This window comes from Furipterus horrens, unplaced genomic scaffold (assembly GCF_987537825.1).
Source record: "Furipterus horrens unplaced genomic scaffold, mFurHor1.1.pri manual_scaffold_17, whole genome shotgun sequence".
Lineage (NCBI taxonomy): Eukaryota > Metazoa > Chordata > Mammalia > Chiroptera > Furipteridae > Furipterus > Furipterus horrens.
The window spans coordinates 101,825,199-101,969,377 of NW_028327187.1; positions in this window are offsets into that span (position 1 = coordinate 101,825,199).

Genomic DNA, 144,179 nt, shown 5'->3' on the forward strand with positions numbered 1-144,179 from the left:
CATGATCCCCATGACATGTGCACACAAACACACACACAAATGCATCATCCTCACCCTGCTTTGGAATAGGGGAGGTGTCACAGGTGAGATGTTACACAGTGGTTTTTCCCTCAAACAGACATGAAAAAAAGCCAAACTAAAACAATGCATGTAGCAATATTTCCCCTGCTCTGCATCTCTCCATTTAAATCCAGAGCACTGGTCCTTGAAATTTTTTTTCTATGCTGATTCCTGAGCACCACCCAATGGGGCCCTGGAATCTGTGCTCTTAACGAAGCATCCCTGGTGATCCTGACCTGGTATAGAATGAATATTCTCTTTATTCTCTTCTTCACATATTTCTTTGTGTGGTTACTAAATAGTTAAATCCTTTGTGAATGCATTCAATATCTTCACCAGACCATAATATAAGATTTTAAGAAAATATGCTTAAAACTAATTGATAAGACAAATCTGGGAGATGTAAGCATTCATTCAACAAATGTATCTGGAGCATCTATTAAACGTTAGATACTTTGTTCAGTGCTGGACGTACCAAAATACAAAACAATATTGTTATCATCCAAGGAACTTAGGAGTCTGGCAAAAGACAGAAACTAAACTGGATAAATTAAAATACAATGTTGTTGATTAAGAAAAAATTAGACAAAAATTTACTGGTCTTGTATAAAGAAAATGGATATGTTTTACTTCCCAAAATTCTTCCCCAGAGAGCCAGAAATTCTAATATCTCCAGTCAGCTTCTCCCCTACATGAAAACATTTATAAAAACCAACCTTCATCTTCTAGTTCAAGATGACTTATGACCCAGAACTCCAATTTCTTAGCTATCTTAGCTGTGTTTCTTCTACCTTTACTTGTGTGCACAAAGTTCTATTACAGGCAAGGACAAGATAGAGAAGTGGCATTTAGATGAACATCAAACTTACAGGTTCCAGATTTCCAGCTGCCCTAATCCACCAAGCAAGAATTCTCAGCCTTTTTATATCCCAAGGATGGTCAGATAGCTAATATTTTCAAGCACTTGTCTACTTTATAAAGGAAAAAGGTTCTTGAAATTCGAATATCAAATATAGACATGTCCATCTACTTAATACTTCTTTAATCACATTTTCTTTGAACTTTATTATGGCAAGATAGTTAAGCCCTCTATATTAGGAATCTCTAACCCTTCCCCTTGGTTTCATTTCTCCTCCCCTGTCACCAGTCTAGCTGCTGGAATACTTCTAGAATAATTTAGGCAAGAAATAAGGCCAAAGCCACTAAATCTGAATTTCACTCGAGTCAGACAAAATGGGGGAAAATGGCAAAAGTGAAATTTTAACCTGAAGAATGAAGCACTAATAATTATCTTCCATATGAACTACAAATGATCAACTTAGTTTATATAGATTCAAATATACTAATGTTACACATTCCATTTATTTATTTACTTAACAAGTATTTATTGAACATCTACTACATGTAAAGCCCTACTCAATAGACTAAAAATGTAATGATAAGCAAATATAAACATAGTATCTGCCTTCCTGGAATTTATAGTCTGCTCAGGATGGCAGACTTTAATAAAAACAATTTTAAAATTGCAATTGTGCCAAATGCTAGGTACACAACATTATGACTAAGAATATCTGACCTATTTGGGGAGGCTATCCAAGGCCTCTCTGAGATGGAACAAGTAGGACAAGTAGGACGTGATTAGGCAAAAATGGTGAGGGGAAAGCAGCCCCAACAGGGGACAAAGGCTCTGTGATGGGGCTGGATGTGACAAAGCTGGGGACAGAAAGAAAGCAGATGGGTCTGGCATTCAGAAAGTGGCCCCCACACAAAGTAAAGCTGGAGGATGAGTGAGAGCTGGACCTCCAGGGCAGGCACTGAGGATGTAAACATGAAAAGGGGGAATGGTGTCTGTTTCCTGTTCTTTACAGCTCAGGAGAGATGCAACCTCCAAGTGAAATGCAAAGTCATCAGGTACCACATTGGAGCTACAGGCAGCCAAACGGGGAAGTGCAGTGAGACGAGCAGGGCCAGGGAAGACTTGGCCGGGTTGGACAATGTCCTGGATGGACACTGGAAGATGAGAATGATAGGGAGGAAAGGAAAAGCAATAGCAGGCGTCTGAGCCAGGAGGCAGAAAATCTTCGACATTGAAAGCAACTGGATTGCTAAGTAGCTTGACACCTTGTCCTACAATTTATTTTCTTCAATTCCTAATATATTTTTTCCCTGTAGAGTTTTAACAAAGTCCTAATTTCACACCATGGCTGTGTGTCTATTTCAAAGAGAAAGGGGACTTTTTTTTCTTCTTCTTTTTGCATACAGAAGTCTTTTATTTAACTTAAACCATGTAGTACTTTAACTACTAGAGACAAGGGACTTTTTACATGACCCAATATTAACGTATTCTAGGCTTACTCTTGGCCTTCATCTTTCAATGATCTTGGTTTGCAGTTTGCTTTTCAGTTCTCTTCCCTTTTTCCTAGAAGTGTTCAGCTGTCACTGGGCCTCCAGAAGCATTCATCCCAATGAAATTCACTGAATTGTGAAGTCCCAGTTGCTTGTCTCATTTCCTTTCAAATATAAAACATGAATGTGATTTTGCTGCTCGAAATGATTAAGGTCTTCCCTTTAGGAACCTCCTTCACTCAGGGGGCTAACTGCACCCTTCAACCAGCTCTTGTTACAAATGAGGCACAGACAGGGTTAGTTTTTGGTTGATTTGACATTTGCATCCAAAATTTTATTTTCAAACTTCTGCTTAGAATGTATGCTGTGATTAAGGAAAATATGTATTTTAATGATGTACTACGTTACACATGATGAGCAAGTGTTTGGTGTTCTTTTTTGTTGGTGGGAGCATCGGAAAGCTTTATTTTCTGAGTTTGGAATAGGAGATATAATGCCAAAAATATTAGCAGGCTTTGTCCGTGACATCATTCAAGGATCAATTTTTAGCCATTTCTGTTCTTTTTCTTTATAATGTTGACAGTACTATAATATGGTACAGCCCGTACCTTGCTAGTATTTTTACCACCTGAACTTTCCTTATAGGAAATATGATTCCCTCGTTTCATCTGCTAATCCTTTTCAAGGATTTCTTATATAAGAGTGTATGTCAGGTTAATTTATCTGGCTTCATTTCATGTAGACCAAGGTCATGAGTTTAATTTCTTTGGAGGCAGCTGAGTGTTTTAAAAGGGAACTAAATTTGGTCCCAAACAGACCTGATTTTCCATCTCAACTTGTCCACCCCCATCCCTGCCCCTTTCCCAGGTCACAGAAGAAAGAGTACCCTACTCCATCTGGACCCAAGACCCATCCACCTCAGCTTTTCTCAAAAACAGTTTCTCCCTATAAACCCCTAAAAATTAAGATTCATCCAGTTTACTTGTATGTTCTTCTGGGTCAAGTTAAGGTGTATCGACAGATTGCTTAATTTCTATGAGCCTCTGTTGCCTCATCTTTAAAGATTAAAAAAAGAAAAACAGGTTCTCACAAGGTGACCCCTTAAGTATGTCATGCACCAAGTGCAGTATCTGCCACTAAGTAACTGGTGAACAAATGTTAACACTTTCCTTCCCTGCGCTTGATTTTTTTTTCCCATCTATGGAACAAACAGATTACTCAAGCACAGATTGCTTGCATAATCTTGGCAAGAATCAATCAAGTCCCATTCGGAATTGTCCTCTTCCCCAAAATATCCCACATAGCTTTTGTATCCCAAGTGCATTATTACCTAAGAGTCAAATTTTCATAATACATATCTATTTGAAATGATATATGTGTACTTAAGGCTAAATATTTAATCTGCCCCATAAACTTTATAGAACTACAATAAAAGACACTGGAATTTTTCACTTCAAGTATTTTATAAATGAGGATAGCAACATCTACACCTTGTAGATTTACTGCTAAAAATAAGTAGGTTAATAAATGTAAAGCACTTAGGACAGTGTAGTACAAAAAATTCAGCTCTCCATAATAAGTGGTTATTATTATTTTTAAACAGGCTTTGAGTTGATTTATTTAGGAAGCACACCAAATTATATAGAGTGCTGGAATAGTTTTTCTAAAGGGAGTAATCACAAGCTCAAGAGAGACAGAACAAGATGGAGAGACAAAAGAGTGAGGGAGAAGGAAGTTTCAGTTTTAACTATCTGGAACAGGAACTGTTCACTCCAGCCTTTGCCCCACTAGCCAGATGACATTGGAACAAGTCCACCTCTGAGGCTCAGTTCTTCCCCTTAACCCCGACCATGGTGTTTACTGAGCACATACTGCAAGCCAGACACAGTGCACTTTAATATGATGACAGATATAAAAGTAATCTTTACATTGTAAAACACCATCCAAATGCAGATTCCTCTGTTTCGGTGAGAAACCTGGTTCTAAAAATTGTTAATACCTTAGTTGCCATACCAAGGCATTTGGATTTAATGCTCTTGATTATCAAGATGCCATTCCTGAGAAGCCTCATGAACTAAAAGGCAGGTCTTCCCTTAGTCCCCAGCTCAGGTGGAGGTACGATAATTGATGGGTTGCACGTGTCAGCTACATTCACTTTTATACATTCACTAAATCCCAAGTCGTACAGGGAGCCCTATACTTCCCTAGCAACGCCAGAGCATAGCCATTTATATACATACTAAATCCTGGTACAAAAGCTGCAAGGCCTTTGGTGGTAAAAATTGAGCAGCCAAAGGCAGCTGAGAGAAGTCTATAGAAAAGAATGTGTAGTTAAAGTGTGTTCTAATCTTTATTATGCTATATTGAACAACTATATTATGCTACATTAAAAAAAATTATCTGGATCAAGCTTCCCTGATCTGAGCTAAAATACAAGTGCAAAACCTCATGTGATACAATCAGCTGGCAGGAGTGAAAATATTGGCTCTCATGGCATTTATTGTCCTCTTTTTACAAAATGGGCTATACTTCTTTAGTCAGGACTAATATATTAAGTTGGTTTCCCATCTGGAACAAAAATCCATTCAAGTTAGTTTTACTTTAAAACACACCTCCCCCCATTAACCACTAAACTTAGATTCAGCCAGTGTGGGGAGTCAACATATATTTTCTTCCATGTTCTTTTTCCCTCCACTTAAACGAATGCACATCAAGGTTATGCAGCTATTGCACAAAAACTTAACCTTGTCACTGATGTATAAATGGTATCATTTCCTTGGTCAAAAATATAGTGTCACTTTTACTCACCTACCCCCCCCACCCAGAATGAAGCATAAGAATCTCCCCAGAGATTCATTAGCTGGACCTTCTTTCTGCAATAGGACGTTTGCAGTCCCCCCTCAGCACTGCACTGGAGGTGGAACATAATTAGCACTCCATCAAAAACCACTCTGGAGAAAACAAACACTACTTGACTTCCAGATCAGACTTCAGAAAAGAACTGAATTATACAGCATAAATAAAATGCTAATTTCTTATTGATTGCATGCAAAAGTGCATGCACAGAAAGGCTTGGTCGCTTTCCAATAAAAAGTCTCAGATTAGATCCACCCTCTCTCCATCTTTTGAAATAAAAATGCTTGCGAAGAGGTTGGGCAGAACATTCTTCAGAAAACTCTGTGTGTGCTATGAGAGCTAGGGAGAAAGGAATCCGGCTTTGATCCTCAAGGATTTCACAGCATGGAGGGAAGAGCAGAGCATGTGACAAGAGTAATATCCCAGGTCCCACCCCTTAATCACAACCCTTAGCAGATACCATATCAGAAGCTGAGATTTGCCAACTTGCACCAGTTGGATTCCTAGTCAGGGCACGTGCCTGGGGTGCAGTTCGGTCCTCCGGTAGGGGCGTGTGAACAGCAAAGGATCAACATTTCTCTCCCCCTCTTTCTCCCCTCCCTTCCCCTCTCTCTAAAAATAAATAAATAAAATATTTTTAAAAAAAGGAGCTGAGATCCCCAGATTTTAAGAATTAAAATCAAGCTTTGAGTAGCTGGAAACACTGCCCCATTAATAAACTATTTTAAAGCCTTAAACTGGAACAAGTCTAAATATCCTTTTGGTCAGACAAAGGAAGCCTAGGTACAAATCATTTGAGAGCTGATTCACTATAAGTGGAAATGCTATTCTCTGGGGATTCCGAAGGCTGTGGCAAACCAAAACCATTCCAGGATGCTTTAAGTGCAATTCTGTCCAGGAGACGTTAGAGAGCATCTCAAGTTTCCTTCTAACCCTATAACTCTGTCATGTTAAAATACTTAAAGGGCAAAGGAGTGGTGCGATTTTACTGTTACTCAGTTAAATATGACTGAAAAAGGAAATGTTCAGTGTAACAGAAAATCGAAAACACCAAACACCATTTGGAACGAAGGTGAGGGCAGACAATAAGGCATGGATTAGTTAGGTAGCGTAAGTCCTCGAATGAGAAATAACTTTGTAACTAAAAATAAATGGATTTTATAGCACAGTGAAAGAGTCCTGGCTCTGTTCTATTTGTTTGGAGTGGGATCTCACACAGCTGGCCAATTTGGTTACACAAAGATAAACAAAAGTCACAGGAAAGGGATATTGGTGATTATCTAGGTGAGAGGTCAGCACACATTTCCTGTAAAGGGCCAGATAGTAAATATTTTAGGTACTGTGGCTCATACAGCCACTGAGGCAAATATTCAGCTGCTGCTGACTCAAGAAAGCAGTCCTAGAAAATACATAAACAAATGGGGTGGCTATGTGCCACTAACACTATATTTATGGACCCTAAAATTGAAATTTCATATAATTTTATGTAAAATAATAATACAAATAATAAAAAATAGTCTTCTTTTTAAATTTTATCCTTTCAAAATGTCAAAACCATTGTTAGCTTGCAGGCCATACAAAAACAGTGGACATTTTTTTTTTTTTTTTTTTTGTCCACTGCTTTTCAAACTATCTTTTTAGTAGGAGATTCCTCTTCTCAAAGAAAAATATGACTTTTGAGATATTGATTTTTCAGCTGATTATTAAGGAACAAAAGACTCAGGTCCTGACTGTTGTGGCTCAGTTGGTTGAAGCCTCATCCTGTACACCAAAAGGTTGGGGGTTCAATTCCCAGCTGGGGTGTGTATGGGAGACAACAGATCAATGTTTCTCTTTCACATCAATGTTTCTTTCTCCTTCTCTCCCTCTCTTTCTCTCTCTTTCTCATCCTCCCTCCCTTTCTCTCTCTCTAAAAATCAATTAACATTTTAAAAAATAATTGTTAAAGCAACAAAAGACTCAGGAAAAACCTTTGACCTGCCCCCTAACTGCCTAAAAGGAGTTTCCATTAGAGAACCTACTCCAGGAAGTAATATACTATCACAGGTCATTACAGTTTAATATAATATAAATTAGCATGAGATAGGGAGGAAACCAGCAAGGCCCCATTTGTTCAAAGTCCTCTCGTAATCACATTGTTAAAAGATGGCCCAGCAAACATTTATTTATCAAACATTTGCTTTCTGCCTCCATGTGAATTGCTTTCTTGCCTTTTGAAGTCCCAGAATGACGTATAAGCCTCCATTGCCCAATCTGTCTTGGGTCACATCATGATGCCCCTACATGTGCATTTATATAATAAACTTTGGGCACTTCTTCCTGTTCCTTTATCTCTGTTCATTTGATTATTAGTCCAACTAGAAGATATCAGAAGGTAGGAGAAAAATTATTGTTTTAGTCCCCATAGTTTCATCATCTTCCTTTTTTACGGATGGGAAACTAAGGCACAGATAGTCAAAGTAACATGCCCAAGGTTCTACAGTTAGTAAGTAAAAGAGCAAGGATTTGACCCAGGCTCTCCAACTGTAGAGGCCGTAATTTTGTATAGGGAAGAGTGTCATGAACCCTGAAATGGAGTGATGTTGAAGTCATGAGCTGATATAAATTGTAAGTTTAGAAGTGTCTTAGGAGAGGCTATTTGAGGGAGACATGAACACTGGCATAAGAGGAAACAGACCCACTCCAAGCAGAGGCAAACATCAAGTAGAGGAATGAGCTTGGCTCATTTAAGGAGGGAAAAGGCCAGTGTGGCTGGAACATAAAGCAAGGGGGAAAGTGGTATCAACTGAATTCAGCAAGGAGGCAAGGGACTGGTTTGGGGTTTTACTCTAATTAATAGCATTAGGTTTTCCAAATACTATAAACATAGACATGAAAAGTTGTTTTAAGTTAAACACTTAGGAAACACAGTTCTTTCTCTCTATGAAATTAGAACCAGGCATACTTTTCTGCCTCTATGTTAAACGGAACTTATTCCAAGCTAAAATAACCTAGATGCCTGATCTAGAAACACCTGTTCTTAAAAGATGACTGTGAAGTTAGACTCACCCTCCAGACCCTTGTTTTCGCTGAAGAACCGACAAGATGGTGGAAGTGGAGCGGAGGAAGCGGTGGACCTTCTGCATGTTCGCCTAGCGCAGCGTGGATCTCGGCCAGGTGCTCTGACAAGTGCTCTGAGCAGCTGGTGCAGCTGCTACAGCCACACAGCCGTAGGGCAGTAGGCAGTGACAGGTAAACCAGGGCCAGGCAGGGGAAGCGGCACTCACTGCTAAAGCAGTTGCACAAGGCCCGGAGGCTAGTGCTGCCCGTGGAGAAGCTTGAAGTGGTGAAGACGCGCCTGCAGGATGTAATCATCCTGCCAGAGATGGCGAGCAGCATGGTGGGTGTGTCCAACAGCCAAACGTTCAAACAGGTGGAAATCAAGCCCGAGATATTGGCCACTACCTGGGCATGTTCTCCTACAAGCCACTGAAGCACTGATGGCCCAGCATTGGGGTCACTGACTCCTCCCATTCCATCACTCTTGAGTAGCCAATAAAATCAGCCTTGGTTTAAAAACAAAAGACCCTTTTTACATCGTACCCACCAATCCAAACTCCTATATAATAAAGTCTGTCCAGTCTCAACCATGCTCAGCCTAGCAAGACCCACCTTAAAATCACCTAGCCCAAGCCACAAAATACAGTAATTGCCCTATCCCCGTTTCCTGATCTCGAGCTCCTACTAAGACAATGTCAAGTTATAATCCCTTTACTGTGTTAAGTCCAGTTTGTTTTATTTGCGTGATTGACAGATTTTCCTGGTATTCTTTTGGGGAACTGACAAACATCAGAGGAGAACAGAGGTCCACGAGGGGTCCTGAGGGAGTGCTGAAGAGAAACCGGGATAAACTAAGGTGGGGGCAGAAGAGAATGGGAGAACTGACTAAACTTGGATATATTTTGTAGTTAGCACTGTCCAGAGACTTATATACATATAGGATGTAACGATTTAGGGAATGAGAAGACTAAAAAATATCTGCTTTTTTCTCTATTGTCATTTTTAAATTTGTCATTATTATTTTTAACCTGGGCACCCACAAAATGGTAGGGCCGTGTACTAAGTGGAGAAGCTGGAGGAAGATCAAGTTAGAGCAGAGGGATAAACAAGAATTCCTTTTCAAGCATGTTAAATTTGAAGAGCTTATCTGCCATCAATTGAAGCTATCAAATAAGCATTTGGAATTATGCTACTGTGGAGGAGTCCCAGTCATTCAGTTTAGAATTCAACTAACTTGGGTGTTTTTCAAGGTTACTGGGGAACTAAGGGAAACAAGAAGTGAGAGATAAATTCACAAGGGCCATGCAAAGGCAGCTAAATGTTATTTTTATGTTTGAGCAAATGTTATCTTTGGGATATGAAATGGCAAGATCTGAGAATAAAAATTATGGAGTGAAAGGAGCAACAAATGGGAATACACTTAGTGCTAGAGACAAACTGAAATTGCTACTAAGAAGTGCTCTAAAAGTATTACTTATAGGAATTTCTCTTATATCCATCTGACTTATTTCTGTCCCACAGAGAAGAAAATCACCAATTTATCGCTTTCAGCAAGCACATGTATATTTAGAATTGCCACATTGCTCTGCTCTTTAGAAAGGTAGAAGATAACAACATAGTGTTGAACAAACCCACAACTGTAAGTATTTTAGAAAGGATAAGTATTGTGTGAGGATTGTGCTATCATTTGAAATTAATTAAACCATAATATCATATTAGGGTTCTTACTCATATTAGCTTGTCTAATTAGTTTGTCTAACTGAATTTTTAAAAAATAACTTTTGTAATAATTTCAAGCACAATACACTCACAGGTAATATGCATTCACCAAGGCCATTTTAAGATCTTCAGTGTTTTACAGTCTTACAAAAACATATCATTAGTGAAATTATAAGAATGTGCCTTAAAAACACTAGTGACATAGAGGAGGAATCAGTGATTCTCCTAATTAGTATCATTATTATATTTTCAAAGCTTCTTAGATTTAAGAAGCGCAAAGAAAAATAGAACATTAATTTGCATTGGAATATTCATGGACTCAACTCTGTCATTTCCAAATTTCTGAGGTTTTTCTAACCCACTCTTTCTGCTTCCAGTTTCTCCTTGTATTAATCTATTGTTCACATGGTGCCCGGGGTAAACCTTCCCCAAAGCAGCACTTTCATTATATGTCTCTGAGTCATCAATGGCTTCTAACCGCCTCTAGCATCAAATCCAAAGTTGGACCTGCAACTCAAGACCCTCTACAATTAAGAGGAATCTCATTTTTCAGCCTTCCCTGTCACTACTTTTCCACCTATTACATTAAGATTTATCTCTGCAATAAGCTCTGAATAGATCCTCCCATATCTACCTCCGCATTACTCATAATTTTTCCCCAAAGAGATTACACTACCCTCAAAACCACATTCTTTGCCATTCTTTGTAGCTCATAATAGCCCCTTTGTTTTCAGCCTTTAATTACTACATGACCAATCGCTTTCATACTTTATGGACTTATATAAAAATGAAACATAAAAGATGCTTAATTAAACTGATCCCTTTAAAACCGGTACCAACATACCGTAGTCAGAACTCGTTACTCTCCTCCAAAATAAAAGTGTAAGCAGTTACAGGGAAAACACATCACTGATTTATTTTTTTAATGCCCACAAACTTATATTACAGCTTGAGCTTAGCAAGATTTCAATGATGGTCTCCCTTGGAATTTGCCAAAAGTTTTATTTATCAGTTTTTTTAAAAACTGAGATAAGCATCTAAGTAAAGTAGAGCTCATTAGCAGAGAATATTCAGAGACAAGTCTCCGCTCTCATTGCTCCCTGCATTCAGAGAACCTCAGTCAATTAGAGTCAATTAACAGACCTGTGAACCGGCTCTGCTGAGTGCAGGGCCCTGGATGGGGTGTGCAGCAATGAGCACAACAAGGCTACAGGCCTTAAGTAGCATCCACTTACAAACTGCTTTTGCTCTTCAGGGGCAAAGATTTCATCTCCCTCCCCAGAAGTAGGTGAACTGAATACAGAGGTCATGAGAACAAACAGTTCTAAATAAGACAGGATGTTAAGAGCTCAGTTACAAAATAAGATGCAGCCTGGGCTGGTGTGCCTCAGTGGGTTGCATGCCAGGCTACAAACCGAAAGGTCACAGGTTTGATTCCCAGTCAGAGCACATGCCTGAGTTACACACCAGGTCCCCAGTTGGGGGCTTATGAGGAGCAACCGATCAATGTTTCTCTTGCACATTGATGTTTCTCTCCCTCTCTCTCTCCCTCCCTTCCCTTCCCTACTCTCTAAAAAATAAATAAATGAAATCTTAAAAAAGAAGATTCAACAAACTCAATAGCAAAAACTTGAGAGCTATAACTTCAAACAGGTATAGCTACTAATTAGTAAGGGACTCAAAGTCACTGTCCTCCCTGGATCTAGAAACCACAAGAGATATATTATATATCAATTCTATATATATAATTTAGTGGGAAAAACCTCTATTTTCTGGACAAGGAAACATATTTGTCCCTTTCTAATCCAGGAAATAGATCTCTTTGTTGAGAAAATAGCAAGAAACCACTTTGACCCCCATTTGCCATGATAGGACAGAGACCCCTTCGTTCTAAAGAAAGTGAGATTAGCTGTCAGGATATTGTTGTTGCCAGCACATGTTTGTAAGCTCAGGACCAGAGCAGAATTATTTGGCACAACAGAGGAGATTCTGGAGGTTATGTGGGAAAAAATAAAGAGAAATGTAATAGTTGGCAGCTGAAGAGATGGACTTTGGTAAAGGAAAGCAGGAAGATATAAAGGAAATTTAATTTTGCTTCCATTGACTGGAATGTGATATAAATCCTCATGATCTCCTTTCTAAATATCCACTAATATCTACATTTTTTGCTAATGTGTTGAAGGGGTTTTTTGTTTGTTTTTTGTTTGTTTGTTTGTTTGCACTTAGCTATTTTTAATTAGTTTTTCCTTGGGTGGGTGCAAATGCTCAAGGGAACCAGCAGCAGCACCACACTTAGGTTAAAGAAAGGAATGGCAGTGTGGGACATAGCCGCCAAGGTGGCCCCCGTGGTCGTCACCTGGTATCTGTGACCTTGCGTAGTAGTCTTTCCACACATTGAATAAGATTGATCTTGTAACCGATAGCATGTGGTGGACATGATGGCATGTGACTTCCAAGGCTGTCACAAAAGGTGGTGTAGCTTCCAACTTCCCATCTTGAACCACTCACTCTGGAGAAACCAAGTGCCATTTTGTGAGGACACTCAAGCAGTCCTATGAGGAGATCCAAGTGGCAAGAAATTTAGGCTTTCTGCCAAGAGCCAGCTCTGATTTGCATATGATGTCAGCAAACCTCCTTGGTAGCAGATCCTCCAGTGCCAGTCAAGCCTACAAATGACTGCAGCCCTAGCCAATACCTTGAAGGCAACCTCATGAAAGACAATAAGCCAGAACGACATAGAGACGTTGTTCCTGAATCCCTGACCCACAGGAACTGTGAGGATGATAAATGCTTGGTGTCAGTTTAAGTTTGGACACGATCACTTGCACTGGAATCCATAGCTCAACGTGTGCTTCTGTGAGTCCAAGGTAAGATGAAGAACTTAAGATGGGCTGCCCTCTCTGTGACACTTTAACATTCTGTCTTTAGGAATAAATGCAACTGTTGAACACTGAGTCAATTCAATTGTTGATCTGATTATTTGGAAATTAGCATAGAGTTAAAGGGTTATTATTTTTTTCTTGCAAGTTTAAAACTACAGGAAATGCCACTGGTTCCAACCTAGCTGACAATTAGGTAATTGAGCTGAAAGTAACATCGGTGGGAGGAATATTGTTTTTAGTTAAATTCAAATTATACACACCATGGCTAAACTATGTAATGTAAATCGCATACTCAGTGATCATAAAGGGATTAAACTGAATATATAAGCAACACCATACTTTATACAATTCTAAAATTTCTTTCAACTAAATTACAAACTCTGAGTCACTCATTGCTCTCACGGGGAGAATGGGAAGGCAATCAATACATAATGAGCACTGGTTCCATGCCAGGCGACATGTGAAAATGTATTATGGCTACACTCTTAGGAAAAGGAATCCCATGTCATGAAGGAATAATCTGCAGGTCAGTGTTTGAGTTACTTGCCCATGGTTACAGAGCCAGTACTAAGAGAATAAATTGAAGCCTACGTCTGTGGGTAAACACCACAGCCAGGCTTTTTCCACCTACAATGATCTGATGCCAATAAGAAAATGTTGGCATAATTACACTCTTTCTGTACAACTCAATAAAATAGCCTCAATTCTGAGTGAGTCTCATTCGTGGAGGACTCTTCTTACTGTGTATATTTAATAAACAAAGTTTTTGAGTCCTGTCCATGTACTTGAGACCATATTGAGTCACTCTGATGCACTGACCAATGAAATAGTAGGATTCTATGTGATATGTCTATATTCAGATGAGTCCTATGCTTAAACATGTAATATAAATAGTTTTCATGTTTTCAGCATTCCATCCTATATTGATTATCTGATAGGTTGAAATGAAATTGAGTAAGAAAGCAAACACACCATTATGCATATATTTGTCTTACTGCCTAAATTGTTTGGATTAAGTTCATTAGTAGATATATTTCGACAGCAGTGAATATTCAGTCAATCGATTTATAGGGAAACCTAACAAGGAAAAGAATATTGTGGGAAGATTGAGATAAGACAGGGTAGGCATTTCACTTGAGCAATGAAACATTAAAATGCTCTTTGGAAACCAAGGCAGTTTTGAATTATGTTAATGGGGAGCTCTATACAATTCACTAGACCACTCTTTTTGGCCTTGCTCCATTCCCTGATTCCTGAGGATGCATTCCAAATCTACTAACCCATAATTCTTTCTTTAGCCCACTTCAGATCTCTGTTTCTGGACTAGACACATAACTTCACAATATACACCAAAAAGTCTTTAATAATGGGTAAAGTCTTACGGGAAATTGCTTTCTCCAAAAAATTCCACTTCCCTTGTAGGAATTTGGCTTAAAAATTCTCAAATTGTTGACCCGGAAACTTCTCCCCATGAAGTAGGTTATTGTAGGCCCTGCTTAAATAGAGCATCTTCTAGTTATATTCTGAAAAATAATTCAAGATAGATGACAGAAGAAACTTGTGTATTAATTCGTGAGCTAAATATTTTCATAGAATTGGCATGGCCTTAATATAGTTTTGTGACAAGGGAGATGAACACTAAAACAATGGTGTGGTAGTGAGAAGACAGAGGCAGTGGATTATGTCTTCCAAAATTAATAATTGATCAATATGTGATCACACGTTTTCACAACCTAATTATGTGTCTCCCGTTCATCATCTGACATTCTGAATGAGAGTCCAAAATTACATTTGCATAACAAAACAAGGAAGGGAGCACAATGCTTTTTTCAACATGTGTTGTGTTGATTTTCAATCAGAATAATCTTAGGGGCTTTTGTTTTCTGAAAATACCCAATATTTGATTGATTAATATTCTTAGACATGATGTTCTACAAGTATGGTTTAGATATTAAATTGCAAGCATGTTATAAATATCTCAGTCAAGATCTAACATGGTATATCAAACACCTCTTGTGCCCCACTTAATACCCACTCAGCCCTTTCCCTTCACCCTTTGCTGTGATAACCAAAATCTAGCCTTATCTGCTTGCATGGAGCTTACATATTCTTGGGGTTGGGGTGGAGAGCACATGAAAACTGATAATGGTAAAAAACTAAACTGAAAATATTACTGGGTAATAGTACAGAGAGTAACTGGGAGGCTATTTTGGGTCTCATTGGATAGGCAAGAACTCTCTGAGAATCTGTTTTTTTGTTTTTTGTTGTTGTTGTTTTTTTTGGTTGTTTTTTTAAGTAGAAAGTTGAGGTCTGCCTATGTATGTTAAGATTTAAGGGAAAAGCATTCTTGGCAGAGGAATCAGAGAGTGAAAAAGGCTATGATTACAATAGAAGAAGAGAGAGACCAATGTGTTTATGGTACAGAGAAAAGGAAGGGAACACATGATAGAATATAAGACTTTTGATGTCGCCTACTTTCAACATTAAATATCCATGCCTTATCTGTATTCTACTCCATGCTTATTTATATAGATTTTTTATATTTGAGTCTTCTAAAAAAAGGAAGCTCCAAGAAGATTATTTATACTTATCCTATAGCTTCAAGAACCTCTTTCCCACAGTGTGGCAAACGTGGCTAGTTTGTAACCAATATCTCGTGTCCCCTTCTCATTAGATGATAAATGTACAGTGTTCCTATGCTCAGTTAAATGTATTCATCTTCTCAGATTTCCTTGCAACTAGGCATGGTGACTGACCCAGTTCTGATCAATGAGATATATGTAGATGATGTTATATAGTATTTTGGGGAAAGCTTTTGAAACTGCTAAGGCTCAAGTAGAAAGTATTTTGACCATTTTCAACTCCCCTTTGTTCTCTCCCTTATCCCTTCTTCCTGCCTTGCACATGGCCGTGATGCCCAGAGGTGGGTAAGGCCACTTACAATTATGACAGTGAAAGCCACACACTAACTGTGGTAAATCAGAAAGCCAGGTTTCTCGAGTCCCTGATAGAATCATTACACTGCTGGACTGCTTGCCCTCTCTCCTTTTTTGCTTGAAGAGAGAGAAAAGCCCCTGCGTGCTGAGACTATTATTAGCTGATGGAAAAAAGAAACACAGCTGCCTGCCTTGGAAGAATTTACAAAGCAATCAGGGAAGCAATGTAAAAATAATTAAAAAGTGATATATCTTCAAATCCAAATACACATAACATATATCAACTTGTGTATATGTTAATTTAGAAAATATTAACTTTCATAATGGTATTCAGGGTCTGTGCTGATTTGCTCATCATGCCTGGAATTTATAGTAGGCACTCAATATATATTAGTAACTGAAATAACAAAATCTATAAATGTTTAATGACTAAAGTAATTTGGGCTTACCCAGTACAAAAGCATTTGTAAAGAAAATAAGTTTTGAGAGAAATGAAGGTTCTATGTAGGTAGAAGAAACATTCCAGGTAGGGGAAGAATGGTACATTCAAACATCACTTGGTGAGCATTGCTTTATGGGTAAGAATGGCTATGTTAATGCTTTTGGAGATATGGGAATAATATGGATCAACTGATTAGATAAATAGACTAAAACTAATGTAATTTCTTTTTATGGATCTTCTAAACCTTATAATGCAATCCAACAACAAGAGGAGAGTCAAAGGTCCTTGGAGAAAGACCACAAGAAAAGTAAGAACAATTATAATTCAAGACAAACTATCAGGCAATGGCCACGCCAGCCAAGCTAGACATATACATACACACAAATGATAAAATGGCTCTGGGATAAAAGTAATTCAGAAGATTTATCTAAAATTCATATCTTTGTATATATATGCAAAATCCTTGTCAGGAACGGTGAAGAGACTGAGATTTTAAGCTACTTGCAAGCTAACAAGTTAGCCTCCCGCAGCTTCATGGATGCTGACATAAGATGTGATGTTCCTGAGTCAGAGAGAAAGAGTGAGTTATTAATCCTGGCAAAAGCATTAGTACATGTTGTGTCAGTTCTTTGAGCCCTAATTACCACAGATTGACATGACAAGGGCGAGATGATATGTGCACGTGCAATGGGGTGATGATACAAGAGGAACTTTGATTTTAGGGAACTTAAATATTTTATGGTGGGCATTAAGCATGCCTGCCCTTTGATCCAAAAGGAGAAAAATATTTCGATCTTCCAGTAGAGACAAAATTATTCAGGAAAAAAGGCAGTCAGTGATTCTTCTCACAAGAAATGCAGAAATGTCAAGGCACATGAAGAATTGTCTCCCAACAATCATTTGAAGATATCAGGAGAAAAGTAGGTAGAAAGACCACAATACAATAAAAATAATTAAAAAATTGGGAACAAAAATATTAATTATAAAATAAATAAAGGTACTTGAGAAAGGATGAGTTCAAAGTGAGAAGAGGAGGGAAATGGAAAGGATGAAAGTGAGAGGAAAACAAGATAATGCTGAGAGAAACACAGAACAAGGGAAGAATTCAAGAATGAGAAAAATTGGGAAAATGGCAGAATCTTTACCAAATGGAATAATAGTTATATATATATATATATATATATATTCAGTTACATTCAATTCCAAAATCATTTGTTGAACACCAACTCTGTGAAATTCAATCTTTCAGGAGCTGGGGGAATTAAAACAATATAAATTCCTTATTCCTGTTCTTGAGGAATATATATATGTACATATGTGTACACACACACACACACACATAACTATAACCAAAGCTCTCTATGTTAAAGTTGATCGTTAAATATTTAGCAGTTTTAGTGAAAACAGTGAAATGTTGGGGCCTCCTTATTAGCCATTAAAACTTGACTCAATGTGGTCATTAAAAATTAAATTACCATCTACAAAAGAGTAAATTAATGGTCTGTTTCACATGATAGTGGCAGATAACTTCTCAATTACAGCAGTTCTAAGCCATAGATGGCAACCAACCTTTGAACATTAGAATATAGTTCATTTATTTATTTTTCAGCTTACAGTTCATTTGAAAAATGGAATAATATTCAGAAGCTGAGTTACTTTAGCAGCAAAACAGATCAGCTATAGCAAGACCTTTCCAGAAAATGTCATTTGAACTAGTCCAATGAAGAATTTGCCCAATAGATTTCATACAAATAGTACTGCTTCACCCACAATGCAGACAATAAAGAAGTATAAAGTGGAAAATGCCATTAAATTTAACTTGCGAGTAAACCCATCCATTTGCCATGAATTGATATTCCTATGAAAATGAAAAACAAAGTCATACGCACTATTGCAATGATTAATACAAAGACACCAAGATAAGATATTGAGGAGTAAAGGAGCTGGGGAACTTTTCAAAAGTAGGAAGCCAAAATGATGTGGGGGATGTTCTTAGGCTCTAAGACAGTGATTCTCAAAGTGTGGTGCTCAAGAGATTTCAGAGGATTTGCAAAGTTAACACCATTTCATCATAATTATACCACCATTTCCACAGTGGGAGCCTGTTTCAAGGACGCAGACTTGAAAAACCAAAGTGTTCTTGAAACCATCTGGATTGTATAGGTAACTGAACCAGTCACGACCTCTATATAAAATTTTAAGATCCTGGCTTGTGGGTGCAGAGATCTACTTGTCTTGTGACACTCGAGACAACCCTCATATCTAAGCTTCTTTGCTTATTAAACCTGCCACCAATCAACCTGGAGTGGCCTGCCTCTTTTTATGGTCTCTCCTCACACTCCATCTGTGGGGGCCAGAGGCCAGTTTATGAGCCACCCTAGAGCCACCTTGAAGAAAAGCCACCAGAGTGGCCTGCAGGGACTGAAGGGAGAGTGCACACAGGTGTATCTGGGAGCCTAAAGGGGCAAGAGAAAGGAAAGGCTTGCAGTTATCACTGCCCGATTTGCCCTTTTGTTTACCCCATGTCTAAGAATAAACAATTATCTTGTTGAAGATGATTCAATAAGCCCCAGTGAGAACATGATCAGAAGTGTCCAGGTTGGATTATTGTTAAAGTTACACCAATAAAAGAATGGTCAAGACAGTGGGGTGAACTAAGGTTTGGGTAAATGGAATAAATACCATATTTTTCACTCCATAACATGCACTTTTTCCCCCAAAAAGTAGGGGGAATGCGTGTGTGTCTTATGGAGCAAATACTGTGTCACGGACCATGATGTTTATTACCTGACCTGTCAGCGGTGGTGACAGCTGTTAGAAGAGGAAGCAGTGGGTCCAAGCGAAACCCCTAGGAATGCTTAAATGTCCCACTTTACTGCTGAATCTCAGGGCATCTGGTCTGTTGCCGTCTGCCTCTGCCCATCACCCAGGACCTGGGAGAGTGCAGAGAGCCGCCTGACACCCCCAGGTACAACCGCTGACCTGTCAAATCAGCTGAGGCTAATAACAGGTATGAGGCACAGTGCCAATTGACAATGGTCTTTGACACCGGCTGGGGTCTATGCCAGTAGAACCGTATCCAATCACCAATCACTGTATCTTAAGCTCTGCCAATCATGAGAAGCAGATGGGTGGAGCGGAAGTAACGTTCTCAGATGACTACTGGCTCTGTTAGATGCTACAGCTGTCTTGTCTACCTCCATACTGTTTCCAGTGCACACCAGATTTCTGTGTGAGGAGGCCAGCAGTAACTGGGTGAGCAGCCATAAATGCTGTAGTACATAAAGGGAGTTATGGTGGGGTCACTATTCTAGTAGTAACACAGGCACTCAGGGGACTAAGGGGTATTACTAGCCATAACAGGCACTGAGGGTAGTCCTCCAGCACCTGTAACGAGGAGAGTGACACTCTCAGTGACTGTTACAACTACTAACTCCCTCTTAACTCCCTCAATGCCTGTTATTAAAGGCTTCCATAAATTCTGACACTAGTGATAATGAGTTCTTGGGGTTCCCAGGAAACTAGAAGAGTACTTGAACCTTAAAGTCTCTCCTCATTTGTTAATGACAGTGATGATGGTTCTTAATACTGCTGTTGACTGCTGTTCACTTTACATGGTTGAAATATTATTCTGTTATATTTTATTAAATATTTTAGTACACAAATTGGATAAGATTTTTTTTCTTGTTTTCCTCCTCTAAACCTAGGTACATCTTATGGTCAGGTGCATCTTATAGTGCGAAAAATACGATACTATCTGGGAAGAAAGCTAGGGGAAACTGAAGCAAAAATAACACCAAGATTAGAGACAGGAAGAGGACAAATGAAATAAAAAGGCAGAGCTATCACTGAATGAAAATCAACAATGAAAAAGAAGATAGAAAAGTGTACCTGGAAATCTATTTTTATGACTCCAATTTCTAGTATTGCTGGCATTGTTTTTTAAACTTCCTTGGTATGGCTCCCTGCTGTGACAGCAATATCCCTAGAATTAACAAACTGAGTTTTGTGGATGTTTAACACACCAGATAACTGAAAAAATTTAGTAGGCAATTTGCTGTAGAGGAGAATAAAGCTTATGTGTAACACTAAAATAATACTTCACCATGCTGTTCAAACCTTCCACAAGTTGGATAGGATGATGCAGAGGAAGCACTCTGGCCGATTTAAAGCCTCTCTTTACCATCCATGCCTATCATTAAAGGCCTTTTAGGCAGTTGCTCATTGAGGTCCAGGTGGTATTTCCATAATGGGTTGGGGATGGACCTTGCTCTCAGAAAAATGGATGTGGATTTAGTCTTGAAAAAGTGTGGATGCATAGTTTTCTGGCATGCTCCCAGTAACTCTGATCATTAGATACTCCCAATTTCAACTGATAGCATCTATCATCTTGAGCAACTCTTACCTCCACCATCTTACCTATGTAGACAAGCACTAAGTTTTGGCCATTAAACTGGACAATAATTTTACGTCACTCTCTGTCTCCGAGGTATATATGTATTATATTTTAGCACATATAATATTTTCTTGTGATTATTGCCATGTAACATACTATCTTTAATATAGCATATTTTTTCATGAAGTTAAGAATGGTGGCACACAGTAAGATCCCCCATAGTCAGTCACTTTTACTCAAACACCTCCAGTCACAATGACTCAGTAGTAAGTCACTTAGAAATGGATTTGCCTTTAGATATAGTGAGTTTTCCATCACTGAAGATTTCAGGCAGGAGTAGACTAGGAAATTCCTAAGATCCTTTCAATCCACTAAAGCAAGTCAAAAAACAAGGGCACATCCTCTTTACATACATTTCCTTTATCCACAGTATTAAACCTGCTACTCTCCTATTCAGTGTGCTATGTGGAGTATAATAAACTATGTATTCATGGTATACTGTCCCTAAGTTTGTATTATGAATGACTTATGTCTTGTTGGTAATATCTTCTTTCAAATATAATGCTCTTGCTATATGGTAATCTCAGGTAAAGCATTTTGATTTTGCAAAATGAGACTAAGTATTATACCCACATTTATGTTGATGGTCTTCTTTCTATGAGGAAATGGCAACAGAAATAAAATTGGACGGCAATGACCTCCAAAAATCTTTAATGAGTTAGAATAGGAAAGTGAAAAGGAAACATTAAAAGTTAAAGGTTTTTTAGACCAGATAATACAAGGCTATAGATCCGCAAAATTCAAGTTCATAAAAAATAAAACTCATAACCAGAGAGATCTGTTTGCATAGCTATTAATTCAGAAGGCTGTGTATGATCCATATTTGATAGTAAGGTATTTATTTTATCCACATGTGATGCAGAATAACCAGATGCATCACATTTATTGTGGAACTTCATGCATTTGACTTGGAATTGCTTTAATCTGATGAAAACAATACTGCATATGATTCTTGCAAGAGTAAAAATGCTTCACTTGAGAACTTAAAGTGCTCAGCTGCTTAAGGGGTCAGTGTTTCTTATTCTCATGAACATCTATGATGCCTAAATAATCTTTTCTGTGGTGCAATTTTCTTCATAAGTATAATGGATCAATATTCCCTGTATATCGAAACAGCTGCTCCCAGAAAGAAAATTACTTGCGACAGCTACATCATGAGAGAAGCCAAAAAGCCCATAATTCTTCACCCTTCCCTATGTGCACACCCTTTACAATGTGATTTTGCAATTTCTCTCACTAAACAACGCCGAGTCAATTTCTACTCCCCTTGAATCTCGACTTGCCTCGCGACTTAGTTTGGCCAACAGATTGCAGCAGAAGTACAATCTGCCAAGTCTGAACCTAGGCCTCACAAGACCTTGCATGCTCACTTATATTCTTTCTCTGAACCTTAGGACTGTCAGGAAAACAAGCCCAGGCTAGCATGCTGGTTTATCAGAGACACATGACCCAGCCAACTGCCAGGCGACTCCCAGACGTGTGACTGATCAGCCAGATCAGCCAGCCCGCAGCCAACCTATAACTGACCACAGACAGATGGTCAGATCCCAGAAAGATCAGTTTAGCCTACCCCACACCAAAACTGCCCCAACTAGTGAGGTTCATGTTTTCATACACTACACTTTGAGCTGGTTTGTTACATAGCAGTGGATAGTCTATATATGACAACTGTATGAAAGTGTGTTGTTTAAAATAAGAAAGGAACGGATGCAATCCGGTAAAGTACAGGAGTGCTGGAGGGTTTCTGAAATAACAAATCCCAATTTTCCCATGTGCAACTGATCCTAGGAATTAGGCACAGTACAATCAATGTGGCTATTCATTTTTAAAGGGAGTTAGTATATAAATTATTGTAGGCAGGGAAAGGATTGAAAGTCTGAAGTCCCGGCAACAGAAAAATTAGTGGAGAACAGAAACTACTGAAGTTGTGATTGTCACCTGGTAAATATCTATTAAGGCAAAGGGAAACTGAAAGCGTAAAAAGCACAGACTGAGCATAGGTGTTGACTGTGGGCCGTGCTCCCGCCCCAGAGATTGCTGCTCACTTCTTAGCACTGCATTTCGGATGAAATGGCAGATTCTGTAAAGCTGCTAAAGCCGAGGCTTAATGTTTTTGCTTCCCCAGCAGTGAGAATTTCTATTTAAACTGCTATCCCTCCGAAGCGCTGCATGAGCAAGCAGCAAAGGAGCAGATCTAGGAAAGTGTGCCATCTTGGATTTACTCCCTCCCCTTCCGTATTGTCCTTTAAAATTAAGGTTTTCAACTCTTAAAATTATCAGTCTTCAACCTACTTGAGTTACATTTTTTTTTTTATATATATTTAAGACTACATTTAAGAGTCAAGGCCATTTTCTTGAACATTTGCTTCACCCTCCCTACTGGCTTTTTCAATTTGGTTGGAAAGAGTCAAGAACTGAGGACTGTTTAAAATGCATGGTTCATAAATCTTTTGATGTGGGAACAATTCAATACCCAAACCACATAGCTGCCAACTCCTACTTCTTCACCTTTGTTCTATATTTTGTTTTGGGAAGACACAAAGCTAAGAGGACATGATGTGTTCCAGGATGTGGCAGAGTAGAGCATTCATTACAAAATAGGGATAGTCTAAAGGGTGATCTTAAATCTGTTATGAATCTACTTGACTTCACTTTATTAATTTATTCTGTAGATCCATAAGCCAAGAAATGAGAAGAGTAAATCAAGGTATCAGTGGCCAGGTACTTTCAAAAAAAGGTATAATGCAAAATGAATGATGGTCTCTGATCAGGGCATCCATCTCAGAGCAAAAGGCTAAGAGCTGAACAACCATTGTGGATGGTTTCAGGTAGCACATAAATGGCCCCTCCACACTTCAGAGTGTTATGCTAGAGATCTCTAGCCTTTAGAATAGGCAACTCCAGGTACCCCAAGGGGAAAGTATTGGCACACCAGTGATACCAGATAAGAGGCAGTTAATTTTGACACCCAAAACAATTGTTCTGAGCTTCTCTCGGAGACTACCTGAGAAAGTCAGCAGATGGTTCTGAAAGGATTATAAACCATGTCTGTAATAAGTACATAAGAAACAGAGTGACAGAGAAAGGGGCTAGAAATAAAAGCTTGAGCTTTATAATGTATTCAAAATAAAGAGCAAGTTGGAGAAGACGAGACAGCATGATATCTGTTAAATCTGAGTGTTGCGATTTTTCCTTATTTTTCTATCTTTGTGTTTGATATAGTTCATAATCATGTAGATATAATAAAAAAGAAAATGGAGGGGAAGGATCTACATCGGTCCACAACAGAACTAGCTGCTTCCTAGGAGATGTTTAATGAGAACACAAAAAGAGACGTCTGTGTGGATAGCTAGGCCTATTTTCTGGCCTACTTCTTCTGAATGTCAGGTTTCAACGAGATTTATAAAAAAGATCTTTATCTGGTAGTATAGCAAGTCTGCTAACTAACTCATATCGCCTATATCTTCTGTAGTATAGATTTGTTTCCCACGGTATGGGCAAAAGAACAATAAATTATAAGAGCGATGGTAGAGCAAAAATCATTCTCTGGGAGTAATAAAGTTCTCAGGTGCTTAAGAGGTTGGGAAAGAATCCCAGTTGCTCTCCCTAATATAGTTGACTCCCTTATCATCAAAAATGATAAACTTGGTACTATGACTAACTGGAATTTGAATGAATCCTCTTAATAAAAGTATAAAAAAGCATCTATGTAGATGCTTGGTAAAAAACAGACATTGTGATTGCTTCCTTTGGTTTCTTAGTCTACCAATGTTTTACATACTTGTCGCTTGGAAAAAGATCACAAGGCTTTCCTTGCCCCCAAAGGATCTCTTCTTATGATCACATCCTTTAGGTGCCAGCAGCACACCTGGATCTCTGCCTGCTTGGCTATGTTTTATTGCTTACCTAGAGCAACGACAGACAACTTCGAAAGCTGGGAGAGAGCTGCCCTTCCCACGTGTTTGCTAAACAGAAAAGGGCAGGTGAGGAGCATACAGCTCGGTGAGCAAGAGGCCGGCTGCCTTACAAATATATGTAGTTAGAAACATTCCAAGGAACAAGGGCCCAGTAGGTGGCTGATCTGCTGCTTCTCTACTCTGTGTGGGCCCTTAAATCCTTTCCTTTGAGCTCCCTAATATAGCTCTTCTAAGGGATAACTATTTAAATTGAAAGCTCCCACTGTTTGGCAAGTCAAAAAGCATCAGTTCAGTGTTCTAACAGCTCTACAGCAGCTCTGAAAACACAGAGGAGATGGGTGAGCAGGAACCCCCAAAATAGTCTATTTGATCTAGCAGAAGTCACTCAGTTACAGTGCCGCAATAGCGAATGGAGAAGTCTTTCCTCTGGCCACTCCTTTTCATCATTAATATCCTCAGAGATAGGCAAGTAATAAGTTACTTTAGAGATGCTCTGCTTCTTGCACACCTGCAAGTAGGACTTCCCAGTGATCCTGTCCTATATCGGGCATTTATTTATGTTCCAGCTAAAGCACTATGCATTGCTCCACAACAGGACAATTTGTACTTCATTCATGCTGACATGATTATTCTAAAGAAAGGTTGGAAAGTGTGCAAGAATTGACTTTTAACTACTATTCATACTTAAAAACGAAATACAAATGGTTGGGTTAGATTCATTGGGAACTAGAAAACAAGTGTAAGGAATCAAGGGGGGAAATCAGCATAGACAAAACAGCTACACAAAGAATAAAATAAGTGTATAGTTTAGGACTCTGCTATGTTACAGATTATGAATTCAGAGTTCAGCTAAGGGAGAGATTACTGAGGGGCACACACAAGCTTCGTGGAGTTGATAACAAAAGATTTGAAGTCTGATGTGATTACCAAGAAAGGGTTTCACACGATGGGAATAAGTCTAATGTAATGGTTGGGGAAATGGGTTGTAGGAAGGAAAGGGCATAACCAGCCAGCTGGCACAGAGAGAAAATGAGCTTGGCTTGTGGCGGGCAGGAGTGTCTTGGGTAGTTGGGGATAGTGGAAAAGGGAGGAGTGAGGACTGATGCCTGAGAGTCGGCATGATTCTGTCATAGTTGTCTAAGCAAGTTCTGGCTCAAAATACAGTGGGAGCCCTGACCCGCTTGGCTCAGTGTGTAGGGCATCTTCCTGCAGAGCAAAAGATCGCAGGTTGGATTCCTGGTCAGGGTATGTGCCTGGGTTGCAGGCCAGGTCCTCAGTTGGGGGCGTGTTAGAAGCAACCAATCAAGAGGGAACTGATCGAGAGGCAACTGATCAATGTTTCTCACTCACATCAATGTCTCTCTCCCTTTCTTTCTCCCTCCCTTCCCCTCTCTCTGAAAATAAAGAAATAAAACCTTTTTAAAAACAAACAAAAAACAAAATACAGCGGGCTTGCCAACACAAGTAATGCTGTAGTAAATAGGAGATGTAAGTTTTGTGAATGTCTTCACCTCTTGAGAAATAAAATGCATAGTTGAAAAGGGCAGAAAGTAAACATGTGATATCATGTGTGGTCTGCAGTGTTATTTTTCCATTTGTCTCGGGTATAGTAATGGGAAAAGAGTAAGAACTATTTTATCTCTAATTCTCCTGTAAATATTTGCAGATTACTGAAAAGTACTAAAGGAGAATAAAATTGAGGCTAGGGAAAGGGATGAGGAGAAAGTGACAAGTACAAATTTTTAAAATGTGACCCTATTATCCAAACTCTTCCTAAAATATACGAAATGTTCAAATGGTATTTTTCCTCTTACACAGTTGAAGGGAAACAGCTTAAGCCTGTGCTTTGTGGTGACAGGGTATCACAGCATGAAATCAAAGAAGTGCCAAATGTCCCCAGTGCTATTTGACACTAAAGAATTTCTAAATGCAGCCTCAGGTTTGTTTTTTTTTTTTTTTTTTTTTTTTTTCCCTCTGTACTGCTTGTTAACTTAAAGGATATGTAAAATCATTCCAGCAACTGGTAAATGACCCATGACAAAGGAAAAGATATATCCAGGACTTGTTTGAACACAGGACTTTGCCATTGCTGTTCTGCTATGTCATTTAAACTCAAGAACACAGTCCCTCCCAAGGCCAGACTTTTCAAGTTTGAGATAAAAGGTATGAAGGAAAGACCAAAAAGCTGTTCCTTAACCAATAATCCAATCTTCTCTTTTTCTTCCATTCTCAGTTCTCCCAGCACAGTGCAATGTATGCAGGTGATGAACCACATGTTAAACATCACTGTTGTTTAAGAAGGTTATAGACTTCTCCAAGTGTCCAGCCTGTGCCTTTCGTCTTGCTTACAAGAGACACAATGAGTAACATCAATTGATTTATTGAAAATGGCTTCCAACCTAGTGCCAGGCCATTATGGAATAATACACTTGCAGTAAATTCCTCAAGTCTGCTAGCTGTAACTTTATCCATACTTAGCAATTCTCTCCTTGATCTGTACAAGAAGAATGAGTGAAAACATCATTTGACAAGGACAAAGAATACATAGACAGTATAAAGGCTTGCTCAGAGATTCTGACCTGGCTAGGCCTGAAATGGTTATTTATGGCATAACCCATATAAGACAGCCCATGGGGATAAGTTTAGCATAAGGATCACAATCCAAAAAGTAAAGATGTTAGGGATGTGTTTGTTCCAGAAATAGGAAAGGAATAAAAGCTGATAATTTGGTGACTTTGCCTATTTTTTTCATGGACTGAAAATTTTATTTTATACCTTAATTTTTCCAACATATATTAACTCTCAGTGCTAAATCATAAGCTCACTACACACTAGATATTGTCTTAGGGAGACAGTATATCTTTATATATTATAGTGATATGCTTTTCAACATATGACAATGATTCTTTAAGAAACTGAGAGTCAGAGTTAAAAATTAAATGTGAAAAAAATAAATTAATATCCAGTAGTATTCTCAAATTTGATCTTCCAGCACAAATGCAACTTTATCCTTTAAAAGTCTTTGTATTCTAATTGAATTTTCTTGCTGATTTAATGCACAGAAAACAACTGTGATTAGAATCAATTCACTTGAGTACACAATAGCATTTTACCTCCCCAAATAATATTCACTGAAAACACACAAAAGATTGATAGGTTCTATGGTTCCTTTTATGAACTTTGTGAAAAAGCTGTAATCTACTTTTACTGACAGGATTACTTTCCTGACTTGTTAAAAAAAAAAGCAGAAATGAGCCCTGGCTGGTGTGGCTCAGTGGACTGAGTGCCAGCCTGAAAATGGAAAGGCCGCAAGTTTGATTCCCAGTCAGGGCACATGCCTGGGTTGTGGGTCAGGTCCCCAGTTGGGGCCACACGAGAAGCAACTGATCGATGTTTCTCTCACACATGGATGTTTCTCTCCTTCTCTTTTTCCTTTCATTCCCCTTGTTCTAAAAAATAAATAAATAAAATCTTTTTTTAAAAAAGTATAAAAAGCCCTGGCTGGTGTGGCTCAGTGGATTGAGTGCTGGCCTGTGAACTAAAGGGTCCACGGTTTGATTCCCAGTCAGGGCACATGCCTGGGTTGAGGGCCAGGTCCCCAGCTGGGGGCACGCGAGAGGCAACCACACATTGATGTTTCTCTCCTCTTTCTCCCTCCTTTCCACTCTCTCTAAAAATAAATTAAATCTTTGAAAAGTAAATAAATTTAAAAGTATAAATGAATTTTATGATCACATAAAATTTCTGTGAGAAATATATATATCGCTGCTGTTGAATTCCATTCCTATTTTTATTTCTAAACAACCCAAAACTAAAAGCTATGTAGTTTAGAATAATAAACATGTTATATATTTAAACCAGGAAATATCAGTTTTTTTTTTTAATTTAGTGAAATTTTCTATTGTTTGAATTTATAACCACAAACATGAATTTCCTAGGCAATAATAATTCTAAATGATTTTTGTCTTTGAAGAAAGAACAGAACAGAATACTATATGTAAAATGTTAGGAAATTTGTTTTTCTCCTAGACCATCAAAGTAATACATTCTATTAATAATTTTAGAATACCAAAGATAGAAAAATATTTAAGAATAAAACTTACCCATGGATTATATTTTTATCTCTTTATTTTCTCAACTTAGTTCAGTATCCTTTTAAAAAATTATTTTATTTATTTTTTTAGAGAGAGAAGAAAGAAGGAATAAAGAGAGGCAGAGGAACACTGATGTGAGAAACATCAATTGGGTGCCTCTCACACACCCTTAACTGGGGACCTGGCCTGCAACCCAGGCATGTGCCCTGACTGGGAATCAAACCGGCAACCTTTTGGTTCACAGGCAGGCACTCAATCCACTGAGCCACACCAGCCAACGACAGTTTAGTATTCTTACATTACTTTTATAAATTAAAGATATATGTTTAAATGCCTTAATTGTGAGGGAAGATCATAGAAGGAAGCAGCCCTGTGAGGAAAAAGAAAGAACATTAAAGCAAGAAAGGGACATTATATAGTAATGTGCAGTGAAGTGGCAAGGAGCAGTGGCAAGGCAGCGGCCAGTAGAATGGGAGGTCCCACCTTCACATGTGGTGGATAAAAGCCAGGAGGGACACTTGGAGAGCTATCCCAGCCCCAGGCCAGACCTTGCAGCCCAAGGTTCCAGCGCTGGGAAAATAAAGCCTCATAGCTTCTAGCTGTGAAAACCAGTGGGTTGAGATGGCAGAAGACATTGCCTGTCTCTCAGGAGAGTCTGTTTAGCAGGCCCCCATGTTCCTAGAACATATGCAAGCCCACCCAATCTGGAAACTACCACCAGGGCATCAGCTAGAGGGGAGCCAGTTGCATACGGGAAGTGGGTGAAGTGACTGGAAAAGGGGTGACTGCCAAGCAAGCAGCATTGTTCCCTCTCTGACCCCTCCCCTACATACAGAGCCACAAAGCCATAACACCAGTCACTCCACACTGATGAATACCTAAGCCAATTTAACAGGTGCACCCAGACAAGGAATCAAAGCAGCTTTACCTAATACACAGAAACAAATACAGGGAAGCTGCAAAATTGAGGAGACAAAGAAACATGGCCCAAATGAAAGAACAGATCAAAACCCCAGAAAAAGCACTAAATGATACAGAGATAGACAACCTACCAGATGCATAGTTCTAAATACTGGTGATAAGGATGCTCAGAGAACTCACTGAGTATGGTAAATGCATAAGGAAAAAAAATGAAGGCTACACTAAGAGAAATAAAGAAAAATCCACAGGGAACCAGTAGTGCAGGGAAGGAAGCCAGGGTTCAAATCAATGAATCAGAACATAAGGAAGAAATAAACAATCAATCAGTATAGAATGAAGAAACAAGAATTTATAAACATAACGAACGATTGAGATGACTCTGGGACATCTCCAAAGCTGCCAACATCTGAATTATAGGGATGCCAGAAGAAAAAGATGAACAAGAAATCAAAAAAATATTTGAACAAAATAATGAAAGAAAACTTCTTTAATTTGGTGAAGGGAATAGACATACAAGTCCAGGAAGCACAGAGAGTCCCAAATAGGTTGTACCCAAAGATGACCACACCAAGACATCATAATTAAAATGTCAAAGGTAAAAGATAAAGAAATAATCTTAAAAGTAGCAAGAGAAAAGCAGAGTTACCTACAAAGAGGTGCCTATAAGAGTATCAGCTGATTTCTTAAAAGAAACTTTGCAGGCAAGAAGGGACTAGCAAGAAGTATTCAAAGTGATGAAAAGCAAGGATCTATAACCAAGATTACTCTATTTGGCAAAGCTATCATTTAGAATGGAAGGGCAGATAAAGTGCTTGCCAGACAAGGTAAAGCTAAAGGAGTTCATCATCACCAAGCCCTTATTATATGAAATGTTAAAGGGACTTATTTAAGAAAAAGAAAACGATCAAACTCTGAACAGTAAAATGATAAAATTACAACTATCAACAACTGAATCTAAAAAACAAAAACAAATACAAACTAAACAAACAACTAGAACAGGAAAAGAATCAAAGATATGAAGATCATATGGAGGGTTGTGGGGGACCCCTCCTTGTGTTTTTGGGAATTGTATCCCAAGCCGTGAGCTAGGCGCCCGCCGCAACCTCCCCCCCCCCACACACACACACAGGAAGCCTTTAAGTCTCAGTGGAAAACCGAAAGGCTTTGCGGCAGATAGGACCGAAGGCCACTCAAAGGGTTGCCATGGGAATTGGATTTAAAGAATGCATATTATGCTTTAGAACTTGCTCTTCTTTTCTTATCTCTTAGTTAACTATAAACAATCTCTAGCTAAAAATGTATGAAGCCTTGCACCTGATGTCAGCATGGCGTTGGGATGTTTAGCAGACCCTGACATAGACTGGTCCCTGTGTTCTCTATATTGATATCTGTAATCAGTAGCTGTCAACTGTAACCAAGCATCTGAAAGCTTATTAATGATTCATAAGTCTTGACCTTGTATCTCCCGTATCCCTTCCTCAGTAAAAGGCATGAGGAATGGAGGTCTTGCACTTTCTCCACTAGAGGGAATAGCTACCTCCCATTCCCCCCCAGACAAAATGCAGTGTCCTGGATAAATGTGTTCCGCCGTGGTCCTGAAACCTCTGCTGGACAGAGAAGTTTCCAACTGAGCCAGGACCTTGGAGGCAGCTCAGCCTCAAAGGGTTATCAGTGGGGCGGGGGAAAGGGGAGAATGGGGGAAAAGATACAGGGATTAAGAAGCATAATTGGTAGGTACAAAATAGACAGGGGGATGTTAAGAATAATATAAGAACTGGAGAAGCCAGGGAAGTTATATACACAACCCATGGAATGACCTAAGTGGGGGGATTGCTGGAGGGCAATGGGGTGTTGGGTGGAGGGGGGCAAAGGGAAAAAAACTGAAACAACTGTAATAACATAATCAATAAAATATATTTTAAACTAGAAAGAAAAAGAAAATAAGGATTTAGCTAGCAGTTTTTGTTTGCACTGCAACTGCAAAGCAGGGAAGTGACCTGTAGGTTTAAGCTATAGATGTCAAAGAAGACAATGTAGAAAGGTTTTTGCCACAGGCACAAATTTTAAGTCTAGAAAGAAGTCAGTCTTCAAAATAGTATAATAAGAAGAGACATGAAAGATGAACTCAGACCCCAGAAGAACTACAGATACAGAAATAAGAAAGAAAGGTGGACTATTCTATGGGAGGTCATGAGAGTGGGTCAAAGTGGAGGGAGGAGGTTGAAACAGCTCACTGGGTGGCTGAAATTTCCAGTAAAAAAAAGCAATGAAACGACTAAAAATAATAATAATAGACATGGAAAGGCAAAAATTTCATTCATTCTTTCAGCAAGTATCTATGGAGTCTGTAGTATTTTCCTGGCACTGTACTGAGGAAGCAATGGAGAACCAGATAAATAATGTCCCAGTTGTCCTGGAATTTTGATTCTTGTTGGGAGGGCCAAAAAGGTAAATAAACAAACATTATCAAATGATAAGTGCTATGCAAAGTATTAAGACAGGGTGATGTTACAGTGAGGACTAGGTAGATACTTGGGCTTCCTCCAAGGATGTGACATTTAATCTGAGACCCTGTATTTCAAGGAACAGTCAATGTGAAGGACAGACAAATGGTGAAAGGGAGGACCATTAGGGTAAAGGCCAGAGGCAGAAAGTAAATTGAGAGCCTGTCTGTCTCGAGCTTAGTGGGCAAGGAGGAAACATGACAGACAAAGGCAGGGCCTCAGATAAAATCAAGTAAAAGTAATAAAGGTGATATCTTTCCTGTTATAAAATGGTCTAAACATTTTTGGATTCTTTTAATGAAATTAATCTTTTTGTTTTTCTTTTCCTCTGTACTAAATTGGAAAGAAGGACAAGAAATATATAAATATGTCCTCTCACCTACTTAGAGCTTTGTAGGATTAAGCCCTGTCTGCTTTGGGTTAGATGCTCCATCAAAGTGTATGGTAAGCCCTGGCTGGTGTGGCTCAGTGGATTGAGCACCAGCCAGCGAACCAAAGGATCGTAGGTTTGATTTCCAGTCAGGGTACATGCCTGGGTTGCGGGCCAGGCCCCAGTTGCGGGTGTGCAAGAGGGAACCAACAAATGTTTCTCTCAAATATTGATGTTCCTCTACTTTTCTTTCTCCCTCCCTTCCCCTCTTTAAAAATAAATAAATAAAATATGTTTTTTTTAAGTGTGTTGTAAAAGAAATCAAAGGTTTGAGGGAAGAGGTAGAGTAGCTTAGAAAGCAAGAATTCCAATGGACTTGAGACCCACAGAACACTTCATGACCAGACTCCTCACCATCCCCTCAGGAGAATGAGACTGACTCTGAGGTGATGGACTTGAGGTGAGGCCCAAAGTGTGGAAAAGCAGAGATGTTCGCCTGTTCTTGGAAAGAAGCCAGGACTCCAGAGAGGAAAACTGCCAGGTGACTATAATGAAAGTGGGGGGGGGGGGACAAGAGATTCTCCCAAGAGAGATGGTAACATGGAATGAACTCTATTTAAGAAAACATAGTAATGCGATATATTTCTTGCAAACCTTATTTTATGTACTATGATGCATTTCATTAAAAATATATAGGTAAATTGAAGTTTAAACAATCATGTTGGATGTCTACATTGGCATATCCCACAATTCAGTGGGATATAATAAGGCATTCTGGCGAAAGAGTGTCCCATGGTCAAATATACCCAGGAAACACTGCATTAAAATCTCTAGTGTTTTTTTTTTAATCTGCAGGACTTCTCAGAGCCTTTAGTTACACTTATGTTCATTACATATACCCACATAGGAGAACCAGAATTCAACATTTTCCAAAGTTAACTGATCAGAAAACTGTTTACTTTTTCCTTCAACGTATTTTATAGAACTAATCTTCCAAAAAAAATGCATTGGTATGTAAGTGCAGGACTAGTCTGTATCATCAACTAAAATGTGAAAAAGAAACATGGACCACAGAGAAAATACACACAGTACAAGTTCACTTGTAGTGTCAGGTAGACACTGCAAAAAACATTTCAAGTATGTTCAACCTTGTTTAGCTTAGTATGATAGCTCATATTGTAAATTATGCATAAATCATGTGAAAAGAAGCAAGATTATATAATCAAAATTATTATATAAATATTATACGCCACATTCAGCTATTGGTATTTATGTGGCACAGCTGTTAAACAAAACCATCTTCTATTCTAACCTCTATAAAAGAAATGAGAGTTGACATTTTACATCATGTTCTCTATTTACCACCACCATTTTTATAGAGTTTTAGAATGTATGAAATAATATAAAGGATAAGAAAGCCATATGGTAAAGATTAATTTAAATAACTTCTATCGCATCTGTTAAAATTAGATAAATAAAGCCTTTATCTTGCTGAGTAAAATTAACTATTGCATCTCTGACGTGTAGAGCAAGATCTACAGATGGACCTGCGAACTTCTTTGAGTGGATCCTTGAGCTACATAGCACTGGTATTGGCCCTTCGCAGCCACTTCATCCCTTCTTGCTTTGCTGGGATCCTCTGTGGGGAAAAGAAGGTGCGGCCCGCAGCGTTCCATTCTTGCTGAGTCTCTAACCGCACATACTGGAAGCATCCTCCCCTTCACCACTGACAATTTAATCTCAAACCACCTTCAGAAATATGGGAACCCCCAGCCCCTGCTGTAGTCTAGCCATAGAGCATTTCAGTGGCTTAATGTGGAATCTGCCTTCCAAATACTCTGTTAAGGAGGAATTGAACAGTTAACTTAATAGTCGCAGAATATGAAATTGTTTACAAAAATATTTTTAGAATTAAGTTTCCCTGGTAATGTTGCTAAAAGTGAAATTTGCTTTTGAGCAAATATCCATTGGTCCAATCCAATCAGAGTACATTTTGTTACCCAGATCACCAGAAAGCATCTTTAAATCAAAGTTATGTTGGAGCACTGCATAATGGTCACTGTTTTGTTTTGTTTTTTAAAGACTTTATTTTTAGAGAGAGGCAAAAGGAGGGAGAGAGTGAGAGGGAGAGAAAACATCAGTGTGCGAGAGAAACATTAATTGGTTGCCTCTCACACGCCCTCAACCGGGGACCTGGCCCAGAACCCAGGCAAGTGCCCTGACCAGGAATTGAGCCAGCAACCTTTTGGTTTGCAGGCTAATGCCCAACCCACAGAGCTACATCAGTCATGGATGGTCACTGTTTAAAGACAACTTCCCTACACTGTTGTCTATTAAGAGCTTTTTTGGTTAAAATGTACAATAGCACTATAATACATTAAAATATAACTTGAATGATCCATGTATTGTATAGATTAACTGACCCCGAATATTCACTCTACATTCTTTTACTATTCAAGATAAAGGTTGGAGGCAAGAGTACTTTATTACTTGAGTTCAAAATCATTGGTCATCAATAACATGGAAAAATAAGTTATGTTTCACACTTTGAAAAAGATGTGACTATCCCCAAAGAAATTCATTTTCAAGTCTAAAGCAGGAAGTCCTGATAAAATTATATTTGCAAAACTATACCACTGAAATGTCTGAAAGAGATAAGTAAAATCATACACTAGAAAAGACAGGTGTAAAAAAAAATCTGTTCTTGGAGTATTGGTAAGGAGTGCTCACCTATCCCTGAAGATTCCAGAGAAATAGAGATGTCAAAGACATAGTAGGAAGACATAAACCACTTTTTAATCTAACATCTTTTAAATAGCCTCCCAAGTGGACTGGATGGTTGAATGGGATGAAAAATGCTAGTGATACAGGGATGTGTATAGAGAATTAATAAACATGAGGCTAACCTGCCTCCCCATTTAAAATGCTATGAAATTTTTATGAGTGGAACAGAAAGATAATTTATCTACTGCCTCCCTCCCGTACAAATTATTTCAATCTACGAACATATGAAATTTCTAAATATTAGTTCATTTCACTCTGGCTGATGTGGCTCAGTGGATTGAATGCCTGCCTGTGAATCAAAAGGTGACAGGTTCGAATCCCAGTCAGGGCACGTGCCTGCCTTGTGGGCCAGGTCCCCAGTTGGGGGTGTGCAAGAAGCAACCAATTGATGTTTCTCTCACACATCAATGTTTCTCTCCCTCTCGTTATCTTTCCCTTCCCTCTCTCAAATAAATAAAATATTTTTAAAAAATAGTAGTTAATTTCTATAACTGTTCTAGACAAAGCAGAGGAAAGGCCTGCCTATAGTCACTTATATTTCCTTAGTTCAGTTTGATTGTAAGAGCCCACATCTAGTAAACATACAGTTTAAAAGTAAGTGACATCTTTGAAAGACCTCTCTCAAGAACCTCCTGAACTGAGCTAAGGCTTTCAATTTTTAAAGCAAGACTTTGGTGTCAGTTCTATTATTATCCTCATTTTAAAGATAAGAACGTATTGCTAATAAGTGACAGAGCTGAAATGTTTGGAGAATAAAAATATTAACAAAATGACCATCGAGTTATTTATTCACTAGAATTTGAAGAGCAATTACAGGTGGTGACTACTAGGGATTTGTCATGAAAGCCCCTTGTCCAAAGGAGTTTATCACTGGTGTTAGGGATGGCACAGGGGTGGGAAGTGGTAGTATGGGCCTTACTCCCAAATCCACGCAAGATTTCAGAAAAGCAAACTACAGATGCATCAGCCCCTAGAGCACCTGAGGATGCTACCTTTTCATCCAGTGACCTTTGTTTTTCCTTTTGCTCCTATTCTCTGTTCCTTTCCATGGCCTCTTCCTCCCACATTATTACTCCTGGTTTTTGGTTTTATTCCCCAGGTATTTAAAACATTATTGAAAGTTTTAAAGTTGTCTGAAGCATGTCTTGAAATGCCCTGGGAGGAAAGCAATGGACATTTCAAGTGACGAAAAGAAAGAAAATTGTAGTTTCACTATTTCTGAGCACTTCCCTCTGACCAATGAAGTTCTATATCCTTTAGCTCTCTGTGCGTCCTCATCAATTTCCTCCCATGGTGGATTTAGTTATAGATATCTCTTTTTTGTGTGTGCTGCAGTTGTTTACTTTACACTGAAATCCATTCCAATTAAAGTTAGATTATTTTTTCTCAAGTGACAAAGGAATGAGGACTAATGAAAAATGCTCAGCTTCGAAAAGAAAAATACCTCCACTACAAATAGAAAACCATGCAGCTTTTTCTTGTACAGTCTAGGTAATAACAAGTCAGTCCGGTTGTTTTGATCTGTACAAAGATCTAGGGAAAAAATCATCAATTTGTAAATGCCTACAAAAAAAAAAAAAATGGAGGCGATTACCAAAAGAGCCTGTGAGAAATCTACCTTATCAGAACCTTCTAATTTCATTTTATGAAAAAATGATAGGCCCGATAGTCATTAGGAACACCATAAATGTAATCTGTCTGAGAGTCCATAGTGCTTCTAATGTATTTCCATCTAACGTGAGGATCAACCATTGCGAGCTCCACAGGTGAATCTGGGGTGCTCCTTTCTCAAATAGTAAAAACAAAGGGTGGAGGGGAAGAAATACACTCAGGAGCTCCACTTCCATAAGGATTTAAATCAGTACAGGACCACTGATAAATATAACTTCAAACAGAATTATACTACTATGATTATTATCTTCAGTATAATCCCAGCTTGAAGACCGGTGGAAGAAGGGACCTGGCTGGGGCCTCACAGGTAAATTTCTTTAAGAGTTGATGCTTGTGCAACTCTTCTTTCTGCCTTTAATTTGGCAGATCTGAGTATGATTACTGGATGTGATTACTACCTTTCTCATTATGTTTCAAACATAGATGTCTTTCCTCACAGAAATACATGCAGCTACAGCCCTGGCTGGTGTGACTCAGTGGATTGAGCACCAGCCTACGAACCAAAGAATCGCTGGTTCAATTCCCAGTCAGGACTCATGCCTGGGTTGCAGCCCAGGTCCCCAGTTTGGGGTCTGCAAGGGGCAACCACACATTGCTGCTACTCTCCCTTTCTTTCTCCCTCCCTTCCCCTCTCTCTAAAAATAAATAAATAAAATATGTTTTTAAAAGAGATAAATGCAGTTACAGATCTCAGTGGCCTGTACGTAAGAGTTAAATTTGGAGGTGACCCCTACCCGTACAGTGTCTAACCTTCAAGCTTCCGTGGCCTTTGAGAGGCTGGCTAAGGTGTTGGCTTCACAGGGAAACTCAGCAGGGCAATGGCCTGTTGCTGGCTTTTATCATTCTGTTGAGAACTTGAAAGCATGTTTATTATTTATAGGGCTGTTTTGCAAAGATGGTTATACTTATTTTTTATTAATTGACTTTAACACATTAATGCATATGTTTATACGCCCAATGGAGAAAGGATTTTGCAATTAAAGGAACACATCCACATCCATTCACAACTGGTTTTTACAAGGAAATTATGAAACTATGGTTAAGAGATTGCTGATATCTAACATTTAACTAACCACTTGCTATATACTGTACTGTTCTAAGCCCCATATGCATGTGATCTCTTTGAAACCTCATATCAATGTTATTAGTACAATAGTTTCACTCATTTTTATGTGAGAAAACAGACCACAGAGATTATGCAGGCTGCCCGAGGGCATGGACCTGGGATGTGATCTCCAGCAATGGATACTTAGAGCCTTCACCTTTAGCTACAACTAATATTGTAATGTACTTTAAGGAGGCCAATATTCCAAACATTAAAATTTCTGTCTTATCTCAGATTTATTAGTATTTGTAATTTATCACTAATTAATGCATTATTGTTTTTAAATATTAACATGTATTATTATATGGGTCATGCATGGCCCATTATCACCAGACTTGTACATGATGGCACCATTGAAAATCATTATGTTTTAAAAGTCCATATTCTAATCAGAAGAACAAAAAATTATTAATGCCAGCCAGTAGTTTTATAATGAAAGAGAATACAGTATGATTTTAATTTCTCTATTTCAAAAAGTTCCATCAACATTTAAATTGTGTAGTATTTTATTTTATTTATAAAGATTTTATTTATTTACTTATTTTTAAGATTGTATTTATTTTCTGGGGGGGAAGAAGGGAGAAAGAGAGGGAGAAAAACATCAATGTGTGGTTGCCTCTCACGCACTCCCAAATGGGGACCTGGCCCACAACCCAGGCATGTGCCCTGACTGGGAATCAAACTGGCAACCCTTTGGGTCTCAGGCTGACGTTCAATCCACTGAGCCACACCACCCAGGGCTGCGTAGCATTTTAATGAAATAGCTGCTAAAAGTGGGAGTTCTCTGTGTGTGTATACTCTCTTTTAGTTCCAGATAAAGGCTATTACAGATGGAACTAAATTTTTCCACCAAATTTTTCCATTTGGTCAGATTTCAGAGCATTTGTTTTATGAAAACTTACTTGAAAAGTATTTGATATTTCTTTAAGGTAAGTGCTTCATCCAAGAAAACACAAACAAACATAGAAGCTTAGAGTCTATCTTAGAGCCTAAGACATATGATCTATTCTTTCCATGAACTTTTAATGTGATCTTTCAGGAGGAAACTTGCTCATAGAAGATCTCAGTGATTCCCCCTAGTGAAGTACTTACTGTCTTCTGTATTTGAGCAATCAGAGGGAGAAGCAAAGGTAAGAATGACCAGGAGAAAGTCTGAGGAGCATACATTGGTAGCAGCTCAAAGTTTGGGAGCTAAAAAAAAAAAAAAAATCTCTGAGGACCTAACGCTTCTGTAATGTTCTGTGCCAGCCTATATTTAACTTGTGTTGAAAAGTCCATGTTCTCTCAGAGTTAAAATTAATCTGTCTCCATGGTGAGTTCCAATAGAACACTGGCTGGTTAACTCACAGTGCGTGGTGATGATAAAATCAGAGAAGGTCATAAAACTGCCTTTTGTCTCTTGGTCAGAGGTGACTCTCTGTCTCTGGCCTCATATATGGGCACTCCATAGATCTCAGTGCAACGGGGTAAAACCAAGTAAGTGTGTTAGCACGAGTCAGTCAGCTTCCTTGGAGAAATAGCTCAGGTCTTCAACATACTCAAGACACTTCCATAGAGAGCTACCATCAGAAGGGAAAGAAAGTACATTCTAATCTACTGCTTTTCTAAGTGATTCCCAAAGAATGCCTTCATCCAAATTTCCACTGGTGCTTTTAAAATGCAGGTCCCCACACCCTATGTAGGCCTTCAGAATCAGGTCCCTCATATTTGGTCAAGGGATCAACATTTAGAAAACTCACTAGGGGATTATTATTTTTACCAAGGTTTGAAAACCACTGGTGTCATACCTCCTCCTTTGCATTCTGGTAAAATCAAGTTTTAGGACGTATCTGATGCCACATTGCTGATCATTGAATTTGGTATAGAGGACAAGGAACACAGGACCCAAAGTCATGAGGATTATTTTCTAATTCTAGCTCAGACACTAATTAACTATGTCATTTTATTTAAGTCTAACCTTGAAATAAAAGCAGCTTGAGCCATTTTCGAGACTGAGCACTGGTTCTTCACTTACAGCTGTTTCTTCTTTCCCTTCTCTCCCAAATCCCACTCCAACACATCTCAAGCATACCACAGTTTCCTCTTATTAACAGTGATATATACCCTCCGCATGCTTAACAATCATAGATCTAGACTAAAGCAGCTTGATCTTCCAAAAGGACGGGTAGGAATATTGAGGTGTGCCCCAAGTGTTGTCGATAGTATTGGTATTGAAACAAGCATTCAGGTGTCCTGGTTCTGATTTTAACTCATAAATGATTCTATTCTTCACTCACTCACTGAATAGAAAAAGTCTATACTGACCATAGTGATGGCTGTAAAGATAAAATGGAACTGTATGTATTTTCGTAAGTAAAAAGTACCAACCTTCCTAGCCTTTCAATACTAGTGCTTAAAGCCTTTTTTCATCTCTATGAATTTGTTCACAAAGTTTTCTCTCATTGGAATACCTCTATTGACCATTTGAGCACAACAAAGTTCTCACAATCACTAAGGCCTTCTTGGGTTTTGCACACCAAATTGTAATGTGAGAAGGGAGTTTTCCCCCACACTACGAAGGAATTCCTGGATACCAGCTGGGTGTCCTATAATCCAACTTACTTCTGACACTATCTACCTGGAGATCTGTATCAGACTCAACAAGTGAAGGGCCGTCTTGGTCTTAACAATACTGCCGAGAGAGGTAAGATGGCGGAGGAGTGAGGAGAGGTTGCGGTTTTAGGCTCCGGAGACCCGTCTGCAGTTTGGTCTAATTGCAGACAGAACATCTCAGTGAGCAGCTGGACATTGGCGGGAGTTGAGCCAAGGCACTGCTGGATTAGAGAAAATCCATCTGGGAACAACCTGTTTAGTGAGGATAGCGGAGAAAAAGGGGACGAAACGGGATTCCTGACTGGGGCGGCTGCCCGAGCTGTGGCGGGAAGCACACAAAGGATTTTTGGCGACCACAGGCTACCCCAGAGAGGAGTCAGGCGGAGAGCGGATCTCTGCCCACTGGCAGAGACGGGACTCGACCAAGTGGCATTGGCGCTGAAGGACAGGAGACAGCGTGCTGCCGGGCAAGTGAGAACATAATTCTCCTTTATATTTTTCTCTAGTGGACGGTGGAGAGGGGAGGAAAGTTTGGGTGTGGTAGGCCGTTCTGGAGGAGCCCAGGCGCAGGGGCGCGCTAATCCACTCCTCAACCCTACCCTTGGGTCGCGGGGGCGCACATAGGGAAGTGCTCTCATTCACTGGCCCAGGCGCGCGGGGCCGTGAGTCCAGGCGTCCCTCGGACACTCCCCAACGGACATAAGATCAGTGCCCCAACGGGCACAGGGAGGGCCCACTGAACACGCAGAGGACTGTGCACAGACACCCCTAGACAGCTCCCGTGGGCGCAGGGCCCTAGGCCGGAAAGCAGACCACTAGCGCAGGCTCTGTTTGTGCCCACCCAGACGGGTGAGGGAACGGGGCGGCTGCAGCACGGGAACAGCGAGAGGCGGCGACCCACGGACGCTCGATTCCACTGAGCGCAAGTGTCCCTGGCCCTGCCCTAAGAGGCGAGAGACCAACTCCCGGAGCTCGGCTCAGCGGGACTGAGGGCACGGGGCAGCGCGCGAGCGCGAAAACACCTCAGCCTGGGGTCAGTGGGAGCTCTCGGGCCGCCTGTGCGGGCAGGGTCACCTCGGCGCAAACGGGGAACCGCCGCGGCCCAGCGAAGGCGGGAGCCAATCCCGGGGAAAGCGCTCGGGCCACCCGCGCGGGCAGGGACACCTCGGCGCGAACGGGGAACCGCCGCGGCCCAGCGAAGGCGGGAGCCAATCCCGGGGAAAGCGCTCGGGCTGCCCGCGCGGGCAGGGACACCTCGGAGCGAACGGGGAACCGCCGCGGCCCAGCGAAGGCGGGAGCCAATCCCGAGGAAAGCGCTCGGGCCGCCCGCGCGGACAGAGACACCTTGGCACGAACGGGGAACCACCGCGGCCAGGCAGCAGTGGGCTCCAACCGCGGGGCAAACTCTCGGGCCGTCCGAGCGCGCAGGGGCTTGCGCGCAAGGGCACCTCAACTGGCTACAGCGGGCAGCAAGGTAGCGCGCAGTGCCGGCAACCGGGTGCGCACACCAGTCCGGCAAAAGAACAAGAACCTCTGACCTCCCACACTAGACCAGCTGCGGACCCAGAAAAAGAAGGCAACACACCAAGGCTAAAACGGAGTAAAAACATCGTTTTTTTTTTTTTTTCTTTCCAAATTTTTTCTCCCTTGTTCTTTCTTTCTTCTTAATAATTTCTTTTCTTTCCTTCTTTCTTTATTCTTTTCCTGGGGTTTTTTTTTGGGGGGGTTTTGGGGTGTATATATATATATATATATATATATATTTTTTTTTTGGTTCAATTTTTTTTTCTCTCTCTTTTTTCTTTCTTTCTTCTGTATTCTTTCTTTTCTATCTTTCTTTGTTCCTTTCTTGGTTACCTTTGGGGGTTTTTTGGGGGGGGTTTTGGGGGGTATATATATATATATATATATTTTTTTTTTTTGGTCCAATTTTTTTTTCTCTCTCTCTTTTTTCTTTCTTTCTTCTGTATTCTTTCTTTTCTATCTTTCTTTGTTCCTTTCTTGCTTACCTTTGGGGTTTTTTGGGGGGGGTTGTGGTAAATTTTTTATTTTCTTCTCTTTCTCTCTTTCTTCTTTTCTTTCTTCTATTTTCTTGGGGATTTTTTGGGGGGGTGTTTTTCCTCCACCTCTTCCAATAATAACAAACTTTATCTCTAACGTGTTGCATATAACCTCTCCTTCTCATCCTTTCTCTTTAATAGTGGTTTATTCATTTGTGTGTCTAGCTTAGCCCCCCTATTACTTTAAATAATACAATATAATTACGATATAAACCCAAATACAATACAATCCCACTTTCTTACTATACTAAGTATTTTTCTATCCTTTTCTTCTATTTTTCTTAACATACAATGTAAATATTACTAACTGGCTTGCACAGTCTCAACTATTATTAATCTATCAACCCCTCTATCAAAAATTATATTTTTCCTCCCCAAAAACAACTCGTATCTATTCTTCTTATAGTATAAAAGCTCAAATCTCTTTACATTTATATTAATACGGGCTAGTTGGCTAACGATAGCAGGATAGAGTGGGGAATACTTTCTGAGGGTGTGGGTCTCCTGCCTGGGCTGTGTGTTTATGTCTTTAACAGCATATCCACAAAAGAACTCAAGACAAAGCGGATAGAGTGACTCTCAACCAAGTAGCCAGAAGGAAGATCCTATCAAAGAACATCTGAAATATAACCGAACAGCATAAACAAACGACATAAAGGGTAACTCAAGACCATCAGGCTCAGGATATCAAAGAGACTGCACCACTGAAACTCCCAGACCTTCGATAAAGAATATTACACCACAAAGGAGGGAAGTCAAAGCAGACTACCCCCCCAATAAATAAATAAATAAATAAATAAATAAATAATAACAAAAAGAATCCAACATGGTAAGACGCAAAAATAACCCCTCAATGAAAAGAAAAGAGGAATCCTCAGAAAGAGAGATAGACGAAATAGACATAGCCCAAATGTCAGACATGGAATTCAAAACAATGGTGGTAAAGAAGCTCAATATACTCGACATCCTTAAAATCAACTATGACAACCTTCAAGGAAGTTACCAGCAGCTCCAAGAAAATTACAGGGAACTTGCAGAGAACTACACCAGCATAAAAAAAGACATAGAAATCGTTAACAAGAACCAGGAAGAACTTAAGAATACAATCTCTGAACTGAAAAACACAGTAGAATCAGTCAAAAGCAGACTAAACGAAGCAGAAGATCGGATTAGTGAGTTAGAAGATAATGTAGAGAAAAACTCCCAGACAATACAGCAAAATGAAAAACGATTGAAAAAATATGAACAAGATGTAAGGGAATTACAGGATAGCATTAGGAAAAATAATTTAAGGATCATCGGAATACGAGAGGAAGAAGAAAAGGAACATGGAATTGAAAATCTGATAGGAGAAATAGTGACAGAAAATTTTCCGAACCTGATGAGAGGAAAAGCTATGCAAGTCCAAGAAGCACTGAGAGTTCCAATCAAGAGGAACCCCCAAAAACCCACTCCAAGGCACATCATAGTTAAAATGGCAACATTCCAAGACAAAGAGAGAATCCTAAAAGCAGCAAGAGAAAAGCAGCAAATAACATATAAGGGAGCTCCGATAAGGCTATCAACTGATTTCTCAACAGAAACATTACAAGCCAGAAGGGAATGGTCAAAAATATTTCAAGCAATGAAAAACAAAGGCCTACAACCAAGAATACTCTACCCAGCAAGGCTCTCATTCAAAATAGAAGGAGAAATAAGGAGTTTCTCAGACAAAGGAAGACTGAAAGAATACATCTCCACCAAACCAGCATTGCAAGAGATGCTAAAGGGACTGTTCTAAGAAAAAAGAAGGAAAAAACAAGAGAGGAGAGGAACAGAGGTACAAAGGGAAATGAATAAATACACGTCAATAATAACCTTAAATGTAAATGGATTAAATGCTCCAATTAAAAGACATAGGGTAACGGAATGGATCAGAAAACAGGACCCACATATTTGCTGTCTACAAGAAACACACCTCAAAACAAAAGATTTACACAGACTGAAAGTAAAGGGATATAAAAAAATATTCCAAGCAAACGGACCGGAAAAAAAAGCCGGGGTAGCAGTTCTCATATCAGACAAAATGGATTTTAAAGCAAGGACAATAAAAAGAGACAAAGAAGGACATTTCATAATACTTAAAGGAACAATCCATCAAGAAGATATGACTTTGATAAACATATATGCACCCAACATAGGAGCACCCAAATACATAAAGCAAATACTAGAAGACCACAAAAAGGATATCAACAACAACACACTCATAGTAGGGGACTTCAACACTCCATTATCAACAATAGACAGATCATCAAAGCAAAGAAACACCAAGGATATACAGGCATTGAACAACACACTAAACCACATGGATCTAACTGATATATATAGAACTTTTCACCCCAAAGAAGCAAAATATACATTCTTTTCAAGTGCACATGGGACATTTTCAAAGATAGACCACATGATAGGTCACAAAACAAGCCTCAACAAATTCAAGAAAATTGAAATCATATCAAGCATCTTTTCAGATCACAATGCCTTGAAACTAGAAATCAACCTCAGAGGAAAAAATCAAAGACACCCAAACTCATGGAGATTGAATAACATGCTATTAAATAATGAATGGGTTAACAATGACATCAAAGAAGCAATCAAGAAATTTCTAGAAACTAATGATAATGAGCACACAACAACCCAAAACCTGTGGGACACAGCAAAAGCAGTCCTGAGAGGGAAGTTTATAGCAATACAGGCATATCTGAAAAGGCTAGAAGAATCTCAAATAAAAAACCTAACCACAATGCTACAAGAACTAGAACAACAACAACAAACAAAGCCTAGGGCAAGAAGAAGGAATGAAATCATCAAGATCAGAGCAGAACTAAATGACATAGAGACTAAACAAACAATCCAAAAGATCAACGAAACTAGGAGCTGGTTCTTCGAAAAAATCAACAAAATCGACAAGCCTCTAGCCAGTCTAATCAAGAAAAAAAGAGAGAAGACACAAATAAACAAAATCAGAAATGAAAGAGGAGAAATCACGACTGATACCTCAGAAATACAAATGATAGTTAGAAATTACTTCAGACAACTGTATGACAAGAAATTTGACAATCTAGAAGAAATGGACAAATTTCTAGAAACATACAACCTTCCAAAACTGAATCAAGAAGTGGAAAGTCTCAACAGACCAATAACAAAGAAGGAAATTGAAACAGTAATCCAAAATCTCCCGGCACACAAAAGCCCTGGACCGGATGGCTTCACAGGCGAATTCTACAAAACATTCAGGGAAGAACTAACTCCTATCCTCCTCAAACTGTTCCAAAAAATCCAAGAAGAAGGGAAAATCCCAAACTCTTTCTATGAAGCCAGTATTATCCTAATCCCCAAACCAGGTCAAGACACAACAAAGAAAGAAAACTACAGGCCAATATCACTGATGAACATCGATGCTAAAATCCTCAATAAAATATTGGCAAACAGGATCCAGCAACACATCAAAAAGATCATACATCATGATCAAGTGGGCTTCATTCCAGGGATGCAAGGATGGTTTAATATTCGCAAATCAATAAATATAATACATCACCTAAACAGAATGAAAGACAAAAATCACATGATCATATCAATAGATGCAGAAAAAGCATTTGATAAAGTTCAACACCCATTTATGATGAAAACACTCAGCAAAATGGGAATAAAGGGAGCATATCTTAACATAATTAAGGCTATATATGAGAAGCCTGAGGCCAACATCATACTCAATGGACAAAAACTGAAAGCATTCCCCCTGAACTCAGGAACGAGACAAGGTTGTCCACTCTCTCCACTCCTTTTCAACATAGTGTTGGAAGTCCTAGCCACAGCAATCAGACAAGAAAAAGAAATAAAAGGAATCCAAATTGGGAAAGAGGAAGTGAAACTTTCATTATATGCAGATGATATGATAGTATACCTAGAAAATCCTATAAACTCCACTAAAAGACTACTCAATATAATAAGTGAATTTGGCAAAATCGCAGGGTACAAAATAAATATACAGAAATCCAAGGCATTTCTGTACACCAACAATAAAATAGCAGAGACAGAGACAAAAAAGAAAATACCATTTACTATAGCAACAAGAAAAATAAAGTACCTAGGAGTAAACTTAACCAAAGAGGTAAAAGACCTGTACTCTGAAAATTATATAACATTGAAGAAAGAAATTAAGGAAGAAACAAATAAATGGAAGCAAATACCATGTTCTTGGATGGGAAGAATCAACATCATCAAAATGGCCATACTACCCAAAGCAATTTACAAATTCAATGCAATCCCTATTAAAATACCAATGACATATTTCACAGACCTAGAACAAATACTCCATAAATTCATATGGAACCAAAAAAGACCCCGAATAGCAAAAGCAATCTTGAGACAGAAGAACACAGCAGGAGGAATCACAACACCAGATATCAAACAATACTACAAAGCCACTGTAATCAAAACAGTATGGTACTGGCATAAGAACAAACATATAGATCAGTGGAACAGAATAGAGAGTCCAGAAATAAACCCAGGCCTCTATGGTCAACTAATCTTTGATAAAGGAGGAAGGAACATAAAATGGAGTGAGAAGAGCCTCTTTAACAAATGGTGCTGGGAGAACTGGATAGGGACCTCCAAAAAAATGAAACTAGACCACCAACTTACACCACACACGAGAATAAACTCAAGATGGATCAAAGACTTAAATGTAAGCCGTGACACCATAAAAGTCCTAGAGGAAAACATAGGCAAGAAAATATCAGATATCTCACGTAACAATCTCTTCACGGATACATCTCCTAAAGCAAGAGAAATAAAGGAAAAAATAAATAAATGGGATTACATCAAACTGAAGAGTTTCTGCTCAGCAAAAGAAAACATCAGCAAAATGAAAAGGAAACCAACCATATGGGAAAACATATTTGCCAATGATATCTCAGACAAGGGACAGATCTCCAAAAAATATAAAGAGCTTATATGATGCAACATCAAGAAAACAGACAACCCAATTAAAAAATGGGCAAGGGACCTGAACAAACACTTCTCCGAAGAGGACATACAGAAGGTCCATAGACACATGAAAAAATGCTCAACATCATTAGCCATCAGGGAGATGCAAATAAAAACCACAATGAGATACCACCTTACACCAGTCAGAATGGCCATCATCAACAAATCAACAAGCAACAAGTGCTGGCGAGGATGTGGAGAAACGGGAACCCTACTGCACTGTTGGTGGGAATGCAGACTGGTGCAGCCACTATGGAGAACAGTATGGAATTACCTCAAAAGATTAAAAATGGAACTGCCTTTTGAACCAGCGACTCCACTACTAGGATTATACCCGAAGAATCTTGAAACACCAATTCAAAAGAACTTATGCACTCCTATGTTCATAGCAGCACTGTTTACAATAGCTAAGTGCTGGAAACAACCTAAGTGCCCATCTGTAGATGAGTGGATCAAAAAACTGTGGTACATTTACACAATGGAATACTATGTAGCAGAAAGAAAGAAGGAACTCCTACCATTTGCAACAATATGGATGGAACTAGAGAGAATTATGCTTAGTGAAATAAGCCAGGCAAAGAAAGAAAAATACCATATGATATCACCTAATACAGGAAACTAAAGAACAACACAAACAAAGGAACTAAGTAGAACAAGGAGCAGAATAACAGTTATTAGGGGAGAGGGAGAGAAGGGGGATAAGTAAGGGAAGGGATTAGTCAAAGAACCCGTATAAAAGACTCATGGACATAGACAACGGGGAGGGATATGATTGCGGGAGAGGGGGTGGGCTGGGTGGGGGAGAGAAATTGGGGGAAAAGGGGATAACTGTAATTGAAAAACCAAAATAAAAAAAAAAAAAAAAAAAAAAAAAACAATACTGCCCACCCACTTCAGATTCCAGTCAAAAGCCCAGGTGGTCTGTCATTGGTGCTTCTGACCAACAGGCTGGAAATTTGAGGTTGCAAGAATCCCCTCCTTGGGTTCATTTAATTTGTTAGAGCAGCTCACAGATCTCAAAGAAACATTAAGCTTAATGGAGCACCAGTTGATTATAAAAGGATGTAACTCAGAAATGGCCAGATGGAAGAAACACAGAGTGTACGGTATGAGGGAGGAGCTGAGAGCTGCCATGCCCTCTCCAGTCTCACCAACCCCAAAGCTCTCCAAACTCCATTCTTTTAGAGTTTTATGGAGGCTTCATTATATAGGCATGATTGATTTGATTACATCACTGGCCAATGGAGATTGATTCAACCTGCTGCCCCTCTCTCTGCTCACTGTCCTGCAGGTTGGGGAGCAGGACTGAAAGTTCCAGTCCTCCAGTCACGTGGTTGGTCCCCCCTGGCAACCAGCCCCTACCCTCATGTGCTGTCTGAAAGTCGCCTCAATAACATAACAAAAAACCTTTATCACTCTTATCATTTAGGAAATTCCAAGGGCTTATTTCTTATTAATAAGCAACAGAATCCAATTGAGTATATGTGAAGATCTAATTGACTTAATTAAGCAATTCATGAATCAGGCAGCATCCCACCTAGTAAGGAGAAGGGCACTCCCAGGGGTTGTATAAAATGGAAGATTTCATTTTATTTTTAAACAGGAAAAAGGGTGGGGCAAGGTAGCTATTAACAAAAGAAAAAACTTATTTTTAGATCCAGACATCTTCTTTGGTGGGGGAGGAAATGGCAAGGGATTATTTTATTAGGCAGATTACCCCTTCTTTCTATGGGGGCATGGGTATGGAGAGAGCCAATGTGACAAATTACGTTACTGCTACTTGCCCAGAAAGTTTCACTGGTTGATTAAGATTTTATTTCTAGTAAACGTTGGAATAGCAATTAGGTCAGGTATTAAATCTAGGTTTGGTATCGTGGGTTTTAGCACAAGTGATGCCATTTTGGGCGTGTGGTTTTCTCTTTAACGTTATAAATCACAATATCCCTTTTAACAAAAAGACTTTCCTAATATTTCCCCTGCCTAGCTTCCAATTTAAGTGAGACTTCTTAGACCCAAGTAGAGAGGCCCCTCCCTAATGGAGAAACTTAAGAGTTGGAAAATTTTAGTTTTAGGTAATGGTTAATAAGCTTAGTAAGAAATGCATGTAAAATGCTATTGTTTCAGGAACTGAGGATAAGGTCCACCCTGGCTCCAGAAGACCACAAACAATTCGACCTCTGTGCTCCAGGGAGACTGCCAGCAATCAAGATGGTATCTGAGCCATTGTGTTCCAGAGAGAGATACCCTGCCACCCAGGACAAAAATAAAGACTTACCCCTCAAGGGATGAAAGGATGCTAGGGAAACTGCCAGACTTCAGCTTTTATCTGATTAACCTTTTTCTTGAGTTCCAAATCCCTTACCTACACTTTTTTTCCTGAATTCCAAACCTCTTACCTACACTTTTCTTCTCCTTATAAAAAGAGTCGGTTTGCAATGGAATGTAAGACAGTCCTCTAGGGAACATAACTTGCAGTCTTCTCAGATGGCTGGCCATCTGAATAAAGCACCCGTAAACATTCAATCCCGCCCTGCCTGGTGTGGCTCAGTCGATTAAGCGCTAACGTGCAAACTGAAAGGTCACCGGTTTGATTCCTTGTCCAGGTACATTCCTGGGTTGGGGCATGCAAGAGGCTACTGATCGATGTTTCTCTCCCTCTGTCTCTCCATCCCTTCCCTTATCTCTAAAAGTAAATGAATAAAATATTTTTAAAATATGCTATAAAAGCATCATTATAAATTTTTTTAAAAGACTCAATCCCTGTCTCTGCTTATTGGTTCGCATGGTGACAGAGAGCACGAATGCCTACTTTTCTGGTTTCATGCCCTGTCCCTCCCTTTAGAGGGTCCAGCTCTGACCCTGTTCCTGCAGAGCCACTGCTCGTGGGCAAGGAATCTAGGGGAACCAAGAAAGTGCACACACTCAAAGCCCTTGCTGCAGCCTTTCAGACCACATCTGATATCCCAAAACTTAAAATGTCCTGTCCAGTAGGCCATGGCCCACTTCTAGGGCCCCTGTGGGCCTCTTCTTTTGGTTGACTTTCTCAGAACAGAGCCAACAGTGCTTGTGTTACAGTTAAATGAGAAGCAGAGGGAGACCTGCCTCACCCACTAACTCAGCAGTCTTGGGCCTGGTCCCATAATATTGCTAAGTGTTTCAGCATCACAAGAAACACTGTGTTCGCAAACAAGGAAGGTCCTTGGAATTCTAGGTGTCCTTTCCACTATCTGGGAAGGAAAGCCTTTGAAACTGTGTTTACATCCCAAGGTCCAAAAGACGGGAAAGGGCCCATAGGGCCTAAAAGAAAAAGTCCATTAACGCCTTTGGGTACTCACACCCCTGTCCTGGAAAACTGGCACCACCTTTATCTGTCAATCAAAATGTAACTCCCTCACCCCATCCCACCAACTATATAGTCCTCAGAACAAAGGACTTCGATCTCTTGGCCCTCATGGCCCTCTTGGCCTTCTGGCCACAGGGCCTCTGGCCACCCTAAGGTGAGCTTGCCACCCTGGCCTTTGCCCACCCTTGCTTTTGGTCTCCCACTCACTAATAAACTTTGCGTGCACAGTGATAGGCTCACTGATCTGTCATTCTTTACTGTATCAGTGGGAAGAAACAGGGTTTCTCCAGTAACATTCGTATGTGTCCCCTACACTTGTTACAGACTGCGGGTCTCCAAAATTTCCCAGAGCCTGTGGGTTGAGGGATGGGGAAAAGGGAACAGCTTTTAAGATGCCTTTGCTTGACTATGGCTAGTAGCTTCGTGTCTCAGTTATGCAAATGGCTTTGGTTCTTCCAAGGCCCCAAGGAGATGGGAGGGGTTTTGACCATAGAATGGTGAAGAAAGAGCATGCAGAGCCTGTGCAAGGTTCTGTGAATGGTCAGAACTGAGTTCCATGCCCACTGCATCACAGGACGCAGTCAGAGATTTAAAAATAGGCAGCAGATATTTTGGCTGAGGGAACACCATGCAGCTTTGAGAGGAGAGGAGATCCATGTGGTTCGCAGGAAGGAGAGAACTCCATGTGGCTTGGAAAAGGAAAGGGAAAACTCCATGCTATTTACAAGGAGGCTGGAAACTCCACGTGGTTCTACATTAAGAGCTGGAGAGCTCCGCAACACAGGCAAAACCTCCCCAATCAGGCTCGAATGACTGGGAGCTGCTGGTAAAACTGAACTGTGTCTGGGAAGTAGGAAGACTGTATCTCTGACTTTTCTAAAACTAGCCTGGTTTGGTAGGGGGAAGCAGAACTATGTGTTTGTGGGTGTTTTAAAGAAAATGAGACTTAATGGCAGAAATCCGCGAATAATCTAAATCTATATAACCATTAAATAAACAATTATTTTTCTTTTCACCAAACTCTGGTACTGAGAGTTATGCTTCTGGCGGCGGGCAATCAGGCCCCTCATGACTGAACAACCCATGGGTTCTGTTTCAACCAGGGAAGCCCGTGGGTTCTGTTACACCCTTGAAGGAATGTCAAGGTGCAGGTGTTTGGGGCAGGGGTGCGTGGGGAAGGTAGAAGAAACTAGAATATGAACAGGATGTTTATAGGACTCCTCAAAGGGGAGGAAAGAGCCAGGAGTTGGAATAGCAGAGCGGTGGGCCAAAATCGGAAGCCTCCTTTAGTTCTCTCACCCTAACCTCACAAGCATTAGCACACCTTAAACTTACACAATGTCATATGTCAATTATGTCTCAATAAGGCTGGGGAAAAAAAAGAAGTGAGCCTGCCCTGACTGGTGTGGCTTAGTGGATTGAATGCCAACCTGTGGACCGAAGGTTCACTGGTTCTATGCCCAGTCAGGGCACATGCCTGGGTTGCGGGCCAGGTCCCTAGCTGGAGGCATGCGAGAGGCAACCAATCAATGTATCTCCCACATATTTATGTTTCTCTTCCTCTCTTTCTCTCTCCCTTCCTCTCTATAAAAACAAATAAACTCTTAAAAATAAAAAAAAATTAAAAAGTGAGCCTACATCTTAGACTCTGAGAGGTCAGCAAACTTTCTTACAATAACAGACTTTAGGTTCTGCAGGCCATGCACTTTGTTATAAATCTTTGACTCTGTGCTTGTAGCATGAATGCAGCCCTAGATAATACTAAGAGGCATGCCTACATTTCAATAAAATGTTATTTACAAAAACAGACGGTGAGCTGGCTTTGGTCCCTGGACTTTGTACTGACCACCACAGGACCTGTGTTTTCCTTACTGAATTCTATCTCGTGTTCTAGTTCTACAGTTATCGATCGCCTCTCTCATCTCTGCTTTGAAAAGTGTGGACGCATGACCAAATTTAGTGGCTATCTGGAATATGTACTTTTACATATAAAAACAGAATGAAAATGCTGGGATGCCCTTTGTGGTTTGACAAGCAGCAGACCACTTGCACTAACACAGCATTTAGCCCAAGGACACATTTTGTGTTTAAAGAAGGACTAAAGCCCGGGCTGCTGTGGCTCAGTGGATTGAGCATCAGCCTGCGAGCCAAGTGTCACTGGTTCAATTCCCAGTCAGGGCACATAACTAGGTTGCATGTCAGGTCCCCAGTTGGGAGCATGAGTGAGAGGCAACCACACAGTGATGTTTCTCTCCCTCTTTTTCTCCTTTCCCCTCTCTCTATAAATAAACAAATAAATATTTCTTTTAAATAAAGAAGGATTAAGAAGCTCTGATCTACAGACTAGAGATGGCGTGTAATTGTTACTTGCAACTCTACTAACCATGTTGTAAATTTGGGTCATGATTTCGCCTGAAAAATATAAACTATTCTCCTAATGCAAGGGTCTTAGCGGCATTTCCATTAACTGTATACTTTTGGAGATATAAAGACCAATGAGACACACCCTTGCCCTCAAAAAGCTGACCCCTTAATGGTGCAAATTGTAAACTCCCTCAGGGAAGAGATTATGTTTTCTGCTTCTTTGTTTGGCCAGCACCTACATAGCAGGAGCTCCATAAACAATAGCTCTGCTCCTGTTCTCTCAGAGAGGTAGATAAAAGAGACCTGGTGGAAATTCACCAGACCCCTAAGTAATTGGCAACTGAACTTCCCTTCCTCTGCAGCTAAGATGTTTACACCTTAAGAGAGGAACTTCCTCTTCTTTTAAAAAAGGGTTTTATTTATTTACTTTAAGAGAATGGGGGAAGGGACAGAGAGAGAGAGAAGAAAGAAACATTGATCAATTACCTCTCACATGCCCCCCACCAGGGACCTGGCCTGCAACCCAGGCATTCACCCTGACCTGAAATCGAACTGGTGACCCTGTGTTTCACAGGCCAGCGCTCAATTTACTGAGCCACAGTAGCTGGGGCGGCACTCGCTCTTTTAATGTACTAAATCATTTTCGTCAAAGATTTGGCGGGATAACCAGCCTCTTCTCTTTTCCGTAAAGAGCTTAAAGAGACCTAGGTGAGGGGGAACCCTAACTCAGGCAAGCGGCCAGTCAATAACAAGCTGCACTAATGTGAAGTGGGGATGGGGGAACTGATGTACTTTGTTCAGTCAGGCTCTTGTGTCCTGTCGCACTGCTGAGGTGCCGAACATATGCAGTACATGCCCATTAGCTTGCACTGCTTTGCTGAGCTCACTCCTCCCTCTCCATCCTTGCAGCTCAATGTCAGCCCAACAGACCAACAGTATTGGCATAATGGTATCATTTGGGAGTTTGTTAGAAATACAGAATCTTGGCTCTATCCCACATTTACTGCATCAAAATCCCTTGGGTGATCCGCGGGCAATGCAAGTTTGAGAAGCACTGACTTGCTGGACTACATACCGTTCAGTTCTCAGTCCCTAAGCAGAGCAAGGCAACACTTGCAATAAGGGCACATTACTTTCCATGAACATCAGCTTCTTGCTAAAACAGCCATCAAGGTGAAGCATATCAGTGTTCTCTCATCTAGAACTACAAGTAACAAAATAACGCACATTGCTATCAGTGCACTCTGCATGCAGAATGTCCTCCTTTACTAGAAAGCACTGACAAAGTCAATTCTGCATGGATTTACTTCCATGCCTCAGTCCTTGTTGGCATTCACCTTCACTGCTGGCTGTGGCAGCATGCCCAGGTTCACCACTCAGATGCCTACTGTAATACAGGATCACCAGCAACAAGGTGCTGGCAATGGGCCAGTTTCATAGCCTTTCTTGTCACAAAGTGACTTGGATGGGCAAGGCACACAAGGGAAATGGGTAACAACCGGATGTCCCAGCAGCCTGCCGTACAGCAACTGAGAGAATAAAGTCGAGTAGGGAAAAAGAGTAAAACCCAGACACGATGAATAACAATTTTGAACGCTGTCATCAAGCCAAGTACTGTTGGGAAAAATCCTATCAGTGAGGAATGTACAACAATCCAGGATGTGTTGGCAGACCACGGAACTGCCTGAAGAGCTGCGAACGGATTCCAGCTCTGCACACTGAACACACACACACAACTGCGGGGTGTGCAAAGTCCACAGGTGAAAATTCATTCATTCAATCAGCCAACTACTTATTCACTGGGATCTGTTAGGACAAGCCCTGTATGCTGGACTACTTTTTTCAGAGCTATCTCAGGACTTTGGAAGGACTTTAGATGTCTTTCCTGTTAGAAGCTTCCATTCTAAAAGGAGAGACAGACAAACTAATTAGAGTAAAATAAGTGCTTTAACAGGAAATTGTATTCTGATTATTTTGGGTGTGGGAGAGGCTAGCTGGGAGGGGTGCAGGATAACATACTCTATCAGAGCAGTTGAGGAAGGCTTAACAGAGGGGACACCTAAGATGGGTATTGAAGGATGAGTAAGAGTTTTCCAGGCAGAAACTGGTGGGAAACTTGTACTGGAGTAGGGTTTGTGTGTGTGTGTGTGTGTGTGTGAGTGTGTGCACATGTGTGAATACTCAACACTGAAATAATATGCGTGCTGAAAGGTCATTTTGACCAGAGTGAGAAACGAAGCTGGCAAAACAATTCTGGAACCAGATTGTAAAAAATGCCTGTCAAGGTAAGCCTTTTAGAGGTCATCTTGTAAACACCAAGGACTTGTGGGAGGATTTTAACCAAAGGAACAACTGGACCAGGTATAAAGTTAAAGACTGATAAAGATCATTTTCACATAGATAACAGTAGTTGTCAGTAGTATCACCTATGGATCAAAAACAACACCAAGGATAAGAACAACAGTGATCGTGGAGACTCTGTGTGGAACTTGGAGAGTTAGAAGCAAGTGGGTAAAGGGAAAATGTATAATCAAATACGCCTCTCAAAGGGATATTGGATATTCCCGTATTCAAGCAGCTACTTTGTGCTAGCCACTCAATAGCTTTTCTTAAAGCAATAATAAAGGAAGCCTTGTTCATCATTGCAGCTGGCTAGGTCTGCCCAATTTACAATTTCCCCAAACTCAATCACTACATTTTTCCCCTTTTCTAGATTAAGGACGATTGCAATTTGCATTTTATATTAGATTCAAAATTTCAAGTTAAAATATGTCATTTATTTAAAACATTCACATCTTAATGTCAGTCTGAATTTGGTACTGTCCATTACATTTAACTTGATTTCATCTGTAAAGAACATGGGGAAAAAAAAATCTACACTTTTGGAAGTTGCATCACAGAAGTTATAAAAGATAAAAATATCGTTTCCAAATCATTTCACATTTCCTCTACTTTCTTCATTAAAATGCACATCTTAAATTATGTCCATTTGGGGCTTTTAAATGTTGGTCATAAAATTTGCCAATAAACTGAGAGTAAAATGTTCCTTTAAATGGGTTCTCTCAAATCGTTTAAATTTTTAATTGTCCTAGTATGTCGAGTTTTTGATCAATAGTTACAAAACAATATATGTAATTTGACTAATGGCTCTCTACTTACAAGTTATGATTTAGCTATACACATTTTGAGGCTTCCCAAATCCCATGATTTGAGAGTAGCATTGTTTTAATACAGTGGGTCATGAACAGCAATGATTACTCAATCTGTGAAGAATAAACTAAGTGGTAAAGATTAAGGTAACACATTTTCTCAGGTAGAGAAAAGGCAGAAAATGAAGCTATAATGATATCTATTTAGAATTTACTATAGTCTAAATACCATTTTAAGTGAAGTTGCCATTCAAGAACAACAAGCAAAACTCTGTATTTTGAAAGGCTTGTTGCGATTTCTGGTGGCCTCACTATACAGAAAGTGTTCTCTAAATATTATGGTGCTTTCAATGTATCAACAACATCCCTGGTCTCTACCAGCTCTGTATTTCAAACTAGAAAAGAACTGGACTTCATAACAAAGAAGAGAATGTGCTTACTTGGCATCTAAGTAGATCATGTGACTACCACAGCTACCCACAATAGGAAGCCAATCAACCTAAATGTATGATATCTAAGTCAAAGCAATGTACGCAAAGCCCTAAAGTCATGTACTTGGATCTGCTACAGTAGAAAAACTAAGTCTTGACAGATTCATAGCATCTTGTATAGACCCAAAGGCATCCAGGCCCATGTAATGCCCTCAGGAGAGAAACTTTGTCTACCAAGGAACAAAATCAAATTTGGGAGATTAGAACCCATGCACACAAACTCTTTATAGAAATCCAAAGCCCCCATGGAATTCTCTTCAGATACTGCCGGATCCTGTACAGATGGACTCCGCTACATGCGTGGTGAACATACCCATTAAATATTACTCACTCTCAGGATTTTAATAGAAGGATCACATCTATATAAACATGGCTTTTTTCTCAACCCACTAGAGATTCTTGAACCCACCCACTAGTAACTATTCTGAAATAGTCAAACTCCATCCACCCACAGTCAGCAGAGGAGTACAAAGTGAAGTAAGCAGGAGTGGAAATAAAAACCCTAGAAAAAGTGCTTATTGCTAAAATAGTTAGAAGAAAACTTACAGTGTTTAGATCTATGGCAACATCCAGTCAATAATGTGAAGTTTAGTATTCTTCTCCTTTCCCTTTTTTCTTACATTTCTCCCCCATTTTCTGGTAGTAAAATATATTAATGAACTTTAGCAAGAATAGGTGACTATCTGAACATATCCAACTTGGAGAAAAGAGATAAGGTTGTATGGAGAACACCCAAGAAAATGAAAGAATAAGAAAAAGTGGCAATAGGTGTACTGACAAATTGCCTGTTTAGTGAATTCCAGAGTCAACATTCTTAAAATATATTTAGTGGAAGAAGAAATATATAAGTGTATCATTCACCCATGAGTTAATATAAGCCTCTGCATCTATAGTCAGAGAGCCACTGAATAAACTATGGGCATATTCTGTCATCTAGTTTAATTACTGAAGGTTTGGCAGGCAACAAAACATTTGTAAATTCTCTGGAAAAGACTAAGCTATATGAATGAAATATAGAAGAATGAATGTACTTTATTAGAATAGGCAATTGATGATTGGGAAAGAGACAAAATGAGAACATCCATTCAGTAGTCAGAAATAATACTTTTTGTTTTGACTTACAAAAGGCTTCCAGTTATAACTATTTTTCAGTATTTTTACAAATAAAGATAGAAAAATAAAGTATTTATTTTCTATTGAATACCACACACTAAAACCTCTATGTGTGATTCACATAAGAATACATTATTACAATGATTATTTTTTCTATTTATAAAATGTGGGGAAGAACCAAAAAATTTAAGTATGTTGAACAATCCAAATTGTCATTGGAAACTATTTAAAAAATTGGTTTTTCATTAAAATGCATTGTGGGAATATTATTTTTGTCAGCTTTTTAACTCTTGGGAAGTTCTCAGTAATCTTGCAAATTATCTCAATGCAATATTTTTTAAATGTCCTACATTAGAGAATATTTAATTGCTACTAACTTCTTAATTATATGAAGTTTATTTGGTAGTTGGTATAAAATAAAAAGAACGGTGTCAGTTTATTTTACTGACATATGTAAGCCATTAACTATTGCTGAATATCTGTGTATCTTTCTCCTTACTAGGTGAACCTAATAAAATAAGATGTGCTTGTCTACACATAGAGTGGACATTCTCTTACCATGGTGCTACTTTGTGAAACTTTCATATGGAAGAAAGAGTTCATGTTGTAATACTTTTAATTTTTGGTATAAATCACGTGAGTAAACTGCTGAGACACTTACAAAGAGCCACCATTTAGTGATCCCTCAGTATGTGTCAAGCCTGGTGACAACATCCCTTAACTGCAGAGTCTTACTTAAATCTTCGCAACAGTCTCATTAGGTATTGGTAATTATTAATGTCTGTTTTATAACAGTATTTATTCATTTAACAATTTTTTACTAAATTTACGTTGTTCTTAGTGAACTAAACAGACAAGGATCCCTGCCCTTGCCTTGACTGATGTGGCTCAGCTGGTTGAGCATTGTTCTACAAACCAAAAGGTCATCGGTTCGATTCCCAGTCAGGGCACATGCCTGGGTTGAGGGCCAGGTTCCCAGTTGTGGGTGTGCCAAGAGGCAACGATCAATGTTCCTCTCTTGCTCCCTCCCTTCTCTCTCTCTCTCTCTCTCTCAAACAAACAAACAAAAAGATCCCTGCCATTGTGGAGCTAAACGTCTACTGATAATCAATAAGCATAATAAAGATGTAACTTATGAAAATATTACAAGGTAAGAAGTGCCGAAAAATATGAAAAAGTGAATAAGGAGATCAGGAGTGTGAAGGTGGGTGTGTTGCGATTGAACAGGGTGTGGTCGGGGTAGCTGACAGATATGCCAAAAGGACACATAAAAGCCCAGAATGATGGAGGTGGGAAAGTTAGCCCTGAGACATCTGGGAAATAATGCTCCATATAAAGAGAACAGCCAGTGCAAAGATCCAAAAGCAAGAACTTATCTGTCACATTCAAAGAATAGGAATTTTAGGATGGAGAGAAATAAGAAAGTGAGAGAAATAAGAAAGTGAGAGAAAGCTGGGTGAGGAAGGGAAATGAAGTCAATGAAGGAATGCGGGCTAATGCCCCTAGGCCATTAGAAGTACATTAGTTTGCTTTTACACTAAGTAAAGCCAGCAACTTTTGCAGGGCTTTGAGCAGTAGAGTGACACGTCTGCTTTCTGTTTTCAAAGGACAATTGCAGTTGCTGTATGGCAAGCAGATAGCCGAGGGTAATGGCAGAGGCAGGGGGTCAGTTTGGAGGTTACTGCTGCAACGTAGGGAAGAAGCAATGGAGGTTTCAACAAAGGCATTGGTAGTAGAGGTGGTGAGAAGAGGTTAAACTCTGGGTATGTGTGAAGACAGTACGTACAGGGCTAGATGATATATTGGATATGGAGTGTGTGTGTGTCTGTGTGTGTGTGTGTGTGTGTGAGTGAGTGAGTGAGAGAGAAACAGAGACAGACAGAGAAAAACAGAGACACAGGGAGAGAGACAGACAGAGAGAAAGAGAGAGATGGTAGGTGATTCCAAGGTTTTTGGTCAGAACAAATGGAAGGATAAAACTGACATCAACTGAGATGTGAAAACTGTGAGTAGATTTGGGTGGGGAAAGAGAAGTTCAGTTTGGGACAGGTAAGTGACAAATGTCAAGTAGGTGGTGATGGCAAATAAGCAGTTAGACATATGTGTTTGGAGTTCAGGAGAGAGAACAAGGTGGGGGTATAATTTTAGGAGATGGTGACGGAAATGGTATTTATAGCTATGTGAGTGGATGAAATCACTAAGGGTAAGTGTAGACTGAGGAGACAGTCAGAACTGAACCACAGGGATTCCAACATGAAGAAGAGAGAAGGGAAGACACCAGCAAAGAAGAATGAAAAGGAGATAACTATAAAATAGAAATTAAGCCCTGGATGGCCTGACTCAGTGAATTGAGCGCCAGCCTGCGAACCGAAAGGTCACCGGTTCGATTCCCAGTCAGGGCACATGCCTAGGTTGTGGGTCAGGTCCCCGGTTGGGGGGCATGTGAGAGGCAACTGATTAATATTTCTCTCACACATCGATGTTTCTCTCCCTTTCTCCCTCCCCTGCCCTCTCTCTAACAATAAATAAATAAAATCTTTAAGAAAAAGAAATATATGTTAAACTAAGAGATTGTGTTATCCCAAAAGCCAAGTGAACAAAAATATACCAAGGAGAAGGCAGTGACCCATTGTACAAATGCCGCTCACACATCAGTAAAATTAGTATGGAAGATTGACCACTGGGTATAGTGAGAAAAGTACAGAATGTTCTTAAACTGCTATATTTTAACAGTATAACATATGTGAAAATATTAAAGTTAATAAGGATTACCATTTGTTGTGTAACCACTATTTGTCAAGCACTGCAGTATATGCTTTACAAATGTTCCTTTTATTTTCCCCATAATCCTAAAGCAACTATGTTCAACCTTTTTCATCTCATGGCACACATAAATTAATTACTATAGTTCTGTGGCACACCAAAAATATATATTTTGCTGATCTGACAAAAATAGATATAATTTTGATTCATTCACACCAGACAGCTATTGTTGTGTTGGCTGTTGTCATTTTTTTTTTTAAATTTTACAATCTGAGGGAAAAGAGTTCAGTGCCCCTGACTAATTAGTCAGGTATTGCATGTTTGAAAATTTCTTGTGGCCCACCAGTTAAAAATCACTGTCTGAAAAGTAGGCTTTTTTTTTTTTTCTTTAGAGATTTGGAGACCAGATCTCTGAAACACTAAGTGACTTGTCAAAGGTTCCACAGCTGATACATGTTAAAGCCAAAATTGGAACTCAGACTTACCTTGATTCTAATGCCAATTCTAATATACTATGATATCTTCTGTAATTAGAAGATATATGGACATGGACAACGGGGAGGGATATAATTGTGGGAGAAGGGATGGGCTGGGAGGGGGGAGCGATGGGGGAAAAATGGGACAACTGTAATTGAAAAACCAAAAAATAAAATAAAATAAAAAAATGATATTGATCTAAAAAAAAAAAAAAGAAGAAGATATATTAATACTAGGAAGGAGAGTTAAATTGAAAATTCCCAAAGTTTTCTTTTTAAAGCTTATTCATAATAGATACTTATATGTAGGGACAAAAGCTATGAAGCTAAAAATATGAGTTTTGTCACATTGTAATGTATAAAAATAGTAACTCTCTAAAATAGGATCCAGTGTATTTTTGCTTTACTCGCGTTAAAAATTATTGTCAAATCAGTGGTCCTAAAGCATTGTTTTTGTTTTCTGCCTTATTTTTGTTAAAGATTTTATTTACTGTTTTAGAGAGAGAGGAAGGAAGGGAAAAAGAGAGGGAGAGAAACATGAACCGGTTGCCTCTTGCACCTTCCCCAACTGGGGATGTGGACCACAGCCCAGGCATGTGCCCTGACCAGGAATTGAACCAGCCACCTTTCGGTTTGCGGGATGACACCCAACCCACTGAGCCACACCAGTCAGAACTGTTTTCTGCATTATTGATGTAACCAAAACCTTTGGCTATAAGTTCTGAGTCCTCAACTTAGTACTCCAGGTATTTGATCAACTGACCTGGCAAATTAGAGCATGTGATGGGCCAATGTTTTGACCTGCTGGATAAGACAGATACTACCTTTACTATATAAATAACATTGCTTCATGAACAAAACCTTTATAATGCAAAGGCCTTATATCTACCCAGTGGGGCTACCTGTGTTTTTTCACTAAACTCCTCTTTCTCCTATTACCATGCTGAGGTCAGGACACCTTGGGAAGTCCTCCCTCCCTCCCTCCTTCCCTTCCTTTCTTTGATAGTTTTTGAGTCACACAATGGGCCAGGCACTCTCCTAGGCACCAAAGAGATGGGGTGAACCAGACAGATGAGGGCCTGACCTCTCAGCCTTACATTCAAGTGAAGGATACACACAGAAGTAACATTTTTTCAGTGATAAATTTGATGAGAAAAAGACAGGGCTAGTGGCAGTTTGGGAGCACCTGACAATCTTAGGGAAAACAGTTCTCTTTATGATGAGGAACACTTAGCATTCAGAAACCAAAGGTATTTCAGTTAGCACTTGGGGGTCAAGAGAAGTAAAGAGTTAAATTGAAGGCAGATGTACATCAGATGCAAATTCCATACGCCTCACAGCAGTGCCATGAGCCACAAAGTCCTTTGTTTAAGCTTATTGTATTCCATGGTCAGTGTTCGGCTCAATATTCCTTTTCTGACTGGACACTGAGGTTAGAACTCAACAGATTTTGTGCATTGTCCTAAGTTACCCCACACTTCAATATTTCCAGCAGAAAATTAGAACAGGCTTCACATGAGCAAGTTTTTTAAGAGACTGTCCTTTGGTATTAAATTATTTCCAGTTACCTTTTGAGAGTCTCACAAAGTAAATATGTATATATACAAATACACATTTTGGGTGCTATAATTCTTTCTAGGAGTGATAAAAACTTAATTATAATAGCCATATCTACTTAATATATGCGATTTAACTAATGATTCCAATGAAGTTCAACTGAACTGCCAATTTTGTCAATATCTTTCAGATTCCAAAAACTTGACCGAAGTTACATGATGAAGCTTTATCATATGTATTCTTTTTACACTTTTGTAATCACAGCCACAGTAACATTAATACTAACACTAAAACTAATAAGATTGAGCTAGGAGTTCTGAAACTAATAAAAGATGAGTTTAGATCTACTAGGATTTGAATCTTTAATTCCAGGAAATCAAGAGAGTCCAAGGAAAATGCGTAGAGCAGTAACCCGTACCTTCTGATTATGATCTTAAAAAATTAAGGCTAATTTTAATCTTGGAAACAGGAAATAGTAATTGTCTTTTTACTTACAAATATAGATGAGGGTTAAGTAGCTTCTGATGCAGTCTGTTCCAATAGGTATCACTCATCTCCCATACCACCTACATAGTTCTTGAGTAGGAAATTTAAAATAACATGACTTATTTTAAAAGATGTGACACTGTATGGCAAAGCTAAAATCAACTCATCAAATCTATGACGGTCAAAGAAAAGTGTATTATGCACAAAAAGCATGATGCAGATAGTAAAACTGAAAGAACTTATGATCCTGGGGCTTTGAAACCATATTGAGTGAAAAAAAAAAATATATATATATATATACACACAAAATATATTGAGATCTTGAAAGCTCCATATATTTGAAAAAGAAAACATATACATCAATAAACACAAGGGGAGTGTTGTAATGTAAATGGAGTATTATCTTGAGTTCTTCATCTTTTAAAAATAACATAAACTTTTCTTTTCTTAATTACAAAACTACATGCCAGGACCAGGAAAGGAATGAATCAATTGTTTTAGAGCAGGCCTGGTGGGAGTGGTGAGAACTACTTTTTTCTTTTAAGACAAATCTTTAAAATACTTAGCAGTGTACACCTTTCATTGCTTTGGCAATGAGTAAATGGCTCATTCTAGCGCTTGCATTTAGTATCAGGAAGGTAGATAATCTGGGAGTATTTGCTGAACTGAATTGAGCTTATCATCTAGTCAAATGCCAGGTCAAGTGAAGGGGAAAACGGTTAAAGTGGTTGTTTATTAAAGTGAATATCTGTTAATGGGTAATTACTTGAGTTATAATGGACAGAGATTTTATATATCAGCAAGGGGGTGTACTAAGTTCATCCCTATTCAAATTTTCTATGATTTAATGAATGGTTTCCCATTTAAACACAGCCACTAGTTCAAAAAAAATTAGTGGCACAATTGGTCTCAGTATATTCAACTTGATTATATATCTTTACAGAAAATAAAAAACAGAAGGTACTCCCTGTCACCTCACTAGGGCTGATGAAAGCATTTAAAAATCTAAACTAATGTCACTTCCCTCACTTTCAGAAAATAAATTAATATTTTTACATAATATTAAAGTTAAGTGTTATATGAAATTCTTCCCTTTCAGGGAACACAGAACTCTGGGCTACATTCTTTCTATGATTTCAAATTCATCATATTCAACACTCGACCCCCACTAATCTAAATGACAGAATGACTAGTGCTAATGAAACACTGCTTTCACTCAGTCTGCTCTGTACCAGTAAATTACATTGAGCTCATTCCGTTGCCGCTCAGTTCATGGAGCCTTGCCTTCTGCCAACTCTCACGATGCCTCTCTAGCCTGTCCCACACAACCCAAACAATTCTCTTATTATCTTTGGAATTCAGAGAACTTGTGCCCCAGCTACTCTGCTCCATGTCCTTGCCCCTTCCCTGACCTCCCACCAACTCCTCCCCCTTAGCCTTGGAATCCAGCACATAAGCCACTGCACAAAAATGCGTCCTGTGGAAACATTCAGGGCCTGAATTTTCAGCTCCTTCCTTTTTCTCTATGGACGTCCAGGGCTCAGAGGACATGCTCATTAAACATTGATGGGCTGGTAACTCATACCAGGAGAAATTATAATGTGGGTTCTGCTGGATCCCTCAGAAAATCACATTCTCTGAAATTTAACTACATAGAGCAAGGCCTTTTACTCAGTAATATTTGGTGGTGTTTTTACCCTTTTAAACAAATATTTAACATTTCCCAGGATTGCTTGAGTAATTCCTATGGCATTATTGAAGCATGCCTCAAGGGGCAAAGGAGTACAATGTCCTTGTCAGTTTCCAAATGCAGTATTCCCTCACTTGTCGCGGGTATTACGTTCTACATTCCCCCCTCCGCGATAGGTGAACATCCACGAAGTAGGAACCTTACATTTATTCTACACTCTTAAACCTATGTCACTTTAACAGCATACGTATGCAGTACCGCAAAACCCCGTGATATAGTGAAAAAATCCGCGATAAATAATTAAATAGAATATTTTTTAAAAATCCTATGATACAGTGAGGCCGCAATAAGTGAACCACAATATAGAGAGGGACTGCTGTACTTTCAATTCCCCTCTTCAGGGACCAGGTGCCCATCCTGCAGCTGAGGCCTCACAGTTGAGTCCTTCACTGGGAACTGCACTCAGCAACCGCAGGAAAGTATCTTGCTCAAGATAATACCCACTTCCGGGGGGTTGACTGCAGCCAGTGAGTGCCTGCTGTGAGACTAGAAAAACTTCAATTCGTGATTCAATTTCAGACAGTTTGGAGGGACCAGTAGGATTTGCTAAAGCCTCACTTGCAACCATATTTCAACCATTTTCTCCCTCTGACTTAGAAGCAACTAAACCTTCTGTTTCCAGGGAAGCCAGTAGAACACATCTGTCTTCCCCACTAGCTCATAAGCTTTTAATGACAAGAATTGTACTTAACATTTTCAGCCCATGGTAAGCACAACCCTTACAATAGATGGGACCCTCAGATAGTATTGTTTCTTCACTCACATGGAGTTAATCAATTAAAATGCATATCGGAAGGAGTGGATCCTGCCAATTTAATAGAATCGAAGGACAGTGGTTACCAGAGGCAAGCATAAGCCACACTTGCTGAACAGTCATCCCCTGATTATCGTGTCAGCTCCAGATTTCAGTGCAGGAGAGTCTTAGCCTCTGCCATTTTAGTTACAAACAGCTTCAAACTTGAAAGTAGAAGCTGAGTTGCTAGGGCACGTTGGAGAATATTGAGGGAAGCACCCACTATCCATAATAAAGTGTGGTAGGAAGGGGAAGAGGATACTGCCAGAGTCGTGCTGTTGCCCCCTTGAGGCACACCTTAGTGCTCCCACTGCCCTCAAACCTTTTTTTTTTTTTTTTTTAAGATTTTATTTATTTATTTTTAGTAAGAGAGGGGAAGGGAGGAACAGAGAGCAACATCAATAGGTGGTTGCCTCTCATGCCGCCAACTGGGGACCTGGCGTGCAACCTAGGCATGTGCCCTGACTGGGAATCGAACCGGCAACCTTTCAGTTCTCAGGCCAGTGCTCAATCCACAGAGCCACCAGCCAGGGCTTAAACATTTTTCAGTTACAAATTCCTTTGCTCCATCCCATCAATGAATCAGCATCCATAGGGCTAAGGGGGTTAGTTTTGACAACAACTAGACTATGTTACTTGTTCTTTCAGCTGATCCCTAATGATCACACATGTAATATTTAGCTTGTGCCTAAGCAAACTGTATTCCTTTTTATTTTATCTTCTGTGTTTGGCCATTGCCCAACTTCCTAGAATTTTCAATATGTAGTGATCAGAAAAAGTATTTTAAAAATCTCTACATCTTTCTTTTCTTCCACTTATTAGAAGTGTAGGTAAAGTATTTGATAAGGGAAAGAATTTAAACAGGTAAAATGAGGGTTTGTTTTTATTTTTTATTTTAGGAGGCTCACTTTGTGATTTCCATCTACAATTCAAAATTGTTATAATTACTGGTAGTTAACACAAGACTTCACACTTGCTGGGGATAAATCTATATTATACTCTAAAGCATTATTCTTGTTCCATATGATCCTCATAAAAACCATTTTGGAATTTATATTTCCACTTTGCCATTAAGTTTTATAAGAGACTTTCCTTTTTCTTTTTCTGCCCAGCTTCCTTTTCCAACTTGCCCTTCCTCCCAAATGAATTGCTGCTTTCAGGTCACTTTGCTGTTGCCATCACTGTAAAGAAAGAAACTTTAAACATCCTTATTGAAGAGGTATATTTAAACCATAGCATTTTTGCTAGGGTGGGTGGAAACTTTTTAATACTACTAAGCAAAGATAACTGGAATGGATAGATCCTATTATAAAATGTTGCCTTCTGCTTTAAAAAACACACACAGACAATAGCTGGTCCTACACTTGGGCCTCTGTATGTAGGTGGTTTTGACCACCTACCCCAGACTAACCATCTTTGGGCCCAGGCATGTGACATCCGTCACCTCTATATCCTTTGCAGGCCCTCTCAGAGCAAGCACCTTGCACACCAAAGACCCTCAAATATCCATGGTGGGAGTAGAAAGAAGAAAGGGAGAAGGGAAGGAAGGAAAAGCAAGTGGAAGAGGGAGGGAGAGAGTGAATAAAGAAGGAAGGGCCAACCATTTTTCTCCCTCAGTCTATTTGTAGGTTACAAATGACCTAAAATTTAATCCTCTCACCTTTATTACTCAATTTTCTTTTTGACTCTTCTAAATCAGCAGTTTTGCCTCAGTTTACAATGCAGCACAGGTCGGAACAACACTGACCTAACACTGACCTCCTATCGCGCAGTGCTTAAGCATCTGGTCATTCAGGAGTGGTGCGCTGATGACCTGCTCTATGCCACCCACACTGCCGGGCCCTGGAAGTACAAAATAGGCGCTGGCCTCCTAGGGCGAAGCGTTGAGTGTTCACTCCTTGGGATGAGTGTGCCCGCTGGCATGAACAGCTTGCTCTGTGACTGTGTTATTATGGGCTCTGTAGGACAATCCTGACAAGGGAAAGCAGCGGAGTCCATAACCCCTAGAGACCCCTTGACTGCATTTACTCTGCACACTGTGGAGCCAGGAGCCTCCTGAGTGACATTCAGGGGTTCTATCGTGGTGAGAACAATTAGGGGCTTTAACGGGAGTATTCAAAAGCCAAGCACTGAGAGCCACCAGATCCGTCTGTTATATTCACATTTTCTCTCTTGGCCACATGAAGCTTTCTGTGTACACAAAATACCTGCTACCATTCTAAGCCTCTCGGTTTTCCATCTGTACTGCTGTGCTTAGCTCCCCTGGCTGTTTTCCTCCTGAAATAAAGTTAGTGAAGAGGCTGGAAATATCACGTGCATAGGCAGTCTCGTTTCTTCAAATAGGGATGTTTGGCAGCTGTCTGCCCATTAAGATTGGAGGGCACTACAAGATCCGACCAGAATAAAAGTAGGTCCTCCACAACCCCTGTCCACCTTATTATCAAAAAGGCAGTCGAATTAAGTTATTTTCTCTGAGTCAGAAAAATAATCAATGGCATGCTCTCTCCAAATTTCAAAAGGTGGGGAAGCCTATTATTTTGAACATTTTCCTTTAGCATGTTAACAGTGATTCCTATGTTAAACATCTTGACAAAAATCACACACAACCATATTGCCTTCATTTGGTAGCTGGGTGGTGGTAACCTGGCAAACCTTAAAAAATCAATACTGTCTTCACTATTCCCAGACTGGCTCATTATTGTCTATGTGAGCAGAGTGACTCCATTGATATGAAAACCCACCTCTTCAAAGTAGGATAGAATCTGGCTAAAAGCTATTTTGGTAAGACCCCCTTGGTGGATGCACTTTGGAACCAAGAAGGCAGCATGTGGCACAGACCATGATGGCAGCCCTAAATGCCAGGGCTGTCCAGGATGCAGGTGCAGGAAAGTCTGGCAAAAGGAGAGGGGTACTCCAAAGAAGAGCAGCTCCCTCCCTACAGGTGGGGGCATACAAAGCTATTAGAAAAGAGAACAGTATGGGAAAGTCTAGGAGGCCCCAATGATTACCTCTTTTCCCAGCTCTCCCTGTACTGGGTCTCCAGAGATCAAATGAGATCCAGAAGGGCACAGTGTGCATAAGAGAGACATAAATTCACCAACACCTTGTGAGTGATCACAAGTCAATAAAGAGGCCAAAGGATTAGCTACACTAAAATTAGCCTCAGCAAGAACAGGAATCCTGCATCATGGGAGAGGCAACAAATGGTGAGATCTCATGAATGGAATTTCATTCCTCTCACCCAAAATTTCTTGGGGAGCTAAAAGACACAATGGGGCCCCCTTTACTTCTGCATTGTATGTCATCCTATTAGATTTTTATGAGGCCACTGTGATCACCCCAGGCTATATTTATAACAATTCATTTTCATTCTGTCTGCAATAAAAATAACATTTATTTTATCTTTAAAAATGCAATTATTTTGTAATATCACACAATTTGACATTATAATAATTGAATCTTAAAATTTGAATGCAAATTTTACTATACTGGAACTTTGAATGTATGTTCATGGAAAATTAGATACACCAAGTACAAAAATGCAACTTTTTTGATCCACATTCCACCACCATAAGCACTTGCCTCTCATTTTGTATTTCAGATAAACATGATTCATGTGCATATGCAATGCAAGTATTTTGGCTCTAGATATATAGGCCTTTAATTTACCAAGACTGCAGGTGTTACTTACTCCAAGGAGTCCAGAATCTGTATCTACCCAACTTTCTATGTAGATAAACAAGGTATTTCAAAGATATGAGTAGAATTTGTTGTGACTATACAGTGAAATTAAGTTTAAACTATTATATTAATAACAATTTATTACTATGCATTTTCTCAATCAGCTGATACTGAAAGTACATCTATGATTAAGTGGCCTTCTAAATTGTTTAATTAAAAAGGGGAACTTCATACCAGAAAATGATAAAGATCACTATATTAAGCCATAATGGCATTACATGTAAATGTTGATAGGATAAACACCTACCAATTAACTCACTTGGATCAGGTCATGAGAAAATAAACCACTATGAATAATTTTATGAGCATTCATAGTGATTTATTATAATTCACAAAGTATAAGCTACATAATTAACAAACATATTGAAAGAATGAAAGTCTATAATTATATGATCACAATTCACAGTCCATTTCATTTTTTTGGTGAGTCCAAACTCCACACACAATTTCCTGACTTAGGACATTATTATAAACTACTGTCTAATTTTACCGTTAAATTTATATTCTTATATTTGTGTGGATGAAATAGCTCATTTAGTACCATTTATTGTATTTTATGTACATGTACATAGTAACCACAACACACCCTTTCAATAGCCTGTGATGAAAAAAATTACTTTTGTTCTAGTATGAAAACAGGAAAGAGTGGATTTTCAGAAGCAAAATATTAAAGTACTTTGCTTTCTCCCTCTGCTTTATCCACAGTTCACTGCTTGGCAATTACAGATAGTGTGATAAGAAAGCAACACCAGGCCAGTCCAGTCATCCCTTCTCCAAAGCTCAAAGCCTTAGGAGGTCTTCCAGTTTTGGCACCTAGATATTGCTTCTACATGGAGGAACTAAAAAGCCTGTTGATTAAGGATGTTTCATTGTAAGCCAGTGGTCAGGGTAAGCAGCAAGGGTATGCCCATTGAGCCATGTGGTTGGCCTGTAATGGAACGCTGTCTGCAGCGTAAGGGTCTCTGGGGTGGCATTCTCTGGGTGAAAATTAAAAGCATACTTGTAAGATGATTAGCACAATTTGTCAAATAAACAAGCCTGTCTACATTCCTACAATATTCCTTTGTAAATTTGCTAGAGCAAGCCTAAAGCATTTCCATGAGGCATAAGGAATATGCATTTTTAAAACATAGGAAACAAAGAAAATGACTGCTATTTAAAGGCATCAGTGAAGTCACATAAATAGGCATGACCAAATTTACCTGAAACAAAGAAATATTGGGGATTCTTAGGGTAAAATGAAGTTAAGGAGAGCAGAACGCTTTATAGCAGCAGAGTTCTTTAAGTCCACATATACTTACTTTTATTGACAGCATTCATTTTTCTCTTTCCAATTCTACCTTAACTAAAACAGAAAAACTTACTTTTTCACATAATTATCCATCAGTTAAAAACATATATGGAAGGTCATACGGCCAGCTATGCCCTTCTCATGTGTGGCAATGGATTTATGTTAAGAGACAAGAACACTAAAGAAATGCAGTGTTAATAGTGACACACGGGGGATTGCTTCCCCCTAAAGAACGTTAGCAATTATTGCAACTAGCAAATTCCAAAACAGAACTAGTAGCTTTATATCCTTATGTCCTCTATTATGCTTAGTATTCAAACCTATGACACTTTTGTTAATAAATTGACAGATGAGAGTAGCTTTTTGGTCAAGTGTCCCATTTTAAGTGGTAGCATAAAGTTTGTGAACATTTATTCGTGTGCTCTTGTTACCCCTGAACAGAAGCACCTGAGTACTCAGGAGCACTTAAAAATAAAAACCATAAACTTAAAGCACTCTCTCTCCCACACAAAACCCTTAGTTACCATTCTTTCAATGTTACTTTAAAAAAATGTTTTTCTTTAAATTACTTAAGACAGCTACATTCTCATATGAGTTCTGATGGAAAAACTGAGTACTGAGTAAAAGTTAGCAACCAAACCTTTTCATTTGTCTCTGTTGCTTACTCACTGAATAATATTACGTGCCAGCTAACTGTAACCAGTGCTAGAAAGTGGCTATAAAGATTTACAATGAGGGCGTGAGGAAAAAATGCACTGCTAAATTCATATGACTTTGGGGAACCCTTAATCATAATAATTCCATGTATCTCTAAGGCATAGCATGATGGTAAGCACTTAGACCCACATCTTGCCTCTTTAGTGCAACATGTAACTGCTGTATTTTTTTATGACTATTTTGAACACAGAGAGGTAAAATGCAGGGTCAGAAATGGCAAAGCTGGTAACTGCCAGAGCCTATAGTGCATCACAGGCCCTCTGAGTCAGCCCAGGGTCCTACAATGCCTGGATGTCTCAAAGAGCTGAACTCCTTCCTCTTTGAGATTCCTGGTACAACTACTGGAAATAGGATTGGAATTTAACATGAAAAGTGCTGACGCAGCCTTATGTAGAGCTGTCCAAATGGTGCACTTATCATTATGCTTTGTAAGTTGAGTGTTACCAGAAAACTTGCTACTTTTAAGTCTTATTAATGAACATGGGTGCTTTGGTTGCCACAGATGATAGAGTAGCCTGTTGTATAAAAACATGAGATTTGCCCAACACCAAAGATTATATCTGTTGTAAGACGAAGTATATCCCAAACACATCAGTGTAAAACAGATGAAAAGACTCTAAAACATAAATCTTAAACCAATCCTAAAAGTTCAATTCTTAAAGAATGTTTTTATCTGTGTCATTTTAAAAACAACATGATTTTTTCATGTACATTGGAAACATAATAAAAATTCTTTTTAAATTTTCCTGTAGTTTTAGGAATACTCTGATTACTTGTCAGCTAAATCTGATTTTGCTGAAGCAGCTGGTCAGGAAGCAAATTCAGTATATATATATATATATATATATATATATATATATATATATATATATAATTTTTTTTATTTTCCCAAATATTTTCTAATCTAACTACATAACCTGGGCTGACAAAATGGCAATAAAATAGAGAAATATATATTATTTTTAAATTGCTCACTGCCTTCATGTTTAAATGCTTTCTTATTAAGCAAAGCTTTTTATTACAGATTTGTAGGATACCTCAGAAAAATGCCCTGACCTGCCTCACTTACATAATCTTCTCCAAAAGAAAGTAACAGGTTACAAAGTGCTGTGAAAATGATTGAAACTATCTTTTCTAATGCGAATATATCCAGTCTTCAATTAAAAAGATAGAAACGACATGTGCATGTATGTTTCGCGGCCAGTGTCATTTTTTAGAGACTTCTTTTCCTTTCTAATATTATTTCCATCCACTACTGAGCTCTTAAATCCTCTAGAATGTGCCATTTTTTTTGTAACATACATGTGGCTTATGTCAGAAAACAGCCGAGGAAGTCATTTATAAAATATTAAAATAAGGAGTGAGGGAAAAATCATAGCAGACTCTATTTCTGCACATAGTTGGAGACTAACAACATGGAAGCAGATGTAGTGTTACCCTGACCCCTGAAGGAAGGAATCAGGAGTTAACTTCACATCCAATTTCCTACACAATCTGAACACCAAACCTCCAAATCCACTGGCACAATATGTCAGGGTTTGGGGCATGTCCTGCCGAAATAAGAAAGTCATCTCAAATACCGGAGCTCAAAATTTCATTCCATCATTTCACCACTCTGGTTTGGGGTGAGCACATCTCTTCAAAGTTACTTAGTGAATATCTAGATCCTGCACCAGGCTCCATAGGAAAAACTGAAAGAATAATTATCTCATCTCCATGATTTAAAAAACAAAAAAGACATTTAGCCTTTTCAGTAAAATAAATGTAAAGGGAAATCACACAACTAGGTGAGAAGAAAAAATGATTTAATTCAATAGGGTTAAGATTTTTAGCAGAGTTTCATTTTGAGGGAATATATAATCTATTGAGGGAAAAATAAATCCTAAAACAGCAGAAGGCCAAAAGGAGCTGATGTGTATCTTCTTTTAAAGAAAATCACAGCTCCAAAGAAACCATCAGGAAAAATGACATTTTATTCTGCAGTATTCCTTTCTCTGTGCAGTGAGCACAGTACAATCTCATCTCATGGTAAAAGTCACAGGCAGCTGCAACATGTCCTTTAAACCATTTCAATAAGTAGAACTTGAAAATGGATTGCTCTTTAGTTCTGGGATTTTTGTTAATAATGAATTCATTGCCATTTTTTATTTTTTTAACTTAATAGGACATCATTACCTTTAAAGGTTTTTGCTTATCTTCTCCCAGAGGGTTAAAATGGCCCAGAAACGGGTTGTCAAGGCAAAGATAAAGGTACCAAACGCTCATTTCTGACACACTGTGGAAGCAATCATTTTTATTGAGGGAACCACCAGACTAAAATCTGCTCCAAGCTCTAGCAGGAAAAATGCAAGTGAGGATCTCAAATAGTCATTCCGTTCAGTCTTCATTTCAATGCATTTAACTTTCTACTCAGTTGGGGTCACATATTTCAACCACAGGGTACAGAACTATGACCTTGGCTGAGATCATCAGTCCCAATTACTCAATGGGGCACTTGTAAAACATTGCAGGCTCTCATTTGGACTCTCATTTTTAACTCTCCATGGTTTCGCTGAAATTGCTCCTGTCCAGTCATAAAGCTTACATGATCAGCTGTCCTTCAGAAACTCACTATGAGAAAACTCATGCTAAATTCGCCACAGAGATCAGGGTGTACAGGACCCTGGGAGCTAATCTCCAGTTGGCCCTCCTCCTCCTCTGTTAGCTGTTACAAGCCCTCAAAAGTTAACAGGGTGATGGAGCCTCTCTCTATACAATCATTTCATCTCACTATCATTGACTGAAGCTCACTGATGTAATGAAGTTACATAATCACCGATTATGCACGACTTCCATCTATCTTTCTACCTATCCACATATCTTCTCCCCTCCCTTTGAGATCAATCTACCAGGTGAGATTTATCACACATGTAAATGCTCCATTCTCTCATCATAGGTAGTGAATATGGTACTTTAGCATTGCAGTACGGTGCACTGAACCACGTCATCAATATTGATTTTTGTAATCCCATTTCCCAGGCAGAATATGTTTAAGCATCCTTCAGGCTCTAGTCTCTAACTTTTTACCAAAAGAGTAAAATAGATGTGGCAGATAGGACGCATCCTCAACTTAAGGGTAAGGGAAGTGTGTAATTGCCTGCATTTCCAAAGTCGGCTGCGTTGCAATAAAAGGGTGCTTTCTGGTTCCAGACCTTGGACTCCTCTGCACGTGGGTCATAGCTTCAGCTATTTAGGGCAGTGGATAAATAATTATATTATGGGGCAATTGAACTTGGAAAAGAAAGCATTATGGTGATATTTAAAATAATATTGCACTATTTTCTTTCTTCCTTTTTTTGGGGGGGGGTCATCACTTTCAGCTTTTTCTTTTCTTTTTCATTCTGAATGATAATCCAGTGGATAAAAAAGTAGCCTAGGGTACTCAATAATCTCCAACAATCACAACCTAGAGAACAATTAACAATGATTATCACCCTAAACTTTAAGAACTTGACAAGTGGGATGTCCCTGGTCCCATTGCGGCTGTGAAATGCAGCAGAATGCTGCACTGAGTTGAAAACATATTTCTTTTAATGAATAAAGAGTAGCTCGTTTCATTTTAAATAGGGCTCTTCAGTAAGTCTTCCTTTCACTGCTGCTACCTCTTCCAGAACACAGGAGCTACAAATAATGCATCCAAACAAAAGAGTGACTACCCAGAATTATTTCAAGACACTCTTCCATATCAAAATAATTGGAGGTGGGAAGTGATGCTTTGATTTATTTTCAATTACACCCAGAATACAGACCCCCCCCACACACACACATGCACACACACACACACCAACACACCCAACTGCAGTTATTCCATTCAGTGCCAATAACGGCCACATCACAGCCATCAGTACGATGCAGCAATCACCCAACTCACCCATTCCCATTACAAACGCCCAAGTTTGCTCACGCCACTGATAGGTTTGCATATATAAAATGACCTTACCCACAACAGTCTTCCAAATTTTTCTCCTCTGGATATCAGTCGGTAAGGTAATTGCTGGTCATCACAATGCGTATTCAGAAAAATCCACGTTTTACTCCTGTGCTCTTTTTCTTGTTTTTGCTAGCAATTAACACCGTGAACAAGATACCCATTCACAAATGCCAAGTTCACCATAAAAGCAAATAATTCCATACAGCTCTTCCCTACAAGACTGCCTCCAGTTAGTTCTCAAAGTGCCCGATTGTTTGGTGAAGATACAATCCAGGTGCAGAGCAGGGGGAAAAAAAGACAGGCTAGGAGAAAAAAGAAGAGGCAGATAGAAAAAGGAGAGACAGAGAGGAGAGAGCAGAAAAAGAGGGAAGAAATTTTTTTTTAATTCAAAAAAAAAGGAAGGAAGGAAAAAAAGACCAGTAAGTAAGGAAGTCTTAGAGCTCTATGACAGGAACCGGAGTCTTGCTTGCAAATCTTTCATATACATGTAGCCTTTCAGATCTTCTCGGTCCGCAAGTAAAATTTCCAGATTCGGGATGCAGCCATAAGAAAGAATCCTATGTATATTTCACAAGTATCCCGCAATAACAGATCCAACGGGGTTTTCCTTGTACAGTACTGCTATGTGAAAGCACACAACCCCTGCTGTTTGGGAAGGTGTCTCCTGGGTCCTAGCTCTCTTCAGCAGCCCCCAAAAATGATTTTTCAAAAAAGAGTGAAGGGGAAAAAAGGCAGCTTTGCGTTTGCCTTGAATGATGCTAATCCTGAGTGAAAACGACAAGCAAACCACGAATACCGCAAGATCTTGATAAATAGCCACAATCCACTCAGCATATCCCAGGGAAGAAGGAGCGAAAACAAGAAAAAGAAACTGCAATGCATAAATGATTCCAGTGTTTCTACAAGATCGGTTCATTTGATTGAATGCATTCTCTGGTTTGCTGCAAGTCATAAAGAGGATAGTGTTACTGCCACCCAATGGATATTTTAGTACTAGCCAATCCACAGAATGCCATCACTTTGCGAGTTTCAGTTTTCAGAAGATTGAAGAGGAAGGAGGGTGGTAGCCTGGGAATCTTGGAAAGGACCCTGAGAGGCCCTAAGTGACTAGAATCTGTCCTTCCAAGCAACAGTGGACCAGCGTGTCTGAACACTCCGTTTTGTGTTAGTTACTTTAAATTTACAGTTACATTTCTCTAGGAAGCAAAGGTACAGAGCGACTCAGAAACTGACATGCTCATAATAATCCCCTTTTCGCGTCTCTTTAGGGCAAATTTATTATTGCGTGTGATTCCCCCCCCCCTCTCAATTTCACTTTAAGCTGGATTTTAAAAGGGAGCGGGGTGGTGGGCTGCTCCAAACCTCAGGTGACAAGGTGATAATTGTTTCTAACGGGCAGTTTTGGAAAGTGCTTTCATCTGTATTTGTATGTAAACTGGTCCCTCCGGTAGTAACCCCTCTACACAGTCTCTCTTTCAGTTTGCGGAGGAGCAGAATCTTCCCTAAGTGAGTGGGACTTGCGAGAAGGGTGCTGGTGAAGGGTCTCTTTAAGCGGGGGGCGGGGGGGGGGCGGTTGCGCAGAGCGGAGGAGATTGGAGAGGATCCCCCTCCCATCCACCGTGTAACTGAGTTCGCTGCAGGATTCTGAGATGGAGTCCTGATGGGAGAAAGGGACCAAGTAAGTACTGGTCACATACACGATGGTATTTTCTTAGTTTAAGATCCTTGCCCTTTATACTCGCTTGGGAGAATACAATACTACATGCGATTCCGTACTTCTCAAACTTGAACGTATGCATCATCACCTGGGTGTCTTGTTAAAATGCAGATTCTGATCCAGTAAGTCCGGAGTGAGGCCCCTGAGTCTGCATTGATAATAAACTGGCCCATGGACCACACCTGGAGTAGCAAGACTCTAGGGAAGTGTCAATATTTACACTGCCAGTGTTAGGTGCTGGTAGCCCGGACCGAGAAACCCTTTCCAAGCACCACCACCCCTCCGTCTTTCCCCTCTTCAACCTTTTCCATATGCCACTTGGAGCCCCCATTCTAGGAAAGCGTAACCCACTCGACAGCACACTCCACGTGCTTTTGTAATGTAAGGTTTAAGAGGATACTGTAAACCAAATTAGAATAGTCAATAGGTAAAGCAGCCTTGGCCCTAGAGAACTGTATCTATTTCATTTGGGGAGTAAAGCCCAATTTAAGATAAAGAAAACACTTGCAAATAACCAGTAAAATGGCAGCTGAACTAACACAAGATGAACTCAGGGCACTGGTGAGACTGAGTGATGGCTGGGAGACTGGAAATGGAGGTCAACCTGTGTGTGAGTGTATATATATTTTTTCTTTTTTCTATTTTTTAAGGAAAGAGCTGTATATTGAACTCTCCAAGCTGAGGAAAGATCTGGTTAAAGTGTGTAGCATGACTTACAAGGTTTCTCCCTGGAGGAAACTCACTCAGATTCACCTTCTTGGTGACAGTCACTGGGAAGGCGGTTGGTTCTCTTCTCCCTGCTCCCTCTCCATGCAGGGCAACCCGGAGCAAACTGAGAACCACAGGTCAAGGGGGAGTATATATTCTTTTCTCAGAGGTGATGCCCATTTTGACGCCTATCACAGTCCCTCAGCTGACCCATTTAAGTGAAGAACTAGACCTCAAGTGGACTGGGAGGGGGCACAATTAACAAATTTAATTGCTTCAAGCAAACTTTCGAAGTAAAAGTCCTGGACTATAGGCTCAGATCCTAGATTCAAATCTCATTTCTACTCCTAAAGTAGCCACAATTGCCCGAGGGAATCACTTTTAATTTCTCTTGGTCTCAGTTTCCTCATCTGTAAATGACAGGTTGAAATGAACCGGTTATCAGAGTCCACTCCAGCTTCTTATGGTACAAAAACTAGGTCTTCTATATTTGCAAGGCTTCCAGAAGCTTTGATAAGTGTGTTGAAGTCACAGATGAACATGTGACCATTTCAATCCTGTTGCAAAAGGTGATTGAGAACACTTTCTCTTCGGATCAGGAAGGAAAGTAGTTTGTTTGAAATCGAGGTAAAGAATTGTCTATTCCTGGATCTTACAGAGCCAACTGTGGGCCTCGCTGTTTGTTGCCATGGGATCCTCTTTGTGCGAACTGTCTTGAACTGTGTGGGAACATTTTCCTCTTGCTTCCCTTCAGCTCTCTCTCTAACTCCTCTGAAGATATGTGTCAGAACAAAATGTAGCTGCATTTTTGCCAATTAAGAGTACTAGCAGCAGCTGCAAGGTGCATCTAATTAAGAATTTTAATTACTTCACCAAATTCTCATTTGCAGATGTTTAGAGAATTAAACAAATGTATTGTGATTTTATTTTAAAATCTGAATGAAAGTGACCTCCCTTCAAAGGGTATAAGAAAGGGCTTTGACATAGGAAATATATATATATATATATGTATATATATATATATGTATATGTATATGCCTTAGCACACTGATAGCGAGTGATGTTACATTAAGGATGAGAAAGTAGTGAGCATATCCATAAATATGCCTCTTTTTTTAATAAAGAAAGGGGCAAATAAGTGTCAAAATACTGCAGAAATAAATAATTTACTATTTAATCAGAATCCATGCATGTCACACAGTCCTGCTCAAATGTTCTGTTCTTTTTCTTTTCCAGTGATGGGATGGTTAACAGTAACTTTGGTGCAGCAGTATGGGGATTGTAGGCTACAACCCAAAGCATTATGGGGTTTGTAGTAAAAACTGGCTACAGATCAATTACATGCTTCTAGCTTTACTCAATGGAAGGGACTACTGTTTTATTTCCTAATAATAAAAAAGAAGGATGTCAACATATTTTAAATAAGGCATTCATTTTAATGAAACAGAGTTGGTATTGCTGGGAGTATAAAATTAGAGTTTAACTACAATAGTGTGCTGACTGAGGACAATACAATAACATCTACTTTATGAGCCACACATAACCTGAGCGAGCTATTTCTTAACATTACTATACTTTACCTAAGGTTTCAAAATCATTTTCATTGTTTTAGTAGTAAAAAGTGAGAAAATACAAGGTTTTGTATTTATGAAAGAGAATTGTGAACACAGGAAATGAACTCAAATTATTATGAGTCCGCCTTTAACTATGGGTAGCCTAGATTTAATTTTGCACATTTCACATCATCCCTCAATGAAGTAAGAGTTGTATTTAATCTACCTTTTTAGGTGTTTTGTTATACAAAAATACTCTGAATATTCAGAGTAGCTCCTTTTTTAAAATGAAATCCATAAGGCTAGAATACCTAAAAATCATGTCTGGCATGGGATATTTCACTCCGCTTAAAATTAATTAATTATGGAAATGTATAAATTACAATTCAGTTCCTCTTTTGTATGCAGATTATTATGCAGATAAGTAAATACATAATTTATAGAGGTTTTGATTTAAGTCTGTTGGCAATTTATTTTGAGGTTCATTAAACATTTTCTGTATCATAAATTCAAACTCTAGGTCCCCAATAATGTTCTAAGAAATCAGTCCCCCTTTTGTTATAAAGTCTCTTCCATCTGTGAAAGTCCCCATTATCATGCTAAGTTTCTTAGAAACTATTTTATACCTAAGGTTTCTGTCTTTTCTCTTTTTCTCCTTAAAGAGGAGTCCATCCACAAAAAGGCAGCGCTAAAGCAAAAAAAAAAAAAAAAATATTATCACAGACATGAATAAACGCAAAATCAAGCGCCTTTCGTTTTCAGGCCTTTTGCTAGCAACATTCATTTGAACCCACCGCTACATATTCTCAAATGATGTACAGACAAAGACAAGCATTTCAGCAAAATTCCACCATAAAGTTCAGAAATAATAAAAAGTGCTCTGAAAAAGCAAACAGCAACAGGAAAGAAAAATGTCATGCCTGCTTTTCTTTCAGATTTCTTAGTTTTGAATCATAAAAAAAAATATACAAATATATATCTTCTTGAATGCAGTTTACATTATTGTTCGTACTGTGAATATTTCTTTTATGGTCATAAAAATAAAAGCAATGCCCCAAATGAAACACTATGTACATAAACGATGCAAATGCATCCCGGGTGGAAAGCAGGCTGGCTGCTGGTGGGAGGGTATATTTATACAGTGCCTTTCATTTGGAAGGTTCCCAAAATGATTTGCAAACTGTATATAAAGGAATTGCTCACCATGGAAATTCACCCACTTCCAGGAGAGAATGCAGGAGTCATTCCATGCTCACAACTAGTTTAAATAAAACCACAGAACAACATTTCAGGTGGCTAAAACTGTAATTGATTCAGGAAATGTGCATTGAAAACCCACTATGTGCCAGGCACAGTTCAAGGTACTGAGGATATCGTTGCGAATATATCTAGTCATGTTTCCTGCTCTCCTAAAGCTTATGTTTTATTGAAATCTGACCAGAACTCAGGAGTTAAAAGCCCTACTTCTTGGTGAATTTCTGACTTCTACATATGGTTCTACTGACACAGACCACTTGCTACACTTCATATATATATTTATACCAGGCTTCATGATATCCAGGATGCATTATCTGCAGCAATGCATTGTACCTCAAAATGATCACACACACACACACACACACACACACACACACACACACACACACAAATTGCATCAGCTATTTTGGTTGAAGCAGCTAAAAGGACAATAACATTTTCTGCAGTGAATGATTTAGAACAGGTTGGGCAGAATTAAAAGTCTTCCGCGTTTGGGAAATTAAATGAAATGGTATTGCTGTATATATGATGAGGTCTGTCTTAAAGGTATCCAGTCATGTACTATGAAAAATAGACATTTATTGAAGAAGCTACAAGATACAAGAAACATTGTACACAGCATAATGACACCTCAGTCCCCTTCAAAGTAGGCAACTTGAGACGTCACACGGTTCTCCCAATCACCATCAGCTGCCCTGTTGTATTCCCCTGAATCTCATCGACGGTCTGAAATCTCTTCCTTTCAAAGGTGATTTTAGTTTTGGAAAAAGCCAGAAGTTACAGGCACCCAAATCTGGGCTGTAGGCAGGCTGAGTGACCTGGGTGTTTGGCCAAAAAACTCTACAGGGGACATGACGCATGAACGAGCATGTTGTCGTGATGAAGCTGCCAATCACCCATTGCCAATAGTTGTGGCCTTCTGAATCATCTGAATAGTTTCCATGCATACAAGCTTAACACAAAATTTGATGCATATTCATTGCTCTAGTCGCTCAGCCATTTAGAATGTGACAGCCACACAGTACATATGCTCACTCAATGGCACCTACTGTCCCCACTGACTAGTACAGTGAAGTCATCATTGTTCATACAAGCACATGAAGGTCCACTCTCCTTAGCTGCCAGGATACATCGAAGTCATGCAAACCGTTTTCATTATATCAACAATGGTTGGACTTTTTCTGGACAGACCTTGTACATGGAAGACCACTTCCACTGCAGTGATTCAGGGCACTTCATGGTAACTAAGGTATATAAAATAATTTACTGAAGAAAGACAACAGTACGAGCTCATGTTTCAGAGCATAAAATATGGAATCAAATATCAGTGTGGCTTAAATTTACAAGTGGAAGTAGAACAGGAAAAAAAGCGTAAAGTAGGCATTGTCCCAGTTCAGCCCAGACCCACTGAGGTTCTAGCTTTGTGTGCTCAGAGAGCTTCACTCCCTTCTCTGTGCTTTACATCTGTAGGCCAGCACCTGGACTCTCTTCAACTACTGCTTTTGGGCTACTGGTGCTGTTGAACTTGCATGTGATGAGAGCTGGAGGTCCTTGGAGTTGACAACCCTCTGCCACCATAGCAGATATAGAAGTATGAAACCCTTGCATGATTTACACTCCAGAGTTCCCCTATGGAATCAGGCTGAAGCTGGGACTTCACCTATAATCACACCCTCGCTTGGTGTCTGGGAAGCTAACAGAGGGCGACAAGAAATAATCATAGAAATCCCATTTCCAGCTTTTAAATAGTCAACATATATAATCAGAAACAGATAATTCATTAACTTATCCACTTGTCTAGGGTTTATCCACTACATATTGTGTACCAGTCAGTGCTGGGTGTTGGGGCTATAGGAATGAATGAAGCTCGGTCCCCAACTTAAGGAACTCATCAAGTCTAGCAGTAGAGACACATACACAAGTATATTATATACAATGTGATGGGTTCTGTAAGAGAGATCTGAATTTAACCTAAAAGAATCAGGGAAGACTGAACCCAAGGTGTTATTTCAGTGACCTTGAGGGATGAGCAAAATCAAAATCACAATGAGTGAAGACCAGGAATAAAGAGTAACATCCAAGGAACCAATTTTCTCCTACCTAGAAGGAAATAGCATTGGTTCTGTTAGGAGAAACCAAAGGTGTTTAAAGTTATAGGATTAGTTTTTGAAGGAGGCTTTAAAGATAACCTTGAATAGCCTCTTTATTTTAGTCAGGAGGAACTGAGTCTCGCTCAGCCGAATGACATAGTTATTTAATTAAGCTCACAAAGATAGGAAGTGGTAGGAGTTCTCTTCTGGCATGACTCAGCCATATTGCCTGTCAGCCTTTTCTTTAAAAAGATAAATTGAGGACATACTTGAAATATCAGATATAATAATATCAGGTTTGAATCCTGGCCTATCATTATGTGGCCTTGAGAAAATTCCTTGCTTCCTCTGGGCCCCAATGTCCTCCTATAAAAAATGAACTTAATAGAATAACTGTCTCCTAGGTGTATAACCTATGATGCCATCAGTTTTATTCCTAGGTATGTACCCAACAGAAATGCATACACATTTCCACCAAAGACATCTATTAGAAAGTTCAATAATATTGAATGTCAACTATAATTGCAAAATCAAATCAAAAAAATAAAAATATTTAAATAAATAAAATGATGCAGCCACTTTAGAAAAAAATAAAATAAAAGAAGCCCTGGCTGGTGCGGCTCAGTGGATTGAGTGCCAGCCTGCAGACTGGGAGGTTGTGGGTTCAATTCCGGTCAGGGCACATGCCTGGGCTGTGGGATGGGTCCCCCACTGGGGGTGTGCGGCAGGCAATCAATCCATGTTTCTCTCCCTATCTTTCTCCCTCCTTTCCCCTCTCTCTGAATAGAAATAAAATAACCTTTAAAAAAAAAAAAAAAAGGGAAGGAAAGTTCACGGCACTTTTATTCCAAAGTTCCAAGTTCCAAACTGGAAACTATTTGAATGTTCACCAACAGTAGAATGGATGATTACATTATGGTATATTCATACTGCAGGCTGCCATATAGGAATGCAAACTAACAATCTATGGCTATGCACACAATATACTTGACTTTTACAAACATAATGTTGAGTAAAAGAAGGCAGACACAAAGGGCCTACCGTGTAAGATCGCATGTTTAGAAAGGACAAGACAGAGACTTGCAGTGATGAACACACAATATAGTGTACAGATGGTGTGTTGTGGAATTGTGTACCTGAAACCTGCATCATTTTCTTAACCAGTGTCACCCTGGTAAAGTCAATAAAAAGGGAAAAAAAAGGAAAGGACAAAATTAATCTACTCCACACTGTAAAACATCAGCATAGTAGCTACCCATGCTGACAGTAGAAGGATGCATTAGGGGAAGTTTGGGGTTGCTGGTAATGTTACCTGGGTGTATTTATATTGTGAAAATTGATTGAGCTGCATGCATGCAATGTGTGTGCCTTTGTATATATTTCATATTAAAATAGAAGAGGGGATCTGCCTATGAAATGGATGTGAAAAGGCAGTTTGTTTATTTTAAAAGGTGTTTTCAGGAAACAAATGGGGTTCCCTTTTTGAAAGATAATTTAGTATAATTTAACATAGAATAGAAATAGACAATTAAGATAATCATGTCTTTGACTTTTTAGTGTCAATCAAAGCTTGGTTCAATTCTTTTGTGAAATGATAATAGCTGGCATTTTTCCAGGACTTATTATGTTCCAAGCACTGTTGGAGGAATTTTATATGTGCTAATTAAGTTAATCCTCAAAAGAAATGGGTGCTATTGTCATGGCCAATTTACAGGTGGGGAAACCAAGGCACAGAGACAGCTTGCTTGGGTTTCACAGTGGCAAAGTTGGAAATTTTACCTTCCCTCGATTGCTACCATTATCAGTCACTGTAACTTCAGATTATTTTCTCTGTGCTACTGTTAGCAAAAATCACTACTTTCATATTTGGTTTGTATGCTGCCTTTATTGACTTAATACTCCTTATGTGGCAGGCTGTAATCTAAAGACTTAGTAGCAGTTCAGCAAAAAGTTTCAAGTCCAGAAAAAAAAAAGAAAAGCCTGTGTTCTAACAGAATATGGACTCAGAAAAAAAAAAAAAGTTTCAAGTGCAGTGTTTTCCTTGGCAGAGTACGTTACTCTTGGTTCTGCGCATCACTGTTCTGTTTCTCTTTTTCCTGTATGAGATCTAAGGGAAGTATCATGATTCTGTTAAATGAAGAGAATGTTTAAATTACACCTTTCAGGAAAAAAAAAGTTACTATTTCAACTTTTTGAAAACTTGAGAACATTACAATGGAGGGTTTGTTAACATGATGTAAATACTAGTAGTATGGTTTTCTGAACGAATTTTTACACTGTGAAGAACAACTCTTTAAGTAAATCATACAGGAGGCTAAAGAGATATTATGAATGATACTAATCACTAGATACCCATACTCAGTTTGTGTGAGTGTATGCATGTATGGCCTGTATATATTTAGTTTATCTTAGAAGGCTATTATAATATGCTAGAATGACATGATAGTATAGCAGGCACTAGAGGGAGAGTATAGTATGACATAATATAGGCAATAACTTAAAATGAAATATTGAACATCCTTGTAAAAATGTCTTGTGACAGAGACAGTGCTAGCATTCACCAACCTTTATAATTTCCTTCTTTTTTTTTATAAAGTTATTTATTTTTTTAAAAAAAACATTTATTTATTTATACTATTTTTTTCTTAGAGAGAGGGGAAGGGAGGGAGATAGGGAGAGAAACATCCATGTGTAGTTGCCTCTCGCACACCCCCAACTGGGAACCTGGCCTGCAACCCAGGCATGTGCCCTGACTGGGAATCGAACCAGAGACCCTTTGGTTCATAGGCTGGCACTCAGCCCACTGAGCCACACCAGCCAGGGCTCCTTTCCTTTTTAAGCACTCAAAAACACTATGTTTCCCCATCCTTTTGCATCTAGGTGGGGCCACAACAGACTGAACAGACATATCCCACACATCTTCTAGACTCGATCTCTAAAATTTCCAGAGAGGCCTTTTCCTCTCTGTCTTGATTCTCCCGTTTGCCTTCTTCATGTGCATAGCCAGAAGGAAAGGGCTTCAGGATGGTTGAGTCATGTGATGGAAGGCTCCTAGCTAGGACCCTAGTCATTGCTAAGAGGAGAACTTAGCCTTGGCCATGGAGTCATTAAGAAGAAAACTTTCATCGTAAGCCAGAGACATTTCAGGTTTATTTGTCAGTAACTTACTCTACCCTGATTCATAACCTCTGATCCATTTAAAGGCAAGAAAAAGTTGTTGTTTTCTTTCCCTCCTTTTCATATCTCAGGTGTACAAAATTGTATTGATTGTGATTCTTGGTGAATAGTCTTTTTTATTGGTCTATGTGCAGCCCAGTTTTACTTGTGTGCTTATTCAGTTAGTTGTATTTCATGAGGTAATAAATGCTTGGGAAAGCACCACCCAAAACAAAAGCAAGCATCGTGATAATAACCAATATCAAACATATGCTATGGAAGCCCTGTCAACCCATCCATCTGCCTCGCCACACTTAAGGAAACCATCAATGGAATCTCATGAGCATTATTCCTGTGACTTCTTTGTTATATAGTGTAATCGCATCGGTAGGTATTCCTAAGAAAATACAGATTTCAAATTTTAATTGTTTTAAATTAATGAAAGGATTTCAGTTCTAATACTGGATAAAATGTGGTAAGTACAATTCAATCTTTCTCTTCCACTCAATATGACTTTAAAATCTGAACATAATATGTGAGCAAATATTTGTTGTTTTTTTAAAGATTTTACTTTATTTATTTTTAGAGAGAGTGGAAGACAGAGAGAAAGAGAGGGAGAGAAACATCTTTGTGCAAGAGACAAGACACACTGATGGGATTGCCTCTCGCACACCCTCAATGGGGGACCTGGCCCGCAACCCAGGCACGTGCCTTGACTGGGAATCGAACAAGTGACCAGGGGTGGTTTGCAGGCCAGCACTCGATCCACTGAGCCACACCAGTGAGGGTCCAAAAAACCCTGAAAAGGAAATAGTAGTAGGCAGATCAGAAATAAGCATCAGACTTTGAAGTATGATTGGTTTCATATTAAGTTTACCATTTATTTCCCTTTGATATCTCCCAACCTGAAGTCAACACACCAGAAACAGGGAAATGATCTCAGATAGAGGGAGCTTCAGGAGAAGCCCTCTACCTCTGCCTTCAGGACTGGGAAAAGGAACGTCTAATGTTCAGAGTGCATGAGGAAATGTCCCCTCCCAATCCTTCTCTGCCTTCTCTAGCCTCTTGTGCTCCAGACCCCAAGCAATCCAGTGGTGGTGGTGGAGGTGGCAGCCACAGTGACTGGAACCAGCAAGAATGAGAACTCTGAGAGAGGGAACTTTGTTTCATGGTTTTATGCTGCAGTTCCAAGAGGGTGAAACAAACTCTCATTGTCTTGTTTTGTTTCACTCTGTTCTCTTCTACTCCAGTCAGGTCATGAATCTCATCTCAAAAGGCCAGAACAGAGCATGCCTGTGTGGGGTAACCAGAGCCTCAAGTCAGGGAACCAGAAAGGATGGGGGCACAGAATAGAACTGTACCAGGAAGTTGCAAGGGCGGGAACACAGAAAAGAGACCCCACAAGTGTGATTATGAACCCAAGGACTCACTCTCGAGTTACACATATGAGGAACAGATTCTAACTAATGTTTGTTTGTTTTTTTTAATGTTATATTTATTTATTTTTAGAGAGAGGGGAAGGGGGGGAAAAAGAAGGAGAGAAACATCCATGTTTAAGAGAAACATCAATTGGTTGCCTCTTGCTTGTCTCCAACCCCGGACCTGGTCCACAACCCAGGCACGTGCCCTGACTGGGAATCAAACCTGAGAACTTTTCAGTTCACAGACTGGCGCTCAATCCACTGAGCCACACCAGCCAGGGCTGATACTTGTTTTTATCTGTAACTGTATCCTCCATTCTGATTATGATATACTTTGTTGACCTTCTACTTGTATTGTCTATTTTTATTTCTGCTACTCTTTTTTTTTTTTAAATTAAAGTTCACCTAGCTTCATAGAGATAAAACTAGCATAACATTGTTTAAGTTTAACATGTACAATGCATTGATTTGATACGGGGGTGGGCAAAAGTAGGTTTACAGTTGTTCATATGGAAAAAGACATGCAGATTATGATTATTATAAGAGCTTTATTAATGTCTTTCACATCCACACAGCTGTAAACCTACTTTTACTGCAGTAAACACGAGGGTGCAGATATCTTTTCAAGATCCTGTTTTCTGTTATCTGTTGTTTTCTACTTTCCTTGGGTTTATTCTGTGAATCATATTTTAACATCCTCAGATGGATACATAAATCATTAATTTTGAGACTTTTAAAAATATTAATGTTTGAGGCTATAAACCTCCCTCAAAGTGCTTTTACTGTGTCTCATAGGTTCTGATATCTAAAATTTTCTTTATAATCCTGCTTTTTAAAAAAATTTCAAATTGCACTGTGAATTTTTTGTTTAAGAGTCATTTAGTCAAGTAGTGTGTACTTTAAATTTCCATAAGTTCAGGGATATCTTATTTTTTTAAATTACTATCTAACATAATTGTGTTATGGTTAGATATTATGAGATGTAAAACTTTTTGTGGACTTCTTTGTTGGCTGGTATATAATCAACTTTTTATAAGTATGCCACATTTGTTCATTAAATCAGAAATGTTAGTTGTGTTACTTCTTTCTTCCTTATTTTTGCTGAGTTGGTTATTGTATAACCTGTGAATAATCAAGAGGGGTGTGTTGAAATTTCTCATTATGATAGCATATTTATTAACATAGTACTATCAATTTTTGGCTGTGCATATTTTGAGTCTATTCTATTGGTGTACACAAGTGTAAAGACTCTACAGTTCCTTAATTGATTGAATATTTTTGTTATGTCATGATTTTCTCCACTTCTAATATTTTTGTCTTAAAGTGTATTTTATTTAATATAATACAGCTATCAACATTGTTTAGATTAAGGTTTTCTGGATAGGTCTTGTTTTTTCCATTCTTTACTTTCAACTTTTGTATGTCCTAATGCTTAAAATGTTTTTTATGTAAATCTTTTAAATTTGGATTTGGGATTTTTACCTAATTTGTTAATCTGTATCTTTGAACTGGTAGTTTTCTTCTACTTATATCTATTATATTTATTGATATCTTCATTATTGTTGCTGCCATCTTAATTTCTGACTTCAATGACTCCCTCCCTTTCTACATTTCTTTTTACTCCTGTCTTATTTTCTTAATTGAAGGTAAGTCTCACCCTGAATGATGCAAGAGCTCTCTCAACTCTTATCTCTCCCTTCTTCCAATACTCATTTGATTATCAAACCTACATCCTGGCTTTGACTTAAAATGTGGCCCAAGGACCAGTAGCATCAGCAACCCATGGAAACTTACTAGAGCTGGAGAACTTTGGGTCTCATTGCAGACCTACTGAATCAGAATCTGTATGTAAACAAGAGCTCCAGGTGTCATATACACAATAAACTTAGAGGGTCACTAAACCAAATTTTAAGCAATTGGTTTCTATATATTTTCTCTTTTTCTTTGATCTTTATTATTTTTTAATCAACAATCATTACTAAGGTATTTATTTAATAACCTTACTTCATATATCTTTGACAACATCTCCGGATTTGTCTTTCCTTTCCTTTTAAGCATTTATCTAAAAGTGTTTTAATCCCTGGCTTGTCTGGCTCAGTGGATTGAGTGCTGGCTTTCAAACCATAAGGTCACCAGTTCAATATCCAGCCAGGGCACGTACCTAGATTGTGGGCCAGGTCCCCAGTTGGGGACGCAAGAGGCAACACATTGGTGTATCTCTCTCACATCAATGTTTCTCTCCCTTTCTCCTGCCCTTCTCACCTCTTAAATAAATAAATAAATAAATAAATAAATAAATGTGTTCTAGTGTTATAGCCCTGGTTGGTGTGGCTCAGTGGATTGAGTGTCGGACTGCGAACCAAAGGGTCAGGGCACATGCCTAAGTTGCAGGACAGGTCCCCTGCTGGGGAGCACACAAGAGGCAACCACACATGGATGTTCCTCTCCCTCTCTCTCTCCCTTCCCCTCTTTCTAAAAATAAATAAATAGCTAAATAAATAATAATTGTTCTAAATGCATTTTTGTGTAGCAAAGTTTTTGAACTATTGTATGCCTGAGAATATTTTTATCATGTTCTCTTATTTAAATGACATCTTGTTGGATATAAAATACTAGGTTCAAAGTTATTTTCTGTCAATTCTTTGAAGACACCCATTTGCATCCAGTATTGTTGAAAAATCTGACATCAGTCTGACTCTTCTTCCTTTGTATGGCATCTGTTCTTTTTTCCCCTGCTTAGAATTTTGTCTTTGTATTCTAAAATTTCACTAGAATATGTCCAGGTGTGGATTTTTAAAATAATTCTCCTCTTCAGGTGCTTTCAAGGCTGAAGTCTTTAAAATTTCTAAATTTATTCTCCATATGTCCCCAAATAATCTTCTTCTCTCTATTTTTTTCCTCTCTTTCACTGAGTCCTGTTACTCTGGGTGTTAGCACGTTCGTGTTCACCTTTTATTTCTCTTGGCTTATCGTTTGTAGTTTCCTTTACTATCTTCCTAACTTCGGAACAATTTCCTCCATCTGGTCTTCAAATTCATCAGCTGATTTCCTCAATTTGATAATCGGCTCTGTTTCAACCATTTTTCCCCCACACAGTATTTTTAAGATAATTAAAAATTCATGTTTTGTTTGTTCTTAAACTTTTTTTTTTTTTTTTTTTTTTTTTTGGTTCTACTGGGATATGTAATCCTTTTGAAATAGCTGTCTCCTCAGAATGTCTTACGAACCCATCTCCTACCCACTCCAGGGCACTGGCTACTCTGCTAGACAATGCATTAGGAGAAAGCCAGTTCATTCAACCCCAAGGAGTGTGGGGGAAGGAGGGAATAAGCTCCAAGGTGCACAGCTACAGGCATCCCAAACTATAGCCAGGGCCAGATTCTCCTTGTTCCCTTAGGCCATCCCTTCTACACCCTCAGGAAAAAGTAACAGTAGGAGACATTCCTCAGGCTGTAGACATTCAGCTTTGGTATTTACAGGGGGAAGGGGGAAGTGAATACCAGAAAGTCGGGTCTCTTACAATGTTCTCAGCATTCCAAGAGCACAGGGCTTCTGAGCAGTCTTCATTTTTATTCCTGTGGACAATGAGAACTGCATAAACTCTAGGCATAAATGATTCCATCCAAACCCCCGTAGTAAGAGACTTGAGCAAACTTGAGCATAGCTTCCAGCGGCCTAGGGCCACATCCCTGAGACAACCCAATTCTCCCTTGAATTCCAATCTGGAAAAGCTCAAGGCTGCCAAAAGAATTTACCAACACTTAATGGGCCCTGACCTCCCTTTCTTAGAGCATTTGTTTAAAAAAAAAAAAAAAAAAAAAAAAAGATGTGCATGTATCTCCTACAACCCAGTAATGTCTTTCTCAAGGACTTAAAAGTCATTCCTTTGAAAAGTAACCATCAAAACGGATAGGACCTGTGTCTCTCAGTTTCTACGGGAGGATAGAAGTCTAACCTTGATTAATGCCACTTAGCAGACATGATGGCCTAATGGAATCGACATTGACCAACCCTCTTCTCTGCCTGTTGTAAATTTTCACTTCCCAGACTCTGCTCCAGCCCCTTCTCTGCTCCCAAATTCTCCCTTTAATACACCCACTCTCCTCTGAGCATATCAGGAACTGAGCTCAGCTCTTTCCCCTATTGTGGTAGTTATTGAATATAATTTGTTTTTACTGCTTTAACTAATATCCAGTTTTGTTTATCTTTGGTAATAATTTCAACCCAGGCTCTGACTTTTTCAAGGTGTAGAAAAGGCACAAGGCAAAAAGAGCTAAGAAGAATCAAGGGTAGCATTCCTACAGCACCCCCACAACACACACACACACACACACACACACACACACACACATGCATGCATATTGCCATCACATGGCTTCCTGTCCCAGACCAAACCCCAGCTCCTTGTACCAGTTCAGAAAAGTCTGGACCCCTAGCTTGTACCACAGTGTTCTCACACTTTCTCTGGTAAGATTTTTCCTTAGGGGTTTTCCCTGAAGAAAAAATAAATAAATCATTAGCAGAAACTGAATGTATGACTCCATCAAATTTGTAGGCAGGAATTTTTCTTGTCCTAGAGCAAGCCCCACCCACCACTTTTCCAAACGTGATTCTGTAGCCTGCAGCCTGCTTTTGAAAAACCTGGCTTTTTCCTAGTCTAAAAAATTATTTTCAGCCCATGCCCATGATTATTGCTCTCACCTCCAGTCCTGTAGAAGGAAACATAAGTCCCTGACTCTCTTCCTTTTTGGGTACTAACCAATCTCTCTCACCCTTGCTAGTTATCACTCAGGCCTTCGATAATTACTCCAGATGAAGAAGTTCTTGAACCAAAAGAAGCATCTAGAACATTTCTGTTCTAATACTGGCCCACAGGGATCAGCAGGATTAGCATCAGCTGAGAGTTTGTTAGAAAGCATGATCTTTAACCAACTCCAATTAAAAAAAAAACTAGCTCTTTGTAACATATCTTGTATTGCTAATAGATTAAACATTTCTCCAAATTTCTACCAGTAATAGAATCTATTTTTAACTTAATCACTTTATGGGGCATTTGATTATTATGCATTATTTGTGAATACCATCTATATTAAATTCCGACTATTTATTTTAAATTAGCACTAAAATATTAGCAAAAACTGCTCCCATTTTACCATAATTTCAAGAAGAGATGGTTGTTTAATTGGTACATTGGTAAAAACAGTTTGTTTTTACCTTTTGTATAACTTTGCAAAGTTCCATAATTTTTCAAAAATCATATTCATTAACCATTGGGAGCTAACTAAAAATTTGTGTAACGTGGATGTACACTTTTAGCATTAACATAATGATAAGTTGAATTGTTTATCTTTGGTTTTATATATAAAATGTCCCTTTGTACCAACTGTTATTTTTCCCTATTACATGAAGGCAGTCGGCGGTTTCCTAGAAAAGGAAGCATGTCAGTGTAGCAGCTGCAACCAGAGGGCTAATTGACAAATAGAAAGGAATAAACACAGAGGAGCAGTAGACACAGATGAATCAGGTCAGTGAAGGAAGGGAAGGAGAGTGAAGATCAGGGGAGAATGGAGGAGTCTGAAGGAAAGGCAAAGGGCCAAGAATTCTGATTAAGAGGCATTGGCAAGATGAATGATATTGCTTGCAAACTCCGCTTTCACTTGCAGTAGGAAAAATATGTCCAGTTAATATATGTTTGTTCTCTTTTTACAAAGCCATGCTGTGACAGACAGTGTTCATGCTCAGCTGTAGTAACATGGCCACAGGGCCAAATTCTGTTTTGAGATCAAGGCTCCAAGCCTGAAATCTTCAGATTCCAAAACTGTACTTTTTAAATCAGAAACTATAGAAGTACATATCTAATTCTTTCCAGATATATGGGCATAATTTTCTTGCTGCGTGGACTATGTAATCTTTTGAGACTGTTTACTTTGCATAATTCTCATAAAAATATTCAGCATGAAGAGGAAATATATTTTTGTTTTTAAGAGCATGGAGTCTGGAGTCAGACTCAGGTTCAAGTATCAGCTATGGTTTGTGTAGTTTGTGTGACTCTATGCTTCAGTTTCCTCCTCTACAAAATAGAGATAATAGAAAGGTCTTCTGTGAGCTCAATGCTTTTAGGATCCACAAGTAAATAAGGTCATATGCTATTGGTTTTCTATGTCTGGCTTATTTTTCTTAGCATAGTGTCCTTCGGTATCAGCCATGACACAAACGCAAAGGTTTCCCTCTTTTTATGGCTGAGTAATATTCTGCTGTGTATATATGTGTATATATACACATTTTACATATATATACATATATTGCATTTACATACATATATATCACATTTTCTTTTTCTTTCCTTTTTAAAACAATCTTTTATTTATTTATTTTTAGAGAGAGGGGAAGGGAGGGAGAAAGAGAGGGAGAGAAATATCAATGTGTGTTTGCCTCTCGCATGCCCCCAGTCGGGGACCAGGCCCACAACCCAGGCGTGTGCCCTGACTGGGAATTGAACCGGCGACTCTCTGGTTCGCAGGCCGGTACTCAATCCACTGAGCCACACCAACCAGGCCTATATCACATTTTTTTATCCATCTTGTGTCAATGAACACTTAGGTTGTTTTCATATCATGGCTATTGTGAATAATGCCAGAATGAACATATAGGAGTGCAAGATATCTCTTTGAAATATTGATATCATTTTCTTCCAATAAATTATTAAAAAAGGAATTGCTGAATCATGTGGAAGTTTTAGTTTTAATTTTTTTCAGAACTTTCATACTGTTTTCCCTAATAGCTGCACCAATTTGCATCCCTACCAACAATGCACAAGCATTCCCTTTTCTTCACATCCTCGCCAACACTTTCTATCTCTTGTCTTTTTGATAATAACCCTCTTAAAAGTGTGAGGTGATAATTCACGATGATTTGGATTTGCATTTCTCTGATGAGTTAGTGACTATAGTTAATAATACTATATTATGTACTTGAAATTTGCTAAGAGAGTAGATTTTAAGTGTTCACACCGCACGCAAAAACAGGTAACTGAAGTTATGGGTGTGTTACTCAGCTTGATCATGCTAATCATTTCACAGTGTATGTTTATCAAATCATCATGTTATAACACTTAAATATATACAATTTTTATTTGTCAATGGTATCTCCATAAAGCTGAATAAACCTGCTGTATTGAGGTGTTGGGAGGATTAAATGTAAAGAATTTAACACAGCGTCTGCCTGAATTTCAGTGCATAGTGAATATTTAGTATTCGAAACAAAATTTAAAATATGCATATTTGCTCATAAATAAAAAATTTTCTCTGAAGAATACAAGAAACTGATGAGGTTGATTGCACCAGGGAGAAAAGCTAGGTGCTAAGGAAAGGGTGCAGGAGGGAGATATGTATAGTCTTTCATATCTTTGGGATTTTGAACCATGTAAATGCACTGCACACGCAATGAAGCGTTAAATAAATGAATAAAATAGAAATAAAAGGCCTTCTGCTTCACTTCCACCTTTCTATTTACAGCTTTAGAGAGCTAATATTTAGAGGTTTCTTATGGCATTTTGTTAAGATTTGGTGACAGTTGGTGTTAAAGCCACCAACAAACATTTGGGAGCATGCTAAGTTCTAAACATATGGTGACTAAGGCATGGTCCCTTCTCTCAAAGACCACGAAGCCCACTTATAAAGATAGCACAGTTACCCCAAGCAAAAAAATCCAATAGAAACAAGACTTTAATTTAAAACTAAACTGTAAGGAACATCCCCATGTGCTTCAATATTTAAGGATTACAGAGGACTGGTGTACACAGAGCGTGTTAGGAGAGGGACTGGAGGTTACGCGGGGTGAAGAACAATGTGTAGATGTTATTGTTGTTGGAAGGCATGAATTTTCTAATGAGAAATAAGGAATAATGTGACAGAAGGCCAATGAGATGTCATCTTAAGTTACTAGGTGAAGCTTTCCCCAAGACCAGTTTTCCTAATTAAAAAATAATGAAGAAAGGAAGAAAAAGCAGACTAAACAGTCAGGCAGCTTTTGCACACCACCTTTATTCTTTTTTTCTCCATGACCCACATAGGATACCAGGAGGTAAAGTCATATTGCCACTCTTAGGACCAAAGACACACACTATGAATGGGGAGCCAGAAGCTGGAAGGAGCCTCAATCCTTCATTTCCTTTCCAACATCTTGTCATAGGAAAAAAGTAAAATCTTATTTCATTACACCATTATAGCCTGGTTTGTGCTACATGCAGTGAAATGCAATCCAAACTACTATGGCTATATATATTTTTAACAAATGCTATGTCAAGGAACTTTAGTTTTCCAAAGTTTATACACATAGGGTTGCCAGATAAAATACAGGATATCAGTTATATTTGAATTTCAGATCAATAGTGGTAACTTTTTTAGTATAAGTACATCTTGTGTAATATTTTGAATATACTTACAAAATTATACATTGTTTACCTGAAATTCAAATGTAAGTGACATCCTGTATTTTGGTTCAAAACATGGCAACACTTATTACATGTCACATAAAACCGATCCATGACCAGGCCATACCTACCTGCAAGAGAGTCTTTCTTGGACACCTTGCCCACACAACTGCAAAACAAATAGAAGTTCTTTTAGTGAATTAAAAGGGGAAGGATGGGGAGTCAGGCATCAGACCTAGGTTCTGGGACTCCAGGCCTGGTTTTAACAAGCCCCCACAGGAACTGCTGGTGTCAGGGACTGCCTAACCCCCAGTGATACTGCTGCCTCTGGTGCCAGTGACTTTCTATGTCCTTCAAAGGTGTCCTCACCTGCAGACAGGAATTGAGCAACTTCTCTGTTCTCAGAATCAACTCCCACTCCCCCACCTGAGCCATCTGCAGAAAGTCCCTTTAACTCCCTCCCCGCTTCTCCCCTTTAAAACCCCCTGCCTTACTTTTGTTCGCTGCTGACACCTTAGGGTGTCATCCCGCCTGCAGCAGCTGGCCAGGGAAATCCTTTTACACCCCTGGCCTGCTCACCTGTTGTTTTTCCTCTCACTCTGGCCGGACCTAACAGATAGGTAATTAGCAGTGCCTGTCACAATAGATAAGTGGGATTTAGCATTCAGTCCTTAGAGAGAAAAATGCAACAAGGGGGAAATTATGTACATTTCTCTCTGAAAGCATTCTCCACCCCCTTTACTTTATAATACCTCTGTTTATATTTTCATTATAAAAGGGCATTAGTATTTTTACCATTGAACATATTGATTGTAGTCTATTTCCTGTAGTCCTTCCTCAGCCATAGAGTTGTTTGTTCAAATAGTTCTGATCAGAATGTAGATAAAATTTTGAGCCCCTTTTCTTTACAACAATCTCAAAAACATGTACCATTCCACGGCATGCTCTTTCTAAACATAATTTTTATTGTTGCTGAATATTCCATTGACATAATTTTCTATAATTTACTTCACCCTTTCCCAATGCTTGATCTATTTTATTCTTTTAAATATTATTGTTTTTTTAACCTTAAAATAATAATAAATAAACATCTTTGTTGCAATTTTTTTTATGAGTTGGAATTTTGAATTATTTATAAAGAACCACGTATTTGATTTGGAATTACTCTGTCAACTAGGGTTATTTTTAGTCTTGATACATATTTTTAGTTTTAATAGTCCCTGCTTCCAGGGTTAGCCTTTAGCAAAATTATAAAATTGGGTGACTTTAGATTGTCTTTGTTTCTGTAACCTTCTATTCTGCAGATCATTTATTTTTGGTGTATCCCAAATTCCTTCGCATTTTCAACTAACTAGTGCTTTCCTGCTCCCTTCTCCCATTTATATGCTGCTTTCAAAAATGGATCTAATTTTAATCATTTATGTCACTTTAAAATTAAGTCAATATTTCTTGGCTCCCAGAGAATATTTGGAGAGGTAATGTACCTTAGTTACAGACTTGGTTTAATTATCAGATTTGTCACTTACTAGCTATGTGACTTGAAGAAGTACTTTACGTTTCTGAGACTGGTTTTCTAATCAATAAAATGAAGATATTAACATCTTCAAGTCAGGGTTATGAGGATAAAATGAGATAATTATGCAAAGATTTTAGTGCACTGCTAGGCCAATAGTAAGCATTTAATAGATTCTAGATATTATTAGTCATAATTATTATCTTCATTTTAACTCCATTTATAATTATGGAATGAAAATGTTATTTCCCCATAAAGGCAAGTCAGGAATTTGCCTTAGCATGAATAACATACAATGTCCTACTCCTATTATTTTATTTCAAAACATTTTTGATGAATTTCCTTCCTCTGCCATTCATTAGCGAATCCTCTATAATGTCCTTGAAATTATGCAATGTGTATACTCATCAACTACTGTGCAAAAGGTGGCCACCTGTGCCTGGCTAAAGTCCTTAAAACATTTTTACTCACAAAAATATCTACATCACTTTAAACATCTAATATTGCACTGAACAACAAAAGAACAAATACAGTAAAAATATTCTCACTTCTAGATATAACATCAGTTGAAATAAAGAAATGATGACATTGCCAGATCTGTCCTGAGTCATTAAATGCATTTGGTGTAAATGTCCAAATAAAATAAAATAAAATAAAAAGGTCTTAGGATGCATGCATCCATGAATTACCAATATATGTAGTACATACAATTTTAACAGTGATGAATTAAAGAAAAACATTTCTAGCAATTTCTTTGGGGATATTAAAAATAATTAATTGTGACTCTTCTATCCATTAACTCCTTGCGTTCTTTTAATTTTTAAAAAATGAGGACTCTGGCTTTATTCTCACGCTTCTTCAAGAACAGACAGTACAAAACGTTGGCATACAGAAATTTTCAGTTTCAGCAAACATTAATATTTCCCTCAACAACCTTACGGAGTTAAAATATGGCTGTCATCCAAGTCATGCCCCTTTGAAAAGGCAGTAAGGCAAGAGTAAGAAAGTAAAGCAAATGCTTCTGGTGTGTATATTTAGAAGACCAGGGGAAAAGAGGGTGAGCAAAGGTTAGAAAGAGTGCAAAGCTAGACAAAAAAGAAAGCATTTTGAGGTTGGGTCAGTATTTTCTATTGCAGATATCCAATATCTGGAGACTTATAACTTTGTTCTAATAATTCATCTGCAAGTGGCAAGGAGGGTGGCAATGTGGGAATAAAATTGTGTGCATGTTTTTATAGAAAGATTTATAACTACTGAATTGAAACTCACTTAGTTATTTCAGTTACAAAAGTCAGAACAAAATAAAATTCATGCTTGTTTTCAAAACCTGTGAATAGCTTGCTGCTGTGTGAATTCTTATAAAGAGAAAAATTATGCATGGCATAAGAGAGATCAATATTTGGTATTTCCTTTTGCTATCTCATTTGTTTTATAATGTCACCTTTTGAACACATCCAACAAAGGATTTTTTTAAAATGTTCCCCACTGATTGAAATTTGCCAATGGTTATGAGCTCAGAGACATTGAAAGTCTGAAAAATGACTGCAACCTGTAACACCTAGCTTTGCTAACATTGAACTCGATGTCTATCTGCCCTTCCTCAAGCCTTTCTTCAGATGTTGGCATTCTTCTGACACTGGTCTTAGCCCTTATTCCACATTAGATGTTTATTCTCCTTGGACATTGCATCTACTTCATAACATCAGCTACCATGGAGAATGTGACCACATTTCTGAAACCTTGTTGGAATTTTCCCCAGCAGAATGCATCTATTTTCTCATAGCAATTTGAATGTCCTAATTAGAACCCATCATATGCTGTTAGAGTTCCAAGTACATTTTCACAGTGTTCTCTCTTGCAATCATCTTCAACTCTCTGCCTGGGCTTTATCTCAGTCAATACGTGCAAGGGGCTGGCTGGGAGTGCTGGGTTTCTAGAAATCCTCAGCCAATAGAGAGTGAGAGTTGGAAGACACTCCAGTGTTTTCAGCTCTCAGGGAGGCTAAATCTCAGACATGTTTAACACTATTTTCCAGGTATCTTTTTAGGATTGAGCCACGGTTGTCCAGGCATGAGCTTGCTTGTTCATAAACCTTTTATTGTCTTTCTTTCTTCCTCCCTTCCTCCCTCCCTCCCTCCCTTCCTTCCTTCCTTCCTTCCTTCCTTCCTTCCTTCCTTCCTTCCTTCCTTCCTTCCTTGTTTCCTTCCTTCCTTTCTTCCTGTTCTTACTTTCTCATTCTCTTACTGGTGTTTCCTGGAAATCATCTTCTAAATATGTGCCTTTCTTTTAAGTCTTCATCTCAGCATCTGCTTCTTGGAGATCCCAAGTTAAGATAGTTAGTGTCAGCGATGGTCCTGGGAATAAAACCTTGGGATAAGATGCTGGAATGAGATCATTTGCTGTAAATGGTAACAAACAAGTAGTCTCAAATTCCCATGTCACCTACCTCTGTGCTGCTGTTTCTCTCTATCCTTTCACCTATGACCCTGAGGGGAAGCAAGACTTTACCACCATGAAATATGCATTTTGGGGGATATTGATTACTTTAAGCTGGTTATTTTCAAGAAACAAAGGACTCAAGAACAGTGGTTTACTTCCCCCTTACCTGAAAAAAGGAATTCAAATAGATTTCAAAAACATGCTTAAAGGAAGGGAGCAGCACCTTAGCATCATAATATAAACTAACCATGGCAGACAGGGAGAAAATGAGTAAAGTCTGTTTACTAGGCACCCTTCTGTGACCCATTGTTCCTGGATGGTCAGGCAACAATTTGTTTACCAAGTGTTTGCTCTTTCTCCCCTACCTGTGAATTGCCTATTTTCCTTTCAAATCCTATCCTTACTCCAGAATGGCATATAAGCCTCAGTTGGCCAATGTGGCCTCAGGTCCCACATTCTTATGGAACCCCCATATGTTCATACATAATAAATTTGGTTATTCTCTCCTGTTAATCTGTCTCATGTCTATTTGATTAGTAGACCAGCCAGAAGAACTTAGAAAGGTAGAAGGAAAATTATTTTTCCTCCTCATAGGATATTCCCAGTAATGAGCTGATGAAGGAGGAAAAAATTGTGTCGTGGTACATGTGTGGCTCAATATGTTAGTGTAAGCTGAAATGAACTGCTGCCATTACAAAGTGCCAATGAGGGGTGGCCTTACATGACAGGAATAATGGTGAAGTTATTCCAGAGGTTTGGGTATACTCCTGCTTATTAACTTGTATGGAAGGATATGAGGCCTCGGCTAAGACTACATGGCAGCAGTAAGTGGCTTGGCTAGTTGACCAAGGCTCCTAGAAGGAGCAATATGAGAAGAACAAAGGCAAAGAGGGTGAGGTGTAAAGGTATGTGGACGTATCTACAGGAGCGGGCATGTATAAGATCTTTGGATCTTTGACTGATGTGTCAATGTCTCTCAGATACCATTCACCACAGAAAAGGCACTGAACCATCAAGTGAACAACGATTGTCCAATGGCCATCAGCCAGCCTCTAGCCTCACCTTCCTAGTGGATTCACTATGACACAATGACCCGTGAATGATATAGCCAATAAGGCAGAATGAAGGCTGCACATGGGTGCAGCAGCATGAGCTGCTCTTATCCAAACTGATCTAGCTATTGTCACTTCTGAACATCCAACCTGTCAATAGCAGGGAACAATGATGGACCCTCAATGTAGTACTGCATTAAAGGAGAACAACCACTTGATGACAAGTAGATTACATTGGACCCCTGTATTAGCTTCTTATGGCTGTTATAACAGATTACTACAAATTTGGTGGTTTAGAACAACAGGAATTTATTCTCTCAGTTCTGAAGGCTAGCAGTCTGACATCACTGAGCCAGATTTAAAGTGTTGACAGGGCTGTGCTCCTTCTGGAGGACCAAGGGGAAAAATCTTTCCTTATATCTTCCAGCTTCTAGTGGCTTCTGGTATCTCTTGGTTTGTGGCCACATCACTCCAATCTACCTCCATGGTTATACTGCTTTCTTCTCTGTGTGTCAAATATCTCTTTTCCTCTCTCTTATCACATGTAATTGCATTTAGGGCCAACTGAGAAAATTCACAATAATCTCCCCACATCCCCAAAGACCTTTTCCCATATAATTAACACTTATAGTCTTTAGGGATTATGACTTAATATATTTGGGGTCCATTATTCAACCAGCTACAGCCCTTTCCATTCAAGATGAGGCAGAAATCCATTCTTACTGGGGCTGACAGTATTCCTGGTATGAGTTTTGCTTTCCTGCTTATGGTGGTACTGCTGACACCAATATATGAAGGCTCACAGAATGAGTGTTGATTTGCCATTATTGAATGCTAAATAACAGAGTGTCAGACCCAAACACAGGGATCTACTTTCTGGTGAAATTGAGAGGTATGTGCGTGGGTCTATTGGATCCCCTGGGTAGACCACATACCTTATTACCTGGTCTACTTTCATGTCGAAATGGCTAAAGTAAAAGGGAGCTTAGGGACGACAGCTTATGGGTTTTGGACACTGTTCGAGATTCAAGAAATTTGTGAGTCAACAGCCATTGTATATGGTATATATTCTCCATGCTAGAATATACAGAATTTGAAAGAAAAACAAAGTGGAGATTGGAGTTAACTACTCATTATTACTCCCAGGTACCCATTGGGGGAATTCGTGCTTCCCACTCCTAAAAATTTAGGTTCAGTTGAACTAGAAATTGTAGCTCCTGGATATAAGTGTCAAGTCTACCAGGGGGCACAGTAAAGTGCCACTAAAGCTAAAGTTAAAGTTACTGACTGACCATTTTGTCAGTAGGTCATCAGGTAAAAAAAGGACTTACTATAATGGCCATGAATGATTGATTCCAATGACCATGAGCAGGCCAGATTGTTGTTATAGTATGGAAGCAGAGAGGAGTATTTCTGGAACCCAGGAGACTCATCAAGTGACTCTTGATGCTCCCGTAACTGGTGATAACTGTCAGTTGCCTCAGTCATGGTGGGGAAAAGACAAGGTAGGCAACCAGGACCCCAGGTTCCACAGGCCAAGAAATCTAGACCAGCACAGTTGCTGGCCAATAAGATGAGAATCAGGAATAGTTGCTAGATGAGGGAAGTGGTAAGTTTTGATTCTGGTTTCAAGATCAATGGCAGTAATGTGATGCTCTCGTTATAAAAACTTAATTTTTAATACTTTTAAAGAAACAATGGCCACTATCTTGAAGAAGCAGTGCCAGAACAGAATACATTAATGTGGTGCAAGGGGTGGATTACAACAGATATATATTATCAGTACCCCATTCGTATCCCCTTGGCAAAGAGCATCTGAATGTTATGTTCCACATCAAAGGTATAAGAAACATTATTCCATGGTTATATGCACAAACAACTAGCAAACTGCTTGGTAGTATAACAGACACTCAGGAAATGTTTGTTAAATTAATTAAGGGACACATAGATGCATTTTTTTGTAGTGTGGATGCGTTTTTAGACAGATGACATCTATGGTAAGCAGAATTATAAGATGGCCTTATCTCTGCTCCCTCTCCTCCTGTTACTCCCATGATTACATTAGGTTACAAGGCAAAAGCAATTTTGTAGATAGGATTAAGGTTATGAATAAATTGGCTTTAAAATAGGGAGATTATCTGAGTGAGCCTAATCTACTCATGTTAGCCCTTTAAAAGCAGACTTTTCTTTGGCTGATAGCAGTAAAGAAATCAGAGAGATTCAAAATGGGAGGGAGATTCTCTTTGTTGGCTTTGAGATGGAGGCGGCCACCAGGCAAGGACCTGAGAGGGCCCTCTGGTTGCTCAGAGCAACCCCTGGCCCACAGCCAGCAAGAAAATGGAGACTTCAGCCATGGCCAAGTAGCTCAGCTGGTTAGAGTGTCACCCTAATAAGTCATGGTTGCGGGTTCAATCCCTCATCAGGAAACATACAAGAATTAACCAATGAATACATAAATAAATGGAGCAATAAATCGATGTTTCTCTCTCTCTAAAATCAATAATTTTTTTAAAATGGGGACTTCAGTCCTATAACCTCAAGGAATTGTATTCTGTGCAACAAAAATGATGCCAGAAGCAGATTCTTCCCCAGAGAATCCAGAAAAGAGTCCAGCCCTGATTTTGACTTTCTGAGATGCCCCCCCCCCCCAGCAGAAAAGTATACCTGGACTTTTGATGTTCAGAACCGTGAAGTAACAAATTTGTGTTGTTTCAAGCCATTAAATTTGCGGTAATTAGTTATGTAGCAATAAAAAGCTAATACAACTTTTGAGCCTATAAACCTAGCTTGAGCTTCAGTCTGGAATACACCGCTAAGTGCCAGACTTATTGAGAATATTTCACTGTCATGTAAAATTCAGTATGCATCAAGCACTATCTATCATGGTCTATATGACCTACTAACTCATCCAGAGACCCAGTCTCCTTGGAATTCCTAAGTAATGTCATTTTTTTCAGTAAGTGCTGCCCAGAACCTCTGAACTTCCATCCAATTCCAGGTGGCTTTTTCACTTACTGTGGTGTTGTCAAACTCCAGTCTTCTGTTACCTTCAACATTTTTGCTACATACTCAAATTTACTGCATTGCTATTTCCTTAATGTTTTTCCTTAAAGCCACTCACTCTTTTACTTAAATTGATTGTAAAAGTTAAGGATGTACCACTGCCATAATTGATAAGCTAGTAGCTTTGACCATAAATAGGGGGTAACTATACAAATAAAGTTAATAAAAATAAAATTTGAAATTTCAGCTAGATCCTGCTGGCTGCTGAAGGCTCTGAACATAAGGCCTGCTTACTCTTTGTTTAAAAAAGGAGATTAGCAAATGTTAGAGAGGTGTTAAGTCAAAATAGCTCAAATAGCTCAAATTGAGAATTTCTTCTTGACATAATTAGAAGGATTAAAAGAGATTTAAAATGAAAATAGCATTTCTCCTATATGAGAGTTGTATTCTTTAAAGGCTTTTCTACTGCAATTTAAATGATCTTAAAAACCACCCCAAATCATCTTGGATACTTCATGGATACTTTGCAAAAAAATTTTATAGTGATTTAAAAAATAACTTTCCATCAAAGAGAACCATGTAACCTTGGATATGTGCTGAGTAAATGTTCAAGACAAGTCATTATTGTCGTCATTATTAATACCATTATTATCATCATCCTCTCCATTCTCCTCCATACTCGCTACATCAAATAAAATTTTACCATCAATAGAACATATCAGTGATTTCTCAAGACTACTGCTTCTCCTCATTTACCTTCCAAATCCTCATTTGGATGATCATTTATTCTCTCCTAATCGATACTGTTGCCTAATAATTCTCCACATTACTACTAGCTAGCCTTCCAAAACTCATATTGGATTCCCGAATAACATAAGATCCGAGTGTTACACTGGGAATGGTATGATTTGTTCAATAAGGTCAATTCTTCTACATCACCTCCAGTCACATCCATGGATATCAGCTTGTTTTACTCTCTGTTAGGTCATTTATCATCATGTGTAAATTTCCTTATTTATTTTTTGGTGGTTTTGTTTAAAGTCAGTCTCACCCAAGCAGAACATAAACTCAGGGACTGTGAGTGTGAGTGTGGGTTGTCTTGGTGGCCAATTTATCTGCAGCATCTAGAATAGCACCTGTCACATATTAGGCTCTTAATGACCTTGGACAAGTTACCATATTTAACGTCCTTAACCTTGGTGTCATTATCTTCAAAACGGAACTAATAATGCCCACCTAACAGGATGGTTGTGAGGATAGAATGAGATAACTTATGTAAAGGTAATAGCCCATCAACAGAAGCTATTATTAGCGTATCTTCCTGTTGTTGTTAGAATAAGGTCGATCTTAGACTAGTCTTCAGATTTCTATATTTATGCCATCAAATTTTCTTTATATTTCCCAACCCATTTCTTCGTATTAACCTACCTATTACTCCAGCACTTTTTGTCATATTTATTTATTGTTTGTTGGTTTGGGGTATACAAAAGAAAAAGACCTGGTTCCTGCCCTCATAAAGATGTAAGACAGATGTGTAAAGGGGAAATAAATCAGGTGATAATAATCATAATGAAACAATGCACAATATTTAGAGCAAAGATTAGAGAAATAGTGTCCTGGGCTGCCTATCTAAAAATGGCTAGGAATGGGCAGGGGATGGAGGAAGCAGGAGATGAACACACTGTGTAAACCACTGCTCATCATTCCTATAGTGCTCTTACCAGAGCTCTGTAACTTGGGCTTTTCCTGCCTCTTGGGGTGCCTTTGCACCTTACTTAAATGTCACTTTTTACATGGAATTTCCCAGATCTCCTTATCAGAATTTACCTTGATCTTTCCTTTATTCTTTTACTTTATTTTTTTATTAAAGAATTTATTTATTTATTATTAGAGAGAGGAGAAAGGAGAAAGAAAGAGAGGGAGAGAAATATCAGTGTGTGGTTGCCTCTCACAAGCCTCCAACTGGGGACCTGGCCCACAACCCAGGCATGTGCCCTGACTGGGAATCAAACTGGTGACCCTTTGCCTCACAGGTTGGCACTCAATCCACTAAGCCACACCAGCCAGGGCTATTCCTCTACTCTTTAGCTCACACCTCTTTAATGTACTTCTCCCAGACTCTCAACTCTCATATTTAATTTTACATTTTCTGTCCATTTAACAACGTTGCAAGTGTCCAAAAGCATGGTGACTGCTTTCTGTTTGTTCATTTCTACAGACTTCATGGTTATATTGGGACTGATTTTGCTAAAACTAGACCTTTTCTTGGGGCTTACAGGTCCCAAATCCATCCCTTTGTTTTACCACGAATATTGGTATTTTTGCCTCAAACTAGGTATATTCTCATAAAATATTAATTTTATAAAAGTAGCTATATATCGCTTTTTAAAATAATGTGTTAGAAAGAAGATTTAAAACACAGAACAAGTCAATAGACACAACCCAGTGTGAAATCTAAACTGGCACTCGAGTTTAAATGAGATTGAATATGAGATGAAGAATAAATGTGAGAAAAAGTGGAAATGAGTGAAAAATGGTTGTGGTAAAATTACCAGCTGTTATTTATAGTATGTGCCAAGTATAAATATGTCCTTGCAAAGTTTGAAGAGATGAGTAGTCAGTTATTTCAAGACAAATTTCTGACTTGTTTTATATTATTTAAGGCTATTTTATGGAGACAGTGTTAAAAATTCCATGTATAGAGGGACAGATATATGGAAAGACATTATGATATGACCCATGGCCTCACCTATAGGCACTAAACTTGTAGTCAGCAAACCTGTTTGGTTTCTCAGAACCATGTACTTTAAAAAAATAATATGGAAATAAATGTATTTAAGTTTATAGTAATCATAGCACTTCATAGCTCAACACCAGGTTAGCAGGCTAATTGCAGAGAGTTGCTGGTTTGTAGCTTTTCAAAGTTCAGATCAAAGCAAAGGGCTTTCTACCTTAAATATACAGGTTGCAGCCACTATACATACAGGGGTTGGCAAAAGCAGGTTTACACTTGTGAGTATGCAGGAGTTTATTTTTGTATTACTATAATCATAACCTGCATGTCTTTTTCCATAAAAACAACTGTAGGCCTCATTTTGCCCACCCCTGCATTCTTTTCTCCCATATTTTGTTTTGTGGTTGCTATTTCTTTTGTCCCTAATAGCGATCACACAAATTTATTTAATGTGGGAGCCACAGGAGGCATGAACTCCCAATAAACCGATAATAACTTTCTGCTCTCTTTATGCATTCAATAATACCTATTCTGTGTAAGGCATTGCGCTAGGGGCTAGGATAATCAAGAAGGAATACAGCAAAATCCCTGCTTTTAAGAAGCTTATAGAAAAGTAGAGAAGCTAATCTAATATAGAAAATGTAAAAATGGAAAAGCAGAGAAGTAGTCAATACCTGACAATACCTGACAATATGATGTGATAATCAAGAGTGGGTATTCCCAGTGTCTTCAAAGGATCATAAGGCAGGGAGTACTTTCTTCAGTGTGTGGCAGTTGGGGACAGTTTCACTGAGGAGATAGCAGGCTGAGTCTTAAATCATAAATGCAGGGATTCACTTGGAAGAATGAGGGAAGAAGGAAAGTCTTCCAAGCAGGAAAGGCCATGTCATTGAACTTCTCTTGTGCCAGATATAGTGTTAGGTCAGAGGTACAGAGAAGATACAATTTCAAAATTTTAGGTATGCACAGCTTTGGGAACGTTAGCGATGTGGACAAATGTTGTAAACAAGTCACCAGCAAGATGGTAATAATGGCATAGCTGTCTTGGCTGAGCCTAGCAAGAAATCTGAAGGAAGAGTGGACCCGGGTGCCCCCATCACAGGATGAAGGGCGGGAAGAGAAACTTTGCAGACAATATTTTGGGGCACAGAAGGGGTGAGGTCAGGGTCACATACACAGTTGCCATTTTGCTTTGATTTCCCCAGAAGCAGAACCTGAGATCAGGATCTGATTGCAAGTATGTAGCATATCTGTTAGGTGTCCCCAGTAAATACCTGAAGAGGAAGATGGGGGGTGGGGGGGAGAAGTCAGCCAGTAAAAGATACATTGTCAAGTTATGCAAATACCACTGTGAGTAGCTGGTCTGCAAATAGAGATGAGGCATTATGACACCATCCTGACCACAAGAAGTGCTGATCTGATATGCATCAGACACTGCTGCTGGTCTGCCTATGTTCCCCTCAGGCCTTTGCACTGGGGGGCCCAGGCCTGACTTCCAAGTGACAGTATGAGCATCTCCTTGCCTGAGTGCTTGTTTTGTCTAGTAGAGTTCACTCTGTCTTCCACAACAGTAGCTTAGAAGGACTAGAGAATTAGCACACCTCCTGTAATCCTCAACCCCTAACCGATAAGACTTACTGTATAAATATCCAAGTTCTCCTACCTCGTGGATGGATTAAGTTCCCCTTGCTCCAGAGTTTGGCTAACATGTAGGCCCACTGTGCACTGGCTCCCAGAATTTTTCAGCACCCTTAATACCGAGCTACTCACAGTGGGGGGCTCCCTGGTCCACTCTTCCTTCAGATTTCTTGCTAGGCTCAGCCAAGACAGCTATGCCATTATTACCATCTTGCTGGTGACTCGTTTACATTTGTCCACATCGCTAACGTTCCCAAAGCTGTGCATACCTAAAATTTTGAAATTGTATCTTCTCTGTACCTCTGACCTAACACTATATCTGGCACAAGAGAAGTTCAATGACATGGCCTTTCCTGCTTGGAAGACTTTCCTTCTTCCCTCATTCTTCCAAGTGAATCCCTGCATTTATGATTTAAGACTCAGCCTGCTATCTCCTCAGTGAAACTGTCCCCAACTGCCACACACTGAAGAAAGTACTCCCTGCCTTATGATCCTTTGAAGACACTGGGAATACCCACTCTTGATTATCACATCATAGGTATTGTCAGGTATTGACTACTTCTCTGCTTTTCCATTTTTACATTTTCTATATTAGATTAGCTTCTCTACTTTTCTATAAGCTTCTTAAAATGCAGCAAGCAAGTATATTATTTAAGGAAGCCAGTGGTAAAATAATTTTCTGGAATTTAATAGTTATCTATTTTATATTTGTAAGGGATATTTTTTTATTATTCTTGTGGGCTTGGTAATTTTTAAATTTATTTATGGATATTAGTCTTTCTTTCAGCAAAACCCAGCAACCTTTAAAATATAATAACATTGATACATTACAGTTGCAATTTTTACATTGATTATTAAGCCTAAACAGAAAGATAAAGTACAGCTCATCTCTTGTAAGGGAAATAATTGTGTTAACCTTGTATTTTATTCCTATATTCATTGTGAACTGTTATTAAATATTAAATTGCATTTGAAAACACAATGCGTGGTTACATTTCTGTTCTACATTGGTTTAGATGTTTATGATTACCCTGTCCACTAGAAATTCTGTAACTGTCTTTAAATTCTCTCTTTCTGGAGAAGAAATCATGAAGTTTAAGCTGGATTGTCATCACTGAAAATATGGTAAAGGGAAATAATTAGTAACTATTAGGGTTGTTTCATTTTTCTATTATTTTCACAAATCTGCAAGGAGTCTGAGATTCTGGAAGGTATGAATCATAAGGCTGTCTCTGGTTAGTGCCTATCAGTAATTTACATATCAGTATTGAATGCGTCAATGAAGTCTCGCACCTCCTTATCTTGATGAGATCAGCCACATGGGAAGAGAATTTTAATAGAGAAGCGGGTGACTTTGGAATAAGAACATGTTAGAATTTAGGGAAGACCTGAGTAGAATGTTAAATGGAGATGGTAAATTACAATTACAGTAGCAGCAACATAATGTGTCCCTAAAAGGTGAAGGATGATGACACTAATAATAGTAAGAGCTATATTTGTTTAATGCTGATACTGTGACTGATATATTTCTAAGCACTTTATAGGAATTATCTCATTTAACCCTCTGAATAACCTATGAAGTGGGTACTATTAGAATCACCATTTTACAGATGAGGAAACCGAGTATTCTGATCTGACCAAAATCCACTTCTTCATACTCAACTTTAAATTATTTAAGGTAAATATTTGTGGCTGTCATTAGTTGGGAGATAGTGAAGGCACCATCTCACTATCAGGAACTTTACTATGTAAGAAAGTTTGATACTACATACCAATGTTAACTGCAACATATTCACAATAGCCAAAATGTGGAAACAGCCCAAGTATCAACAGATGCATGGATAAAGAGAATGTGGTATATAAAGTGGGATGAAATTCTGATTCGTGCTACTGTTAGGGATAAAGAAGCAAGCCAGTGACTCTCAAACCAGTGGGAGATAATTAACAGATGCATCATGGAAAAAGGGCAAGGAAATAACATTCCACAGCTCCTCACACATATCTCTGGGATCAAAAGGAGGAAGAATGTTGTCACCAAACACAGAGAAATGGGAAGATGTAGTTCGATAACTTTGCAAATAAGTTGGAGATAGACCTATAACTAGATTACCCTTACTTAATCACACCCTGAGTTAAGTAGTTAATTGACTTAGATTGTGGACTGGGATTAACCAGTAATGGAGAAACAAGGGAGAAGGAAAGGGGAGGGGGAGCTAATCGTATTAGTATACAACCAGTTTCCTCTGTCTACATCGCCTGCAAATGCTCCTGGCTGGCGGTGTGCCTGACTCTGCAAGCTAATGAATAAACGCCTCACTTTGTTGCTCAAGTCCTGTGTCCTGTTGATTTATTATGAGTGTTTCTCACACTACAACATAGATAAAGCTTGAAAAGAGCAGGCTAAGTAAAAAAAGCCAGACAAAGAAGAACAAATATTGTATGATTCCACTTATATGAAGTACCTAGGATAGGCAAATTCATAGAGATAGGATAAGTTACCAGAAAATGGAGGAATGGAGATGAGTTATTATTTAATGGGTGCAAAGTTACTGTTCGGGATGATGCAAAACTGTTGGAAATAGTGGTGATAGTTACACAATATTGTGAGTATAATTAAGGTCATTGAATTGTATAATTAAAAATAATAAGATATATATGAAATGATAACATTACAAAAAGAGTTTAAAGATCAACTAATGAATTCAAAAGACATCAAATATTTGTAAACAGATATTTATTAGTCAACAGGCTTACAAATAGTTCAGACAACTTGTCCTGTAAACTCATTAAGTGTCAGGCCTCAGGTCTTTCGGGTGTTCCTACCATATCTGTAAACTTCGTAGGAGGAAGATATAACCATCCAGAGGGAGGAGTCCAATAAATTTATTGTCACATCGAGTCTATAAAGTGCTATAAATTATTGGTTGAATAGAGGACAATTTCAGAAGCAAACTTTAAGAACATCCCCAGAACCCATGTGAATCTTTTATTCTTTTATCCCATTGATACAAAGACGGGGAGGACCTGTAAGATAGTTTTACCCATCTGTGTATCCTGGGTATTAAATTACATTCTGTCAGGCAGATTCCTGGCTGAAAAAATAAAATAAAATAAAACAAATAAAAAAACCAGATATCATAGTCAAATTTGGTGTTAGGAAAAGTTTGAGGAAAGGACTATTCTTAATTATAAAAGGCAAGCCAGTAGAATACGAAGTTTTAATACCCAAACTTCATAGGATGTATGCATCTCTATTTTTTGTTCAAGGTCTATACATAAAAATTTTATATTCATAATCATTTACCTCAACATAACATTAAAAATGCATAATCTGCCCTGATTGGTGTGACTTTATTGGTTGAGCACCATCCCACAAAGCAAAACATTGTTGGTTCAATTCCCAATCAGGGCACATGTCTGGGTTGCGGACCTGGTACCCAGTCAGGGCATGTGCAAGAGGCAACCAAGTGATGTTTCTCTCATACATTGATTTTTCTCTCCCTCTCTTTTCCCCTCCCCTCCCCTCTCTCTAAAAATAAATAAATGAAATCTTTAAAAATGCATAATTTGGAGGAAAAGTTTCAAGTTGTATTCCAAATATAATTTCTAGAATTTCATAGTCTCATATAGATGTTGAAATATACCTTGAGTGTCAACAAATGGGATGCGTGGGATTTAGGGCTTAAACAGCTTTTGTCTGTTGACCAGCCAATCCATTTTTTGATCCAACTGAATATATATGAAATTTGAAATAAGCCTGTTTGTACCTAAGACATTACTATTAATCCCAATATTTTTCCTATTTTTCAACAGTTCAGCATTTAAAGGAAGCATTGTTAGCAAAGGTAAGTGGTATTTCTTTTTTCTGAAAGGTTTTCCTCTTCTGTTTTGGGGAGAACTAGTGGGAGGAAGGGAGATGTCATTCCTCCTTGCTGCCTCTAGAATCTCCTACCTAACTCTGATCATTCCTTTATAGTGTCCCCTCTAAGCACAGATGCTGTCAGCTTCTACTTCATAAAGATGTATTTCTCTGACATTTGGCTTTGTAAGTGTTGTTTAGTACTTTTCTTATGTGAATGTGTTCTGCTTCCCCAAGGAGGCTGTTGGATCCTTGAGGGATTGTGTCTCTTCTTTTGCATTCACATGCATTTCTGCAGGCGATCGGTTCTAAGAAAGCACACATTCATAGACACCTTCATTTTAGCCGGAGAAAGAATGGAGCTACCAAATTTCCAAGAAATTGTTTGCAAGGGCCTCCCCCTCCAGCCTTGAAGCTAAGACCCTGAGCTTTCCACTAAACAGTTAGAGGAAAAGGCTTGTTTGGTTTGTCCCTGATCATTAATTTAGTTGATTGGAGGACTGCTCGTGGGCATGATGATTACCTTAGGGGATGAGCACAGGGAAGACAAGGCCAAGATTATTCTGTACAATGTTTGGGACCAAATACAAAGAGAGAACTAAACATAAAGTTATGGTGTTCAATATCTCTTCTTCTGTGAAACCTATTTCTTGTGTGACTGCAGGAAAAAGGAAGGATGGAGGAGTGGGTGGAATACTACAGGTGTCAGAACACAATGACCTGTGGGACAATTCTGGCTCACAGCCTGGTTTTATAAATAAGCCATTTAAGGAAACAGAGCCATGTTCATCATTTCCATATTGTCTATGGTTTAGTTGAGCAGTTGTGACAGAGATTCAATAGCCCACAGTCTCAAGTACTGATTCTATGTATGGCTCTGAACAGAAAATGTTTGCTGACTCCTGGGCAACTACATTGTGGATATTTTTTCAAAACTCCTGAATTTTGAATATTGCTTTAAGATATAAATAAATAAATAAATAATAAAATGGCTGGTATCTATTATACTAGAAGTCAGAAAATCAATGCTTTTGAGTTCATGAGTCCATTTGAAGCACATGCCTGTCTCTGGTTTTGTATGTGTGTGTGTGTGACTTAATCTCCTACTTTTATTTCCTGTAAGATAAGAAGAGAGAATAACAGAGTAAAAGCACCAGAAGAGCTGAAGGTTGAGCTGGAAATATGGATGAAACACTAAAGAGGGAGAGAACGGAGTTTACTTATGTTATCTCATTGGACCTCACAATAATCCTGTGAGCTTGGTAAAATACAATTAGCACACCCTTAGTCTCAAAGAAGCTAAGTGAATTGCCCAAAGTTAAGCAGTTAATAAATAGCAACAGTGGTCTTCTAATTCTCACTCTAAATTCTGAGGGATTTTTTCCCATTACACTCCATTGCTTCTTCAACATCTTTGCCATTTCCCCTGAGGCCACCATGCTAAGAGTATAATTTCCTCTCTCTTAGACTATAACTCTTCCTTCTGGAACTTAAGATCTTTCCCATAAGAATTGTTGATATAACTTGGTCCCAACTAAAATCCCCAAATTAAAATCAAATACCCAATTTTAAAGATCTCTCTCAAATTCGGTTTAGCTATATATTGGTCAACCCAATATTACTACATTGATAGCCAGTAATAATCACTATGTTTTATCAAAAGTGATATAGGACAGTGCTTTGTGTTAAATTACAGGTGGTACAAACTGTGAATTAAAATTAAGCAAATCATCTTTTTTATGTAACTAAGTCTCACAATTAAGAATGTATAATAATTAGTTTCAGATTGGGGTAAATCATAAAAGAATGTTAGGTATCCCGGGAGTTATTTACATGGGAACAGATGCCTATGGAAGCTAAATGGAGTGTGGAAATTTCACAGCATGTTGTAGTAGAAGAGATAAATTAATAAAATGATCACATCTCAAGTTATATCTGGAATGAAACAGAATTTTTATGTATTTTCAGAGATTCCTATTTCCAGTAGTAGAAGACAGGAGAAAGTTCAAAATAGTTATTTTGATAAGTATGGTCACAGAGAATACCAACACAAATATATCTAACTTTTGTAGCCAAGAAGTCAATGTATATACATAAGACAGAAATCAGTAACAATAATTTTAAAGTATCTAAAAGGATTGCTATGTGTACATTACCAATAAGCTACTGTTAAAATTAAGGCTGTTCCACAGGACACTGAGCCCCCAATTTCAGGTAGGATGTCATACATATACTAGGATGATTACCATGATGGTGACAAACCTCAGAACTTATCAGGCACTTCTCTGAATTATATGTAGATCACTGTAATCTCATTTTAAGCTCATTTCTTACTTTATTTTCAGAGAATTTAGGTCAGTTAGAAAAAAAAATCATCTTACAGCCTTAGTTCAGACCTACTATATAGTCTCTAGTTTATTTTCAATTACCTCAGCATAGAAAATAATATTGAATCCTCCACTATTGGTTAATTTGAAATGCCCTAATTAAACTTTTATACATGTTAGTTAATTAGCATTGGCACTGTCTAAAGTATGATTTCCTGTTTTGGCTTCAGTTGTCTTATTTCAGAGCAATGCCAGAAGGTTTGATAATTTACATATTAGCTATTGAAAATTTTTCATTGGTGAAATGAATAATATTTTGATATATAGACAATGGTTAGAAAGAGTGAAACTCTCACCCTGCATTGAACAGGTAAAACCCTTTGCGTGGTCATCATCACCTAGGGTTCAATTTAGCCAACTGTGCTAACTTTAACAAAGATTCTGTGTTGTTATGCCCAAAGGTAGCTGAACCTGGCCACTAAAATGTATGGCTTGGCCAAAAAAGTTCTTTTTCTTTTTTTTTTTTGTAAGATGGCTCTAGTAGTGCTTACTTCTTTCTCTTTAACTTCATTTGAAACTATTTTGTTAGATTGTATTGTTACAGCTTTCCTATTAGCATGCATTTAAAAAAAAGCTTACCAGAGACTTCTGGTCAAGATGGAGACATAGGTAGACATGCTTCACAGCCTTACACAACCATAAGATGGATCTCAACTAACTTCAAAACAAAAAACACCCAGAACTTCCAGAAAATCAAACTGTGTGGAAGTCTGAACCAAGGATTTAACGAAGAAATAGTCATCTAGATGGGTAGGGGGGGTGGAGACAGGGAGCAGGGGCAGAGATGACCTGATGTGGTGGTGACAAAGCAGTGGTAGTGGCCAGCTGAAAAGGCAGTCCCACTTGCATGTACGGTGGATAAAAAATGAGAGGGATACCTTGGGAATGAGCAATCCCAGCCTCAGGCCAGACTGCACAGCCCAGAGTTCCAGCACTGGGAAAATAAACCCTCATAATGTCTGGCTATAAAAACCAGTGGGGGTTCGGGAGACAGAAGAAACTGCCAGTCTCTCAGGAGAGTCCATTTAAAGGGTCCTCATGGTCCTAGAAGGTATGCAAACACACCTACTCTGGTAACCACCACTAGGGCAACAGCTAGATGGGTGCCAGTCACATACAGGACCTGGGTGAAGTGACTGGAAGCAGGGCAAGCACTAAACAAGCCTCCAGCAACCCCCCTCCAACCCCTCCTCCATATACAAAGCCACAAAGTGGTGAAACAGGTTGCCCCACCCTGGCGAATACCTAAGGCTCCACCAAATACAACTTAACAGGTGTGTGCTAAGACAGGGAGTCAAAGCAGCTGTGCCTAATACACAGAAACAAACACAGAGAGGATTCCAAATTGAGGAGACAAAGAAATATGGACCAAATGAAAAAACAATAAAACCCCAGAAAAAGAACTAAATAAAATGGAAATAGCCAACCTATCAGATGCAGAGTTCAAAACACTGGTGATAAGGATGCTCAGAAAGCTCACTGAGTATGAAAAAAACATAAGGGAAGAAATGAAGGCTACCTTAAGTGAAATAACAAAAGATCCACAGGGAACCAACAGTGAAGGGAAGGAAGCCAGTGATCAAATCAATGATTTGGAATACAAGTAGGAAATAAACTTTCAAACCAGAACAAAATGAAGAAACAAGAATTCAAAAAAGAAAATGAGGAGAGAATAAGAAGACTTTAGGACATCTCCAAGAGTGCCAACATCAGAATAATAGGGATTCCAGAAGGAGAAGGGGCAAAGCAAGAAATTGAAAACTTATTTGAAAAAATAATGAAAGAAAACTTCCCTAATTTGATGAAGAAAATAGACATACAAGTCCAGGAAGCACAGAAAGTCCCAAACAAGTTGGACCCAAAGAGGACCACACCAAGGCACATCATATTAAAATGCCAAAAGTTAAAGATAAAGAGAGAATCTTAAAAGCAGAAAGAGAAAGGCAGAGAGTTACCTACAATAGAGTTCCATAAAACTATGAGCTGATTTCTCAACAGAAACTTTGCGGACAAAAATGACTGGCAAGAAGTATTCAAAGTGATGGAAAGCAAGGATCTACAACCAAGATTCCTCTATCCAGCAGATCTCTCATTTAGAATGGAAGGACAGATCCCTGGCTGGTGTGGCTCAGTCGATTGAGCTCTGGCCTGTGAACCAAAGGGTAGCCAGTTTGATTCTCAGGCAGGGCATATGCCTGGGTTGTGGGCCAGGTCCCCACATTGATGTTTCTCTTCTCTTACTCTCTTTCTCCCTTCCTTCTCCTCTCTCTAAAAATAAATAAATATGATAGAATGGAAGGGCAGATAAAGTGCTTCCCAGACAAGGTAAAGCTAAAGGAGTTTATCATCACCAAGTTCTTATTATATGAAATATTAAAGGGGCTTACTTAAGAAAAAGAAGATCAAAGCTATGAACAGTAAAATGACAACAAACTCACAACCACCAACAGCTGAATCTAAAAAACAACAACATAAACAAACTAAGCAAACAACTAGAACAGGGACAGAATCATAGATATAGAGATCATTTGGAGGGTTATCAGCAGAGAGGGGGTGGGGGGGAATGAGGGAAAAAGTACAGGGATTAAGAAGCATTATTGGTAGGTACAAAATAGACAGGGGAATGTTAAGAATAGTATAGGAAATGGAGAAGTCAAAGAACTTATATGCATAATCCATAGACATGAACTAAGGGTGGCTTGTTGGAGGGAAGTTGGGTACTGAGTGGAGAGGGGCAAAGGGGGAAAATTCAGACAACTGTAATAACATAATCATATAGTATACTTTAAAATAAATAAAAAATATAAAATATTATCAAAATTGGTGAACTTTTGTGTATCCATTTTAATATTGAAGATGGAAGAAAATAAGCAACACTTGTCATGTTGTGCTCTATTATTTCAAGAAAGGGAAAAACACAACTGAAATGCAAAAAAAAATTGTGCAGTGTATGGAGGTGCTGTGACTGATCAAATGTGTGATGCTCTATGGTCAGGTAGACTAGCTGAAGTTAACTAGTGATCAAATCAAGATATTAATTGAGAACAATCAGCATTCTACTAGGTGAGAGACAGCTGACATACTCACAGTATCCAAATCAATAAAGTTTGGTGAAAATGAGAAATGTGTCTTTTATACTACAGAAAAAGACAATATGGAATTTTTGATCAACCCAATAGTGTGCCTCAAGTGAATCTTTCATGCAGGCTTCTTGTCAGAGAGACTAAAAGGGCAGAGGGGTAAAAGTTCATGAATTTACAAGGACAGGGTATGTTTCTTTGCTACTAAATGCCTGCATGTTTTGTAGAATTTAGTTGGAGACTTTTGTTGTAATATATGCACTGGAAGTGAGGGGCTTAGGAGGGAAGCTTTTGTCAAAGAAGTATTCACATCACCCTTCCTCCTTTGCCTAAGCCTTCCATTTTTAACAGACTTTGGATTTCACATAGGGTCCAGACATTGAGAGAAACATCATAAAAAATACATATAATAAGAATTTAAAAGAGAATAACATGAAATTATTTATTTTAAAACTGTGGTGGTATATGAAGGCTACTCACTAATCAGTACCAAAATACCTAATAATTAAATTGGCTGGAGTCCCTTTCAGCAAAAGCAAGATTAATTCTCATATCTCACATTTTTATAGCATCCTAACTGGTATTCTCACCTCTCGCTTCTCTGTATTTTAATTTAAAACAGTCTTATTTAAAATGATCCCTGAATGCTAACTTATTTTCCTCAGATGCCAGGTCCCCATTAATTAGATTGACTGTATTAACTTCCAAAGTCTTCTGTGACAATGCACCACAAACAGGGTGGTTTAAAACAACAGAAATGTATTCTCTCATAGATCTGGATGCTGGAAGTTCAAAATCAAGTTGTTGGTAGGGCTATGCTCCCTATGAAACCTGTAAGGTTGCCTCTTCTAACTTCTGGTGTTTGCTGTCACCGGGCTCTCCTTGGTTTGTGGATGGATCACTGCAATCACTGTTTTTGTCATAGGATAGCCATCATCTTTCTGTGTCTCTGGGTTTCTATCTTCACATGGTGTTCTCTCTGTGTGTATCTATGTCAAAATTTTCCTTTTATTATAAGGACACAGTCATATTGGATTAGGGCATGCCCTACGGACCTTATTGGAACTGGAATACACTTGCAAATACCTTATTTCCAACCAAGATCACATTCACAGGTACCAGAGGTGAGGGCTTCAACATTTCCTTTTGGGGCTCAAAATTCAGCATGTAACTGTGACCATGTCATGTTCAGTACAGGGCACTGTTGAGAGTAGAAGGATAAATACTATTAACAGTTATTCTTGAATAATAGATGTAAGCTGTCACTGTCCCAGGGACACTGGGATGTATGAACAATGTCTCCTGTTCTCCAGGCTGACTGCGCCCTAGACCACAGTTTGGCAACTTGTTATAAAATGACTTTCGTTGTCTTCTTTAAAACTTATGACCTGAATTCCACTTAAACTAGTATAAAGACTAGTGTTCTTATTCCTTTTGTATTTGCACTTATTTATATAACTTTGCCACTCATTTATTAGTTGATTTTGTGGTGTCTCAAACAGAGTTGATTAAACATAATTATTGGTTTATGGTGCATTATAATTACTAATATATGCTTAGCACCCATTTGTTTGTTTGTTTGCTTGTTTATTTATTACATGATGAACACCCTGGAACCTACTACCCAAACCAAGAAGAGATCCTTAAAATTAACTTACTGTTCATAAGTTCCTTCTCTACTAAATTCCCCTGCTTCCACTTCCCCCTACCTTCAGGTATCCACTAGCCTAAATTTGGTATTTATCATACTATTATTTTAAATATGATAGTTTAAATATATATTACTTAGTTTTGATTATTTTGGAACTTTGAAAAAGGGTATTATGCTATTTGAGGTTGTGGATATTGGGACACTTGAACAAATTGTGAGCCATTGTTGTTAAGAATATACCATAAGTGGGTCACATGGGGTGGGCATAAATATTCCCTTTGTCTAGTGTATCCACGCTGTGTACTGTGTCACCTCACCTCATCTCCTCATATAGGCACATAGGCACTATGTCATCTCACATTGTCACAAGAAGGGTGAGCACAGCACAGTAGTAAGACATTCTGAGAGACAGAGAGGCCATAGTCACATAACATTTATTACAGTAGATTGCTATAATTGTTCTATTTTATTATTAGTTATTGTTGTTCACCTCTTACTGTCTCTAATTTATAAATTAAACTTTATCATAGGTGTGTATGTACAGAAAAAAAAAACAGTGAATAGAAGGTTTAGTTCTATCCACAGTTTCAGGCATCCACTGGGGTCTTGGAGCCTCTCACTTGCACATAAGAGGGGACTCTTCTCAGCTGCTTGTGTATAACTTGATAAAGATACTTTACTTTACTTTTTAAAATAAATACATCTTAGATTCGGTACTTTTTTTTTTTTTTTTTTTGCACTTACATGCATTTTAACTCTTCAACTCATGAAATTTGGAACTGATTACTTTCTTGGCAAATTGTTTTTTTCCCCATGGATTGTATACGGGATGGTTCAATATATAAAATCAGAAATACTGATAAAGTTTTAACAATATAAATGTTTTCATGGAGATATAGAAAGCATACCAATGTATTCAAATAAAAAATATAAAGTTACCATGTATAAGAAAATTGGTAGCAACAAAAAATGTCATTTTTTTCCATGAATTCTATTAATAGAGCACAAAACATCCCACAACCTACATCCCCCACTGACTTTTTTTTACCCCATTTACTCATTGTGTACAACTTAAAAATTTTCAACTGGAGGTTTAATTTAATTTAATTATTTATTATTTTGTATTTTTATAAATATTTTATTTATTTATTTTTAGAGACAGGAGAAGGGAGGGAGAAAGAGAAGGAGAGAAACATTGATGTGAGAGAGAAACATCTATCAGCTGCCTCTTTCACGCATGTGCCTCAACTGGGGACCCAACTTGAAACCTGGGAACCAAACCAGCGACATTTTCACCTTGCAATAAGATGCGCAACCAACTGAGACACAGTGGTCAGGGCTGGGGGTTTAATTTTAAAAAGAAATGGTTTTTTTAAATCTAAATAAAACATACTACTAATTTCTATAATAAGGACGTTTTACTGTAACAGTACATTCTTAATCACCAGAGAGTACTTAAAAAAAACTGACATAAGAATTGCATTGTGCCATAAGCATAGTTCTAGGTTCAGTTAAAATTTTTAAACTGCTCAATGAACTCATAATTCTTGGATATACGATCAAATCAATTCTGTGGGTGAGGGGTACAAATGAGTGGGTATGAAAATGAGTATCAGTAGTATGTGATTGTTGAGAAAGTCAAACTGAGGAAGAATGGGAATGTGATAAAGAGAAAGGGAAGTAAAAACAGAAAGGTGACAGCCTCAGTTCCCACGCCCTCCCCCCACCCCTGCCTGCAGCAGCTTGGGAGATAGCAGGGTGCTTCAAACCGAAGGGTGTATGGCCCTGGTCAGCCTGTCGTACTTGCAGCTTTCGGATAACCAAACAGCCAACTAAACTCAATAGTCCCCTTTTTTCTTCCCCCTATAAAGCAACCCAGAGAAGGAAAACTCTGATTCCAAAAAACTTCCACTGCCTTGCGGCATACCTCTTCAGGGGAAAGGCTAAGGGAGTAAACCCCGACAGAAAATCCAGAGCCGGAGTCCCTAAGGCGGTTTGACGTTGTAGCCAACACCGGCAACTCCTGCGGCGCACCTGAAGCCAAGCTGTATTGACTCCGTCTTTCCCTTGGATCCTTCAGCTGCGAAGAGAGGGGGGGTCTGCTGCATGGGCAACAGCAGACCCTCCATATCACCCTGCCCAGGCTCTGTAGCTTCAACTTCACTGGAGAGGACACTCCAGCGTCATCGCAAGATGTCGACTCAACACGGGAGGAGACAGATACCGTGTCACTCCCGAGTCGGACTGCACAGTCATTCTCGGCGGTGCAGATAGACTCTTAAGAAGCTACACCATCGTCTCTTGAGACGGACGGCTGCCGACGACGACGACGACGACGACGACGATAAAGCAACCCCCCTCCCCTAGAAGTTCAGAGTCAGAGTCACCTGCACCACCGCTCCCTCCCCGCTTTCTGATTCTCCCAATAAACTTCTTTTTTCCTGCTTACCGCATCTTAATGGCCTTCTGAGCGACTCCGTTCTTACAAAAGGGTAAGGCTGAAGACTATAGGGGAAGAAATAATATGAGAAGATGTGGGGTCCGGTGGCTGGCTGGCCGGCTGGGTCACTGAGAAAGAAGGGGGCATGGAATAATATGAAATTATGATGCAAACACTTCCCTTCAGTGATACAATGCTTTGTCATTCTCACAATAGCTTTCTAAGACAATCATCGGAGCTCTAGTTGTCTCATTTATAGATAAGGCAACTAAGCTCATAGACAAGTTATTTCATACATAGTGCTGGAGTTGGAACAAAAAGTGGGAGCAGTAGGATCCTCGATCAGTTCTCTGAGAGGAGAGTTTTTCCCCCTTACAGATATCAATATAAACTATCTTGTTCAACAGCATTTAAATGTTTGCAATGAAACCCAAAGGTCAGATCTCAGCCGGAACACATGTAAAGAGAAGCAGCATCTGCACCATCTTGAAAAAGTTCAGAACAAGAATTAGATATTTGGCATAAGAATACAGTATTTTCAAGACCTCATTTTACAACTGATGGGGTTCAGAATAAAACTCCCCAGAATGTGCCACTTTGGCTTGCAGACTATTTTGAGCACAAGACAATCAAAGCCCAAAAGACCCAGGAAGAACTCTTTACCTTTCTTTTAACTGCCTAAAAGAATTTGGACAGAGGGCTTGTACCTAGAAAAGAGCTATTACCAAAAATAAATGCTTTTAACATCAGAAATACTTCTTCACATGGAATGGCAAACACTGGTTTACCAAACATTTGCTATTCTCCCTTCCCTGTGAGTGGTCCTTCTCTTCTTTGAAGTCCCAGTCCCCTCCCCACTCCTCCTTAGCTTCCCATAGTATATATATAAGCCTCAATTGCCTGTCTGAGAGCCTCATATCTTTGGGGTTCTCTCCACCCTAAAGAAGACAAAATTGAGACCTATAAGACCCTATTCGCCAATGTCACCTCAATAAATTTAGTAAAAGATTTAAAAATTTTTTCCTGTTAATCTGTCCTATGTTCATCTAATTAATTGAATGACCAAAGAACCTAGAAGGGAAGAAGGGAAAAGTTTTTCTCTCCTACCCTGCAATGGGGCAAGTTGCTCAACTTGACCAGTTCTGGGAAGTGAGAATTTTTTTTTTTTAATGTCCCAAGCTGGAGCATGTTGCTTTTACTTGTAAGAGTGCTCATACAACAGAAGATTGTGGCTGCCTTTTTGTCTCTATTGTCATTGAAGAGGCAACGTATTTTCTATCAAATTGCATAAGCTATGTGGACTGTTTGTGGGACTGCTCTGGTGTTTTAAATCTCCCCAAGGTATTAGAAAGTTTGATGGTTCTGATAAAAAAGTATTAAGTTATAGGGGGAAAAAAAGGTGAATATTTCAGAAATTGGACAGCATAACATTTCCCCTCCGCAAACCACTGTTGTTGAAAATGGTTCATTTGGTCAAATTCATGTCTGTCATTTTGGAACAGAGTTGGGGAAGGATCCCCGAAGTCCCCACAGCCCATGATTGGGGCATGAGGGAAGGAGATAATATAGGTTTTAAGGTACTTTGTATATCTATGGCAAGATAAGAGCTGTGCTACTGCCCCAGGGTAAAAAGGTGTACTGGCTTTCAGGATTTACAAGTAAGGGTGGGCAGCCTGAAGAGAGAGAACCATAGTGGAAGATGCCTATTGTAGAGAAGCATGATAGAAGGGTGCTATGATGTAGGATGTCATAGCAGCCTGTGGGAAGCAGCAAACAGCTATGCAGTTTGTAGTCAGGATCCAGCTGTGAGGCCTGGGCTAGTAGGAAAGCAGGCCCGCTGCTGCTTTGATCATGCCCACTCCAGCTGACTCTGAAGCCACCTAGGACTCTCCCTTGCAGACCTGGACTCTATCTGGACTCTAGGAACTCAGGACATAGGGAGAGGACACTCTCGTAGGACTTGTGCCTTTCCTGGATGTCACCGTGATCCAGTGTAACACGGCACGTGCTTCCCTGGACTGTTATACGGAGGCTGAAGACAACGTAGCCCAGATCCTGAAGGAGAGAGATGGCAAGTAAGGGGTGGGGCACTACTGGGCTTGGTTTGGGCTTATTGCCTTTAGGGGAGCAAGGGAAATGCTGGGTGTCGTGTGAGAACATGGCTCTGAGCCGGAGTGCTCCCAGCCCCTCCAAGGTTGGAATATTGTAAATAAAGAGCTGTTTTTCTCATCACTAACTGTTAGGTCATACACCAAGGCGCCATGTAAACAAGCCCCAGTTTGCTTGGTAACAATTTTTACCACGTGCAAATAAATCCAGTACTAGTAATTTGGAGCTGAATTAAAGATAAAAATACTATATATGTTCTATTTTTAGTGTAGTTACAATAAAATCCCTGACCAGAGAATCTGGGCTTTGGAGGGCACTGTGGTGACCAAGTAAAGACTGTTGCTCTCTCAAACTCTGTTTGCTTTCACTATCTGGCATCAGGAGTCTCCACACATATTATCTTTTTCATTAACAGCCTTAAGGAAAACAAGATAGACATTTTTGGAAAGGAAACTCACTCACATTCTTGGGTTCACATACTAGGAATAATTCTAGGAAATGTCCTTATTGTTTTGTCATTCTCATGAACTTTTGTGAAGTGACGATAGCGACCGAACCTTTGTCATGGGATGGTGGTGAGGATTGAATGAAATATGAAAGTAACGTGCTTACTTACTACAGTGCATGGTTCATAGTAAATTTGTCATAAACCTTCATCGTTATTATTATTAGGGAAAGGCTATTGTCAATCACTCTAGTTATGTTTCTTTGGAAATTCCATTGATCTCTCTTGCTTATGAGATTTAAAAGCATTCCTTGAAAAAAGAATAAAAAAAGCACTATTCTACTTTTCTGCTACATAAAAGCAGTGGAAACGAAAGCTGTACCTGGAATTAATGTCAGATGAAAATGCTCTACAATGTCAGAGGCCATTTCAGCTTGGGGGCACTCAAAGAACATAGTTGAATTTAGGTGAGCTCAAGAGGGTCTAGTTTTGTCTAAGTGGCCACAGGAAGAACTTTACAATGATAATGACTGCAGTCCGCCACAGACAAAAACTTGGGAATAGAGTCCCAGATATTTTCAATGATGGTATGAGTCTGCAAGAACTCAGTATAATCTAATCAATCCACCCAGAGTAGTGTGGCACATTTTGGGGGTAGATTTGAATAGATGCTAGAATGAATACTAAAGAGAAACATTATTCTTCTCACTTGACTTAGATCTGTGTTGGATTTTGGTAAAAATTTGGCTCACTGGTGTGCTGGATGCATTAAATCAAGGCACTACACTTCAGAATTCATATACTACAAGTAAGTAATTTATCTTCTTTGGAAGCAAAAGCACATTTAGCTATATGACTCTAATAGTCTTTTTAAAAAATGGAACTAGTTTGATAAGTTTTTCATCCATCTGAGGGCTCTGACTTCTATTTGAATTCAATTCCAAGTTGTCTAGACACCAGCAACTTAACCTTAGGAGCTAATGCCACCACTTTTTGACATCCTCCTTGTTGAGGTCTAAAGGACTTAACAGAAAAGTAGCTTTTATGAAAAGTCTAATGAAAAGCAACATTATCTTTGTCCTTGGACTAATTAATTTCCATATTTACCTTAAGACTCATATCGTCAAATCACTGGGAAATGATATTTAAGGAAATTGCCTGAATTTTGTTTATTTTGATTTGCATTTCTGCCTCCAACTCTCACCCTCAGCCTCAGTTAAATCATCTTCACATTCTGTTGTAAGAAAAGACCATGGTATGTATGTTTCTCAATTGATAGGTCTTTTTCTCTACACATTTTCTTTCCCTTACTTCCAATGATCTCCCCCCACTTATATTTAAAGCAAGGTTTCACAGATAACTAAAATTCCACTTGCTATCTTTAGAGATGCTCTTATGCAGCTTTTCTTTTTGGTTAACATGGAAAAAAAAAGAAGAGGAACTATGATTGTGTGATAACCAGTGTAAATAAAATAATCTATTAATTCTCCTGGGTTTTAGGGAACATTTTCACTGTATGTGGTAATGGATGGAAGTGGAGGTGGACAACTTCATAGGAAAAACACCCAACTTGATAAAAAGATAAAAATAACCTCAGTATGAAATTATAATATCCTTCTTATCATTTCAGTGAAATTGGAATTGAATTATCAATGCATTTGTGTTGCCTATGGAATTAATGATAATAAAGAGCGAACCATTTCCCTCAATGGGAAAACTACTGTCTTCTGAGACTTTAGTTCATCTTTGAACTAAAGTATGCAAGTGGATATTTATGACTGGATAAATACCACTTAATGATCTTTATATAATTAAATTCATGCTCATGTAATATATTTTATTATATAAATTTGCAAAATGTTCCACTGAAATCTGTATTAGCATAGCAGATTTATATTTGTTAATAAAAAATTGTTTTACCTTTTAGTTCACTTACATAAACTTTTTTCCATTTGGGATTAAATATAAGAACTGGAAATCCATAAAGAAAAAGGTTTAAAATCTTCAAAACATAACTCTGTCTCTTTGGGTCTCTTCTCTATTATAATAATTCCAATTTTGAAAGGAGTAGTTAGAGACACTAAGAAGGTTGGTACTGAATGAGTTCATATGTTCTTTGCACCTTTTCATTTTGTTGTTGTTGTTGTTGCAGCTAGTATTAGGTTAAAGATGCCTCCAAATATAGGGATCTAGAAATACTGATTCACTTTTGATACTTGCTTGCACACTTTTGAAATCAGAAAAGTCAGCATTTGGGCTGCCTGTCACTACAGGAAACAATAAGCAGTGATAGTGATTGAATCTTTATGGGCACTTTATTCAGATGACTGGTGATCTGAAAATGAAAGAAGGAAAGAAAGAAAGAAAGAGAGAGAGAGAGAGAGAGAGAGACAAAGAAACAAAGAAACACAAAGAAACAAAGAGACAAAGAAAGAGTGGGCTATTTTTTAAAGTGATGAGGGAACTCAAGGGTTGGGAAATTTTAGTTTTACATAATAATTAATAAGCGTGGTAGTTAATGCATGTAAAACCCTATCATTTTAGGAGCTGAGGCTATGACCCACCCTGGTTCCAGGACACTACAAGCAATTTGACTTCTGTGCTCCAGAGGACTGCAAACAGTCAAGATGGTATCAGAGCCATTGTATTCCAGAGAGAGATGTCCACCACCCAGGGCACAGATAAAGAAAATCACCCAGGACACAGACACAAGACCCAGATAGAAAATCACTGGTCAAAGGGATGAAAGGCTCTCAGGGAAACTGCCTGACTGCAGCTTTTATCTGATTAACCTCTTCCCTGAATTCCAAACCTTTTACCTATACTTTTTTCCCTTGAATTTTGAATATCTTATCTACACTTTTCTTCTTATAAAATGGATCGGTTTAAAATGGAAGTTAAGACGGTCTGTTAGGGTACATAATCTGCCGTCTTCTCAGATCGCTGACCATCTGAATAAAGTACCCATAAAGAATCAATCCCTGTTTCTGCTCATTGGTTCCAAAGGTGACAGGCAGCCTGAACGCCGGATTTTCTGGTTTCAATTTCTCCTCCCTCAGAAATAACGCCTTATTATTATCATGTCCCAGCAGAAATCAAGGCTTAAATGGGAAAAGCTCACACACAATCCAAGTTCTCAGTGATTATTTCTGTCCCCCAACCTGAAGCTAATTTGATCTGAGAAGTTGGGTGTTTTTACTGACTTAAAGTGTGATGGATATCTCAAACCTTTATTTTATTTAAATTTTCCAATAAAATTATACTATCAAAATTTGTTGCCAGTGTAGAGGTTTGTGTGTGACTTCCAACAGACAATAGACAGGTTGTTCATTCCCAAGTCCATGTTGTTCACTAGGCTATCTGGGGCAATTAAATCAAATAATGTAAAGACAGCAGTGAGGGTCCCTGATTATTCTGAATGAGGTATTTGCATCTCTGGGAAATGATCTCACTCAAATTCTCCCACTTCACTTCAAGTTGCCTTTTCTATAAATATCAATGCCCCTTGGTTGCCTTATTAGCCCAGTAAGTTCCTATTAATTCCAAATTTATATCTCAAAGCATCAACCTCAAGGTCTGGGAAATCATTATATATGCAAATGTTCAGGTTCTTCCCCACCTGACTTCCTGAATCAAAAACTCTGGGGGCCCTCTATATTTGAGAATCATTGTCGAGTCTTACGCTTTTTATTATCTACATTGCATAGCATGATATCTATAGGGAGAGCAAGTAGGTACTCAATGTTGCATACATTGGGAAAAAATCTATGATGACTTCAATTCTTAACTTACCCGTTATATTCATGTCCTTTTCCATGAGACTCTGCAGTTCTTCTTAGTAAAGATGCATAGTCTATGTTACCACCCCTTGAATCTGTACTGGTTTTATGAGTTGCTTAAGCCCATGGTATATGGTGAAAGTAATTGTGTACCAGTCCTGAGTTTAGACTTCTGGAGCCCTTGGATATTTATTGCACTTGCCCTCTTTTGTACCTTAACCATTGCCATAGAAATATGCCTGGATTAATTCTGGATGATGACAGACACATCAACAAAGCTGAGTTGTTGTAATTATCAAAGATGAGGACAGTTTAGATCCTCACATGGAGTCAGCAGGTACAATAACTCCAGATACATGAACAATAAACACTGTGGTAGGTCACTGAAGTTTCATGGTGTTTGTTGTGAAGTGCTATCATAGCAAGACCTAACTGCTGTCTCCATACAATGAATTAAGAAATCTAAACTTCTACCATTATCTGGCTCAGCCTTCTTCAAACTTGGTTCATATATCTGCTCCTTACTGCCTCTAGCTGATGGGGCTTGACCTAGCCTTGCATGCTAGTTTTACAGGTAATTAAAAAAAAATTATTTATGTACTTTTAGAGAGAGAGGAAGGGAGAGAGAAAGAGAGGGAGAGAAACATGAATGTGTGGTTGCCTCTCACACACCCCCAACTGGGGAGCTGGCCTGAAACTCAGGTATGTGCCCTGACCAGGAAACAAATTGGTGACCTTTCAATTTGCAGGCTGGCACTCAATCCACTGGGCCATACCATCCAGGCCTACAGGTAATTTTTGCAATACCCTCCTAGAAATCTATGGGATAAAGTTCTTTCTTTTTGAAATCAGATTGATGTCAGTTGATTGCCATCCTAGAGAATGGGCTATTTTAAACTCATAAAAGACATGAAGACAATACATCTAACAATATTATTTTGACATTCTCAGTAATCTAAAAATATTTGAACGTAATTCATAGAGAAGCAACATAAACCAAGTACCATGCAATAGGAAACTTCCTTACTGAAGTTTACATCATGACAAATATCTCATATTGTAAAGATCACTTGGCCTATCATTTTGCTGCAAGGCAGATTGAGATCTGGTTATAACTCTTTAGCTAACTTTAAAGATAAGTGATAATTTTTAAATTCAGTCATCTGTGACTCACCTTTCACCCATTTGGCTTTTATTTCTTGGTCTTACAGTCAAAGCTACTGAAATGAAATCTGTCTTCATTCTGAATAATACTTTTCAAATTATAACAATGATTTATCTTGAATAGTACCTTATGAAGCAGACAGAAATGCACTTTATACAGCTTTCACCTCATATTCAGAGAGACATCTATTTTCTAATTAAACTCCACATTTATCTTTTCTGAGATTGACAGAGCTCATCATTACAGATGGAATATTTATTATGAAATTGTATCTATTTCTACAGTTTTTAGAGCACGAAGTACAGGGCACTGCACAGAAAGTATGTTTTGATGATAATTTAAATGCCACTGTTCTTTTTGCTTCAATGTGAATTACTTGCTAAATGGTATGCTAATTGCCTTAAAGAGCTGCTCGAGTTTCTAAAGGCACAGAACTTTCTTTTAAGTTGTAGTGGGAACTTGAAGTAAATTAAGCTCAGACTTTGGGGGTGTATAGCAATCCCCCAGAGAGGTAAAAGTTCAGATTCCATGACCTCATTTCCAGATATTCTGATTCATTAGGTTTTGGGGTAGGCCCAGGAATCTTCATGTGCAACCATAGGTATTTGTGATGCATTACAGTTTTTAAAAAGTTATTCATAAGGTTCTGATATAGCTTTTCCAGCATCCACATTTTAAAACTCACTAGTATATTTCAGGTAGCTATTCAGAATCCCACATTTTGTAATAGAATAATAATATACTTAAAATCAAATTATCTTTTTAATGACACCACATAGCACCTTACATGACACAACCTAAATTATATAAATGAGATCATCAACACTTTTAAGAGGCTATGCTGGGAGCCACTAAGACGGCTAGGAAAGGAATACAATTCAAAATGTATATACAACTTTGTGCCTCTGAGAGCAGATTCGCCCAATGAGGTGATATATGTGAAACCACTTTTAAGTTGCAAAGCACCTCACAAATACAAGAAACTCTTTTTCTGAACCTTATAAGTGATTTCTTTAAGCTGAAAATTTTGATCTCTGGGTGTTGCTGGTGTGGGCAAGGCACAGGTGGTGCTGATGCAAGTAAGATATTAAATGGTATTAATTTCTGAAAAATATAATAGAATGTCTTTCGATGTTATGTGTCAGGATGGATCTAAGATAGCTGTGAAGTGAATAGCCTGAGGCATTTACTTTCAAAAGATTCCGAAAGCATTACACCAGATATTGTTGAGAATCCTTGATACCCAGCTATCTAGGGTGACAAGGACTGAACTTTCTATAAAGAATATCAAGAAGAAAGGTTATAGCACAGGAAAAGAAAGTCTACAGAAACCAGTTTATTATTAGGTGCCTATTGTAAACCAAGTTATGACGAAGCACTTGAAAGTGCTACAAAAAATAGGTGATGGCTATAATGACAGATTGTTAGATTCAAAGACTTCACCTAAGGTTTGGACTACTTGTCTTTGTAATGTTTGATGGTATCTGACTGAACCACCCTGTCATTGATAGCAGTGGCATTCTGGAAAATTTGCCCCTCTAGAATTATTTCGTTCATATGGATGTGTCATTGTACCATGATGTGGCTGATTCTCACTACACCCTTAACGTGCACCTGAATAGCCCATGTAAGTCAAATCTCAGAGTGACCTGGATAAGGAGGAAGTTATCTCTCTGGCGTTATGGCCCGCATATTTTTCCCTTGGGCTCATCCTTTTTGGTGTGGGTAGAATAAGAGTACATGGTGAACTCAGACAAATGGACCAAATGTCTTAAGTGCTTTCAAATTTTATAGTTCTCCAATTCCTACTATCCAAAAAGCACATTTAAAAATATCTGAAACATGAAGATCTTAACATTTCCCTTTCTTACATTGATGCTTAATGCCACCAGAGTGTTAGATGAACCTTTGAAGTGACTGTAACAGAGAAAAGAAGCCTCACTGTACAGTTTGGGAAAATTGTTTCCTAAATCAAATTCTATTATACAGCATTGTGGAATGCAGCCACAATGTGAATGATTAAAATCTTATCAATAAAGGTAAGTATAATAAGTCTAGGGAAAACAGTGCCAATGTAAAAGGGAAGGCTACAAAAATATGTTGGATAGAATGGATTATCCAGCATCTCTGTCTCATCTTTAACTCATGAAATAAATAGGAAGAGTGTGCTTTTGGCATACATGTGTGGCATAGGCTAAAATTATGCCAATCTTTAATATATGGGAACTAGATCTCAATTATGCTCCCTCAATTTTCCTATACTTTCATTTACTGAACAGATATTCATTTAGAACCTACACCATGTCACTCACGAGTAGGTGTTAGAGATTTAGCTGAGGAGACACTAGCAGATAGTACTGATAGGAGGAACTGTACTTCAAAAACATTATTTTCCATCTGATACCAAAGAATAACAGGGGTAGTTATGGAGCTAAGCACTGGCAACACCAGAAGTTTTGGTGTGACTCTGTGGTACCCAGTGTGGTAGCAGAGGTGAGCTGATATACACTGATGCTGACTCTTGGGCATGTGACTTGCTGTGTCCAATGGGACATTAGCGAATAGAACATAAGCAGCAACTTGAAAGATGCTTGCTCATTGGAGCTTATCCTCTCTTGCTAATCATTGGAAGCCTGCAGATGCCAACTGAAGGAGCCTAGGAAAGTCTGGTTGAAGAGGAGACCCCATGGAGTGGAGCCTGTTACAGAGCTCATCCATCCCACCCGAGGCCCCATTCCATGAACCAGCCTGACTACAACCCGACCCATGAGTGAGGCCATCATAGACCGTCCAGTTTCAGTTTCAAAAGAGTCTCTAATCGATTGCAGAGATCTGGTGAGCCAGCTCAGCCCTGGACTGCCCAGCAAGTCCACAGAACTGTGAGAAATAATAAAGCCTCATTGTCTGAAGTCACTAAGTTGGGTTTATTACATAACAAAAGCTAACCGATAGAGGATATCCACAGGCAAACGAATAAAGTAGGACCCTGAATTCATACCATATGTAAAAATTACTTCTAAATATAAGAGATAAAACTATAGATCTCTTAGAAGGAAAAATAGGCATCACTGATATAAGGACGGCAGGGGCTGGGGGGTGGCATTACTGCATAATGTAGCCCAGCCATTTGCTGGTTATGTGATGTTGGGCATGTCACTTAGCCCACTAAGCTTAATTTTCATTATATGTATAATACAGATACTATTTATATCATAAGGCTCTTGTACATATGAATGATTATATTTTAAAACTCTTCACATATAGTTAGGTTTATACTATTTCCTATAAGACAACCACATACATGTATTTCTTTCATTGTTTGTCTAAGTTTATATTTTTAAAAAATTGTGTAGACATACTAGCACCTGTATATTATCTTCAGAATTGAGAGAGTCAAAGTTACTCTATTCATGCTTATTATAAGTATGATATTATGGTTATATTTATAGTTTTTATTTTTAGTTATTTACAGTTTTGTACAATGACTGTGCCAGGATAATTAACAGTATGGATGATGCCAGAGTTAGGTAATATCTGTGAATTGATAGCTCTAAGCAAGTTTATACCAAAACTCCTATGTTTGTATTAAATATATGAATAATACATAAGTGATATGTATTATACATGTAATATGTAAATATCACAAATAGAAACTATTGGTTTCCTTCTAGCATCTTATTTACCTTTGATAATGAATTTGTAAAACAAGATCAGAAATTAGTATCAATTTCTATGTAGATAGCAGCAAATCCATTCAATTCATTAGCATGAGAAGAAAGTAAGACATTTAAAAGACGAGGCTGTCTATGTTACAGTGACTAAAAGGGTGATGATGTTTAAAGAGCTGAGAGTGAAAGGTCAGTTTCTGAAAGTACAAAGCCGGTTGATGTAAACAGGAGCTAGATATTTCCAATAGCTTTCAACAGTAGCAAAGCAGTAAGAGAAAATTCTTACTCATTGATTAAATCATAGTACTTGGACCTTGGACAGGGATGCTTGCAGGAGCAAACCATATAGAGATGGAGAACTCAAGGAACTACATTTACTTCATGTATTGGTACAGGCTGTTGAATGACATGTATTTTTTTGCGTCCCTGCTCTTTTCCTTAAATTAATTAATTAATTTACTCTTATTGTACTTTGCCATTACCAATTATCCCCCCGACCCCATGCTCTCTTCCATCTCCAGCCACCTTCTCGTTCCCACAATCACCACACTTTGATTGAACAGATTAGTCATAAAAATTGGAATTATGGTGAGGGCGAGAGGGAAAGTTTGGGATAAATATATTTTCTTGCCTGAAGGTCAGTTTCATTTGGATGCAGTTGTACCTTATAACTTGAATATGAACTATGTCAGGGAGAGACTGCTAATTTAATTGGGCATTTGACACCTCGCTGGGTCCACGCTCAGATGCTCTTTTCTCAAGCAGCTGGGCCAGCGGGTGATAACAACAGTTGGAACAGGAGGAGTGTTTAATGAACCGGGAAGATTGGTCTAATTCTAAGTTAAAACAGGTAGCAACTTATAAAGACAGCAACCCAAGTGCCCATCAGTAGATGAACGGATAAAAAAGCTGCAGTACATTTATACAATGGAATACTACTCAGCTGTAAAAAAGGAAATTTTACCTTTTGTGACAGCATGATGGACCTGGGGAATATTATATTAAGGAGAATAAGTCAGTCAGAGAAAGACAAATACCATATGATCTCACTTATATGTAGAATCTAATGAACAAAACAAATTGACAAACAAAATAGAAACAGACTCATAGATACAGAGAACAGACTGCCAGCTGCCAGAGAAGAGGGGGATTGGGGGCTGGTTGAAATATAAAGGGATTACACAAAAAGCAAACAAACAAACAAAAAACCCTCATAGACACAGACAAGGGTATGGTGATTACCAGAGGGAAAGGGGGTTGGGGAGGCAGAAGAGGGTAAAGGGGAGATCAATGATGATGAAAGGAGACTTGGCTTGGGGTAGTGAACACACAATACAGCATACAGATGATGTATTATAGAACTGTACTCTTGAAACTTATATAATTTTATTAACTGATGTCACCCCAATGCATTCAATAAAAAATAATTTAAAAAGACAGCACAGTGAAAGACACTTGACCATTTTCCAGTGATTCTCATTCTTTATATTTTTATTCAGATGGATATATCTATCAAAAAAATTTCTGATATGAATACTGAGATTTTTAAGTTTTAATTATTTATATAAAAGAAAAAATGAAGGTCCTGGAGGTTCTAGTGGGTCTGCTAAGTCTTTACTATTTGAGGAAAGAAGTGACACTTACAGGTAGTGGCCTTGAATTTCAAAAGCAAGGCCCCCCAAGCGTCAGAGAGATGTCTGCTTAGAGATTTAACCATTTAGATGTTATCAAAAACTTACTTGGAATGAGAACGAAAGAGGAACACCTGAACATATTGGAATCACATAGTACTGCTGTTCTCAGAGAGAAGGATTTAGTGTGAGCAGGTCCTTCTTGGCTTCTATCCAAGCCAGTTTGGTTGACTTGCCATGCTCACCAAAGACTCCCATTTAAAGACCTTTCCTCTGTAAAGAGGCATGACAATAGCTCTAAAGAGAATATTCTAGCAAGGTTTTGGAAAATTCAATAATGAGTGCCCAGTGAATTGCAGAAGCTATTTGTAAAGTGGTTAGAATACTGCAGCTCTAATATTGGGAGAGATTAGACAATTCTTATTTGGTACTGACATCTGAATCTCTTAATCAGCCACAAGTGAGTCATAGCAAATTTTACAATCGTTGCATTAAAGGTTAAACATAATTGGTTATACTCTAACTTTCTCATCCACCGCAGTAGCTTCTGCTATAACTTTAGCTATAACAGAGTCTTTCAAATTCACGATCTCAGCTCTTATTTAGTGTTTCAATGGGTAATTTCAAGTTGTTATGAATAAAATTTTAATGTGTCTATAAAATTTTCTTGAAGAAAACATATTACCCAGGAAGGTCACAGTGCAATTAACTACATACGCCTAGTCAGTACATAGTTAACGTTAGTGCTTTTATTTATGAAGAATCTTTCTCTCAGGAACACAAAGTTTTTTGGAGGCCACATCCTGCTGTGCTCCTCTCATTGTCCTTGGTGTTATGGTTCTGACCGCATGAACCCTGTGGATAGGCCCGCTTACTGGGATTTGTCATTTGTTCACAGCATTTGTAGGTTGCTCTGGAGTTTTGGTCGAAAGCAGTTGCTTGGTGGTTGACTTCAGTAGCTGAGATAGCTGATGCTTCTTCAGAGAGTCAGGAATTATTATTTTTTAGCTCTTTAGAACATTGTACTGAGCACTATTTTCCCCTTATCTTCACACGTCCCAACAGGGGATCGAGCCCACAACCCAGGTATGTGTCCTGACTGGGACTTAAACCCACGACTTTCTGGTGTATGGGATGACACTCCAACCAACTGAGCCATGCCATCCAGGGCCTGAGCACTTTAAATTGTTGTCAAACACTTATAAAATATCTGTTCTTGATTGTCTTATGATTTAATTTAGGGACATAAAGTGCTTACTCTTACTCATGTGCCCTCATTAGTTTTTATCTCAGTAACCTACACCTTGAGTCTATTGGGTAGGGTAGAAGAGGTTACAGAAAAGGACCTTATAGATTAGGCAAGTCTGCAATATATACTAGATGTGGTACTTTTATCATATGACAATGTATCAGCTTCACCCATAAAGAGTGAAATACATTCAAATTACAAGAGATCTTTTTCAAACTTGTCAACTAGGAAAAGATGAAATGAGTTGATTTCTGTTGCCTAATTGTTAAGCAATCAGGTACCCTTTTACATTTTTCATAGTAGTTTTATTCAAGAAAATTTGGAAAGAACTATGAAAACTGAAAATGCTAAAACCTTTAGAAAAAGCAGTATCTCTTCTAGGAATATAGTCTAAGGATATATGCGCAAATATATATACAATGATAGTCATTGCACCATTTGTTAAAATGATAAAGGATTGGAAACAACTAAATGTCCACCAGCAAGACTTCTGGCCAAGATGGCGGTCTAGACTGACACGCTCCATCTCCCTCCACAACTAAGAAGGGATACATCTACCACAAAACCAGAAATAACCAGAAGTTCCAGAAAATAAAGTTACATGGAAGTCCAATGTATGAAGTTGTAAAAAAGGGGTGCTCGTCTGGACGGGTGGGAGGGGTGAAACCGGGACGAAGAGGTTGAGCTGTGCAGGCGGCGGCAGCTGCGGAGAAGGGTGGCGGGATGGTGGTGGGATGGCAGTAGCACAGACATCCGTATTTAAGGGGAGGCGAAAAGCACCTGGGGAGCACCCCCGGCTGCAGACAAGACCCATCAGCTTGCGATTCCAATGACGGGGAAGGCAGACCCCCATTGCCTTGGACTGTGAGTCCCAGAGAGAGTGGGGATGGAGGAGGAGGCTCCCAGTCTCTGAGCGGAGAGTGAACAGCAGGAATCTATCTTGGACTCCCACCCCTACAGAAAATGTCACAGCGTGGTGAGGAGGGCACCTTGGTTGTGAAGAGTGCACAAGGCTCTGCCTCCTATAGCATAGGAGGTGTGACAGCCCTGCCCAGGAAGCAAAGGTAAACACAAAACTGTCAGGATGGCACAGATCATGATAGAGATCCCAGTGACGCAGCTGACCAGACAGCAAATATCTAATCTAAGGAAGCAGCAGATAGGAAATCTTTCTGAGGCACAGTTCAGAGCTTTAGTTATAAAAATGCTTACAGACCTAACAGCAAATCTTAAACAAGATGGGGAAGGAGTGAAGGGTAGTCCTGCTGAAATGAACAAGAACACATACAAAACTAGTGGTGAGGGGAAGAAAACCAGGGATCAAAGCAACAAATCAGAACATATGGAAGGAACAAACAGTGAACCAGTGCAGAAAGAGGAAACAAAAAGTGAGGAAAATGAGGAGAGGCTCAGAAACCTATGGGACAGCTATAAGTGGGCTGACATCTGAATCATAGGGTTACTAGAAGGTGAAGAAGAACTAGAAATTGAAAAGTTATGTGAAAAAATAATGAAGCAGAACTTCCCTAACTTAGGGAAGGAAATACACATACAAGTACAGGAAGCACAGAGAGTTCCAAAAAAAACTGGACCCAGAGAGAACCACACCAAGACACATTATAAAGAGAGAATCTTAAAGCAGCAAGAGGGAAGAAAAGAATTATGTACAAAGGCGTCCCAATTAAACTATCAGCTGATTTCTCAAAAGAAACTCTGTAGGCAAGAAGGGACTGGCAAGAAATATTCAAAGTAATGCAAAGCAAAAACCTACAACCACGATTACTCTATCCAGCGAACCTGTCATTCAGAATAGAAGGGCAGAGAATGTGCTTCCAGGACAAACTAAAACTGAGGAGTTCATCAGATCCAAACCACTCTTATATGAAATGTTGAAGGGACTTGTTTAGGAGAAAGAGGATCAAAACTATGAATATTAAAATGAAAACTGAATCACAACCACCAACAACAGAAGCTAGGAAACTGAAACAAAGGCAAACTAAGTAGGCAACGAGAGTGGGAAAAGAAGTATAGGTATGGGGAACATTATGGGGGGAGGTCAGCAGGGAGGCGGAAGGGGGAAAGGGAGGGGGATGGTACAAGAATTAAGAAGCATAGTAGGAGGGAGTGGAGTAGACAGGAAGATGTTGAGAAGAACTATATGCACAACCAATGGGCATGGACTAAGCGGGGGTGGGGACTGGAGGGAGGGCATCATTGGGTGGAGGGGAACAAAGGGAAAGGAAATTGGGACAACTGTAACAGTGTAATCAATAAAGCATATTAAAAAAAACTAAGCGAACAACGAGAACAAGGACAGAATTAGAGATATGGAGATGACTTGGAGGGTTATCAGTTGAAAGGGGGAAGGGGGAGAATGGGGGAAAAGGTAGAAGGATTAAGAAGCATAATTGGTAGGTACAAGATAGACAGGGGGATGTCAAGAATAGTATAGGAAATGGAGAAGCCAAAGAACTTATATGCACGACCCATGAACATGAACTAGGGGTAGGGCAATTGCTGGAGGGAAGGGGAGTACTGGGCAGAGAGGGTCAAAGGGGGAAAAGTTGGGACAACTGTAATAACGTATTCAACAAAATATATTTTAAAAAGTAAAAAATAAATGTCCACAAACAAACATTTATTAAATAAATTATTGTACATTGATTTCATGTGATAATAAGCAGTTGTAGTACAGGAAATAAGGCCAGTCCATGTGTTCTAACATGTAATACTCCCTGTGATATATCATTAAGGGGGTCAAGGTATAGAACAGTGTATATAGTATGACACTATTGGTATTAAAATATTTATTTGTGAATATACTTAAATTTGCATAGAATTTCCCTGGATGAATGCACAAGAAATGTGTACCAGTTTTTGAAACTAGAGGGGGAACTGTGTGACTGGGAACAAAGTGGATTAGATTATTGTTCAGTAGGTAGCCATTCCCATGTCCTGTCCACTTTAAGGGAGAGTATAATTTCCTGCCCTAGTGACTAGATCTTGGCCATATGACTTGTTTTGGCAATAGAATAGAGCAGATATGACACAAGAATGTGCTTGAGCAGTTCTTTCTTAGCAATGCACTTCTGTTACTGCCATGAGAATAACATGCCTCGGGTAGCCCCTGTCTCTTCATCCTGAAAACCTGAATGACAAGTGTGGATTATTCCCAACCTTCACCCAAAGCCTAGATCCAAGCTCACACAGGCCACAATCTGAAGCAGAGGTGCTCCTGCCAATTTCTAGGCTTATGAGAGAAATCAGTGCTTGCTGATGTAAGCCACTTAATTCTGGGGTGATTTATTGTACAGCATTATTGCAGCAATAACAAATTAATATAGCTGTAGACTCAGTTGTTATATATAGCCTTTTGTACTTTTTAAATGTTATATAATTACATATAGTACCCATTGAAAAAGTACATTAAAATAATTTGTTAACCTCTGTCTCCTCAAAAGCAATCCAGAAAAATGCACACAAAACAAGAAACAGCTTTAGATTGAATAGTGATGAAGCCTATGACTCAGTCATATTTGAACTGATGGGCTGACATTGTTATTTATGGTTTGAGATCCCTCATTTTATCCTTAATCTGGCAATCTACTGAGGCACCAATTAGTCTTATAAAGAAGCCTTATTAAAGTGGAAAGAAGAATGTGTTGTCACACAGTGGAAGACTAATTGTTTTTGTCTAGGACAGGATGAGATACTGATAGATGTTTTAATTATTGTATATATTCTCAGTGTTTTGTTGATCAAATTTGGTTATACCTGAATAGAAGCAGAAATGCTCCAACAGTACTTTGTTTGAATATACAAAGGATTATACTGGAACACCAAGGTACTGCAAGAGCCTGAAAGCCTGCAACAAGAGCACATTTTCCCACAGGCAGAAAAGATGGTAGACAAAGGACTTTGTTTTAAGATTACGCAATGCATTTAAACTTAAAATTGTAACTCATTTGTTACATAAAGCAAAACTGAAGGTGATTCACCAAAGTATATTTTTGGAGAAGACTCTGCCAACTGCAAGCATTTGTGCCAACCAGATCTTTGAGAAAAGTGATCCTCTATCCACTCCATAGTTCACTGAATGAAAATTGAGATCCACAGAAGTAGAAAGCTGGAAAAAGTACTCTGTCCAACATCAATATTTTCTACAAGAGAGTGACTGTAAACATCAAGTAACCACTCGTAGAGTTTGGTTATATGATATAAAGAGACACATGAAGTTGCCAGCAGGAACCAACTGTAGGAATTCCTGAGACTGAAGATGCCCTGACATAGAAGAGAGGGTAGAAGGGGGTTGTTGAAAATAAAAAAGAGCAGAAAAAGTAGCATCAGCAGCAGCTGGATCACTGTCACAGCAGATTGCTAGCATAGGGAACATTGCAGGCCCACTATATGGAAACCAAAAGCTGTTCCAGGTGCTGGACCTGCCTCGAATTCTGAGTGGTAGTCTTAGAGAAGGCTTCACTTCCTTTCGGGTCTGGTTCTGGGATGACATCTGGTTTTCTTGTCTTTTCTGCACACTCTTACAAATACATGAGCATTATCTCTGTTCTTGCAACAACCTGAAAAAATCCAACTGACCTAATGGTCAACCTCATAGTCTTTAGACCTCTGTTTTGTAGCAACTGATTATATCACTAACCCCAGAAATGTTACTTTAATTGGAATAAATTAGGATTCGAAGGATGGCTTCATGGAAATGTATTGCTACTATTGGGAAAGGAAGAAAACCCTCAAATATATGGTTCTGTAAATGGTTTTCTTATTTGTGTGTTATTTGTATCTTCACATGACCATGGAGATGATAATTCTCAAGAATTTAAAGTCTTACTAACGGAGAACAATTAACTTTAGAAATGATGAAATGAGAATGAATTAGAAAACTAGATGAGTCTGTTTATCTACATATGTTATTCTCATAATACACAAATTTCTTCAATTCTAATTTATTTGTTCATGTCACAGACATAATGGCTATAATTTTCTATTAATGGATACAAATTAAATTAAGTAAAGTGGAATGGATATTGTTGCAACCATATAGTTGTAAACATTATATATCCCCCTATCATAGCCTCTTTATAAAGGCATTGATCATATAGTTATAAACATTATATAGCTTCCTATCATGTCCTCCTTAGAAAGTCATTGGTATCTCCATAACTTTTCAATAGAAATGAGGCTTCAACTATCACTAAAAGGATTGATGTGGTCAATTTGCATGGACCATCTTCAAAATGATGAATGTCAATTTACTTTTATTATGTTCCCCAGTGCACAAGGACCCTTACACAATAAATGCTCTAAAATCTGGAAGGAAGTAGTTTTTGAAAAGGATTTGGCTGTATTCCTATTTACAGAAACATTGAACTTATAATACCATGAAACAATTAGTCAGACTACGAATTAACTAAGAAGCTTTACTCCTCCATTACTGTGCTTATTTCCAAAACCAGCTCTAAAAGAGTAACAGACTTGTCATCCTAAATCCAAGTAAATGGACCTTTGGACTTCTTTGCCCCCCAAGAAGTGTCTAGAGTTTAAATGATAATCTCAGCTACTTCACTTTAAGTCTCTAGATGCATCATTTTTGTTTTACAAAGAAAACCACCATGTGAATGAAGAGTAAACCCCCACATTGAAAGTCAGTTATAGATAGTAAATAGGTAAGCTGTGACTGTGATATAGTTATGGAAAAATGTTAAACATCAGGGAATAGTTTCAAAGCATTTGTTTATTATGTTAAAGGTCTTTATAATTCAACTCTTCTACATAAAGATAAAAATTTTCTGTGCTGATAAATTTTATTTCTAGAAGGGGAAGGTAATACTAAACCTGTAATTCTTAAAAAGTATTTGAAATATAGGACTAGTTTGTTATGTTATGTTCCATGATAGTTTTTTTCTGCAGTTTTATATCACAATTATGGTGTACATAATTTGACATTAACTCTTTCAAATATTAATGATCCCAACCAAGCCAATGAAAGGAGAAGTATATCAGAAGCTTTCTGGGTGGCAGAAAAAACTTATATGGGATTTTGCAATGGAAAATATTCAGAGGATAATAGCTGAGTTAATTACTTGTACCTCACCCAATAATTTTCTCACCTCATATAATTCATATTATAATGTCAAAGATTATATATATACCTTTCTCATTTAATAATAGCACATAAAAAGTGGGTTTTCTGAAACGAGTGGTATTCATATTCTCCTTCTAAGTATATTCTTGGGTCATAGTAATATCCAACATGGTAATTCAGTTATTGAGGGGGAATGTCTTACATTGGTACCCTGTTTGGATGTGGGACAAGGAAGGATACCTGGTAATCACCTTCAGAGTGGAGAGAGTCTTGCTCAGAAGGATGGCGTTCTAAAGTAAAGTTTGTATTGCATAGAACTTCTTTGAGTCTGAATTGAGTGTTGCTGTACAGAGTTTCCCACAAGAGAATTAACTTCCTTATCTCTGTTTTCCCACTTGGTCATCCCAAGTGAAAATCCCCTCAAGCTTCCCACACTGACCCCTACTAACTCATACATCTTCATTCACTTCCTTCCTCCTTCTTTCAAAGGATGGACTGTTCCTTCATCACAGTGCTCTGAAATCTAGGTAGAATCCTGGCCTCTTTCTTCCGAAATATTGATCTACAATCACCTTTTCTCTAATATATATTTAATATTTCTATGAGCTCTTCCTTCTCTGAGCATGTGTGGCAGACACTATTGGCTGCCTATCAATGACTTGGACTTCCCTCTTTTTTGTTGGTTTTGCCATTCCTCCATCCTAAAGACTCAAAGTGCCCAGATATACTATTTCCCAGCCTTTTATTTGGTAGAGGGAAAAGATGAGGAAAAAGCTGTGGTGTCTTTCACAAAAAATTGTCTTCTCTGATAAGAGGAACAATTCGCCTTCCTTCTCCTCCTCCCTGTTTTGGATGCTGATTTGTGAGGACAGTCGTCTTGTAATCAGGTTGGAAAAACAGGGAGAACACATGGAGGAATACTACAGTAGTCCTTCTCTATATTGCGGTTCACTTACTGTGGCCTCACTGTATCACGGGATTTTAAAAAATATTATATTTAATTATTTATGGCGGATTTTTCACTATATCGTGGGATTTTGTGGTACTGTATACCTATGTTGTTAAAGTTATGTAGGTTTAAGAGTGTAGAATAAATGTAAGGTTCCTACTTTGCGGGGGGGTCTAGAACATAATACCTGCGATAAGTGAGGGAATACTGTATATGGGAACAATTAAAGGAGCCTGGGGACTTTGATGACAACTTTGAGCTATTGAACAAACTCTGAACTCAACTATCCTTGGTCTTCTTCCCGTGTAAGAAAAGCAAACCTATTGTCTAAAGGATGTTTGGTCCAATATTCTATTAAATGTAGCAGGAAGCTTATTAATTGATTTTGATTTAAGGTAGCTGATTTGGTTGGATGACCCAAAATTTTCCCCCCTTTTCTTCTTCCTGTAACTGAGACCAATGTGATGACTGGATAACAGCACACATTTCGGTCCATGACATGACTTTGAAAATAAAAAAAAATGTATTAATTATGATAAAGTAGACAAATATAAAGAGCACGAGTTTGTAATGACCATAACACTTCTTGGTTACCACCTTAAAACTAATTTTACATAACACAGAAATGAACTTCTGTCTTATTTAAACCACTCTTTTGTTTTGCTTTGTTTTCTGTTACAAGCACCTGAAATAAATTCTGATACATGCAACTTGCAAGTATGAGAAGATATGAATAAAATAGGTGAACATTTTTGGATGAAAAGATAATGCGCATTTACATTTCTGATAGTTACAAATTATCCTACAAAAGACTTAGCATAAATTTATGATGCTACCAAATTTATTATCTCTATCTATCTTCATCAATCCTGGTTATTATCAAAGTTTTTTGAAGATTTGTCATTTGATTATTTTTAAATGATACTTCCTGTTGTGATTTGAATATTTAAGCAGAAAAGTTTTTATTTTATTGTTGTTCAATTATAATTGTCCCAACTTTTTTCCTGTTGATTCCCCCTGCCCCACCCCCCTCATTCTCACAGTCAATCCCCACCCTGTTGTTCACGTCCATGGGTCCTTCATACTTGTTCCTTAAAACAGAAAAGTTAAACTAAGCATATTTCCATTCCTTCCTAGACAATTTATATTTTTTCTGTGAATTGCCTGACAAT